The sequence below is a fragment of the Cryptomeria japonica genome, chromosome 6 (assembly GCF_030272615.1).
Source record: "Cryptomeria japonica chromosome 6, Sugi_1.0, whole genome shotgun sequence".
NCBI lineage: Eukaryota > Viridiplantae > Streptophyta > Pinopsida > Cupressales > Cupressaceae > Cryptomeria > Cryptomeria japonica.
Genome location: NC_081410.1, coordinates 134,683,205 through 134,827,383, shown reverse-complemented (window position 1 = coordinate 134,827,383; position 144,179 = coordinate 134,683,205). Strand labels below are relative to the sequence as shown.

The 144,179-nt window shown below is 37.0% G+C and overlaps 2 protein-coding genes across 2 annotated transcripts; both read left to right on the top strand.

The window, feature by feature from the left end:
* Positions 1–35,097: 35,097 nt before the first annotated feature.
* Positions 35,098–143,405, top strand: LOC131044232 (uncharacterized). Its single transcript, XM_057977514.2, has 12 exons — positions 35,098–35,412; positions 44,629–44,894; positions 59,295–59,368; positions 78,422–78,516; positions 99,210–99,307; positions 106,062–106,145; positions 119,785–119,865; positions 120,180–120,284; positions 120,380–120,475; positions 121,943–122,019; positions 142,624–142,712; positions 142,807–143,405. Exons 1-12 carry the CDS (start codon positions 35,280–35,282, stop codon positions 143,124–143,126), a joined length of 1,518 nt encoding a protein of 505 aa, XP_057833497.2. The 5' UTR covers positions 35,098–35,279; the 3' UTR covers positions 143,127–143,405.
* On the top strand, positions 132,653–135,014 carry LOC131044233 (uncharacterized). Its single transcript, XM_057977515.2, has 2 exons — positions 132,653–134,534; positions 134,618–135,014. The coding sequence occupies exons 1-2, from the start codon at positions 134,043–134,045 to the stop codon at positions 134,810–134,812; spliced, it is 687 nt and encodes a 228-aa protein (XP_057833498.2). The 5' UTR covers positions 132,653–134,042; the 3' UTR covers positions 134,813–135,014.
* Positions 143,406–144,179: the final 774 nt, after the last annotated feature.

Genomic DNA, 144,179 nt, shown 5'->3' with positions numbered 1-144,179 from the left:
CTGTCGATTCATGATTTTCTCTAGGATTACTTTGAAAATTTGAAACAATACATATTGCATTCATAATATCAGGTCTTGTTTGTGTCAAATACAGTAAACCTCCTATCATAGATTTGTACTTAGTCGGATTAATAGGTGTAGATTCATCCCTTAGTGATAATTTGTCATTTGTAGTCATATGTGTGCTTACCGGTTTAGAGTTTTCCATACCAAATTTCTTTAGTAACTCCTTCAAGTACTTTGATTGACTCAAGAATATACCTTTATCAGTTTGTGAAATATGTAATCCTAAAAAGAATTTTATCTCTCCAATCATAGACATTTCAAATTCTTGGTGCATTTTGATAGAAAAGTCTTTACATAATCCATCTTCTCCTCCAAAGATTATATCATCAACAAAAAATTCTATAACCAAGATGTCATCATTAGTCACTTTATATTATAAATTGTTGTCAGCATTACCTTTAGAAAAACCAATCTTCAAAAGATATTTATCCAATCTAGCATACCAAGCTCTTGGAGCTTGCTTCAACTCATACAAAACTTTCCTTAACCTACAAACCATATCTTTGTTATCTGTCAAAGAAAATCCATCAGGTTGTTCAATGTAAACTTATTCTTCAAGATCTCCATTCAGAAATGCACATTTAATATCCATTTGATATACTTTGTAGTTCTTGTGTGCTACAAAAGCCAAGAATAATATGACTGCCCCAATTCTAGCTACCGGTGCAAAGGTTTCATTATAATCAATTCCTTTTTTCCGTGAATACCCCTTACACACTAGTCTTGCTTTATTTATGATTATCTTACCATCTTCATTAAATTTGTTTCTAAATACCCATTTTGTTCCAATTACATTTTTGTCTTTAGGTTGGGGAACTAATGTCCATGTGTTATTTTTTTCAATTTTTTCTAATTCTTCTTCCATAGCTTTAATCTAGTGTTTACCTTCACATACCTCATTAATTGATGCTATTTCAATTTGAGAAATAAGACATACCTCTTCATTTTCCAGTCTTCCTCTTGTCATAACTCCTTGATATTTGTTCCCAATTATCTGATCTTCAGAGTGGTTCAATCTTACATACCGGGGTGTCTTTGTTTGCTGCAGTTCTTCAGTTACAGTGGAATTTTCAGATGATACCGGTGTGTTGTCCTCGATTTCAGTATGGCCAAAATCATGACGCAACCCTATGAAATTGGTCCATTTCATACCTTATGGTCTCCAGGAGAGCTTAATCGATTTGGTTGGTTAGTTCGTTTCGCTCTTTGTCTTTCATTTTTATTGTTTTCCTTGTTTTTCCAAGATTGCAGTTTATCCTGTAGTTCGGACTTTAAAGCCCGAACTGCATGGTTCTTTGTTAAAAGAACACTTCGAACTTTAAAGTCCAAAGTGTACTTGTGTTTTGTTGTTATATGCAGTTCAGACTTTAAAGTCCAAACTGCATGTGGTTTTTGACTGCAGTTCAGGTTCTAAAACCCGAACTGCGGTTTGTTTTAGACTGCAGATCGGGTTTTAAAACCCGAACTGCATGCTGCCTTTGTATGTAGTTCGGACTTTAAAGTCCAAACTACATGTAGTTCATTCTCAGTTGCATGTCAGACTTTAAAGTTCAACATGCAAGTGTCCCTGGCTTGCATGTCGGACTTTAAAGTCCGACATGCAACTATGGGTTGTAATTAATGGCGCATTAATTGTTTTTAGGCTTAAGTTAAATGCCTTTTAAGTTAATTTTTCATGCTTTATTTTTTATTGTGATTTGTTGTCTCCTTCGCGTGCCTCTCCATTTTCCTCCCTTGCAACTCAGATTTCTCTCCTTCGTGGCTTGATCGGATCACTCCAATTTCGGATTTTTCGAGCGTCATAACAAAAGAGGCAGGGTTTTGGTTTCGGGTTTTCATTGTTTATGTGTCTTCTCTTTCTTTTTCTTTTTTGTTCGATTTTATTGTTTATTTTTGGTTTTCCCCTTTGGAGGATGATCAGATTTTGAAGTCTGATTGCCTCCTTTGCTTTGGAGAACAATCGAACTTTAAAGTCTGATTGTCCTCCAAAGCCCCCTATCTTAAGCTACATATCGAAGTTTAAACTCCAGTGTGCAGCTGAAGATTTGTTTTCTTTGCATATCGGATTTTAAAGTCTGATATGCGACCTATTAACCTTTGCATATTGGACTTTAAAATCTAATATGCAGAGAGGTATAGGGTGGCATGTCGGGTTTTAAAACCCGACATGTCACCCAGTTGTCCTTCCCAGTTAAGAGCACATCGGACTTTAAACTCCGATGTGCCTTTGATTTTTTCTGAATTTTCACATCGGACTTTGTGCTATTCATTTTCCCTGGAATTGCACATCAAACTTTAAACCCCGATGTGCAATGTGTTTTTAGAAGGACTTTTTTCTCCGACCTGTTGTTTTAGCAGTTTTTACTCCTTGGCCTGTTTTGAGTCCCGTTTTTTGATCCGTTTGAGAAAAAAATGATTTTTGATAATGATGAATGGCTAATCATTAGTGTTGAATGCATTCATTGTGTACAAATGTCAAATCTCTCCCACAACAAGCCCGAGTCTTCCTCAGGACAACCTTCTTCGAGTAAGCCATCATCAAAAAAGATGAAATACAAGTACGATAGGTACTTGAATATGTACCCTGAAATTTTAGTGGATTCTAACATTAAGGAGATCAGGGACATTGAAATTTGACACGTTAACATGCAAGAGTTTCTTGACTGGGTTCAGAAGGCTCCTGCACACCTGACCAATTTAATCAAATCTGAGCTGCATAAGTATGCATCTTTCCCAGTTGCGGCTCATGATCCTGAATTTGTACTAGTTGTGGCTGATCACTTTGATCCAAGCACAAGACAAGCAAAAGATGATGATCAGAAGGTCATAATGACTCTAGAAAATGTATTCTTCAATAGTATTTTCAAAGGCTCATCAGCTGAAGAAGTGGCTGATATTTCTCAAGAAAGTGCTCAAGAGTACTACGAGAAACACGAGGATAAATGCAAAAAGGTGATCAATATTGTTTATCTCTCAACTGCTAGATCTTCCCTCACCTCCTAATGGCCTAAGTCTTTCCACAGGAGTGATTTTAATGAAGAATATAATGACATGGTCACCATGTTATCCAGAGTGAGAGGATTAAAAGACTCTCATTATTTCCAAAGCTGGATGATTTACTATATGCATATAATCAGAAGGGAGCTGCAAGAATTGATTGGGGAGAACAAATCAGTGATGCACTTTGTGCCCAACTGAAAGAGGTCAAGGTAACACTGAAGTTTTATATGACCTCATACCTGGTTTACGCAACTGCCTCTATTAGGCAATATCCAGGCTTGTCAACTAAGGGTGACAGAAGAATACTGCCCGTTTGGGAATACTATGATCAACTAACTATCAAAAATCAAGGTAATCATTATAGGAGGGTTAATGATGCTTTCTTTACTGTTTGGAAGTGCATTTTTGATAAAGGCCTATATAAGAGAAGAATATCAGAGGCCGCTTACAGCAGGGTGTCCCACTTTGGGTGTGTCTTCCTTCAATTCCCCACATTTACCTATATCTGGAATGGATGCTTCTCAAGTGAGCCCTTCATTCTTCCAAGGTTTCCTTTAGATAAAATTGTCCTCATGGAGTTGTGCAGACAACTAATTAGTGTGTATGAGAAACAATCACAAGCACACAAGATTGGGCTGAAATTCCCAGAGTCAATTGGTAGGTATTTTGTGCTAACTAATCCCAAATCCAAAAATATGGAGGAGGAGATGCAGTGGAATACCATGAGGAGATTCAAGGCCCAAACCAATTTTGATTTTTGGGGTATAAAGAGAAAACTAAAAAGGACATACACTCATGTCTATAGGTTTGAGGATGTTTGGGTGGACTATCAGAATGAGGAGGATATAAGAAGGATGGACTTCAGCCGCCTTACTCTAGAACAAATTGAAAACATGGATCTAGCTAAGATCCCAATGACTATGGAAGACATAGACGACATAGTGGATCCTGTTTACTATGAGAAGAAGATTGTTGATTCCCCGCTCCCACTTGTGCAATGGTCAAAGAAGGAAAGCAAGTCCATTACTCAAAGGATCTCTCCCATCATAGCAAACACCAATGCTTGGTTGCTAAAGAAGAATCTCAGGATGAAACAGTTTCCCACTAGTTCAGGAGATGATGACAACAGTGATGGTCCATTAGGCAAGACAGCGACACCTGAAACAAGAACCAAGAATAGGGCAGACTCACAAGCACTATCCTCAGCTCTTGTGGTACAATCAAAAGGTAAAGGGCTTAAAATCAAATTTACAGTTAAAGGGTCAAAGCAAGGCGAATCATCATCAGCATAACAGGAGGCAGTGGCAAAGGAGCCAGAACAACCACCTGTTAGTGAAGCTAGAAAGGGTAAGGAGGTCGAAGAAGGTGAAATTCCTCAACAAGAGGAAGTATAGGCAGAAGAAGTACCACATTCAGTTGAAGTAGATACGACAACCACTTCACAAGTAGTCATTCATTCTATTGATTCTAACTCTGATTTTGATCAAGAAGATGAAGATGTTCATGAAGATGGAGATCTGAGTATGGGCATGCCGCAATCAGAGACCGCTGGTCAATTTTTTACAATAACCAACTTCTCTACTTTAGATGATATCCCTTCATCTACTTTTGAGTCTACCATGATGGATTTTAATGAAACTTTGCAATATGCACTTGTAGAACAGGTTTCGTTAGATTTACCAACCATTACTACCACCGTCACAACAATCCCTTCATTGGTAAGCACTGAAGTTACACTGATGGTGCCCCTAACTCTTCCACCAATAATTGAAGAGGTGCCAGCAACAAATGTTCCATTAGATGCTTCAATATACGCACCATCAGTTACACTTGCAACTATTCCAAGTTCCAGTCAACATACTCCAGAATCTTCGACCCCAAGTTAGCAAGGAGCTACTACTCCATCATCCAATCCAAAACTACCCCCTTGGATGGAAGTAGTGGCCCCTAAGAGGAAGAAACATGTAATATCTCCTGATGAATTTGACTTTGAACTTTTGGTTCCTCCAAAGCCTAAGGGAACAAAGAAGCCAAAGACAGTATCGGGTAGTAGTAGACTCGGCTTCTAAAAGAAAATACACTGAAGTTATGGTGCCATCATTAGACAAGGACAAAGGTAGCATAAAATCATAAGATTATACCATGCAAGTTGTGGAGCTCAGAGTGGAGACACATGAAAGTGTGAAATTAGATTCTCAAACAGCTCTAAACTCTTTGTTAAGAAGATTGGATCAGGAGAGGGATGAGAAAAATATCCTAAAGAAGAAGTGTGAGCAGCTGACCAACGTCCTCTTAAAGGTAACACAATCTTCTCAAGAGGTTGAACCTATAGGATCATCAATAGATACTGAAGCTCTCAAGAGGATTGAGCAGGTAGGAGCTAAGGGCCAAGTAATGGACGAATGGATCTCGCAGCTAAGGTTGGAAGGCTCTCATCTTCTGAGTTCAATGGTGGAACTATTGTCTGATTATGAAGTGATCCAGAGTCGGATGCAAAGACTCAAAACCTCTTTATCCCAGGAAATTGAGGAAGTTGTGAAAAGCACTACCCTTTAGAGCAAAATGGAGGATTTCAGGATAGATGTCCTGGTTGAGAATAAAGTAATTCCCATAAGGGAGAAGTATATTCAGATCTTGTCATTGTTGTCCCATAAACAAGAGACAATGAAATTAATGATTGCAGAGTTGGATCACGAAAAGAAAGAAGGTGATGATGAGGTTGACCTTATTTTTGCTGAAGTAGGTGATCTCCCTTGCTATTTGTATGATGGTGATCAAAATCTCGTCACTATTGAGGTCATCACCCAAGAATTTCTTTCCTTGATGGACTAGTGCACTGGACAAGACTTCTCGCTTGATACATTTGATAAATTGTTAGAAATTCAAGTCAGCTTTGAAGTACTCACATCCATGCTAAAGGATGTTAAGAAGAAGCACGTGAAGATCCAAGATGTAATATCCCGTGTTCAAATCATCACAAGTTCTACCTTGATGCCAAACGAATGAGAGGTCAAAGCTATCCTCGCCAAGTTCGAAGGTTTTCAGAAATCCAACGAAGAAGAGAATCAAGAATGAAGTTCCCCCTTTTGGCACTCTTTCTTCATGCAGTTGCACCAATAGATGTTGTAAAATTTTATGCAGTTGCACGTTTTCTTTATGTAGTAGTTGTAGTAAAATGGGACTGTGCAGTTGAATAAGTCAACTGTGCCCACCTTTTTCTCAACTTCTTTTCCTATATAAGGAGGACCTTTTTGTAAATATTTTTATCTTTTTTCATGCTTAGCAAAACTCTGATGGATTTTTATCCCAATTTAGACTTTGAGCTTTTGTGATGAGAATTCAATCAAACAAATAAAGAAAACGGTTTTGTTGATTGCAAACTTTGTGTTGTATTAATAAATTTGTTTATATTATTTAATGTTCCTATGTCCATTGAATACATATTATCTTTATGTATTTGATCTTAAGATATTGCTACATGCTTAAAGAGCTCTCAAATCTTGCCAATAGACTTTGTGCTCTTAGCATGCTTGAGCAATCTGTTGATAAAGAAAGTAACTTGTAGTAAGCTTTGTATTGCTACAGTTATTAGTAGTTTAATTGATTAGAAATTTACACTTAAAGACTTTGAGCTTTAAGCTAAGTTTCTACTTGTTTAATTTGTAACGATCAGTGTGAATCAGTGTTATCATATAGGAGACTTTGTGCTACTTAAAAGTAACTCTTAGTGTAGTTTATTAGATTAATAGTTCTTTTCTTTGAATATCTGAAGAGGTAGAGAAACTATAACTAGGCGAAGGGAGAATACATAAACTCTGAAAAAAGAGAGTTATATGCCCAACGCCAACCCACCAATTTAATTTCTTGTTAATTAGAGGAGAAATTTCATAGGGAACCTCCCCTTGATGAGAGGAGAGATTAATTTCTTAGCATAGCGTTGTATGAATTTTATGTTTTGTCATTAGTACGTTGGTGACAAAATATTCACCCAACAGTTTTTTGGCGACTCTGCTGGGGAACGACGTGCAACCAGTTTGTGTCTTGGGTTGCAGTGCATTTTCATTGTAATTTCCACATTGTTGTTTTTCTTCAAATCATAATCTGGCTGATGGACATTACACTCGTGGGCAACGATTAGCAGGAATTGTTGATCCTACCTTTGAAGTGTTGTAGCAATTCAATTTTCCCTTTGTGACACCTCCACAGATGTTTTCTCCTTTGCAATGGACATGAAGTTTTCCTCCATCTGCACGGTGATCTCCTGTACCAAGTGAGGCATCAAGTTTCCAAGTTGCAGTTGTTCCATTAGAAAATCTTTTTGTAATACCACCTTATAATCCATTAAGGATGGCTACTGTTGGTCCCTAGGGTACTTCTTTTGGTCCTCTGAACTTGACCGCACCTTTGCATGAATTACCCAAAGGTACGCAAAAAAATCTACCCAAATTTTCTGGAGATGGTGCTCAACATCCAGACGAACACATTGCTACCTTCTACATTGCTTGTGGAGTTCTTGGTGTTGAACACGAAGATGTTTCAGTAAGATTGTTCATTGAAACTTTGCATGGAGCTGCTGCCGATTGGTTTTATCATCTACCCAATGCTTGTATCACTTCTTGGGCGTCTCTCAGAACGTTGTTTGAGGCAAGATTCAAGTCTGCTGAAGATGATCATGCTTTATTAGCATAATTAACTTAGTTGAAGAAAGAGCCTGAAGAACCCATGCGTGAGTTTGTAGCCAAATTCGACAAGTTACATAATCGTATTCCAGTTACTTCAAGACCTACTGCTAGAAACTTGAAATGTTTTTTCATCAACTCCCAATTGCCAGAGGTGAGTTTCCTTTTGTGAAGGAATAATCCTATAGATTTGGCTGCAGCTCAACAAATGGCCATATCGATTGAAGATGATCTTATCCTTGCTGGCAAGATAAGGAGAGATCCTAACAAGGTTAGGAGTAATCAAGTTGCAGATGCATCTCCTTCTTCAACTAGTTCTGCTAATCCTATGATACAGAAGCTAGCAAATGAGTTGTTGGTGCTTAAGAAGCAGATTTCCTCACAAGGAAATACTTCTTATCGAGATGTCCCAAGAAGGACTTACCCAAACAATGCTTCTAATTATGCTATGCGTAATCAGAATAAATTACCTCTGCTCCAGAGAGGCTTGCATTGGAAGCACCACCCCAAAGTTCAGCTACTGGATACTATGAAGCTGAACAAAATGATCTTCCTCCTTTTGGTGAAGAAGATACTAATTCACATCAAGAAGGTGATGCGGATTTAGCTGGCGACTCTAACATCAGGTTTTTGCAGTACCAAGAAGATGATGCGTCAAATGCACACGAAGGAGATGTCTTTGTAGTGTTCACGCGTTCACAAACACAAGCGGCTCCACCACCTGCCAATGTGAAAAATGATGATTTTGCTCAGCTCTAGGATTCTCAACGTTTGTCCGTTTCTATTGCTAAGCACGGGACTCCTATACCAAACCCCCCAAAGGACACTTCTATCTTGAAGGATGTCACGAAAGATAAAGGTGTAAGTACTCCTTCAATTGCTGTTAATTTTTCTGCACCTGTTATTTCTTCTGCACCTGCACCAAAGACTAGTGTTCCTCATGTTGTATGTTCTCAAAATGAGAATGCAAGTTTATCTTTAATGAATTCTTTTCAGTCATTTGATATTATAGATCATGCTAGAAAAACCAAGATACAAATGTCTGAGGTAGAATTTTTGAGATCTAACCCCGATCAATTTGACCGTTTGGTCAAATTTGTTAAATAAAAAGATATTACCCCTAGCAATCTTCCAAAATCAAACTTGCTTCAAAACAATCTAGTATCTTCCCCTTCTCCTGTCGAGAAGATAGAACCATTTTACATCTCTTTGTTAATAAATGGTTACAAGCTTAGCAACTGCGTAATTGATTCCGGGGCATCTGATAATGTTATGCCATCAAAAGTTTCCAATTCCCTTGGTTTAACTTTGACCAAAACATTTGGAAGGTGTTTCTCTATGGATAACAAGCAAGTTCCTTTGATTGGTCAAATCAAAGATGCACAGTTTACCTTTGCTTGATTCCCAGAAAAGAAAATCAAGATGACAGTACTGGTAGCTGACGTACCAGCTTCCTATGGGCTATTGTTGAGAAGGAATTTTTGTAGAGATGTTGGAGGTGAGTTAAACATGGATATGACTGAGGCTCGTATCCCAATTAAAGGAGTTGTCCAAAGGTTACTTCCAAAAAAAGAATCAAAATATACCGTTGTCAAATCTAATGATCAACGGGCCCAGATTCTTTTCGAATCATCAGGCATGGGTAATTATTTCATTCATGTTGATGATGGTCTAAAGATGACTCCTGAGAGTGAAGTTGATACTTCACTCAATTATTTCCCAGTTAATTGTGAAAGTAGCTGTGAAAGCAGTGTTATTGAATCAGAAGGAGCTTCAACTTCACAACAAGAAATTCTCGATTTTGATACTGTCAGCATTGGTAGTCTAGATGATGTTTGGAAGCTGGAGTTTGATGGCAGCTGTTCTTCCACCAGATCAGGAGCCGATATTGTTTTGATCTCTCCCAAGGGTAATCTTTTCCCTTTCTCCTTCAAATTGTAGTTCAATAACACAAACAACACCGCTGAGTATGAGTCTCTCCTTCTAGGAATTAACGTTGCTCAGTAGAAGGGAATCAAGAACTTGCATGCTCAAGGGGATGCTGAGTTAATAGTCAGTTAGATCAGAAACATATATCAAACAAGGAGTGAAAGGCTGCGACATTACCGTAATCTTGTCTGGGATCTAATAGAAACATTTGATGCTTTTGATATATTTGTGGTTTCTCGTGAATTCAATGATAGGGCTGACTCATTAGCAGTATCAACATCATCTTTGATTCCTCACAAAGATTTTTCAGGATCAACTTATGTTGTTCAATTAGTTTTCCGGCCAAGCGTTCCTGACAACTCTGATCATTGGCAGGTGTTCAATGATGATCATCATGTAATAAATTTATTACAAACTTCTGATAATTTTGATGATCTGTACTTTGAAGGTAGTCACTGCCCTTCAAAGGATGCAATTGAAAGTGTTGACGCAGAAACAGGAGAAAAATTTCTGCAATTAAAAGGAAACAAGATCCCCAAGGGTCTAGTTTCACTAGAAAAGCTTTTTGACAAGCATGATCGCTATGTTAAGAAGCAGCAAAGATCAACTACTAGGTCAATGGATAACTATCTTTTGATTCCATTTACTTAACATAATGAATTAAATTCCTTAGATGTAAATTCACCTCCTTGATTTGATCTCAGCCATTTGATTTTCTTACCGGTTTCATTCTCTACCATTGCCTTGAATAGTTTGAATTTCCCAGGTGCTTCTGATTTTTCTCTGAGAAAAGTAACCCAACACATTATAGAATAGTCATCAATGATTAGCATGAAATATCTATCACCTTGTAATCTTTTAGTTATAGTTGGACCACATAAAACAGTATGAATTAAGTCAAGAGCATTATTGGATTTTTCTGGAATACTTTTAAAAGATGCTCTAACTTGTTTTCCAAATTGTCATTCCTTACATACTGGATTGTGAGGTTTAACAATCTTAGGTAAATCTCTAACTACCTTAGTTGTACTGATTTTTACAGTGCAATCAAAATTTACATGAAAGAGTCTCTTATGCCACAACCAACTTTCATCAATATGTGCAATCAAGCACGTCTTTTCATTGTTGTTCAAATGAAAGATATTACCTCTAGTTTGATTACCGGTTGCAATTTCCAAACCAGTTCTGTTCATAATTTTGCATTTCCCATTCTTGAATTGTAACTGAAATCCTTTTTCAACTAATTGACCAACACTCAAAAGATTGTGCTTTAAACCTTCAACATAGTAAACATTGTCGGTATTATGCTTACCATCAAGAGATATAGTACCTTTTCCTTTGATCAAACAAGTTTTATCATCTCCAAATATTACTAGAGCTCAATTATATTCTTGAAAAGTCAAGAATTTACTTTTATCACCAGTCATATGGTGTGAACATCCTGAATCAATGATCCATTCATCCTTAACTTCAACTTTAGCTGCCAAGGCCTGCTCTACCAGTTGAACAGTAGGTGCTGGTTGATCTTCTGTTACCATCCATTGTCTATCAGATCCTCATTAGAATCATCAGTGACTCCTTCATCAACAAGATAACAAGACTTGTCTTTATTCTTCTTAAATCTGTATCTCTGATATTCAAGGTTAGGCTTGTATGTTCTTCTAGCTTCTTCTTTTAATCTTGCATGTCTATCAGGGCATCTTGAAGCCATATGACCAATCTTATTATGGTTAAAACATTTAAAGGGTGCTTTACCTTCATACTTACTTCCAATTGGACCTTTAGGCATTTTTCTTGCAAATAGTGCTTCAAGTTCTTCAAGTTCTTCATTTTCTCTCCTGCTTTCTTCAAGTCCTCTTGCATAAAAGACTTTCTAATCAGATTTGTCAAATGATGATGATGCAGATGATGTTGATGCCTTAAAAGCTAAATCTGTCTTTATTGTAGCAACAAGATCAAATTCCTCAATCTCAAAAGTTGAAAGTTTTCCAATCAATGTATCCCTAGTTACTGATGTATTAGGCATTGTTCTTAACTCATTTATAGCAGTAACTTTCATTTTTTATGTCGGTGGTAATCCTCTTAAAACTTTTGAAACAATTTCATCTTCACTTAAGGTTCCTCCACAACATTTAATACCCAAAACAATTTCATTTACTCTTTCCATAAAAGCATAAATCCTTTCATCTTCTTCCATTTTCAAATTTTCATACTTGACCCAGAAGCTTTCAAGTTTTGCAATTTTGACTGTGGAATCTCCTGCATTCAATGTTTCCAAATGGTTCCAAATAGCTTTAGCAATAGATCTATCTGATAATCCCATGATTTGTTGATCTGATAATGCGCTCAAAAGTGCTTCTCTTGCTTTGCAATCATTTTCCTCATCTTTAGCCAAGTTAGGTGGATTAGGTTGACCTTGAGTAGGAGCAGTATAGCCATTCTTTGTAACTTCCCATATGTCCTTTCCAATGCAATTCAGATGTGTCGCCATCCTGATCTTCCATATGCCATAGTTGGTTCCATCAAGTTTAGGATTGCCCTTCCTGAAATAGTTAGAAGACATTGGATCTCCTCAAGTTGTTAAACTTCTACAAAAAGAGCACTCAGCTCTGATACCAATTGTTAGGTCCCATAGACAACTGAGGGTGGGGGGGTGAATCAGTTGTCTAATAAATTCAAACCAAAAATAACTTAACCAAACTTAATGCTTAATACCGGTAAACCAGAGTTAATTCCGATAGATAGTTTATCAGTTAATTGCAATACCGGTAAAGATTAATGCATGAAACAAAAAGACAATAACATACACAACACATAACACCAATGTTTGTACGTGGAAACCCTGTAAGGGAAAAAAACACGGTGGGAAACCTTACCCACAACCAGATGGTACTACTGCAAATAGTATGTGATTACAATAGGGGGTCTGCACATGCAGAAAGGCCAAGCGCCTAGAGCTCACTGCTCAAACAAAAATAGGAGTCACACTGACTACAATTGGATGGTTAAATCCAATAATGATGTACTGCTCAAAATAGCATCTTCATATGCTGGATTCAGTATCGGTTTAGTTCTGATATGTCTTCACAAAACCTTCCTTCAACCTTCAAATGATGTCTGCGTGTATAGCTCTGCTGATATTCACATATACCAAATTACAATCCTTTTCACATTCGCACACTGATCTCACAACTAAGATCTTACATATATACTAAAGCCTAAGACCAATTGTGTAGGTCGGCTCTCAAAAAGATATTACAATAAAAGCAATTTACAATTAAAACAATAACCAATGCAATATCCAATTCAACATGTCGGCTTAATTCATTTACAACAATAATAAATCATCTCCATAGCATGTTGTGCTGATCTGGAATAGATAAGCATGTCGGTGCTTATCCTAGACCTATTTGCCGGTAACAACAAATATGCAATCATAAATATACCAATGAGTAAATATTCAAGACAAAGTGTCCAAACGATGTCTTCGACATAACCAAGTATTTTCCATGTCATTCCAAGTGTCGGTGAACAATATATCCTGTCGGTGTACTAGATATCAGTGACTGTGCATAAGTCACTTGCTTGCTGGTTGTAGCGTCGTAAATTGTACGCACTTGCTAGGGTGGTACAATTTCGCACCTAGTTTAGCACCCGCCTTGGCGCATTTTGCATCTTGCATTGCATTTCCCCTTTAGCACTTAATTAATCAAATTAATTAGGTCTAAGGTTCTATTTTATCATCTCCCATATCATAAAGTTGGGCCCTTTCATTAAAGTGTGCCCTTTTCATTTTATTCCTCCTATACATCATTTAATCAAAAACCCTAATTAGGCCCTATTTTGAGCTTGGGGGCTTGGTTTCGGGGGTCAAAACATCTCGAAATCACCTGTAACTTAGGGATTCTCTCTAAAATCATCATATCCGACGGCCCTGAAAATTTGGTGAAAAGTTGTCGGGACCGTGGCGCCCGGTGCACATGGTCCCGGACATTTTTCCCGAAATTTTGGGAGCACGATCCAATCATAAAATAAAGCTTAACCCCAAGAAATTGGCGGGATATTCAATCTCTAGGTCGGCCAAAAGGAGAATTTACGATCTAGGGTTTCCTACATAAGAGCTCTCTTTCTTCATTGGAAGGGATCCGATTTTTGTTTTCAAGGACCTCATATGCAGTGAAAGAGCAGATCTTTGAAGACTTCAACAACATTCAACATCCATCCATCAAGCATTCATCAATTTCATTCATTCATTTAGGGCTTGAAAGACATTGAAGAGCAATAGGAGATTACCGACTGAAGATTGGCTTGTACTCCTCCCTTGAGGGTTGGGTATGATTTCATGTTGTTTTCATGTCTTTGCATAAGCTTCAATATATCCTTTATTCATGTTTTAGATCACTTTGCATCTTGATTTAGAGCATTTACATTATCATTTACAAGCAATTAGGGTTTACTTTCTAGGTTGCTCTAGTTTGCTTTCTTGCATTTTAGGACCTTGCACACACACTAGGTCTGCACACACAATACATTTTACAATACAACTTGGCTATTCGTGGAGGTGGAAATCACCGAAGCGGGGGTTTGACTAAGGAAAAACCCTATATAGCTGCCCAAACACCTTTTCAGATATAAGTGCAGGTTTCGGGACTCGGACGACGCCGCAAGTTGCAGATCCGGGAGAAGCAGACAGAGACAGAATAACACACCAAATTCCAGCCCAAAAGACCAGGACAGGGGCGTGGAGCGCCCTGGTCCTGCTAGGACAGGGGCACTGGGTGCCCTGGTCCCTGGGACAGGGGCGCTGGGCGCCCTGGTCCTCCTGACAGATAGCATTTTCAGCATTTTGACAGCTTTTCCAGAGTGCAAAACAACAGTTTTCGGAGCAGTTTCAGGGGCAGAATCAGGACAGTGGCGCCCGCGCCCCCGTCTCGAACATTTTCACTCAGATTTTGACTCCGGGTACGCATTTACATTCTTTCCTTTTCCTTGTGTTCACAGCTTTCCATTGTTTAAGTTCAATTCTGCAATCTTGTTATTAGTTCATACTTGCACTTTGGGGTTAGAGATTGAACTTGCATCATTTCATCTTTCAATTACAACAAAGGAATAGAAATCCTAATAGGTAGCCCGTGGCTCTCTCTTCCACAAGAAGAAGTAGCCAATTGTGTGATACCTCTAGGCTCTTTCGTATTCCACAAATGTGTGATTGAAAGTGAGATTAGGGCATGCTTACTTAGTGTCACTTTTTCTCCCACACACTGGTGAACATTGCCAATTCTCCAAGTGCCAGAGTTGATAAGTGTTAATAGGTGTTGACATCAATGACAAAACCATATCAACATATCCAAAATACCAACAATGCCGGTTAGGGTTTTGACCTCTTTATTCTTTATTGACTTCTTAACCAAAACAACTCCATTATTGCACATACCCATAATAAACTATTACTACTTATCAAATTGCCATTAGTTTCATATCCAAAGTCATACTATATTCTAGTCGGTTAGTATCATGCAGTCGGTACACACAGAGAAGTCGGTATGAACAGTCTAGTCGGTTACTGAAGAAAGCAGTCACAGAACACAGTATTCATCGAGCTGTTTACCGAGTAAAGGTTCATGGCTACCGAGTGGTAAAGTTAACTCACCAAGTTGATATTCACCGAGTGAAACGTCTTACTAGATACATTGAACTTGGACATGCACATGAAAATGTGTTACAAGATCGAGGCTCATCTAACCATTTTTTGCATTGGAAATTGCACTAGGAGATTGTGCATGATTACAAGATCAATCTAACCTATGAGATATTTTGTTTAATCAAAGAATCTTTTTGTAAGATCGAAGCAATGAATCAGATCACCACTGTAAGAGATCTATATATACAGCATGATTCTAGGGTTAGAAAGAATATATGATGTGATGTGATAAGAGATGCAATGAGATAGCAATGTGTATACATGAAGGAAGACTGTTACAAAGACACAGAGAGGTCACCGAGAAGGTTATCAGTGAACAGTCGAAGAATAGAGTAAACAGAAGGGTTTACTGAGTTTAATTATGGGTTACCAAGGTATGCTACAAGCTAGGTAATCTTATTTAGAGCACATAGAATCTACTTTAACATTTCAGATGTAAAGTTGCAGATATTTGTAATGATTATATTGTAATATTTTGAAGTTGTAAGAGAAACCTTTAACAGGGTAAAAGACTCTAACCAAGTCTATAAATTGTAAATCCTTTAACCAGGTGCTACACTTATATAGTGTTGTAAAAATCCTTTAGTAAGGTAGATCTAACTGATCTTAATACTCCTAACAGGGTAAGCTATCAGAAATAGCTAAATGTAGCTCTAACAGAGCATTCTTTATTATTGCAGTAGTGAAGTTGTGGGTGCCATCCCCACCGTAGTTTTTCTCTATAACCAAGAGTTTCTGCCTGACCAAAATATATGTGTTATGGAGTGAATCCTGTATGACTGTTATCTATTGATTATAGTTTTATTTTATGTTACTGCACTATTTTGTTTATGCATAACAGTAAGGTTATTACAAAGGAAAAGTTTTGATGTATTGATTCACCCCTCCCCTCTCAGTACATTAGCTTTCTATATTGGGCCTATCCAAACCCAAACAACTCCATTATTGCACAAACCCATAATAAAAGAGATAATATACTTCATGATTGGATAGGGTTTATCCAACATGATATTGTCATTCTACACATGACTAAGAATCACTTTGATTACCTCCACACCATCAAATCAGGGAAATTCTATCCACAAATTCAATCCTTTATGCTCTAACTCCTTGATCCTCTGCAACTCTACATCACTCAGACTCTATTCCACCTTTTTTATTTTCGCAGGTTCAAATTCATCTAGAAATACCTCCTTCACAATATGAAAGTCTCCGCTACTCAATTCTCTGATGATCATATTGGCTTCCATGATAATTTTCTCTACTCTTTTGCTCTATCGTTCTTCAACTATTCACAACACTTTTAAGCACTAATAACTTGATAAAGAAAAATAACTTCAAACATCAATACTTATCTTTCCAAAAATCTCCTTTAGGGTTTTGCCACCAAAAAGTGTCTTATCAATGATGTCAACACAAAACCTCTAAATATTGGATAGCCTCTCTACCATAGTCATGTCAGATTGATGACATGATCCACTCAGAAGAGGATATAAAAAAAAAAATCTTCAAGAACTCCCCCTAAGCCGAAGTAATATGTTTAGTTTCCTGAGGAAGAGGTGCCTACACCGGATTCCAATATACCAAGATCACTTCCATTTTTCACTTTCTTCTTTCTCTAAACCAAAATTTCTTGTTTCTTTGATCCATTATCTTTGATTACATTCTTCTCAACAAATTTCTCCACATATCCATTTCTACACTGATTAGCATAATGTTTGGATTCCTTGCACTTGTAACAACTGATGTTCTTTTTCATTTAATTTACCAAAAGAGTTCTAGATCTGCACTAATTAGCTTTATGACGATAACCATTGCATGTATGACAATATCTATGAAAGTTATTATTCATCCTATTTGCTCCAAATGTATTAGAATTCTATTAGTAATGACCAAACCTCTTGCAATTGTAACACTGAATACTTCTACAATTTGTTGCCTTATGACTAAACTTATTGCATTGAAAACAACAACCATTAAATGATGGGTACCTTTGTGCATTAGGTTGATGAATTAGTAGTCTCCTTGCATTAGTATTATGATTATGAGTCTTGCTTGCATCTTCTGATTTCTTCTCAGCTTTTGCCTTAACCTCTTTGCTTTTGTCTTTGTCATTTTGATTTGAACATTCACCAGGCTGAAATCCAAGTCCAGTCTTATCCAAATGAGCTTTTTGCATATTTATTTATTCTTCCAAGAGCTTACTACTATCAAGAACCTTATTCTCTACCTTCAAATTCTTTACACCTTTCTCTAGCCTCTCACATTCTTTAGTCTTCAGCTTGATTGATTATTTCAGGGTTGCCTCTGCTTTGTTCTTCTCCTCAACTCTCTACATCAAATCTTTAATAGTCTTATTCGCCCGCTTCAACTAATTGTTAACTTCCTTATGCCTCAATTTGAATTTCTGAATTTTCTCTCTCAATTTTTGCAAATATTCATTCTCTACTTTCACATTCTCTTTTAATTCCTCATTCTCAGATTCAACATTTTCCAGATCTTCAAGGGTTGTCTGCAATTCTTTATCCAACTAAAATTCTCTAGTCATATACTCATCGATGCCATGATTCAACCAACAAGGATCTCCCTCAAACGGTTAAGCTTTCAAGAAAGGAACCAAAGCTCTGATACCAATTGTTGGATTGGTTGAATGAACCAAAATATTGAGGATGGGGGTGAATCAGTATTCCCATAGATTCTTAAAACTGTTCCAAACAATTTATAAACCCTTTATTGATGTTATATTTATCGATTAAGCACATCAACATGAAATAGTAAATACAAAATAAACCAGAAAACACAACCACAAATGGAACACCAAATTTTATATGTGGAAAACCTAAATGGGAAAAACCACAGAGAGCGTTAACTCTCAAGATAATATAACTAGTTATATGATGTTTACAAAATGGGTGGCTCACTACCGGATGACTCACTGCCAAAATACAAAAGTGGCTCGCTATTAGAATGTTGATCACTGCAATAAATATTAATAAATTGAGGAAAGTTGCATCTCCAAATGCATGAAATCAGTTCTAGGTTAAGCTCAAATCACAAATCACAAAAACTTACAACAGATTGAGTAAAATATCTCTGTACCACTATCCACAAACACCTGCAGTAGATTCAGTGAAGGATAACGACAACTCTGCTTTGCTGAACCAATCACTTGCAACAGATCCGATAAAGGATTACTACAATGTTGTCTACGCTCTGACTTTGCTCCAACTGCTTCACTGCCCATAACTACCACTACACATTGCACCTTTATCGACCAATTCTCAAACGTTCTTTTTCTATCTCCATATTTATGCTAAGAGAATACACACACAGATATATATATCAGAAATCTTACACACCGAGATAATATGTCGGCCAAGCATAAGAAATATGCTTGCTTGGAACAATACATTATCCAATAAAGCCTTAATAAAAAACATGATAACCAAGTCGGCCTCTGCAAGATCTCTACATACTTCCTTTACATAATTTATACTTCGATGCACATTCCTTAATTACCGAAATAGAACAAGGATCAATTGGACCCATAGATACGGACCTATAAGCACAAAACTCAAGCATAACAACTCCAAACTCCATAATATAGATAACACAAAATACACAGATACCGAACCACAAAACATGAAAGATACAACTAACATAACTAATTCCAGACAACTAATATTAGGACCATAATAAGCATAACTCAGAATTTTGGTGATTATGATCTTCTAGAAATTACTTTAGCAATACCAAAATTGTACGCATCATCTACACATACCATCCACGTATATCATCTAGACCAAACCAGATAATAGGTTTGACATCCATGACAACAATGACACTATTCACACAATTCTGACACGTAGACGATCTCATATGGTGTCTACATTCTATGGGCCTCATGGCTTGTAGCGATTAAATTATGGTGCAAATACTCCCTTTTCTCTTGCAAGATGTTCAACAAGCACAAGAATATTAGGAAAATGGTGTCCCAACCTTGCAATTACATAAGGTTAATATCTATAGTAAGTTTACATTTCAGCATATATTGATCCAAAATTTTCCCTAGAGCTATGGATTGCCTAAATAAGTATTCGAATAAAATTTTGTTGAAAGATCATGTCTAGATTCGAAGATATTAAAGTTTTGATTTTAAAAAAAAAAAGTCAAATTTAAAGGACTTAAGGAATATTTTGGGCCAAAAAAAGGTCGTACCTAGCAAATAAGGTTATATCTTGATAGAGCACTTCATAAGATTTTTGACGCTTCAAACAGATTATCAATTGGACTCCCTGAGCAAAATTTATGGCTTTAGAAGTTGGGTCTCCTAAAATAGGAAATATAAAAACATGTTGGACACATAAATGAGTTATAAAAATGGGTTACATGTGTTAGTGTATGTTTTCAGATATCATAGGTCATCTTGGGTTGAAGATAACCTGGGTTCGACTTTTAGGGTGGTTTTGGCTCATGGCATTGTAATATTATTTGACAATTTTATGTATTGTATCTCCTGTGTGTTAGGTGCATGAGATGGAGGATGCGTGTAAGAGTATTATAGCTATTGCAATACCTTTAGATCTTTGGTTGGTGATAATCCTATGAGGAGCCTACTTTGCAAGTATATTATGTTTTGTTATTGAAATTTGAATAATATTGGATGGATTTTAGAGTGTGGGGTTTTTCTCCCAAAAGGGTTTTCCCTACGTAAATCACTATGTTATGGTATGTGTTATGCCCTACATAATCGCCCCTACATTTTGATTGTCAAGACTCAGGTCCCCCCTTTCTTTGTTGTTTTTACTTTCGTCTTTTCTCTTTTGTTGTTGTTTTGTTTTTTTGTGTTTTCCTTGGTTTTCTTTTTCTTGGTGTATCTTGCAAGATCTTGGGTTTCAAAGGTTCCTTATTTTTTTTGTTGTTTTCTTTTGTTCTTTGTGGAATTCCACAGTTCTAGGGTTTTGGTATTTGAGAGGAGTGAAAACTCCTAAGGACCCTAAAATCCCAAAACCCTTAAATCTTGCGCCTTGTTGGTTTTCTTTTTGTTATTTGTAGAATTTTGGAGTTCCAAGGTTCAAGAGGAGTGAAATATCCTAAGAACCTAAAAACCCCATCTCGTGCTCTATTTTTCTTTGCCCTCGATGGGTTTGTGAAGTTGTAAAGTCCTAGGGAATAAGAGAACCTAGTGTTCTCTCATTCCCCAGAATCCCACATTCCCACAATCTCACATTCCTTATTTGTTGCTCCACAGAGGTCTTGGTTTCCCACAATAGTAGGGTTTTTCTCAGCTATAAATAGCCCTTTCGGGCTCATTTTTCTCATTCACTATTTGCATTTGTGGAGACCCTATCATCACCCTTGTGTTTTTTGTGCTTCTTTGCACTCTCGTGGGATTGTTTGGCTTTTCGAGGAGTTCTTGTTGGCATGTTGTGCATGTTGAGGTAGGGATTCTTGTTCCTTTTTTTCTTGTTGCTTGTTGGTTTTTTGTGTGTTCCTCATTGTTTATTTGTGTTGTTTCAGTTTTCCTGCTTTCTTAGGATAGAAATAAGTTGATCATCCTTATGAGGATCAACATTGGCCTCAAACTGTCCTTATTTAAATCCCAAGTCCTTGATGGTTAATCATTTTACCCCTTAGAAACCTTAAATAATGCCATTGGGTTGTGCCCTAGGTTGTATGATCATGTCCTGGTTCCACTTCTTGGGGTTCCTGAGATCCTACAGTGATCATCGTGCCTCAATTTTTCAAAATCTCTTATTGCGGAATCTTGGGGTTCTTGAGATCTCGCATTCAATTATTGCATTGGTCCCATTACCCTGGGTTCATGGGATAATCTTTTGTTTCTTCTTCGAGTGCGAAATATCAAGGTTCTTGGGACTTTCCAACCCATTGTCTTGATTGGCACCTCTACCTTTCGTAACCTTGGTTTCATGGTTTCTCCTATCTTTTGGCTCATTGTGGAACTATGGGGTTCCCAGGATCCCACACCTAGTTTTCTGACCAATGCCCATTCTCTGAAACTTGCAAGTTTGGAGTCTTTCAGGGGCTTTACCTTTGTATTTTCCTATATGCAATACTAGGGTCCAAGGGTATAGGCTATTGCTTAAACTTCAAGTCCCTGGAACCGAACCTTAGTTTTATGAATAGATTTTCATGGGGATTGTTATTAGTAAAAGATCAATGTTAGTATTGTCACTGATTCTATTTTGCAGGGATCCCATAATTTACATGGAAGTAGGAAAGGGAAGTAGAAGGAAGGCTAAGGCTAATATTAAAATTGAGAAAGAGTCTAACATGATGAAATATTAGTACCAGGGAAAAACTAGAGTCTATAAGTTTGAAAACAAAGTAAAATGGATTATCAACACAAAGATTGGACATATAGACTTGGAGGCCACTAAGAAGGATGTGTTAGAGCAACAAGATAAGGTGTGGATCAAAATTAGGAGATCGGGACTGGTTCAGGTAACAAATTTTCCTCAAGCAGTGCAATTCCCGAAGTTTGTGTTAACAAAAACCCAACATTATGATAAACAAATAAGAAAGTGCTTTGATGGGCAAGGAAATGCAATAATTGAACTTTTGCCAAAAATGGTGGTAGATATGTTTCAGATCATTCAATACGAGGAGGTACTCCAAACCTCAGAACAAGAAGCTTTGGAGGAATACAATAAACAAATTGATTTGAACAAAGAATATCTAAATCAAAAGTGGTTTATAGAAGTAAAGAAGTCTAGGCTAAAAGCCATATATAATGTTCAGAAGTGACTTCAAGCATGCAGTGAAAAACTTGATAATTATGTTAATTAGAAATTTTGGAAAGGAAGTATCTAGACATTACCACCCCTAGATGTTTTTTTACATCTACACCATTCTCAACAAGAAACAATACTTTGAATGGGCATAGTTAATTTCAGATTGCATTTATGAGCAAATGTACAAAGTGCTGGAAACAAAGAGATTCTTTATAACTTCATACATTGTGTGGATTGCAGCCAGAAGTGGAATCTTCCTTAGATTAAACATGCAAAGCAAATTAGGGGAGGAAGCATATTGTGTAAAGATTTGGGATCATTATATCGAGTTGAGCATGAAAGAGGTAGAAAATCATTATAAAAGTGTCAATGATGCCTTCCTTTATGTAGCGATCAACATGCTCTCTGGAGATGTAGGGTTTCATATGTCGAAGGATGCAAAACTAGTGGTGAGTAAATGGGGAACATGGTTTCTCCAAAGCCCACGCTCCACCTATATCATATTGGAAGGATTCATTAGAAAGACTTTTCTACTCCCTCGGTACCGTAATGATCAAGTCATTTTGTTAGAATTTTGCAGATAGATTGTAGAAGTTTAAGCCTTAATGACACAAAGACATAGGCTAGGAGTGAGTTTCCCCTTCATAATTAGGCATTATGAATGTCAAGACTTGGCTATAGATAAGATTGCAGTATATGAATTATAAGCTCTCAATTTTAAGGAATTTGATTATGTCTGGGCCCTCTATGATCCTTTTGAAAAGTTGAAGAAGATGATGGCTAATGCTTATATAGGACATGAGCATGTATTAGAGAATTTTTGGGAAGGATTGTAACAGTTTTGATGTGAGAAAAAAAGGCATTACTGTAGCTTGGTGACATTTCAAATGAGGAAATTTAGTGTAAAAGATGACATCCCTAAAGATATCTCAGATGATGGGGTGGTTTTATACCCAATTTACAATGAGAAAAAAGATAGACACTAAACTCCTTCTAGCCATCAAATGGACAGAACCAGAAGATATAGATATTGATACAATCACCTCAATCTTGAAGAAATGGAGTCAAAAATGGATTAATTTGAGATTTTAAGGAGTGCCTCCAAAGAGAAAAGGGAATGAGAAAATCTTTGGTAATTCTCAATCCCAGGGTACCAAAGAATACTAGAGAAAGGAGAAGGATGATGAGAAGAAAATAGTTACTCCACCAGCCCAAGATGTACCTTTATCTTCATCGAATAGGTTGGATTAAGAAGGAAGCTAGATGGTAAGATAAATGAATCCCAAATCCTAAAGAAGTGTGTAGAGCTGGGAATAACTATAGGACTTACAACCACTCCATAAGCATCGATTGCCCCCATGCAAATTGTGTGAGCTTGAATTTCATCCTTAGAATGTTACCTGTAATAAGTTACTTTCACAAAATACAAATGGAAATGCTACAGGAAATCCAAATTCAACCAATGAAACTACATGAAATACATATTAAAATAAAACATTATTTTACCTTCATGATTTATGTCTCATTGTGTCCTAACTCCACTGTTCCTGGTTGCAAATGGTGTGCTCTCAGACAATGCACTGTTGGCTTCCAAGATGACATATGAAGAATGGACTGATAACTTGTAGTTAATTGATACTATGATATGCAAATGCTACATGATTATGCTAAAATGCTATATGATATTGTTATTTGATAATTGCTAATTGCTTCAAAAACTCATGGATACATATGATTAGCTTGAAGACTTTTTTTCAAGACTAACTTGAAGGCTAACTCTCTCAACTGAAGCTCTTGATTTTATAGACCTTGAGAGGATTAGATGATGTGGCTCAGATCAACAGTCCTGATCAGATCTGTAGATTTGGATGGCTATGAGCAAAGGTGAAGGTTGAGAGAAAGGGGGAAGGAGAAGACAAGTGTCACTCATCACACCTTGACTGGGTTGCTATCTGAGACAATCTAGGGATGGTTGGAGAAAAATTAGGCATGAGAGGACAAGTGGACTCGAGTCCTTCCTAAGAAGTAGGGGATGTTGGAGAGAATATAGGAAATGGTTATGAAATATGTGTACGTACACAATTTCATTAATTTTGGAGGTTGGAGATAAATGATGAATTAATATTTAAGAAATATTACTTTCCTTAGCCATATGATGGATGAGTTGGCAAAGGGAAGATGAAGTGGAGATGGAGGGTGAGTTGGAAAATGGATTAAATAATTTAAGAATTATTTAATATTTTGAGACTATAGGATAGGAGAAAAACTATTAAATATTAGATATTTAATTGTTTGGAGGAGATAATTAAATATTAGATATTTAATTAACTTGGTTAGAGGAATAATTAAATATTAGATATTTAATTGCTTGGAGGAGATAATTAAATATTAGATATTTAATTAATTTGGTTAGAGGAATAATTAAATATTAGATATTTCATTAATTAGAAGAATAGGATAAATGAATTAAATAAATTAATGTTTTCAAATTAACTATTTAATAGAAGAATAAATATTAAATAAACATAAAATATTTATTTAATTGCGCATAGCCGATTTTTAGGTGTATACACAAACCATTGGAGAGCCAACTCCAAGAGAGGGTTCTTCAGGCGCTTGTGATGGAATAGATGATATTTTTACTAGGCCACCTCCTCCACCTACACAACCAACCCATGACTATGTGGAAGGACACAATATTGACTCAGATGAGGAAAAAAAAACAAATGTGGGAGACATTCTCTCTCGCACAAGTAGAAATAAGCCTCCATCCTAGACATAAAAAAAGCAAGGAACTAAGAGCCTTGGGATGGATGACCCTATGGTGATGCAAGTGCCATCCTCATAAGATGTGCTCTTGTCTATTCAACCTTCAAATACATCAGATTAGGTTCATGATGCTCCTCAACAATAAGAGCCAAAGCAAGGAGTAGAAATGGAAGTTAATGAGGAGAATAGTTGACTACTCCTCACCCCTCAGGATCAAGAAAAGTTGGTAAGTATGATAGAGGAGGATCAGGGTCAAAGTATGAAAATAAAGACACCTCAAAGGGAGAATATGATTGAAGCCACGAGGATGCAAGAACAAAAGGATGATAAAGAAGATGAATATAACTGTAGTGGGTGAAAAATTAGGGTTTCCATCACAAGATGGATGAAAATAACTAATTTTTGCTTAAGGACCTATTACATTTAAAAGAGGGTTGAATCCAATAGATAGTTACAATTCAGCAAAGATAAGGACTGAAAATACTAATTGAATTCAAGGTGTGAATTTGTTTCCCCTCTTTTGTAAGTTGAATTGTTGAAATTAGGGTAAAGTGTTGAAAATGAAGGTAAAAATATAGAAAAAACAAGCTACAGTCGTTGGATTGAGAAATGCACCTAGATCTAAGAAATGTAAATAGATTCAGATCTTATCCCTCAAGGAGCTCCTAAAATGTTGAGATAGTGGCGAAATTCACCCTGATCCTCCAAACTTTTCGCACACCAAAGGAGGATTGATTCACCTCTATTGTTGATTCTAAAGATCACAGCTTCGTACCTGTTTCTTCCACATAGAAAGAAAGAGAAATAGGTTGGGAATAGGGGCTTGCCTAAGTCAAACCCCAATTTTGGAATTAACCATAAAATAGAGATAAAAGATAATGGAATTGTTGTAATTGAAGATTCTCCTTTTGAGGGAGATACTGAATAATGACTGAAAACCAAAATGATATACCTCCTTGTGAAGTTTTGTTTGTCCCCACATGAGATTAGGGTTTTATGAAGTCTTTGACAAAATAGGATGTGAATGTACACTTCAATGCTTGAATCTTGACTTTGTTGTTTCTTCGAGGCTTGAAGGAAGACCGATTACTTGCTCAATTGCTTGAATGCTAGATTGCTTGATGTTGAATTGAATCTCATGTGTGTCTATTATTATGCCTATATAGCCAAATGAGAGGGGAAAGCCTCAATTTATAGTTGCTCACCAAAAAACATGTTAATTTTTTGACCTGGGTTGACACGGAGCTAGGTTTCCCACACATTTTTGAAATAGAAAAAAGGTTTTGAAGAGGGGCCCAAATAGGGAGGACCAAGGTGTGGCACCCTGGTCCTACCCCATTTTAGGGCTAGGACAAGGTGCCTAGTTGATGTGAATAGAAATAATAAAGTCATATTTGCATGGTGCAAGTAGAATCAAGTCCCAGTTAGGCTTAGGGGTGCAAACACTAAGGTAGGGATCCAAATGCAGTTAAAATTGTACAAGGGTGTAATTTTAGGATACCGCAGTAACATATCAAGGGTACCACAAGATGATGTCTTTATAGAGCAACGAGCACAAAAAGAGAAAGTACATGGCTTAATTCAAGTTGTGGTGACACAAGTTACTTCTTTTGATGTACAAGATGATCCTAATGTTCCTCGATGGTTGAAGTTCAACTTTTCGAGGAAAAAGAGAACTATCATCTCAAGAAATACGCTTTAGGAGCTAATGAAGGAAACCCCCAGGAAGACTAAGAAAGCTAGAACGTTGCACACAACTTCTAGGAATGAGTAAAAGGAAATCATAGCTAACATTGTAACTCTTACTCTCAATAAGGACATGGAAGGGATATGCCCTTTAGACTATCAGTTCACCTAAGTCAATTTGGGTAAGAAAACCAAATGGGGTGAGGTGACAACGTTAGATGTTGCTACAGCTACAATTAAGATAAGAATTGAAAAAGAATCCAAATACAAGTAGGATTTAAAGACTTAAATATTATAGTACAAGGAAGTCCTTAAAGACTTGGTTGAACTGCTGAATTCTCATCCTAGTGAGGTACTAACATTCCCTACCCTACCTCAGGAAGAGTGGAAATCTTTATATGCCATGAAAGAAAAGGCTGCAATGGTGGATTCATGGGCTTTAAAACAATTGGAAAATATTATAGCCTTCATTAGAGATGCAATGAATATATACAAAGAGGCACAAGTAGTGTAAACAAAGGCCCTTACGCTATCTAATCACTGGACAACGCAGTCTCAGGGGTATGCAAGGCAAATCACACTATTGAAGGAGATGAGGGACTTAGGAGAAGAGGTGATAAAGGGAGAAGACCTACTTGGAGAGGAAGAATTTGAAATAATTTAAGAGTGCCTTTACCAGCTAGAATTTAAAAGAGACATTAATAATCAATATAATGTGGAGGTATCAAAGAAAGAACCGACTTTGATCATGTCTGCCCAAGAATATGAGAAGTATATAGTATTGTTACTTAGGGATGGTGTGTACACTCACATGAGGGACAAGATAGTGATTAAGGACTCAATTTTGCAAGAGTGGGAAAAGTATGTGGCTAATAGGTTTGCACTTGAAGTAAAATTTGATTATCAATTAATGAGTCACTATTTGTATTTGATTTTGGAGACTGATTGAGCCACCTAAGTAGCAAATGAATTAGTAGAAAAGTTGAACGAGTTTAAAGAAACCCTCGAGGTATCTAAATTTAGGTTAGAATGGGTTCTTGGTCCTACTCAACCTGCTTTGGATTGCTTCTTGAGTAGCTTTGAAAATTACAAAAGTAAGAAGTAAACCTGAAGAGGTGGGGTAGGTCAGTTTCTGAGGAAGCTGTGTAGGAAATTTTTTGAGAATGTAGTGCAAGTCAGTTTCGAAAGGGGTGGAGTATCCCATTTTGAATATTTTTGGGAATTTACAACTATAATTCAAAGATAACATTTACTATATGTTGAGAAAGAAGAGTAAAAACAAAAAGTTGCTATTTTGAGTCTCTCAATTCACTGGGGTTCTCTTTCACATGCATGAGTTCAGAGCGACAACACTGCAAGTTGCCACGTATATAGAGTTCAACTGATAGTGCTAGTTAGCAAGGACCTTGTTTTTTGGAAAGTTGCTAAAAAAGGCCCAGTAACCTGCGTGTTAACTGGGAGTTTCTCTTGTGTGTGTGGGGAAACTTGTTTATCTTACTCCTAATTTCTAGGGAGATGATTGTATAAAATGTAAATTATTTTCAAGGTTTCGAAAATTGATGATTTGAGTTCCTAATGCTATAGAATTTTAGTTTCATAGTTTTGTTAAGTTTCAAAAAGATTTCATGATTTTGTTCTCTCTATTATACTAGTTATTGTTGGTGTTTTTCTAAAATATGCAAATTGGAGCTAGTGGATTACAATTTCTTGAGGTTTCTTTGCAAATAATTGGTACTTTCTTTATTATTTTGCTTGTTGTTCATGATTGAATTTAAAGAATTCCAAGCTTTATTATTTCATAAATCATATTGCGCATGTTAATGGTATACAAGGTTGGAATGAATATTGTGAAATCAAGTAAATAATTGTTGTCCTACCAAGAATTTTGCTTCATTTATAGGTTAAGTTGAATAACTTGATTTGTTGTGCCTAACTCATTCTTGAACATTATTGATGATATATTTCATTGATCATATTAATTATTATTTTCCCTTGTTACTTTGATATATCTTTTGACTTTTACTATAAGAAAATTAGGATTTTAGAAAAGTATTCGCTTTAGTTTGATACCAAGAAAGGCCCCTTCATTGAAACATGCACATGAACACTTAGCCATTCATGTATCATTGTGACCCAATATTAGAGACCTTGGGAGGTTAGGAATTCTTTATTCCTTGTCGTTTTCAGGAGAATATAAATGATACTTAGCTTGTGTTAGGTGTGTCAAAAGGCCCATCAATAGTATGAATTCTATTTATGTTATTTTTGTTTAATTTTACTAATTATTGTAAAGATCTTAATTTTTTTGCATAATTCTCATCTAGAGATTAGTGTAGGAAGTTGTTCCAGTACCTTAACTTTCTGTCCGTTTTTGCTACTATGATTGTTAAGAATTGAATTTAGTGAAAAGATTGTATTAACTAATTCACCCCCATCTCAATGTAATTGTGTGCTCTTCAATTGGTATCAGAATTGGTTTCTTTGTGTAGCCTAATAGTTGGAAGGTAGATATTGGAAACATACATGGTTGGTCAATAAAGGTTCTCCTCTAATTGATCTCCATTATTTGATGGATCTTATTATGCTTTCTAGAGTGTTAGTATGTATCTACCTATTTGATGACTCTAGGGTTTGATACTTGGAAATCAATAGTATATGGTTATCAAAATTCTCAAACCCCACCAAAAATATTCTTTTATCTTCCTTAGATCCCTTTCAAAATAAATCACTTCAAAATGCTTTCAAGGTTAGTTGAAGCCCTCCTAATGAGTTAAAGGCATGATATGATAAAAATAGGGATCGTCTCAAGGACAAACTTAATCATGGTAATGTGATTAACTAATTTTAACTATCAACTTTCCCAAGAAGTAGCCTTGGTTCTATAGTGGCAATTACCTCATCCAAATGACTTGTTTGATAGGCCCCAACAAACAACATGACCCCAAAATGTTTCAAAGGTAAGGTCATGATGGAGAAACCAAGGAGCTCAACAATTTTCCTGTGCTACAACTTCTTAGTGTTAAATAAAAATGTGGTTGATTTATCTATGTTATTAATTTGCCCCCCAAAAATAGTGTAAATGGAAAGATAACTCTTGATTATCTTCGACACTTCAAGATTTGCCTCCCCCAAACATAATTGTACCATCCATGAATTGACAAAAAATTATGGGCTCCACATTCTCTATGACCTAGATACCTCTCCATCTCCCCATTGTATGCAACTATTTATTGCATCTCCCTAATGTCTCAGCCATAGTGATGAATAGGAAAAGGGAGATATGATCCCCCTAGTGTAGGCTATTCAAAGAATTAAAAAACCCATACAATGAACCATTGACAATAATTGAGGATCTAACTATTAAAGCACATTATAACACCTAATCTAACCAAACTTGCTCATGATATTTCATAAGAACAACCAATTGAATTTGTCATGGGATTTACTAACATCTAATTTAATCCTGATGGCTTATTGTCTAGAGCTATTGATCAAATTCATTGCCTCATTTTCTATAATGATGCTATCTATAATATTTTATTGACTTGAATCTATTCTATTCTTTCAATATTATGGACTTTAGAGTATTTTTCATCTTGTTTGCAAGGGTCTTTGAAATAATCTTATAGACAGTGTTACAAAGCAATACCAACCTGAAGTTAGCAAAGGACACATACTTACCTTTTTTTACATGAGGCTAATGATAACATTGTTTATGATCATAGATCTCCTTTTGGATCTAAAGTCCTCCACCAATTCCCATACATCCTTCCCTAGGAAGTGCCAAAATTTATGATAAAAACTAGTAGGAAACCCATCAAAGCCTGGGACCTTATCAAGATGGAACTAGAAAGAAATTCTTAAATTATTTCTCTGAGAACATCACAATAATCATAGCATTATCAACATCTAACACTATCTCAGGGAGGAAATCTAGTGAAGGACCCTCAACTATCTAATATATTGCTCCCTCCAGGGCCAACAAAGCTTAGAAGAAAAGAAACATTTCTTGTTCAATTGCCTCAAACAAGTTGACCACCCAACCATTTAGACATTGATCTCATTGATTTTATTGAAGGCACACTTAAATTTTACTGAGCAATGAAAGACTTTCATATTGTGGTCTTTAACATTCAACCAAAGCTTTTGTGCCTTGAATTTATAGAATAGCTCCTCCCTTACTACGACTTCTGCATTCTCCCACTAAAGTTTCTTCCTCAAATTTCTCTTGAAATATACCATTTTGGATGAAAGGTTCATTTACGATAGACTTCTCAAATTCAATGCTCTCTTTTTGTTTGAATGTGTTAAATTCAAATAATGCTCATCATAGTCCTTGAGCTCGACCTTAATAAATTGAAGCTTTTTGTATAAGATAAAATTCTTTGTGCCTCTTACAACTATCAAATTGTTCAAACATCCCTCCAAGAGCCCCCACCAACTAGAGGAAATTGAAGATTCTTGTCGTGTGGGGGCTTCCTCCAAAGTGGTCATACTCGGAAAATGTGGTAGACTAGACAAACCAAGTCTCTCAAAGGTTGCAAGGAAGGCTTGTGGGGAGGTGAAGCCCTCACACATGGCTTGACCAATATCAAATCAACATGATGTCCTCTTCTCAAAATCTAGCTGCCAAATTGATATTTTGGAAAATGATTTGGAGGTGTTCTCCCCTTCCCAAATCTATAATAGATGATGAAATTTGCGTTCTTCCTCCATAGACCCAAAGTCATCAAATAGATGGAGAAAAAAATTGATGTTGGGGAACCTTCCCCTCTTAGTAAGGTGGAGGGAGGTGGGTCATATGAAGATGATGTAGACAAGAATAATTTAGATTCCAATGAGATTGAGATTGTGGACCATAGATGTATTATCCAATTATTGTCTAGGGATTTGGGAAATAAATTGAAAGTGAGCAATTACAATTTAAGGAAAGCCAACAAGAAGAAGAGCGGGGAAGCAATTGAGAAATAATTATAAACCGTCAAAAAGTATATGTTCATATCTAAGGGAGGAAACCCCTCTCTTGGAGGGAAATGAAGATAACCATGTTGAATGTCAGGGGCCTGAATGCCCCTGGCAAGCGATGAACAACCAAGAGTCATTTACAAAGTATGTTGGTCAAAATTGTGCTACTTTAGGGAACAAAATTTTTATAGGTGGAGGCTAGCCATTTCATCGACCATTGCAAGATTTGGAGTGGTATCCTCAAATATATTATTGGATCCACTAGAGGAGTGGGTTTTCTATGGAACCTTGATAAGGTTAGCATTAAGGAGATAGATGCAGGCCAAAATTGGTTGTTGTGTGAGGAAAGATTCTTCAACTAAGAGCTAATATTTTCATTATTTAACATTCATAATTTGATTAAAATATAAGAGAAAAGAGCTTTGTCGATGTTATATTTGTCCAAAATATCTTTAGCGAGAGCTAATGAAGTAAGGTACTGATAGGGGCTATTTCAATGTCCTCCTTAACCTTAGCAAGAAAAGTGATAGGTTGAAGACAAAGAGTCGAGAAATGTTGGATTTAAGATATTTTATGGATAGAGCTAAACTTTGGGACATTCCCCCTAAAAATAGTAGATTTACTTGGACAAATCATAGAGTAGGATTTACCAATATCTTTGAAAGGCTTGATCATTTTCTTCTTTTGCAAGACTTGTTGAATACAATCTATAATTTGGAGTTGAAGTTTCTTTTGATTGCAATTCCAGATTATTTTCTTGTGGCTCTAGACATTGACCTAGATTAAACTTAGCGGAGGATAAAGACAATCACTTTTTAGAAAATCGCAAGTGAGAGTGGCCTACATAATACCTGCAAGTGGCTACAAGGATCATTATTTTTTGAAAGGGTTGCATTTTTTGGTCAGATCATAATGTTCTTGACATCATGACATAGACAAACCCATATGCTATTCCAAATGAGGTCCTAGTGGTAATAATTTTCTTGGAAGAAATTTAGATAGTTTATCCCAATTAGAAGGATGATTATTGAATGCATGTATGATTCCCACTTGTTCATCACCTTGGACATAGTTGAACTCCATCCAAATTGCTAATCTAGGAGCAAATAAAGTAGGAGTAACATATTTTATTATTATTTCTGGGAACAATGGATATGTTTATGGAATAAATTTGACCCTTGGTAAATGGTATTCTCATGGTCCAACAAAATATTCACACATGATTTTAAAAATAGCATGCAATAAATTTCCTTTGATTAGATTGAAAAATTCCCTAATATCAAGAGGAAAGTTTGGAGTAAAGATATCTGCATAATCTTTAAAATCACTTTGAAAAACAAAATTATTATATTTATTATTAAAATTATAATTATGTAGATTAAATTATCATTATAATTATAATTTTTTTAAATTAGATTAAAATTATATTTAATTAGAATATGTTTAATTAAATTTAAGTAAGATTTATGTGAAGTGTGTCTATCATAATATGCTTGGCAGCCAATATCCTTTCTCTGCACTGTACGCATGTCCCACCAATATAATGTGATTTAAAATATATAATGTGACAATACATTTTTTCAATTTGTAATGCAAATTTTACTTATTATTTGTTTGTAATGGAAATTTTACTTATTATTTGTTTTCATAGAAGGGTTATACAAGTTAATTAATTAAATGCCATCAATAAATATGCAATTCAAGACAAGCCATGTAACAATTTACTTATTAGTTTATTCAATCATAAATATGGTAAATATTTAAATTTCACTATAATTAAATGTCATCAAAATAATTTTTATTTTTATTTTTATAGAAAAAGTGAAATTATTATTAATTATCTGTATGTCAAATCATTTAATATTTAAATAAAATATTTATAGTATTTTTAAATATATAAAAAAGGCACAGTCATGAATTCAACTTAAAATAAAATAGAAATACAATAATTTTAATCATTCAACCTAAAAATTTATTAATAATAATTTAAAAAAAAAAATTAACCAATATTTATTTTATAGAATTTGAAAACTACTTATTTTATAACTATTAAAAAAAAATAAAAAATATTTAACATATTTATGAATATTAGAGTTAATGGTGTAATCTTTTTATCCCTTCCTCTCTCTCTCTCTCTCTCTCTCTCTCACACACACACACACACACACACACACACCCTCCATCTCCATCTATCTCTATCTTCCTCTCTATCTCTTCCCCATCTCCATCTCCTTATCTCTCCATGCATTTCTCTCTTCCCCCTCTATCTTTTCCACTATCACTATCTCTCTATCTCTCCTCTCTATCACTCCCTCTTTTAATATCTCTCTACTTGCTTTCTATCCTCTCTCTCCCCATCTCTCTTCCTTTCTCTATCTCCATCTCTCTTCCTATCACTGTATCTCTTCCCCTGTTCCTTTCTATATCTTTATATTTTCCTATATCTACATCTCTCCCTCTCTTCCTCTCTCCTCTCTCCCTCTACCCCTCTATATATGGAGCTATATGTGTATGTGTGTGTGAAAATATATATATATATATATATATATATATATATATATATATATATATATACACTTATATGTATGTATAAATATATGTATATATGTATGTGCATATATATATATTTATGTATATGTATGCACACACATACAACACACTATATAAAGGGGGATATATATACACATATGTATACACACATATGTGTGTATATATATGTGTGTGTGTGTGTGTGTGTGTACATACACACATATATACATTTATTTATGTATACACACACACACACACATATATACATTAATGTATGTACATATACATATACATATGTCCTCACACATATTTTTTCCTTTCACTCCACTCTATATCTCTTTCCATCCATATCTTTCTCTACCTCTTTATCCCCGTTTCTCTATCTCTTTCCCTATCCCTTTTTATACATTTGTATTTCCATATATCTATATCTATATCCATATCTCTCCCTCTATCCCTCGTCGCCTCCCCTCTCCCCCTCTCTCTCTGTGCCCATTTCTCTAATCACCCCTCTATATATTTATCTCTACTTCTCTCTATTTGTCTATCTCTTTCACTCCCCCTCCCCTCTCTCTCGCCCTCTTTTTTCCTATATATTTCTCTATCTCCCTCGCTTCCCCCCTCTTCCGAGACCTCTCTCTATATTTTTTTATCTCTCCATATTTCTTCTTTCATCTCTTCCTATATGAGTATCCCCTTATCTCTCCATCTCTCTTTGACCTCATGTACAACACAAATGTATGCAAAAAATAATCCAAATTTTTTCCTATTCGACCTTTCACACATCTTTGGTATACACATGCATGTGCAATTGCTAATTATAACTTCAATAATAATTTTCTTTCATGATAAATACTTCCCCACAAAATAAGTAGAAACCTTTGTTCCTATTCCTTGAACCGTGAAATACAAAAATGAAAGATACAAAAATGAAAGACCTTAAACTTAAAAAAAGGGGAAAACTGGCTAGCAATTTCAACATATATTGTCTTATAGGTTCCACGGTCCACCCCATGATACATATCCCTCAAATATTCAACTTAAACCCCTATACGCCTTCAGGGGTTTATGTTTATGTTTCGGTATATTTTCTCTAGATCTTGTTCTGCCATGCTTTGAACCCTGTGATTGAGGGAGAATTGTCTTGCGGAGAAGCGCCTTATAATACTAGTTGACGGAGAGCGGAGGAGGAAGAAAAATATGGGTTCACTAATACCGGAAACTGCCCAGAAGCTATTCACCGCAGAAGGGCTTAAAGAAGCAGCTAAGCAATCTATGGGTATTCTTCCCATACCTCGTCGCCTCCAGAAAGCTATTGAGAATTTTCTTCAAGGTGAGCTGCCATTTTGAAGGTTGCTAATTTTGGTGGTAGATTAAAAGTGATGAAAACAATGGCATGGGAAGCGCTGGCCATGTATAATTGAATGCAGCCGCTTATTCTCATATTATATTTAATATATTGTATGTTATTTTCTATGGACCACTGAGTTCTCGGCCCATCTGTTGACAGGACTGTATATTGTTCTTCTTTTTTCTCCTCAAGCTGCATTTATAGGTTGATGTTGTTAGCATCATCTTTTCTCAGGGCTTGAATTTTGGTTTTAATTAAATGTTAATTTTTAATAAACCAGTCAGACTTCAAACTTAAAGCCTTCCGTTTTTTTCCTTGGAGTATTCTCCATAGAGGTATTCATGCCTTTATAATGTGGAATGTCAATTGTCTTATTTACCGTATATGTACCTCAAAATATGTTTATTGTGAAAGAAGGTTGTTTTCAGTTCACAATGAAGCCGAATGCCACTTCAACTCCCCATCTAGCAGTCCACAAGGTGAGTTCTTTGCTTTCAACTTATTTATTATTCAATATTTATTCACTTTCACTAGTGCAGAACGGTGCCTACTCCATTGGGCAACAGAGTCATCAACAACCAAAAGGAAGAAGATAAATCTTGCAAAGCATTAATAGATCCAGATTTACATTTAAATGGAAACCAAAGATTACATTTCTGCAATAGTCATACTTAATGATCCATAACTAGAATTAAAACGACCCATATGGGATAAATTAATGGCTATTATTATAAAGAATTTGTAATAAATTAGGTGCTGTCATGCACACACCAAATCTTCATTACATTCATGCCAACAAATGTGTTGATCTTTCACCAGTGTGGACTGGTGCCTACTCCATTGAGCAACAAAGTCATGAACAAAAAAAAGGGAGATAAATCTTGCAAAGTATTAATAGAACTAGATTTACACTTAAATGCAGTTCAAAGATTACATTTCTGCAATAGTCATACTTAATGATCCATAACTAGAATTACAAGGACCCATATGAAATAAAGGAATGGTTATTACAAAGAATTTGTAATTCATTAGGTGCTGTCATGCACACACCAAACCTTCGTTACATTCATCGCAACAAATGTGGCAAGTGGAAATGAATAATTGTTTACTCCCTTGAACCGCTACAAAAAGCCATGGAGACATACCATTATAAAATACATGCAATATAAAACCCTTCCTATGCTATTATAAAGCATATCCATTCATTTATAGTTTAGGCACTCAAAGTTTGATGCCCTAGAAACATTCAAGGCACTTGCAAACCAAAAATTGGCTTGGCAACCAATTGTTTCTATGAACAACAAACTGGTATATGTAGATTCTTCGTTTTGGTACCCAACTCACATAAGAGAGCCACATGATGATAAGATTGTGGCATTGTGAAGGAAACCCGTCATTCCTTGCTCATAGTCGTCCACACATTGCCATTCACATCTCAAATTGCATGAAGATCACTTGCAATAACTTTGAAATCTATGCAGGAGTCATGGAAGAATACCCTAAAGATTAACAAATCCAATTTTCATTTGATGTGCCTGGGATCTAATGTCTCAGGGCAGTGGTTGAGCCAAGAAATCTGCTCCAAATATGGTGCTAGGGGATGGCATGAACACCATTGGATCTGAAACCGTTGCTTTAAATGAAATAAATGTTTTCTTTATCTTTTATTTTCTTTGAATCTACACCTTTTAGAATGAAGAATGATTTCTTGGCATTATCCGATTTGATCTAGCAACTACAAAACTCCATTAGATCATTAATGGCATGTTGGGATGTTTTTGCCTTTATTGCTACAAGTTACATATAAATCTACACCCTTTTGATGAATAGTGGTTTTTATAGGGGAAAAACCCTTTTCTATTAGTTCCTACATTAAATTTGATCATAAAATAGCTTTTTGGACATGTAGGGATTAGGTGAGTTTGAATAGTAAAAAATGTAGGATTTTTGGACTTCGGAGGTCTTGGATACCTTATGATTCATACATAACTAAAGAGAAGGGTGAAATTTTGACTTCGAAGGAGTACTTAAAAAATGTTTTGGGAGCTGGAGGTTGGAGTCCAGGCATGACAAGAAGGAAAGTCCAAAAGTTCGACAAATAGACATAGAGAAATTTTGAAGGGCAGAGAATTGAGATGCTAGGGATGATATGGAAAGGGTAGTCAGGTAGAGGAAGCCCACAACTTCGATTCTGAAAAAATACTCGAGGAAAAATTGAGTTGGGAGTTGGAAATTAGTGGAGTTCCACATGAGGATCTTGGACAAGGGATGGTTCGAAACTCTGGTTTGAAAGACTTTAGACAAAGATTTAACTGTAAATGCTAGGAGGTTGTGGGTGGAAAAAAGGTATGTTGGGAAGGGGAAGTCTGATGAATTGATAAAAATAGAGGGAAAAGGTGGTGATGGGTGGAGTGGCATACTGGGATGGACAATTCTAAAAGTTTAAAAACTCAACAAAACATAGAATATGACCAAAGAATGCCCTAGACTTCAAATTTTTTGGATTTCTTGCAATTGTTAGCACACCGGGAATGACATAGCGAAACATGTAGGCTTTTTTGACTCATATGGGATTTGTTGATACTATTTCAGATCAGTTATAAATGGTGGGCTTAAAACGGTTAAAACACACAGAAGGGATGGGACTCAAGCAAATAATGACATTACATATTGGAGTCCCAATAGGCTTTGGATGTGGACATGTGTCCCTTACAGACACAACAAGAATCCAACTATCTCCATGTAGTAGACCAAAAATGGGGAGACCAAAAAGAGAGGAGACATAAACGCTTCATTATGACAAACAAAGGTCATGACTGCACAAGCACAACAATATATACAATACACAAACGAATTAGAAAAGGCATGATGACAACTTGCAGCAAATGACATGGAGGCACAAGGAACTGGAAGATATGGATACAAGTAAAACATACAAACACACTGTAGGTTATACCTCGCAAGAAAATCTATGGCACAAGGCCATGGATAAACTACTGCAACTATTAGCCTTTGTCAAAGACAAGCCCGGTGAAGGAGCTGATCTACCTCAAACCGCAGTTGTATCCACTACCCAAATGCAACAAATATTGTCTTTCATCTTCATGCATCAACTTACAAACATTGCCCAGGAAGTGAAGACCTCCTTCACCATTATCGATATTATAGCAGGGTAGCCACAAACAATAGGTGCGTGACCTATTCCATGATGCATCACTTGTGCATACAGCAGTAGTCGTAAAATTTGAAAACCTAGGTAAGCACCAAAAAGAATTATACTCATTGACCTCTTCAAATGAATCAAGGAAAAAGACAATGCCTACAACTCATATTGAAAAGAAAAACAGACCCAACGGCAACCTTGCCTAGCACATGGAAGCAAGTCAACTTGCATTCCAAATTGGGATCCCTCAAGCACAGGTACACTGTGAAGTTGTGCAATCGCACACTGATTTTCTTGCTTATTTATGTATTGTTGCTCAATATTATCATTACTTATATGTTGGGCCCAAACAAAAGATTCAAATTCAACCATACCATTATCTTCAACAGTAGAGGCTTGACCTTCAAAAAGGAAATCCTCATAATCAAAATCATCTTCATCAAGCTCTTGGATAACAAGTGGCCAACACACATCACTGTCATCCATGCTGATGCATTGCATGTTTGGATCACTCACTTGAACCATATCTTCACTATCATCATTAACATAAAAATCAGAACCACGAGACACCTCACATGAACAACCATGCTCTTCAAATTGTCTCTTCGTTTCAAACTCATCTTGACACTCAGCTGTGTTGTATGTGCTGCTGGAAACAGACTTATGACCCATTACTTTTTCTGCAATCACTGTATCAGCATTTTCTTGCGACCTAAATGAAGCACACTCTGCATGAGGAAGATTATAGGCCTTGCACAAAAGAAACATGCTTTCCTATTTGTCCACATGATCACCATCTTCATACTCATCAAGGACAAGGTCTACAATCTGAAAATGATTGGTTGCACTAATATATGTTTCAGCAATCTCATCATAAAGTACAACCATGCCCACACCATTCTCATGCACACAATCTTCCGTAGCTTCATTATCAAAATCAAGGACAAGAGAGGGCAATACATCAAACAAGAGACTAGCTTTTTGTTTACTCTTTACACCACATACATGTACACAATTGATATAATCATCTACAAGAGCTTTTCCTTTTGTTGACTTGTACATACCCCATGCTCACTATCTATATGGCTGTCACAACCAGCAGAGTCATTTACCTCACTGTTGGACTGAAAGTCATCATTCATCTCATCATTGTAATCATCCATAGATGACCTTTCCAGTTGAAGATAGGTGATTGTATTGCTGTTATCATCAGCATCACTTTTCTGTGGTGCACCAACAATATCTTCACCATCTGTATACACAGTCATGATCTGACATAGTGCTTACATTAGGTGCTGTATCCAACTTGTTGCCGTTCATTACCAGCAAGACTTCCATTCGAGAATATTAATTTGGCAATCTATTCATTGCTCACCTTTTCTGCAGAATCAAGGCATGTATAAGCCTAATGTAGACTTGTAATTTTAAATGTTCTTGCAGTGAACTCAGACCAGCTTCATAGGCTTCAAATAACATGCCAGTGCAAGAAATTGTGTTAGGTCTGAAATCATTTGAAATAAGTAAAGGGCAACAACAAATCTGTCGCTGTGGTCCATACTTGACTCTTTTTCTTGCCATTTAATATTTGCTAATTCTTGGACACGAACAATAGGGTCAACACCAAGCGCAAACTCATCTTCAAATACAGCCACAAAGTCATTCCAAGAAGCAAAGGTATGTTCTGGGAAACTTTGGTACCATTTCAACCTATGCTCCCCCAAGTTTTGGGGACGGGGACTGTAGGGGAAAGCGGGACATGTTTCCAGTATGGGGTACTTTTGGGCGATTTTTTAGGGGATGATGGGGGATGACTATTAAAAAATAGGAAAATCTTTAAAAATATAGATAAATTTCAAATATTCTTATCATAACATAGATAAAGCATTCATCCTTGAAGCTTAATACATAATATTTGACTTGAATTGAGATTTCACATGAGAATTGATAAACAAATTAACAAAATTCAAATGCTTTCATTGTCAATGTGCATACATGTTAGATAAGAATTATAAAAAAAAGCCCAAAGACTCAAGTTTGAACTATAAAATGAAAAAAACATAGAAAATATATGGCTGTCCTTAATCACCAGATGCAATTGGTAAGTATAAATCAAAATTGGAGCTCAAGTTTGAGTCATTGCCAATATAAGGGGCTGCTTTAGGCAATGTAACCTCAACCAATCCTTCACTTGTCTCCTCCTCATCTATCTATATAGCATTTTCGGGACTAGAGTTTGGCGATATTCAAGAGTTTGTCGATCTTGTAGCGGCAAAGTACTGTGTACAACCACCAACTTCTTTGATCATCTATAGGTAAGGTTGTTCCTCTTGATTGATTGGATGAAGCTATATGTGGACCAATTCCTCTTTGCAGCAGAGGAATTGGCACCCTGTGAAAGAAGATGAATGACAAGTAACCTCAACTCTAGTGCATCTTTCCCATGCCATGTCCACCATTCAATGCAAGCCACTGTGTGTGAAGTAAAGCAGATTCATCTTTAGTATACATTTTCCCAAGGGCCTTCATGAAACCTTTTTTCACCTCTTCATCATAAGATGAGGGCACTCTCCCAGGTTTTGCTGGACACCATTTGGGATTGAGAGCATAGGCTGCCATATGAAGTGGGGTGTTCATAATGTTCTATCACAATGCTCCTCATAAAATCCCAAAATAGGGTCCAAGCATGCTATCAAAGGTCTCATAAATCTCTCCAAGGCTAGGAGAGTTAGTATTTGGCTATCATCATATATAATCATTCACACAATAGGCTCAATGAAGGAGAAAACATATCTACAAGTGTAAACAAGTTACAAAAATTAAAATCTTCAAAAAGATTTGAAAATATATTACAAGTTAAAAACATTATTAAATTAATATTTTAGAAATTAAATAATAAATTCAGCAATTTTCTTACCTCATTCTGGACCACTAGTCATCATCAAGGATATTTTGTTTCACACTTCTTCCTTTCAGTGTGCTTGTCTCTTGCCATTTAACCCACTTTACATTGACCACCATTAATTGTAAAGCCTCTTGGACTTAAATCATCCTCTCTAACAAGTAGCTGGCAAATCTAGTGTCTATGGGCTTGAGGAATTCCTTCTTTTAAAATGTCTTGAACAAAGCAAGTGAAGTGTGATGGTTGCAAATGAACATCTGCACATCTCTAGCCTTTGACACCATTGCCTTCACCCAATCTATCTTCCCAATGTCTTTCAAGGTATTGTTCAATTCATGAACACAACATGGGGTCAAAAAAAATGTACTTATAAACACCCTCCACCATCAGGTCAACTAACTTACACACATAGGCTGAATCAATCACTACCTGTACAACATTAGAGGCTCCAACCTCTTTAATGGCATCTTTCAAAATTTGAAATTAAAGGTTTGCATCCTTTCTTTTCCTCGAACAATCAATAGCTCTAAGAAAATAAGAGTCGACTGAACTTGTGATAGTAATATTGAGGAGTGGTTGATGTTTGATATCAGTGATGCTGGAGCTTCCATCCCTTATCCAAGTTTGTCTCATATCTTCCATCAATGCATTCACTTTGAAATATTCTCTATCAAGGAGGGTGATGCGTAGCTTATGTTCTCTAGGTGGAACAAATGAAGGACTGACAACTATCACATAGTTGAACATTTGTTTAAAATATGGTGAATGTGCCACATGAAATGGTATGGCATTAGCATAAAAAATCTTAGCAATAGAGGAATCAACCACATCTCTTATTTTTAGTTGTGTGTCAAACATAGTTGCAACATTGGTAGTTTTTTTCTTTCCTCTAGTAGAAGTAGAAGTAGAACCCTCTCCCTCATGAAATCCAACATCCACGGATCTTGTAGGCAACGACACAATAGACTGTGAACTCTCCAATGGAATCCCTTGCTTTTTTGCCTCCCCCTCCATATGCAATCTAGTTGCCTCAATCTTTTCAGCTGGAGTTATAGCTTCCGTTCTCTACTCCCCCGCCCCCCCAATTTTTTTTAATCCTTATCAACTTGTGTTGTAAATTGTAATAGAGGTTTCTTGGGGTTAAATGGGCCTTTTGCATAGGTTTTAAGGATTTTGAAAGGACATTCAAATGGGTTTGAACTTGCTGGCCTTGGTACACTCCCACTCCCCGAGTAACCCTCAGTGGCTGCCATACTTCTACGACTTCTACTTCTTTCTTCTATTTGATTCTCAACCTCCTCACTATCACTACTCCCATCGCTACTCCCACTACTGCTCATGATTTTTGTTGGTTAAGAATTTCAAAGAAAGTTGGAAGTTGAAATAAAAGAAAAAATAAACTCACAATGCCCTTTCTATGAAATTTGAAAAAAACTTGAAATAATGCAAAACAAATTGAAAAAACAAAATTAAGATGAAGAACATACCTCAAATGTAGTGGATTTGGTGCCCTAATTTCCTCTTTCAACTGCTGTTCTCTCCTCTTTCAACTGCTGCTCTTTTCTTGCTACTCTTCAACACAAGTTTGCAAATGTCTAAATGAGAATGTTTTCTTCTTTTTGGTTTACTTTGATAAGTGAAATATGTTTTGTTTGAAAGGGTGAGGGGTCCTTGTGGGCCCACCCATCCCCCTTATTTTAAATTTAAAAATGTTTTTTTCTTTAAAAACCACCTTAAAAGTTAAAACATGGTTGAGCCATAGGGGACGGCTGGGTGGACTGAAAAAAACAGGGGATGCATCCCTGGGGAGCACTGATTTCAACACCTTTCCACATAATGACCTAACAAAAAAATTCTCATCCACATGTCCTCATCTTCATAATAAAACTTATCCATAAATTCTGAAAATGTAGCGACATGTGCATCTCTTTAATTGTTATGGCATGAATACATCTAGTTGTTCCTAATCTAGAAACCCTTCAACATTATCTTTTTGGATGGAGCATGGATTCGTTAGACATTCCAAGTGATGGTCTTTAGTTTTGTGTTTTTCCTCTTTTTGAGCACTTCCTCCAAACGAGGTTGGGATCCATTTTTCACTTCTTCCATGGTCGCCTTCTATAATTTGACCTTCACACTATCTCTTCTTCTTTTCCTTGATATTTATATTGTTTTTTCCAGCTTTCAGTACATTTTCTAGCTTTCTTCTAGATCATAACGTTGTTATGGGATGTTCTCCAATTGGTGGTCTTCCTGCTTACATGGGTTTTGATTCTCTTGCAGCCATTCTGGCTCCTACTCTTTTGAACTTATTTTTGATTGGCATTAGTAACTCCTTGAAGGTGTAGTAGTGAATTCTTTTAGCTTTGCCATTATGCTTTTTCATTTTTTCTCCGAATCTTCTCTTCTCCCTTATTTAGTGTTGGTGTACTATCCTTCAACTTCATTGGTTTTTAAAATCCATCCTTATCAACCTTATCTAGATTCTGTACTTTACCTTGGCTTTTTGCTTCATTACCATTGGGCATTCTCGTGCTTGATGACCATTTTCATAACACACTTTGCATTTAAAAGATAATGCTTTTAATCAACTGATTGGATCCAGCTAAGAGGTCAACGTTCAAGGTTATTGTTTGGAAGAATTTTAGGTAGCTCTTGCTCAACATATCCTTTCATAATTTGAAGCTTTTTCTAGAAGTTACATTTGAAGTGCTAATAGACTTTCCCATTGGAAAGACCATAGTTTAAAAAGTTAGACTTGACAAAAACGTGGCTGATCCAAAAATATTAAAAACTTGGCACCTAGCAAAAACTTGGCAATGATTCAGCAAATTTATTGAACATTTTAGCAATGTTTAAAAGTTTCCCTTATTGACACTATGAATATCTTCTTTAAATCTTCTAATCCATTATTGTTGAGATTGTGATAGTTGATTAAAGGCGTAGAGTTAGATTTGATAGTATAGGACTGTAGAAGTTTTGAATCTTTATGGATAATACATAAATCTTGATAAGTTTCTTTAATATGACAAGGAATCAGCCTTTAATTGATTAATTAATATCTGGCAAGTGACCGTTTAATATAGTGATATGTTAACTTCATGTAAAATTAATGCCTGAACTGTTGTTCTTTCAGAACAGGAAAAGCAAAATATGAAGAAAAAAGTAATGAAATTGTCTGAGACCATGAAGGAATTTCAGAATGTTAGCCGGCAACTGGAGTCTGGAGCTGGTCCTAAAGCTTTTCAAGACATTGTTGATACAAATAATCGTTCAAGACGATGGAAACTAAAGACTTTGCAAGAAGATATAGGCCTCAGGTACAAAGATGATGAGGCACTTGCCTATGTGGCAGCTCGAATGCCTGCTGTGTATTCTGCTGCACACCGAGTTCTGAGAGAGGTCTTTCATCTCTCTCTTACATTTTTTCATTTACTGAATCTATTCATTGGAAGCTGTAAATATTCTCATAGGGGAATAAATTGCTACTGATTATGGTCTTTTAAGTTAGTTGATAACTTATGTGAATGTTTGCAAAATATTACAAAAATGATGCCCCAAGCCTATTTTTTATAAATGATACTATATTTATGTAGCTTTACATATTTTGTAAGAGTCTCATAATCTAGGTTACCATTATGTAATTTGAATGAAGCATCTGAAAAACAAACAGAGTCAACCAAATTTACGATCTTATAGACAACTATTAAGGTGACACCTTTAACCATGTTAGAGTTTGGCATATTGTTATACAAAAGTAATTGATTTGCATTCAATATGGTCTCATAATTACCAATCTTGAAATGCTACTAAGCATTGAAGAGGAACCCTTTAGGTTTCATCAAACTTCATTAATGGTGATGGTGATGGTGATAGTTTTGATTTCCTCTCATACATTCATTATCCCCCCTTGGTGCTCATGAGATCTCCCATTTGTGCCTCAATGTCCAGCATGTCAATTGTTTGTTGCCCATTTGATTGATACTAGAATAATGATGTCATGTCCCCTCCTTGATCGTTATATATATCCTAAATGAAGTAATTATTATTATTAATTAATATAATAATAACAACGAACTTCTATTTGAAATTTATTTATTTATTAAATGTATTATATAATTAATATCTATTAATATTTATTACTAATAATATTCCTGAAATATTCAAATTAAAATAAATTAATATTAGCTCTTACTTGGCATCAAAATACAATTGGAGGTTCTAAATCAATTATCACAGGTATAAGGGATCAACAGCTCATCACAATCACCTTGAAATAATATTGCCAACGATGTATATATCTTCCGTTACACTGTAAAAAGTATATATGTCCCGACCATGAGTACTAAGCCAAAACAATGAACCAATGGGTAACATTGGACTGATTCAAATGAATATGAAATACATTTATATCAGGTAATCATCAGATTAAATTTTCTAAATAATGATAGAGATTGATTGGGTGGCAATAGTCGAGTTATTTGGTCGCTACATTCCCATAATATCAGCAAACAAAAATCGCGTTGAACAATCATTGGTTATGGAAAGACTTTGACCAAATACAATGATATTGTCGATAGCAATGATTCAGTCACATATATCCCAAAGTGATTAAGAGAGAAAGTAGTGCCCAGCAATCCATTAACAAATGACTTTAATAGAAGACAAAGAAAGCAAGATCCATAGATCAGTAGGAACATTCCCGTAATCCACCATCACAAATGGAATATCTAACGATAGCAATGATATCAAAGAAATATATAAGAGCAGCGGCAAGTCAAGGGGAGCTATGATAGAAGATTATTCTTGACAGCAACTGATCATCCAATGGCAATATGAAGAGCATCCTCTTATTGAAAGACAATAACTATCACTGTTATTCTATCTACAAGCAATAGCAATCGGTAATAATAATGGCATCAACTAATAATATCGATTACGATATCACCAGCATGTCAAATGATCGATTTACAAAAGGAAATGTGGGAACAGCGATAAAGGAGATGCCTATCAAAGCACCAATCTTTAATGACAAAGAACATTAGTATACAATGATAAATATGATAATTGTGGAATAAATTATTAATGACCAAGTGACAGTTCAACAATCACACAAAGTCAGTAAATGATAATAAACATGCGTCCGAGTTAACAATTATGTTTATTAATAAACAAAGATATATGACTCCTCAAATGAAGTGAGGCGACTCTTATGGAAATTAAAGATATAAAATAGAATGAGAGATAGGGGAAAAAAGGGTGAGGAGCGCGTGGTCTAAGGAAAGCAGCGAACAGCAAAAGGAACTGCAGAGTGGAAGCTGCTATGGTGGATGCAGATAGGTAAGGGATGTCACAAATGTAGATGTAAATGAATATGGTTAATAAATATTTTAATATATATATTAATGAATATTAATAATAAATATTTTAATATATATATTAATGAATATTAATAATAAATATTTTAATATATATATTAATGAATGTTAATAATGAATATTTTAATACATATGTTGATGAATATAAGTAATGAACATTTTATTACAAATGTTAATGAATGGTTCTTAGATGTTAATAAATACATCTCAATGAATAGTTAGGAATATACGTTAATAAATAAACATGAATTTTGGATAATGGATATTTTGCTGAATATATGTTAGGGAATACATGTTAAATTAGGAATATGTAAATGTGGATTATGGAATGGAAAATAGTAATAAATTGTAAAATGTAATATAAATGTGATTACATGATGGAGGCTATAGGGAGGAAACTCCCTTAGTCTAATGGAGGGATTATGATAATCCTTGGTAGGCGGTATATATACTGAATATCTATATGCATATATATGGCTTGGTTGACTAAGTTCATCCAAGAAGAGACGGATCTGGCCGGTCCCCTCTGATGGACTTGGATGATGAGATGCATCATCCAAGGCAAGGAATTGACATATGGTCTTCCTTGGATGGCTTGGGTGTAATAAATTACACTCAAGATAGGAATCGAATGAACCTCCGATCTCCTGGATGGCTTGGGTGTAAGTAGTTACATCCAAGACAGGAATCGAAGTAATCTTTGATTTCCTGGATGGCCTGGGTGTAAGAAATTACATCCAAGACAGGAATCGAATTCATCTTCGATTTCCTGGATGGCTTGGAACCAAGATGGGTTCCAAGAAGGGGAGCTTCATAGCTGCCTAAGGACATATCTCCGTATGGCATTCGTATCCTTTTTATTAGATAAGAATTGTGATTAGTGTTAATTAAGTATTTTAAAGTTAAATTGCAAGTTAGATTAGTTATATATATATACATTTGTTGTATTCTAACAATCTGTTTTATAGGAAAGTGATCTCTAACTAGTAGGGACATTACAAATGAACTGGTAGCCATGAGTCAAAAATGTTGATAAGTAGTTGTAATATAGCCCCTGATAAACACAACCATAGGCATTAACATAGATATGCATGAACCCTTAGTGGTTCTTTGTTGCTTCCATACGTTGCGCTGTAGCAGATCTGAAATGCAGCTGTAATGCTGCATATTATTGTGCTATAGGAGAGTGAAAAATGATGGTGTATTTTGGGAGTGATATTCTATTCCTTTTTGAACTTTTTGGTGACAATTTTATCCAACAAGTCCATGAAGGGGATTGACTCACCCTTCTATGGATTATATTCAATCAGCTTTCCTTTGCACCCTCCTCCTAGAAAAGGCATTTGATGCTCTTTTTTGTGGCTCATTCTATCTCCTCTGGGGTTTAGTCACCATAAAAAGGCTCTGTTTGGATCCAGTCATGATGTCTTCCATAAATTTGAATGCTAAAGTGGGCTATGAAGTGGCAAATTGATACATTCCTATTTTTTTTCAAACAATGCAACTGACATAATGTGACACAATAGAAATTCAACATTGAACTAAGCAGTGACAGTATATCAAAGCACAATTTGTCAAAGGTTCTTGGCGTTTGTCAGTAAGAAAAAAAGCAATTATATTAATGTCCACAGATGACCAAACGTAGGTCAATGGGACTAAAGGTTACTGCAGTTAATGATAGAAAATTCTAGGAAGAGAGAACTGTAGAATCAAAATAATAAAAGTACAAGACAAAATAAAGCACTGTGTGGCTAACAAATAGCAATAAATGGCGAATGAAAGCTCTGGAAGCATGTGCTAGTGAAGATTGGAAGGAAATTTAGTTGAATAAGCTCATAGTATGAATCTGCCCCTGTTGTTTGTGGGGCAGCCCTAAGTAGTATATCCATGTCACTAGAATGAGGCTGACTCATGCCAACAGGGATGAACAGAGCCACGATGCTGAGGGAGAGGAGGCTGGAGAATGTGAATAATGAGTATAATGGTGTCCTGAGAAAAGTGATCTTAACCGATCTATGAACTCTGATACGTGAAGTGCTGGTTTAGAGTGAAGTGATAAATTTAACTCCCAAATACGAGAAGTTAATCTAGAAACAAAAATGGAGGGTAAAGGTGATCTGAGTTTTCTATGATATAAAATAAGAATTGAAAACAGAAAATAAGATTGATACTATTTGTAAGAAGCCTCACACAGTAAAACCATTAAGTGTGCACATGTGAAAGCACAAAACTGTTAGATACACTTGGAACTGAGAATGCTTATCAACATTAAATAATAGTAAAAATAATATGTCAAAGATAAAGCCATAAAATCTATTTTCTACTATGAAGTGTTTTTTCAAATATCAATAAGATTAACTACTAGAAAAGACCAATCCAGGAGAATGCCTGGGCTCACTTTAATTTTCAACTCAACCGGAATATCTAATGAGCTTGTGTTGATAAGAATTATCTTATGTGCAAGGGAGATTGTAGTTGGTCGAGTGTGCCAAATTTGTTTATAAATAAGTATTAGTTAGCTGAAAGTATAAAGTGTGTAGAAGTTAGTCAGCTATTTGGTAAATAAAACTATGTTACGTAATTGTGTTTTTTGTTCCCAATGCATAGTTGTTACTTGATAGTTCCTGGCGGGTGGTAATCTTAACCAATTGCGGACTACTATTTATGTAGTCATTTTGTGTGTATCGGGGACTTGTTATTATTGTTATGTATACATTGCATAATGGAATAAATGCTCTATCTTTCAAAAGTTATATTGTACTTGGTATTTCTATCTTCTGAAAATCTATGTTTTGTAAGTTAATTTCATTTACTCTGTTTGTTAAGTAGCATAATCTTACTAGAGTAAACATTTGGTGTTGTTGCTAGTATGAATTTGGAAAATATAATTTAGCAGATAGGCAACATGGCTATAGGTAGTATGACGATGTAATGGGCTGACTGATAGAAGAACCCAAAGTAATTGAAACTAAAGAGGATGAGTAAACGACAAAAGAGTTGACGCGCAAGACTTGGTGTACTTCTGGGAAGTATCTGTCAACTTGTACATTTGAAGGGAGGCTCTCCAACGGGAGGTCCTTGAGAGTGCCATCCGAGATAACCTAATAGTGAACGACAAGGTTGACCATCTTCTTTGAAGAATATTGAGGTTGTTGGCATGTAACTTTATGTGAGAGCTCCTTGAGAGTGCCATTCGAGATAACCTAACAGTGAACGACGAGGTTGACCATCTTCTCTGAAGACTGTCGAGGTTGTTGACATGTAACTTTATTGCCCTTTGAGATCTTTGAGAAGAAAGGCACCGAGAGCGATGACAAAAACTACAATGGTATAAGGTAAGGAATCAGAGGAAGAAGAATGTGGTACAAGTAGATGTCGTACCTTTGACAATTAATGCCCCTGTGGTCAAACAAAGACGAACTCGTACCGCAATTGGTTGAGAAGAGGGAGAGGGATCAGTTAGAAGATCTCTTCGATTGAGATAGCAAAGTGAACGATGACAATGGTTGTGGAGAATTGTTGAGGAATTGGAAAGTCCATCAAGAAGTAAAAGTAGAAGTGTGAGGAGTCGTAGTTGGGAGAGACAAAAACCATCCAACGAGGAATGCACACATCATACAAGGAGTGAGTGGGAGTAGATTGCTAGACACCTACCACTCCTCGATGAAGCAAACAAAGACCTTGCCTACCAAACAAGCAACCTGTTTGTACAGTTGGTGCTTGACAAAGAAAACTTTGTGACCAAGTCCGTAGAGAGTAATCAATCTGTATAGCCTCTATAAGATGAAGAAGGAAACCTTGAGAATGAGGTTGCTGAGATACTTGAGAATAATCTGCACGACATTGAGAACCTATCCATATCAGATTAATCAAGAATAGGGGGAATTGAGCTGAAAACCTAGGTAGGAGAGAGTCCAGAAATGATAAGGAAGGTAACTAGGGTTCAAGGGACACTGAAGGTGGACGTGTAGAGGACTCGTACGTGGCCGTGAGTGCAAGTGAAGCACCAGAACATTGAGAGCAAAGCACTCCAATCAGGTCTTGGGCATAGGTTACATATTGACTAAGAAAGATGGTGACTCCCTTGGCAAGTCCAAATATTGACAGGAAGAAACTCCCTAAGTTCACGGGGAATGGATCAAAGTACCCTGTAAGGCATTGTAAGACATGTGAAACCATTTGGTTAGCAAGTGGTCAATTAGATAAAGATTATTAGATTAGAGCGTTGTTGTGATGTTTTCATACATCGCCCCATTACAAATGGGGACCCCCCACTTTTTTCGCTTTATGCTTAAGGTTTTAGTGTTGTTGTCTTGGCTTAGTGTTAGTCTCTTAGTCGTCAACCTTTGCTTGTGAGGAGGTTGGTTTTGTTAGATTGAGACTTGCATGATTAAGTTGTATGAGGTGATCAAGTCATCGGGGTCTCATTTGCAAACATAGATATGTCCTAGGGTTTTGGTATGGTGAAGGCTAGGTTTGAAGAATGGTTGTTATAATTGCTTTCAATGATGAAGAATATCCAAAAGACGAGATGTGAAGGCATTGGGCTTATGATTAAGTCATTCATTTATTTTTTGCTCAAGTTGTGGTCATGATATTAGCTTGCTAATGAAGAGGTATTTGTGCAAATGAACCCTTGAAGTGCACCTAGGCTAGAGATAGTCTGAGGGAAAGTAGCATCAAAATGATCATCTTAATGATCAATTTGTCAAAGGCAAAGGCCAAACACAAGTCTGATTTGTGCAAAGGAAGGACAAATTTCCGCCCTAACATGTGTTGGTGCAAATGAAGCATGAAAAACCGTGACACCAAACAAGCTGATCTTGTGCAATCAAACCCCAAATTGTCGCCTAACTTGTGCAAACAAACCTCAATAAAGCGCTCAAGCTTGTGCAAATGAAGGCATGAATGCCGACTTAGCAAGTTAAGTTGTGCAAACCAAGCACAAAATCCCGCCAACATTGTGCAAATGAAGGCCTAAAAGCCGACCGAGCACATTGACTTGTGCAGATGAGGGTTGAAATGCTGTCTGATCTAGTGCAAATGGAGCAAGAAAAGCCGCCCAAGTTGTGCAAATGAAGCATAGAAAGCCATCTAAGCAAGAATGATTTGTGCAAATAGAAGGGCAAAAGCTGCCAAGATTGTGCAATTGAGGGTGAAAATTTTGCCCAAGTTTGTGCAAACGAGGACTAAAATGCAACCAAAGAAAGAGATAAGGGGTGCATCCTTCTAGAAGAAATTTTGTTAAAGGATTAGTTGGCTTGGGATTTTGCCATTTGTCCTTGTTCCTCGCATTTTGTGCCAAGGAAGGTGTTCATTTTCTATTGGCTGTTCTTTAGTTGGTTGTAACTAACCCTAATTGGGGTTCAGTTGTTTTAGTCTTGGTCATTGATTCTAGATCAATTTGGGCCCTTCATTTGTAATAAGAGCTCTATATAAGCTAGCTCATTTCATTTTCTGTCTTAAGAGACTTATGTGAAACTGTTGCCAAAATATTGCCAAAGTTAATACAAACTTATTGAAGCTTGGTGAGCCTATGTGTGATTTTGGGATGTTAGCATGGTTTCAAATATCTCAAATTTAGACTAAAAGTTATTGTTGCATCAAGTTACTTAGTAGAATGGAAGGCATTTTTAGTGATTTATGGTGAAACCTATATGTTCATACCATTTGTAGCTTGTTGATTGAAGGTTGCAGTGCATGGTTAGACTGAACCATGCTTAAGTTCAATTGCTTTACTATCATTGCTTTGCATTTCCTTTGGTGTTAATGCGTGTAAGCAATTTGAAAATCTTTCATAACTCCATAGAAGATTGCATCAACTTTGTGTAGTTGTTCCTAATGGTGAAACAAAGTTTGATTGGGTTTCATCGAGTCATTGATAATTTCTTGCATTACTAAACCTTAACTTTTTTGCATTTTATTTCAAAAAGCATTCTTAGAAGTAGTTAAAAGAGTTGAATTGCAAGATCTTAAGTCATCTTGAGGAAGAGGATTGATTGATATCTTAGAACAATTACGTGAGTCCCTTTGAGTGAACTAGCATTCCCACATTTAAAAATTCAGTCTATCTAAGCAATCAAGTCGCTTAGTCCGCATTGTAAACCTTGGGGTTTTCTTGATTGTTCTTAACCCTTAGCATTCAAGATTTCCTTGTTCAAGAGAGGGTAGGATACTCCGTATTCTATTTTGTGTATGAGGTGCATAAAAACACATCAACAAAACTCATTCTAGAAAGTGATAGATATACAAAAAATGTATACAATTCACAGGAATAGAGACACAATATGTAAGAGGTTACTAGTGTCTCCAAATATTCAATACCTGAAAAATATCCTTAAGGTTTTGTTTTAACATGCAATATCATTGAGGAAGATCCCTATAAATTTACATCAGCAAGAAGGCATAAAACACATGACAATAACGTTTTAAGAGTTCTTTGCGCTGAGTATACATGGATTAACTAGGTCTGATTTGCTTTTGAGCCATGTCATGAGGTTGTATCTCAAATTGCAGAAAAGGAACAATATCATAGGTAAATGAAGTTCAAAATGTTCCCTTTTGAGATTGCAAAAGGGGATCTCATATGTCAAATTGGAATCTAGTTTGTTTGCAACCTAAACAAAGCTTTACTTTTACCTTTAAGCTTTTTGAACAAACAACAAAAGGCAAGGTAGACTTCTAACCACACATGTAGGCTAACTAAATAAGTTTTGTGATATCATACATTAGTTTCTCCATAGCCTTAACATACTTTAGGATGTCATGGTCATAGGCTCGTGACAACTAATTTTCTAGCCAAATGGTCCATAGCTGGGGTGTTTTTCTGCTAGATGAAAGGATTTCCAATCACTCTTCCAATATTTGATGTGTGGAAATAATTAACAATGTTCTCACTAGTTCATCTAGACTTAAATTGTGTTTGCCAATTTGAGAAACACAATTGTCAGAAAGCACATAAAGTGAGAATAAGAAGTAAATGTTGCCTAGACATTTCTTTGCATAAGTGATGTTCTCATTATAACTTAGATAGTAAGATTTACCAATTCAACATTTGCATGGATACACCTTACGTCTTTCCAATTTCTTTCTTCGAGATGATCCATGCTAATCATCATTATGTTGCGTTTTTGTGAACTTACAAATAATAAATCAAAATTTATTGATCTTGTTATTTATACTCTTCATACTTGGGTCCCATATGCTTGCAATGTTACCATTACAATCTCTTGTGTCTATACATATGTATGTATGTAGCCAAATTTAATTCCTATATTTTGATATCTATTCCATGCGCACTTTCGCCCATATTCACATCTCACTTTTGATGACATGGGTCCATGCTGTGTTTTCTAGGGTCTAGTTTGTTAAAGTTTTGGCTAGGGAGAACTTACGTGTTCATGAAATGCATTCTTGTGTGAATTTATACTAAGAATAGAGATGCTATATGTGGCCCTTTTTTGCTTTCCTTTATATGTATGTTCTTATTCTAACAACCTATTTTGGTTCCATCAATAGAAATCAAATAGATTTAGTCTAAGGATATGGATGCCTAATGTGGCTACTTAAAGCTTGGATTATAAATGCTTGTAACTGTTGACGTGTATTTTGTACACCATCATACACAGAATAAAATACCTAAGGGTATCTTATCCTCTCTTGAATAAAGTCGCTAACTGCTGAAGATTCGCATGAAGGATCAGTTAGGATGACTTCAAGGTTCCTTTTGGTAGGGTCTCTACATGTGGATAAGCTCGCCGTGGTATGATGTGATTTGCTGGAATCACAAGGGGACTTACATTGAATTTCCGATCTGCTTTGTTAGAACACAAGCTCTTACTAACTTAGATTAAAAAAAAGGAAAAAAGGATAAGGGCGAAAAGAGGATCTAATCCTAATACTAAGAATGTAGGAGCAATGATTTGATTTTTGATGAAACTCTAACTAGGTCTTGTTTTGACATCAATGGAACATCTACACAAGGCTAGTGCGATCTTCTAGGGAAGCTTTATGATGTTCAAATCATCACCGCAGGCATAGATACCATCCAAGTTGATGCATATCAATGAAGAGGCGACAAATTGAAATTGAGCTTAAGCTGAACGATTCCAGTCGACTACACAAGGCAAGTTTGCAATCAACAAACTGCTAGTAGTATGGATGTACGAATTCCACCATCAATCAATCACATTCCCTCCATTCATTTAATCATCTACCATCTAAGATTGAAGACTCAACAAGAAACCATGCAAATTGCAAGAAAACGACATATTTCACCATTACTTCAATGAAAATGGAGTTTGTTTACAATCAATGGCAACAATTTCTTGCCTTGTCCTCCTATTCTACTCTAATTGCTATTCTATCAACTATATTCTAACTACTCTCTATCTTCTAACTCTCTAGCTATTGCTCATTAGCCTTTACAAATGAAGTGCCTGGGCTTATATAGTGCCCACAATACAATTTGATGGCTTAGATCAATTCAAGATCAATGGCCAAGATTTTACAATGAAAAACCCTAATTAGGGTTTGTTACAACCATTACATAACATTTAATGTTTGACCAATGATAAAATTGTATTGCTTGGACACATGTCCCTTCTAGAAAAATCGACCAATGGATAGCCGAGGTAGGTACATCGGAGTTTGTGCCACCTTCCATGAGTTAAGTACATTGAATCTGGACATGCTGAGATGGACCTCACTGATTGGAGACGTGATGACTAGGATGCCACCTCATTTGACACTTGTAACTTGGTAGATATTCAACTTGATGTTGTTGAGAAACTTGCTTTAATTAATTCATCTGAAACTATTTTGTTTCTTCAACGAGCCCTTGTTCTAACTCCTTGTGTCCTTGATGTGCAGGAAGATGATGTACCTCGCCTTGGAACACTGGATTGAAAGAGGTCGCCCATGTCTTGGCTTGATCGTCCTGGCGAAGACCGTCCTTGATCCGGCTTGATTTTCCTTGATGAGATCTCCATTTGATGCCTACACAACATTTCAAAATTAGTAACATGATTTTGCAATACATAACATAAATTAGAGAGCAAAATTTAGGAAACCTAATGATAAGTCCTTTATTAATCATTTCCTAAAAAAGATTGAGCTAAGGGAAAACAAAATTTCAAAATCTAAGCTATGACGATCTACAATTAAAATCAAAGCAATAAAACCAATGTCGCCATACCTCAGCTAAGAGCTAACTCTAGAATGCAAAACGAATAAAATTGCCTAGGCAAAATTGACGTAAGATGGTCATCAACGTGATTCTTCTTCAAAATGACAACTTCGCCACCTTTGATATGTCCTTGGCAAGTTCGCTCAAGTGAGATTAAGTTCGCACCACCTTTGGATAGATGTTTCGCCTTGGATAAAACTAGTGCCTTCTTTTGTTTTGAAATGAAATTCGCTCCTTCAGACACACTCGCACTCCCTTGATGATGTTTGCGCCTTCCTTGACAAGACTCGCACCTTGAAGATAATTTCGCACTTCTCCCTCATCGCTCTGGTCCCTTGGAGAGGGACAGGAGCGATCCATGATTTTGTCTTGATTTTTGCATTTTTTTTTTACGTCCAACTCCTTCATCTCCACGTTCAACATTGATCATTTTGATGGTCCTTCGAATTTGATTGCCTTGTGTGCGTTCATGGGTCCCTTTTGGATGTTCATCGCCCTGGTCCTTGTCCAAAGGACAGGAGCGATCTTCATTTTTTCACGTTTAATTTGCATTTTTTGATCTTCGATCTTCATTGTGATGTCCTCCAAACGTCGTCCCTTGCCTCGCTTAACCTCGCCTTGTTTCGATTTTGGAGGAATATGAGCGCTTTTGATAGGATCGCCCTGGTCCTTGTCCAAAGGACAGGAGCGATATGAGCTTTTACCTTGATTAGCAATGTTTGGATGTTCAAAACTCTTGCATGTTATCTTCAAATGATGGCTTGAACCTTGTTTATCCTTATGGAGTCTTGACTTAGCACGTACTTGAAGCAAAACGAAGGATCCAAAGCAAATCGCCCTGGTCCCCTGGAGAGGGACAGGAGCGATATGGTCCCTAAGTCGATTTTGGCGATTATTTAACGTTTGAAATCTTCATGCATCACCTTTCTATCTTTCCGTGGACCCTCTAAGACCTTGCGAAATCTTGTCCTTACGTAAATCTTGCACACAATGACCAATATATCTAACATCGCCCTGCTCCCTTCCTGAGGGACAGGAGCGAACTAGGTCCTAGGGTGCAAATTTCTTCATTATAACGACCTTTGAGTGCTTGTGCATGATGAAGACGCCTTGAAGTGTCCCTCGCCACCTTGTCTTGACTTGTGTCGACCTTGACCTTTGGAGGAACGATCTTGAACTTGCGTAGGAAGTATCATCACCATTGTATCGCCCTGGTCCCTTGGAGAGGGACAGGAGCGATCCTTCCCTTGTGGCCACTATCTCACTTTGCCAGGTTCCAAATTTATATTCAACGGACTCGTCCCTCTTCACTCTATTCGTCCATGCCCTGACATTGTCTGCAACTTGGCCAAAAAATCAATTACAACAAAAATCGCTCTGGTCCCTTCCTGAGGGACAGGAGCGAACTGGGTCTTAGCACTCTTGTGGACGTCTAAAAAAATCTTCAATTTGTATTCAATGCGTTCATCTCATGTTTTCCTTTGCCTTTGTACGTAAACTTGCCTTGATTTTAGCTCGGATCTTGCCTAATGAAGGAAATCGCTCTGGTCCCTGGGAGAGGGACGAGAGCTACAAGGTACCTCGCCCTGGTCCCTTGGAGAGGGACAGGAGCGATTTAGGCATTCTAGGTCATTCTCCTTCATTTTTGCATCTCAAATTATATTCATTTGGCAAAGCATCTTCCTTTAGACCTCTTCAAATTATCACGTCATCAAAATCTTGCAAGGACAAGGCGAAATTTGATTTGTAGCTCCGGTCCTTCACTGAGGGACAGGAGCGATTTTCCTCCTGGAGGCATTTCTGTGCTCATGAAAATCTTCAATTTATATTCAATGGAAAGATATCGCCGTTCTCCATCACTTCCAACTCGAAATTTGTCTGGACTCTGCAGGGATATTTGAAAATGAGCTCCCGTCCTTCACTGAGGGACAGGAGCGATTTTGCTCCTACAGGCCAAAATAACATGATTTTTCACATTTTAACACTTCACGAGGCGAAAACAAATCAATTCCAATGCCCAGGATCAAAATCAAAAAAGGTCAAAATTTGGTCAAAATATTCAATCGGACAAAAATTCACATTTCACTTTCAATACTTAGACAAATTAAAGCTCTGCATCAACATTCCAATTGAAAATTAGACCATTTTGGCGAATTCATTGCATTCAAAATTTGCATCCTAGAAAGGAAGCTCAAAAACTCTCAAAACCAACTGGATTCTGGCCTGAAAAGACAAAAGTTAAAACCCTAGGGGTTGACCCTAAATCCAGACGACTGACTGACTAACAAAATCCTAAAACGAAGGCGAACAACGAGCGAAAAACAAACAAAAAGAGGGGGTCCCCATTTGCGATGGGGCGATGTGTGAAATGGTCACAACAGTAACCTTATCACTAAAATCTCTCTGTCTCTTTACAGATGTATGCATGGAGCCAAATTTTATTCCTGAATTTTGACATCGATCCCACACACACTTGCCTTCACATTTACATCTCACTTTTGATAACATGGGTCCCTGTTGGATTTTCGGCAGGGTCTAGTTTGTTACTACAGTTTTGGCGAGGAAATGAAGTGCATTTTTATATGAATTTAGACTAAGGATAGAGATGCCCTATGTGGTACTTCTTTGCTTTGCTCCACATATGTGTATGCCCTTATCCTATGATCTACCTTAATTTTATTAATGGAAATCAAACACATTTAGACTGAGGATGTATATGCCTAATGTAGTCTTTTTCTGTTTTCTTTTATATATGTTTTTCCAATTTTCGTGAGCTGGATGGAAATTGAATACATTTAGGCTCAAGATAGAGATGCTCAATTTAGCCCTCCACTAGTCTCACATACATAAGTCCGTCCTTATTCTATTTATCTATTTTAGTCACATGGATGGAAATCAAGTGCTTTTAGACTAAGGATAAAAGATGCTGATGTAGCTATTGTTTTCTCTTTGATATATGTATGACCTTATTTTACTCACCTATTTTGTCTACATTGATGGAAAATGAAATGCATTTTAAAATTTTTACTTTTTTGCTTCAATGATGTTGGATTATTTGAGAGTTTCAAAAATCATGTGGGTGGTAATGTTAAATACAATGTTTATGACTGCAAATAATTCAAGAGAAAAATTATAATGATAGTTTATAGTTTATTTTATTTATATATTAATGACATAATGTGTTGATTATGTGTTTATATTTTTGATACCCTTAAGTTTTGTAATAAATGTCTTTAGGTTGCTCGAAGACTACCAAACTTCTCTCCAACAAAAGTATTGGATTTCGGTTCTGGTCCTGGTTCAGTTTTGTGGTAAGAACTTGGAGCTTTTAGAACTGCATTTGTACATGTTAAAATATAATTGTTGGATGAATCTGACAATAGAAGAAGAATTGCACTGCGAATGCGTCTAGCTTTTTCATATGTTGAGGAGAAATCCAATTGTGACATCTTGACAGCAGACATTAAGTGTAGTGTGTTCTACAGTGTAGCTGGAAAATACAGTGAGCAATATAATAACAAGAAATCTTATGTGATGTGTAATTGTAACCATTGGGCACTCACTTTTATTTTATCTTGACTGTATCAAGTTTCCGTTTGCAGGATGATGAACACCTTGATTTGGTTCTCTCTTAAATCCATACTTTTTCCAATCGAGTTTCCTATGTTGCTAGAACAAGGTCCTCCCTCCTGTCCGTCCCCTCCAAAATAGGTTCTCTAGGTTAAGGTATGAGTTCCCAAGAAATACTGAAGAATCCGGAGTTGCTTTAATGAAAAAGATAATGGGAATTTATATATGATAAAACAAATTTAGTAGTGCACAATATATATGGAAGTCACTTGGAAATTTGGTTACAGCTGAACATTGCCATGCACTGATTGGACAATTCCACTTCCTTATTAATAGAAGAATCTAATTAAATTGCATCATATATGTCAAGGTTGTGTGTTACTTGAAAAATATATTTTAATGAGGGTTTTCAAAGAAATCCATGGACAAAAGTTTAGGTACATTGTAAGGATGACATGTATGTCAAAGGATTCTTTCAAGATCATATCAATCAAGAGTGGATTTATTTATTTTTGCTCGCTATCAAGAGTGGATTTATTAAAATGTTAAAGGTATCATATTTAAAAGGACGGTGTTTTCTGCTACATCTAATAATGCATACCAAACATGATAGTAAAATATATCTTTATTCACACATACAATTAATACAGAGAAGAAGACTAGAGATTGTTGGCCAAAGATTACAATTGACCCGACTATTCCATACTAATTTCCTTGGTGGTACACAACACATTTAAAGAACCCAATGGTTGCTGAGAGGAACAAAACCGTCAACCAACTGACACATTAACTACTCGAGAGTGACAACCCACTTAATACAAATATTTAATACATTGGCAGATAACAAATATTATCAAACATAACAATAGGCATTTTATGTTGACTACATCATCCCCCCCAAAAGAAAAAGTAGTCTTCCGGACGACAAGTAAACATCAAGTAATATTTGGGAAGATTAATGATAGACAATGACGTGGGTTGGGCAACCCCAACTTGTAGTGTACATGCCAAATCAAATGGGGGTTTGGGGCCAATGCCCCCAATGGGGTCTGTGGGTAGCGCCCCCAGCAGGATCAAGGAGCATTACCCTTCATGGGGTCCCGTGGCAGTGCCTGGACGCGTTCCTTGTCGCGATACAGGGCGGGGTCGAGGGGCAGCACCCCTGTTGCGATACAGGGCGGGGTCGAGGGGCAGCACCCCCGTTGCCAATGACAAAGTAAGACCTTCAAAACCACATGGAACTCCATGGTGCACATGATTTTTCGTGACTTTTTAAGATGCCAAATATTTTGTTGATAAAGCCAAAATACAACGATTTCATATCAAAATTATGTTCAAGTTGTACTATCCTTCAAAATTGATCTCCGTACTAGAAATTACTTTGTTTTTCTTGACTTCCCCTTGTCCGATGTAAGTCTTCCTTGGTCATACGACTTGCTGTCATGTGGCTTAAATCCTCCTTTCTCGTACGGCTTGCCAATTTGTTGTGTCTGAGATTGACCCCATCCTTTCTGTACGGATTTCTGCAAACTACCCCCATGTATGGTTTTTGCTTCTTGCCGTATAGACTTCTTCAATTGTCGTTCCTCATATGGATTTGCTTCCTTTTGAAACTGTATCTGCTTCTCCAATCACCATATGGACTCTTTGTATGGATTTGTTTCTTCCTACTACCGTACGAACTTCTTTAGATGCCATTAAAACTCCTTGTACGGTTCAGCCCGTATAAGTTGATGTGCCATACAGATGAAACAGTTGATGTGCCCATACATGTGTTTGTACAGTCGACGATGTATGCTATTGTTGTGCCTGTATGGTGAATGACATACGCTATTGTTGTGCCTGTACGGTGGATGATGTACGTTGCTGTTGTGCTCGTATGGTGAATGATGTACGCCATTGTTGTGCTTGGACGGTGAATGACCTGCTCCTTGCATGACCCATTCCTGCCATTCGCTGTTGTGCCGTACGGTGAATGATCCGCTCCTTGCATGACCCCTTCCTGCCTTCCATACTATGTACAAAAATAGCCTCGTGGCCAATCTTCATGCACTTTGTACGGTGGACGGACTTCCTGCGTATTGTTCGTCTTTGCCAGTACAGTTCCTTCTGTTTAATTTTTTCTTTCAATTCCATATTTTTTAACAATATACTTGCGTACGATTTGACTCTATACAAGTATGATTTCCTTTCATGCAAGCTCCCTTGTTTGTACTGCCTTTGTTCTTCCTTTGTGGGCTTTTCCCTTCCACTTTCCATCTTCGTACTACCAGATGTATCATCCATAACTTTACATGCTTCCATGGGTTGCTCTTTGTTGGCAAAAATACCTCATAGTCTTCCATTTGCCAGTGGAATTGTCCATTCAAGGAACTCATCTCATTTTTAGAGCAATCTTCTAGTTCGAGCACCCCTTCATCGTTAGGTTCCATTCCTTTCCTCCCTTCATCCATACCTAACTCTCCACCCTTGGACTCTGAGTCGGAGGATGCCATTTCTTTACTCACCGTTTGATTCCTCAGGTCGATGGTGTACTTCCTCGTGTCACTCTCGATCGAGAGTGTGTTCCCCTTCCAATTATGATTCGCCTTGGCCATAATCAACCATCCCCTCCCAAGGAGTGCATTGTACGCCTTCTTCTGCAATGAGATGACTACGAAGTCCAAGAAAAATTGTTGTGTCCGAATCATTACTTTTTGTGCCACTAATGTTCCCAACGGCTCGATGCCGTGTTGATCGGCACCTACCAAGTGGAAGGTCGACAACTAGAGTGTCGGCTTCCCCAAATTTCCAAATGTCCTTCGTGAGCACATTAACTCCGAAGTCCCCGTTGACGATGGTGTTGCCAACTTTTGGCCCATTATCTCCATCTTGACAACAACCGGCTTCCTCCCGATGCTCACTGTCAGCAACATTGAATCATTGGCCTCATTCCCTTCGGGTGGTGGTTTTCCCGTCAGTTCCTCCTTTTGTGGCTTACATTGTTTCCTGGATGACTGTGTCATCACTAACTGTGTTGGCAATTGCCATTTTCAGTTGTGGTACAGTTTGAAGGTCTCCCACCTTGATGGGTATGGTTGTTTGTATCATCTGCCGAACTATGTTCTTCTCTAACTCCCACAATGACGTACCTACAGTTCCATTGGAGGTTACTCGTTCCTTCACCAACACTTGTTCTACTTTGGCTCTGGCTTCTCGGAGTCGTTCCTTCATACAAGTGTTTGGGTACATCACCTTCTTCATTTGTGGTCTCTTTATTGTCAGAATTGCTTCGTCTTGTTCCTTTACATCCAGCATATTAATACCCTGTTGCTTTGGGTAGTCGGTGTCTTCATGATTCTCGGGTCCATACCATTTGCACAATAGTTGTATGTTGTCTTTCTTATTCTGGTCGTCTCTCGCAAAGTGTCCCCATTCACTACATTGTTGGCACTGTATGATAGGACGTCTTTTGGAGTCGTTGTAATGTCCCCATTTTTCCAGTGATCACTCAAGAATCCTAGATATGCTTGTTAGTCATCTCCGTAGACAAATGATGGGGTTAGGAGATGTTTGGCTCACCAGGAGGAGCTATACTTAGTCAATTTTGGAGCTTGGTGAAGACTTATTCAAATAAAGTTTATAATAAAAGCTTATAAAAGCTTATAAGAGGTTATAAGTTACTTTTAAGTTTTTCCTATTAATAGAAAATTTTAATAAAAGCAACTTCATGAAGTTATAACTTTATTTTACAAAAGTAACTTTATAAGTTACTTTATGATTGAATAAGTAACTTTATATTAAAAGTTACCTTGTACGCCCCCTAGGAGTATAAAACATTTTAAAAAGGTGGACAAATGTTAATGATGAAATAACCCTCAGGCTGGGCGTGGCTTTTGACAGAATGAGATTCCTTGGAATCTTAAAAATGATACCCTTGGAAGTTCGATGTAGGGTTTAGAGGCATAAAGGAAAGGAGGTGATTCATTTTGGGGGCATCTTGATTCATTATTTTGCTTCTAATTGATGATTTGAGGTCTGCAACAGCACATACTAGCTATGGCAGCCATGGGAGGATGAAATCCCTTCCAAATTTGACTGTGTGGACGAAATCCCACACTTCCAGCAACACCGCGACAACATTGTATGAACAGTATCTGATCATTAAGGGTCATAATCTGCAAAAATCCACCTTCTTTAGCTCTGGCCAGTCCGATCCAGCAATTCTGGGAAGTTTGTAAGCAGTTTGCAGCAGGTTTAGCAGTCTGATTTGCAAATCGTACCACACTAGGCAGGGCTGTACCATCATCTCTTGCCTGGGGACCATCAAAAATAAATGCAAGGGTTTAGGTTCAGTTTTATAGCTCAGAATTTATTGTCAGTAGTCAATAAGAAGAAGTCAAGGGTTTGTTTGGAGAAATTGCATCATACTGGAGCTACATCAGCGAATTAGTGGGGAAAATAGGGTCAATTTGGTGATCTCTCCTGGCAAGATTTCAGAATAAGCTTCAAAATTCCTAGCTATCCATTCAATTGTTTTGAAGAATAAAACCCTTTGGAGCTGTTGGAACACATTGGAAGCTCTTGTAGCAGCATTTCCTTTCAATAAAGTCAATAAAGAAGCCCTCCAGGCTAGGCGTTGGACCCTTGGTAGGCCAATTTGGCATGTTAGTGTTGAAATTCATTAATTCTTTGCATTTATTAGTTGCTGTTAATAAATCAGACATTCTGAAATTTAGTTTCAGTAGTTGTAATTTGTTCCTGTCTTGAATTCCAAATTGCATTATTCATTCTATCATCCAAAAACCCCAAAAACGCATTAAAACTCAAAACTTCCTCAAAAACTCCAGGCTACAATACGCTGGTCAAAGATTGATTTTAAAACGAAACAAATCAGAATTGAGCCATCTCTTAGTCGGGATCTTTCAGTGGTATCAGAACATCGAACCTGCCAACCAAAATCAATTCAGTTACAGGTCAGTACAATGGCTAGAATTAAGGATGGGAGATTAATACCTATTTTCCTTCCTGCCTCACCAAAGAAGGAAAAGAAACATTCTAGGAAGAATGGGCACTTTAAGACTTCATCTCCATCATCAAGTACAAGTAAGATGCCTCCTGCCAAGGCATTCAATGATGCAATTATGAGCAGCCACAATAATTATTGCACTCTTCCTAAGGAGATACACGACCACCTTTCCTTCACACAATTTATGGGTATACTAGGTGAAGATGATGATTTGGTACCTACAAGTTTCTATCAGTGACAAAGAAGGAAAGAAGAATCAAAGAATAGCACAGAAAGCCTTGGGAAAGGTGAAGAGTCTAACATGCAGGATCAAGAGGAAGAAGGGTCACTTGTGTGTATTTTGCAACCTACAGGTGGCCACATTGAATGCGAAAATCAGTTATCTTGTGAGAGTTCTAAAGAAGAAACAACATTGGGTCAAGTAGAGATTCATGGCACACCATTGAGACCTCATGCTGTTCACAAAGTGGAAGCGGGTACAACTATGAATCAGCCCATGGGAGATGTTGTAAACAAAATTCTAAGGTATGACAATAAGTCTGAAATTCATAGCAGCAATAACATAACTTCATCATCTCAAGTTATGGCAGCTTTTGGTCAAGAAGAGAACCATGAGTTACATCCTACATTTGAGTGTACTCATGATGCAAGCATGGACCATGAGCATAAGGAAGATACAATTCAACATAAATCTGATTTTGTATACTTTGGAGCAGCAGATGTTGAGCGTTGTCAAAAGCTGAATGAAAGCTGGTTGCATAGAGCTACCCAAGCAAAATTGCTCGCTGCCCAAGCAAGTCAATGCTTGCAAGAGGTCAAGGAACAATGCAGACAACTTGAAGACGCAAAGAAACAAAGTGAATCTCAGATTAGATCCTTATTTCTTCCAAGGGAAGAATGCATACAGGTTGAGCCAACAAGGGTTGAACTCATAAGTGATGAGACAAGGGCTGAAAAAAATCTTGATTTTCAGTTTGATGACAGCAGTGCTATACTCCACCTTTCTCACAACATTTCCACTATTAGTTATGGGGATGGTAATGGTCTCATATCCACTGTTGATGGATTACACGAGGCAAGTAAGGTTGACGATGTCTCTTTGTTTGGGGACTGCATTTATGCAACTTGATGCAACTGATGTTAAGGGCTATGAGTTGCCTGAACCAGAGTTTCCAGTTGAGGTAGTTGACCACTCTCATGAGAGTGATAGTGATTTGATTGATACCCCTCTTAGTGGGCCAGTCACTCTAGAGGCATCCTTGTTGAGCAGTGTTGGTGCATATACCTCATGTTTGAGTTTGTCACCTATTTCCGTTGATCTGGTAGCGATATCCTTATTGATCAGTGATTTCATATCACTAGATTTCTCAGTTTTTAGTGGCTGTCCAAGCTGGGATCATATGTGGTATTTGGACAATTTCGTCAGGATGGAACAGTTAGTTGCATGGATAGGGCCAGAGGTCAGGCTTAGGCCCGACAATATGATTTGATGATTTGAGGTCTGCAACAACACGTACTAGCTATGGCAGCCATGGGAGGACAAAATCCCTTCCAAATTTGACTGTGTGGACGAAATCCCACACTTCCAGTAACACCACGGCAGCACTGTATGAACAGTATCTGACCATTAAGGGTCATAATCTGCAAAAATCCAACTTCCTCAGCTTTGGCTAGTCCGATCCAGCAATTCTGGGCAGTTTGTAAGCAGTTTGCAGCAGGTTTAGCAGTCTGATTTGCAGATCGTACCGCTCCAGGGAGGGCCATACCATCATCTCTTGCCTTGGGACCATAAAAAATAAATGCAAGGGTTTAGGTTCAGTTTTATAGCTCAGAATTTATTGTCAGCAGTCAATAAGAAGAAGTCAAGGGTTTGTTTGGAGAAATTGCATGATACTGGAGATACATCAGTGAATTAGTGGGGAAAACAGGGTCAATTTGGTGATCTCTCTGGCAAGGTTTCAGAATAATCTTCAGAATTTCTAGCTATCCATTCAATTGTTTTTGATAATTATTGTTTTGAAGAATAAAACCCTTTGGATCTTTTGGAATACATTGGAAGCTCCTGTAGCAGCATTTCCATTCAATAAAGTCAATAAAGAAGTCCTCCAAGCTAGGCGTTGGACCCTTGGTAGGCCAATTTGGAATGTTAGTGTTGAAATTCATTAATTCTTTGCATTTATTAGTTGCTGTTAATAATTCAGACATTTTGAAATTTAGTTTCAATAGTTGTAATTTGTTCTTGTCTTGAATTCCAAATTGCATTATTCATTCTATCATCCAAAAACCCCCAAAATGCATTAAAACTGAAAACTTCATCAAAAACTCCGAGCTATGATACGCTAGTTAAAGATTGATTTTGTAACAAAACAAATCAAAATTGAGCAATCTCTTAGTCAGGATCTTTCAGTCGTACTGTATTTGGTTTCGTCCTCGTTGATTTCCATTGCCACCAAGCGATACATTTTGTGGTTTCGATGGGCTAGACTCTCCCTGTGTGAAGAGTACTTGCATACTTCTAGTCTTCAAATTATATGGACACTCCTTTATTGAATGACCCCATCACTTGGGAAATCTCACAAAACATCTTTTTAGGAAATTATCTTTTGTGTGCCCCTCAATTTTGCACTCAATACACCATAGTTCGTTACTTTTTTTATTGGTTCCTTTCTCGGCCTTCAATTCTTTCATCATTCTCAACATATCTCGTCGAAGGGCCTGTATGGTTTTGGATTCTTCATCACTGCTACCTTCGGTGCTCTTGTCATTCGTCTTCCTCTTCCCTCGGGAGTATGTTTTGTTTTCACTCTCGATGCCCATCGCCCGATTGTAGGCATTGGCGTACGAGGACAGAGGCACTACTTTCATCTTCTTGTGTAGCGAATGGATCAATCCCTCAATGAACCACCTCTTCTTCAACTTGTCGACTGGCTGGTGTTTCATCTTGTTTAACAACTCATTGAGCCTACGGTAGTAAGCACATACACCCTCATTTTTCCCTTGCTTGGTATTATAGATTTCAGCCACGATGTCGTTGTCATCCCTCAGGAGTTTGAACTCTTCGAATGCCTTCTTCAATTCTCCACTTGGCCTTCTCGTTCGTATCTAGGTCTGTGTACTAGTCAATAGCAATTCCTTGAAGGGTGGGGAGAAATGCCTTCAACCAGTAATCATGGTCATCTTGGCCATACGCCTCCCATATTGTTATACATGTCTTACAGTGCTGTACAGGGTCCTTTGGTCCATCTCTTGTGAACTTCGAGAGTGTTTGCCTCTCCTAGGTATTCTGGTTGTGCAACATTGCCCTTGCGTGGAAGGTACACGTGTGTTCGAACTTCGACCAGATTGGACTGTCTTGCTCCTTGCGTTCCTGTGCCTCTCTTGAACTCTTGGCCATGCGTGAGCTCTCTATGCGTCAACCTTTTGCATCTTCCGCACCTTGGTCACCTTAGTTTCTATGCTCTCTCCTCCTTGGAGTCTTTGGCTTAGGCCCCCCTATTCTCGGTTCCTCGACGAGGAGCAAGTTCGTGTGAATTGGTTTCTCGTCTGCTTGCTCCTTTGTGTGCCGGACTTGGGTGCACTGTTCCGATCGCTACATTCTAGTGCTTTCCCTACACTCTTGACCACACGCACGTCCTCTACATGTCTACCTCCTGCATCCCCAACACTCTGGGTACTTTTGGGTGTGCCAGACCTGGGTGGATTGTTCTGACCTCTGCGTTCTGATACTTTCCTTGCACTCTTGGCCATAGATGTGTCCTTTGAACATCCACCTCCAGCGTCCCAACACTCTGAGTACTTCCAGGCTCTAACTCGTCCCTGTGCTCCCTTAGGCCGAGGGTTGGCGGATCACCTAATCGCTTGGTCTTGACCACCTTGTGTCATCTTCTCACCTTTATTGGGGTATACGGGCATGAATCACTCAAGGCTGACCCGATTTCTTTTAAGGCAATGGCACCAAAATGTTTGCTGCTATATCTGATAAATTACGTATAGGAAATAATAATGCATACCAAATACAGCAATAAAATATATCTTTATTCACACATGCAATTATTACAGAGAAGAAGGCTAGAGATGGTTGACCAAGGATTACAATTGACCTGACTATTCCATACTACTTTCCTTTGCGGTACGCAACACATTTAAAGATCTCGACGGTTGCTGAGAGGAACACAACCGTCAACCAACTGACACATTAACTACCCAAGAGTGATAACCTACTTAATACATTGGTAGATAACAAATATTATCAAACGTAACAATAGGCATTTTTTGCTGACTACAAATGCTTAATGATCTATCTGCTGTGGCATTGCATAAATTTTTATGTTGCACCCTAATGCACCGCATGACTTGTGAGCAACCTGAAAAATTCCATTTGGAACTTGCCTCAAGGTTTCTCTGTAACAAATAACCTGTTAGATTGGAGATTTACTTTTTCTCTTGAGAAACTTGCAGAAAAAGTAAATTATTTGCAAATAGCACTCTAATCCCCTTGTCATTTTGAGTCATTTGAAATCTATGTAGTGTGATGTCGCCGTCCTCGACAATACACCACTAGTATCTCACACACCATCAATTTTGTGAAGTCTCTAAGAAGAGACAAAATTGCAGAAGAGATAAACGATGTACATTGATAGTGGCCAAGGTGAATGTGATATTACTTATTATATACATCTTACATAAGGGGTTTGAAGCACCGAATAAATAACAAGACAAAGCATAGTATCAAGGAGTATATTCGATTAAGCAAAACAAGAACATTATTGATCTGCCTTATCTAATTATATATATGACAAGATAAGGATTAAGAGATCAATGAAGAAATCTAAACTAGCATCGACTAATGTTAATAGGAAGACAACGAAGTTGAATAATCCTAAGCAACATCGATTTAAGAGAAAAGATGATGATTTGATCGATAAGGATCATTAAGACAAATGGCAGCAATTACGATATTAACTAATCATTGATTAATCAAGGAAGATTATCATAATCAATAAAGGTGACAGTACTTGACTAATTGATTAATCATAACAGATTGATAAACAAAGAATGGTTATACCAGCGATCAAATACTTGCATTAAGAAGACGATGATTTTGATAGGGAGTTGTTGAGGAGATCCAATTAAGATTGGTAATGACAGTGGTTAAGATAAGGAGAGCGATTGATATATGTTCAGACAGCGATTATGTGAACAATACCAATGGGATTATGTTATGAAGAGGCACAGATTAGAAGACTAATCAGTACAAACTGATTGTTATGAAGAGATAAGGACTTGTCCCTTGATGGCATCACATCGATATTCAAGGTATAAGAAGCGAATAGATCTCTCTCAATCAATCATTGTGGAGTTTATATCTTAATCTTATTTCTTATCCAGTTTGGATCGCTCTTATTGAGCAAATGCCGTAGGCACAATATCGGGTGCACAAGCCAAATTGATTCCAAATCAGTGACAGCCCCTTAAGTTGCAAACACATAAATACAAATCTGAAAGAGCAGCATATCGTTCATAAGCAATACACCATAATTTGCATGACTACATTGTCAAATCCGATATAGCAAATGTATTGCTGCTAGCAATATCTTCAGTCCTCTATATCTTATTGAGTATATCAGACATAGCAGGAACAACGGATTTCATTCCATAGTTCTATCATTATATTTGAGAGAGCAATTGGATCAAGTTGCAGATTGGAAGATTACAAACAGCATATACTTCAGAGGTTAGATCAGAGACAGCTTTCTATTTAATTGATATCCCTTATTAGCATTGGTGAAAGGGAAAGTGTAAAGACATATTATTCACTTGGCATTCTGTTGACGTGTATTTTGTACACAATCATACACAGAATAAAATACCCAAAGGCATCTTATCCTCTCTTGAATAAAGTCGCTAACTGCTGAAGATATCACAAGAAGGATCAGTTAGGATGACTCCAATGTTCTTTTAGTAGGGTCTCTACGTGTGGATAAGCACCAGTGGTCGTTGTGATTGCTGTGTCATCAAGGGGCCTTACGTTTCCGAAGAATTTTTTAAACTAAACAAGCTCTAAAAAAATATCAAAAGAGCAGGGTTTACAAGAGGTCTAATCTAGTCTAACCCTAAGAATGACTCAATGCGGACAAGACCTGGTGAGATTCTACCAACTTCAATATTGCCATAAATTAACAACTCAATTGAAATTGATGCGATCTTCTAAGGTAACAAATGATTTTTCAATACATCAAGGACCAAGGACACTACCACGAAGGTACATATCCAAGATACAACAACGATTGAAGGTTTAAGCGATTCAAATATCTCCAGTCGACCACGCAAGGCGTTCCTACAATCAGCAAGAAGCTAGTGGTTTGGAAAGCGAATCCTACCAAAGATCAAGTCCAACACTTTGTCCTTCAAATTAACACACTACTTTAATTGAGAATGATTCAAGAAAATGAACAACCATGAAGATAACCACGAGAATTGCAATAAAAGACCATAACTTCAATATTTTATTGATCTCAAAGCCATCATGTACAACAATTGTTTGAATTCCTTCCTCAAAGCTCAATCTTGCTACAAAAACAACTCGCTTCTAATCTTTCTAATTTCTCCTTAATCTCTAATTTTTCTAGTTCTCTCATTACAAAATGAAAAGAAATGAGGGTATAAATAGCATCCTCAATTACAATGAACGGTCCAGATTGAAAGAAGATCAATGGCCAAGATTATGACACCTAAACCCTAATTAGGGTTTATTACAAATAGCCCCCTTTTTACTGAACAATATTAAATGCATAGCCAAATATTAAATTTGGCACAAAAATCTAGGAGACATAGACCAATGACAATTAAGGTGCCATGTCATCTATAACAACCTCTCATCTAGAATCTTATTCCCTTTCCAATGCTCCTTTTTAGCATATGCAATGAATCTAGATACGATTCCTTCGATCTCAGCAATTGGAATCTCGGGAAGATTCCTCATTCTTTCTTCCAAGTGGATGACCTGATCAAATGCCTTGAGAAGAGCAGCATCCCATCCAGGTTCAAGTTCTTTAGTCTTCTCAATCAGGAGCATGGTAGCAAACATCTGGTCCCGTTGCTCATCTGTGATAACATTAGCATCTTTGCAAAAGATGACCTTGACTCTATCCTCCAATTCCTGCAAATCCACATCTGTCTCAACTTCAATCCTCCTGCCAAGAATGGTACGTAGTACCTCAAATACTCTGTCCTGGATCGGGTGGATAACCTCCTCAACATGATTACACCTAGTACTGATGTCCTCGAAGAGAACTTCCTTCATCTGGAGTAAGGTTGACCACTGAAGCAAACTATGAGGTCCTCCATCCATTATCTTTTCTTGTGCTAGGACCTTCCTTGATGTTTGTCTGATTACTTGCAAGACAGGAATGATAACATCTTTGGTATGAGCAAAAGCGGCTACCGTTATCATCAAGTTGTGGATGATCTCAAGAACCTGGATAGCCCTATGAATGGTCTGCATCATCCTTGTTGTAAATTCTATGGTAACTGTATGAGATTTGTCAATCCATGAGCTCATAAGCTGAACCAAACTCTTGACTCTTTCTGCCTCACCAATTGACTGAAGGGGAAGTGCCTGTATGGGTGATCTTGCTGGATCCTGACGTCCCAAAGGCTGATTGAGATGGCTGAAATATGTTCTCCATGCACCGACCTCTCTCTCAAGCTTTCTATTTTTCTCCATTTCTTCCCTAAGCTTGTCTTTCAATGCCTCAAATGAATTGGTGGCATCATCCATTGTCTGTTCGGCTGTGGATGGACCTAGCTCAAATGTCTCTACATCATATTCTTCTGCGAGGATCTCACCTTCATACTTGTCCACGGCTGGTGTAGCTATCTGCAACTTTCTGGATCCAGTCTCATCTCTAATCATCTTGGACATCTTAGTAGCCTTTCTCTTCTCTATCACTTCCTGAGAATGTCCAACAAGGCTCTCCAAATCAATCACATTGTCCTCGTCCTCGATCACAATTACCTTCGTTAATCTTTCCTTCAACCAATCTGGGATGGCAGATCTTGTTTCTTTAACCTGTATTTCCTTAAGCAATTCCTCTTCTCTGGGGGGAGATGTTACTTCATTATCCTCCCTATCTTCATGCAACTCATTATCCTGGAGAGATCCCCCTGGTGACCTTCGAGGTGCCTGTCCTTCTTTATCATTCTGTACCATTGATTCCATAGACTCCTCTATCTCAAATGTCCTCTTCTCTTGCCGAGAAGATGTACCGGATGAACGATCTCGGTTGGCCTCTTGCTTCCTTTTGGAAGATTCCCTTTTCTCAGGTCTCTCTTTCCTCTTCGAGCCTCTTGGATGGAGATTGCCTTCACTTGCGCTTCGAAGGTTGCCTTCGCTTGTATTTCTGGGATTAGGATTACCTTCACTTACACTTGCTCCACCTTCAGCTGGTCTCTCCTCCAAGGTGAAAGTCATAGCTATGCCCTGTTCTCTCAACTTCTGATGCTGCACATCAACCCATCTGCGAGTACAAGACAAAACTGGAGCCATCAAAGCATCTAGATCCACAACCTCGGGCTCATTCCAATCTAACCTCATTGTTTTGCTTTCTCGATCATAGGATGATTGGAGATGTCTGCCACTGTCCTGAGCTTGGTCGGCCACTCTGTAAATCTTGCATTTCCTGATGAAATCCAAAGGCAATCTAGAATGTATCTTTCTTTTCACTTCAAGATCATCTAAGAGATTCATCACAAAGTCTTCTATCTGAAATTCATACTTATATTTTCTACCGACTGTCTCCTCTATATATCCATGTGGATCAAAGCTCTCTCTCAAGGCAAAGAATGAAAAAGAATACAAAGCTAACTCCTTTTCTGCGTCATCCATGGCTAGAGCATTAGGACATACCTCAACTGAATTGCCTAATATGATAGGTACAAGAACTCCATTTCCATGTCTGTGTCTCAATGCCTTCGCATAAGCTGCCAACTGTCTTGTTACCTCAAGTAACACTATTCTGTCTGTCGGATATCTCGGCAACATGTATGGAGGTGAAGGACATCCATGAACTCTGATATAAGTAAATTTCGGAAATTGGATAAACCAAGCACCGTACCTCTTTACTAGCTCTTGTGCATCCTGAGATAGTCTATTGTGAATCCCACCTTGCAACGTCCTGGTGATGTTCATCGTGAAGGTATCATTGACTAACTTGTAGTTGCTTCCTGGTGGATGATGCAAGTGAACATAGGAATCACAAACAATAACTTCACCGGGTCCTCTTCCAATCACTCCTCTGTGAGGTAGTCCTGCGTACTCAAAGCTCCTGATCAAGGCATATATGACGTATGAACTCATGTGGAAGGATTTGGTAGCCTTCAGTCTCCTTAACTGTACATCCAAGCAATGGCTAATCATTCTAGCCCAATGAATTGTTCCTTTTCCCTGAACTATTACTTGGATGAAATAGAACATCCACTTCTCAAAGTAGAAGGCTTGAGGGGCTCCTGTGACTCGGTTGAGCATTGTTATCAAATCTCTGTACTCCTCCTGGAAATCGATCCTATGTGGTGTGTTCGGGATCTTGCTCAGGTGAGGACGACTCTTAAGTAGCCAATTCTTGTTGATGATGCTTAGGCAAGCATCTGGATCATCTTCGTACATGGACCTGGCTCCTTCTATGCTTTTGTAGACCATATCTCTGTGCTCTGGAAGATGGAAAGCCTCACTTATAGCTTCCTCTGAAAGATAAGCTAAAGTGTCTCCCTCACTGGACACGATCGTTCTGGACTGTGGATCATAATGACGAGCACACTCGATCATGAACTCATGGCACTGGATTGCTGGAGGGAAGCCGGCCGCCTTAATGATGCCACTTTCAATTATCCTCCTGGCGACAGGTGATGGCTTGCCAATGTAAGGGACCTCTCGAAACTTCTTCGTGCTGAAGTTGCCCAAGTTGGTATCTCCAATGTTGCTCCACTTAGACACGATCTTGGTCTCCAGTTCTTCGTTCTTTTGATCTTCCTTCATGAGAGTTGGACGACTGGTGGATGCTCCCGTCTTCGGGGTCGCCATTGTAACACCTACACAACATTTCATAATAAGCAATAGATTTTGCAAGGTATAACTATAAATTAGAGATTAAATTTAGGAAACTTCATGATAAGTCTTTGAGTTATCATTTCCTAAATACGATTGAGCTACTGAAATTCAAAATTTCAAAATTCAAAATTTAAGGCTATGACGATCAACATTCAAAATCAAAACAAAGGAAGACTTCGCCATACCTCCCTTGAGAGCTTAACTCTAAAATGCAAAATTAAGAAATTCGCCTAGGCAAAAATCGATGTTTGATGATTTTAACGTGATCCTCTTCAAGCGAACGTCTTCCTTAGCAACTTCGCCACCTTTGGGGGGTCTTCAACGTGATGATGGTAAGTTTGCTCAACTCCAACCCAAGTTCGCACTCCCTTTTATGATGTTTCGCACCACCTTGATGAAATTCGCACTTTGTAATTGTCTTCTCCAAATCGCATGCAAAGGATGATTGAATGATGTTTTAAAATGCAATAAACCACTCTTCCTTTATAGGCGCTCTCCTCTACAATTACCTCTAGGCCGACTTTGTAAAATAAGGCAATTAAAAACAAATTTTAAATAAAAATCAAGGGCCGACTTTGCAAAATATAGAAAATAAAACCCAAGCGCCCTAGTTTATTATTTAAATTAATAATTAATTAATTTAATGCCTTCATAATTAATTTTTCGATTTTCCAAAAGGCAAAATTAATTAATAAATGTTCATGCGCTATTTTTTAAATGCTAACTTTAATTGAATATTTTAAATTTCATCGATTTCAGCATATAATTCAAAAAATGTTATTAGCGCCAAAATTTGGGAGATGTAAAAATACAAACCATATCGCTCTGGTCCCTGGGAGAGGGACAAGAGCGAATTAGCATTTTAGCCTTGATTCTCTTGCCTTTTACGTTCAAAACCACCATCTCTACGTTGAAACTGGCATCGTTGTTATGAATCTCGAGCTTGATTGATTCAATTTTGTGGATGAATGCCTCTTAAGGTCAATATCGCCCTGGTCCCTTGATGAGGGACAGGAGCGAACTTTGTGTTCTCCTTGATCCTTGTTTCTTTGATCACCAATCTATATCACAAGGCAAATAACGATTTTATCCATTCATTCCCCGCATACTTTACTTGTCTTTTACAAGGCAAATTTGATGTTTGAGTGATTTTCGCCCTGGTCCCTTAGTGAGGGACAGGAGCGAACTTTGTGTTCTAGCCCAAATTTGTCATCCTTTAACCTTAACTTCTTGTTCATCACCCTTCAAATGACATTTTCAACCTTGTGTAACTTCGTTTTGAGGTGATCCTTGGAAGGAATGATTGAGTTTGTGAATATCGCCCTGGTCCTTGACTAAAGGACAGGAGCGATTTTGTCTCCTTGCTCAAGTTGATCACTTTTTGACGTTTAACTTCCTCGCATATCATCTTCTCAAGAACATCTTGACCTTGTGCAACCTTGTACGACCTTGGCTTGACGTGATTTTTTGAAAGAAATAACCAATGTAATGAATATCGCCCTGGTCCTTGCCTGAAGGACAGGAGCGATCCTTGGTGTCTTGGGCTCATCCTTGTTCCTATCAACTCTCAATTGCCTTCACAGTGTAAAACGATGTCCTTTGATCCTTCTTAAACATATGAAACGAGATTGACATTCAAAACTTAAGCACACCTAGAGATTTTGCTCTGGTCCCTGACTGAGGGACAGGAGCGAACTTGGGCATATAGTGCAAATCCTTCATCTTTGGCGGTCTTTGTAACTTCATTCTTTGTCGAGGCATTCCAAACATCATTGCTTCCTTGAACCCTGACTTGGAGTGACTTAAACTTGAAGGAAACATTATATATACTTGATTTCGCCCTGGTCCCTGGCTGAGGGACAGGAGCGAACTTGCATTTGTAAGCTCAATCACACTTTGCCAATGTTTAAAACTATCTTCAACGGACTCGTCATGCATCCTTTCATTCATCCTTGGCATGGAATTTGTTTCAACTTGGTGAGAAATTGGTCTAAGGAAGAAATCGCTCTGGTCCATGGTTGGGGGATAGGAGCGCCTAGGCAAATATGGGCCTCACTTCGGTGTCTTGCAATCTTCAATTTATCTTCAACGGGTTCGTTACACCTTCTTTGCTTGCTTCAAACTTAATACTCACTTGATCTTTGCCCAAAACTTGCTTTATAAGGAAATTCGCTCTGGTCCCTAGGAGAGCGATGGGAGCTACCATTAAAGTTCGCCCTGGTCCCTGGCTGAGGGACAGGAGCGATTTTGTATCTAGGTCTAATTTTCCTCATGATGACATTTCCAAGTTATATTCAACTGATAAGATGTACTTCCTTGGTTCTCCTCAAATCGTGAAATTGTTGAAATCTTGCAAGGACAAGGCAATGTTGGATTTTAAGCTCCGGTCCTTCAGTGAGGGACAGGAGCCATTTTTGCTCCTGGCATATTTCCATGTTTGCGAAATTCTTCAAATTATATTCAACGGAAAGGACATGCCTCCCTTTATCTCTTCCAATCCAAAGATCGTCTTGATCCTGCAAGGACAGTAAAATTTTGAGAAACAAGCTCCGGTCCTTCAGTGAGGGACAGGAGCGATTTGTCTTCAAACTCCAAAAAATTCGCCATTTCAAATCTCAAAATCTTCCAAATCTTTCAATTCGCGTTTAAACGCATCTCCTGGCGACCCTGCACAAGACAAATGAAACAAAATAACAATCAAAATGCATAAAACACCATCTTCGCCCTGGTCCCTTGATGAGGGACAGGAGCGAATTTGCTTCTCTAGGCCAAAATATCATGATTTTAGAGTTTTAACCACTTGACAAGGCAACAATAAGACTTTCCAATACTCGGGATCAATTATTAAAATTTTCAAAATTTGGTCAAAAATCACCCAAGCAAAGATTCATAATCCCATCATCAACACTAAGGCAAAATTTTGGACTTGCATTCAAAATTCCAACTGAACCTAGACCAACCTTCTAGACTCCTGATGAATTCACTTCATTTCAAAACTGCATCCTATGGGAGGAAGCTCAAAAGCTCTCAAGATGGACTGGACTCTGGTCGGAAAACATCAAAACGGAAACCCTAAGGCTTGACCCTAGTCCAGACGACTAACATACTAAACCAAAACCCTAAAAAAGCAGAGAGAAGGGCGAAAAAAACGAGCAAAAAGAGGGGGTCCCCATTTTAATGGGGCGATGTGTGAAATGGTCACAACACATTCATATATTGAATTGATTAGGTAGAGCAAGTGACATTTGAAAATATTAATATCTATATATATTTGTGTCCATACTATTGATTAAATAATTCATAATCTAAATTTGATATTATAATCTATAATAAGTTTAAAGATTTGAAATTGTCTCGTACTAGCTAATAATCCTAGAAGGGACATTACAAGTGGTATCAGCGTATTACTTTTTGTGGTTATATTGCATTGTTCCTAAAACGGGACATTACATGTAGTTACTCAATTAAGATGATAGGTCAACAGGTTTCTATAAATGTAATATTTGATATCAACCTCTAGGTTGCAATAAGGCATGTTGTTTTGGAATTGGTAAGCAAATTTTGTTTTCAAGGATGGTAAATACTGCCTCTTTTCTTGTCGGCTTACATGTGGCTTATTGTTAGACTAGTTTGGTTTGATGTCTGGCTTCGGAATCTGAATAATGCATTGATACATTGCAGGTCTTTACGATCTCTTTGGTCTCATTCAATTACAAATGTAAACCTGGTGGAACCATCCAAAGCAATGTCGTATGTCAACAGGAATCTGTTACGAGGTATCATTTGCTTATGTTTACTTTTTCTTATTCCATATCTGAAGACATAAGCTACCTTATCTTTTCTTTGTACCATTTTGAATAGCTTATATATATTCATTTTGAATAGCTCTATCATCATTAGTATTCTCTAGCAATTTGCTTTTGTTGATCTTTGTTATAAAACTAGTACGCGGTAATTACTGGGCACTTGATAATGTGGATTGTTTTGACATGATTTTATCATGGAACTGGGAACATTACTGGCCAGGAAACATTTTTGACAATGGCTAGATTTTTCTAAACACAGATGAAATACATCATATTGATATTTTGATGTGTTTTGGAAATACTTTGAGGCAGAAGAGGTAGTAAATCTCTGGTTAAGGGAACTTTAAGTGTATAGGAAAATACTAGTGTCCTTATGACTGTGACTGGGACTCTCCTTAGCATTGCTTTTTCTCAATTTGTTTCTCTTTCAGATTGTTTATTTTCACCCATATCTTCTTCTGAAACTTGGTTTAGTGTGCAGAATAGGTAGTGAAACTCGAGTAAAGGGGATGTGACTGGGTTGCTCCTTCGCATTGCTTGTTCTCCATTTGTTTCTCTTTCAGATTGGTTTTTTTCACCTGGGTCTTCTTCTGAAACTTGGTTTCTGTATAAATTTGTTAATTCCCATAGGGTCAATTTTTTTTTCAGTTAGATCATTCATTCCATCCTTATTGTTACTTTGGTATTAATCAAAATTGCTTATGTATATCTGTACCCATAATAAATCATTCAGGCATTTGTCTTTCCCAAATTGCTCTTTTTAAATGTCAATTCTATATGGTCTAGGTGTCGAATTTGTCATTGTCAAAATAAAATTGTGTAGGGGTCATGTTCCTTCAAATTTTTCTTTGTCGAATTTTTATGACCATGGGGGGCTCAGACCATTGGAATTTCTCGTTGTCAACTTCTGGTGGCTTTGGAAACTAAGGCCCAAGAAATTTGTCATTTCCAAATTTTAATGGCCTTGGAAGTTCAAGGCCTTAGGATATATATTGGAGGTAACATTTCTTTTACCACTAGAATATTGTCCTACCTTTTTATGTGTCATTATTATCTCCATAGCAGCAAAAATCTTTTGTGGAAGAATTTGGCAAACCAAAAGTATAAGATTTTATCAAAAGATCTGAAAAAATCAGGGAAAAAATTGGATTATCCATAAACATATAAAAAAAGAAAAAGAGTGCTATTTTCTAGTTAATAGGCATTTTAACAGCATAGAGATATAGAGAGAATTTGAAAATGAGAGTAGGGATATAGGGTAGCAGCACCTACCATGCTTGAGGGGCAATGCTCCTTATAAAATCTAGTGGGCAACACACCCAGCAGGGTTGGGGGTGTAAGGAAAGCAGAGTGCAGAATACGCTCTCCTATCGTCAATTTTAAGGGGATAATCAGGCAAGGGAGTATTTTAATTTCAGTTTGCAATACATTAAGATAAACACAGACAAAAGAACACCAGATATACGTGGGAAAACCCTTATTACACAAGTAATTGGTAAAAAATTGAATGTGTATTAACAATGAGCAAATGCTCAATAAATAGGATTACAAAGAATTACAAGAGGGCAAGTTTCTAAAAAGAAACTGCCAATAAGATCGAGCAAGATCTTATTAAGATATTTACACTAAGTTTACAATATTGAGCATTAATAATAAAATAATAAAGTATTATTCTAATACCCTCCCTTAATGCTCAATCTATCAACTACACCAATAGACCCCTTGAATTGTACAAACTTATCTGGATTGAGGGGTTTGGTGAAAATATTTGCTGACTGCTCTGAGGTAGGAACATACAACAACTAAATGGATCCATCTTCAACCAACTGCCGAATGTAGTGACAATGAAGTTCTATATGTTTGGTTCTCTCATGGAAGACTGGATTCTTGGCAAGTTTGAGAACTCCCCGATTGTTCGAAAACAAGGGAGTCGGACCTGCTTGAGATATTTGCATATCTCCAAGCATCTGGTGAAGCCAAACTGCTTCAGAAGCTGCCTTAACAACTCCTCTATACTTTGCTTCTGTCGAAGAGAGAGCCACTGCCTGTTGCTTCTTACTAGTCTAGGTGACTGCACCAGATCCCAAACTGAACACATATCCAGAGGTTGATTTCCTGTCATCAACTGAGCCTGCCCAATCTGAATCTGTGAACCCATTGAGTCTAGGATCATCACTCCTAGTGTAAAGAAGTCCATAATCCGAGGTGCCTTTCACATAGCGTAGGACACGCTTCGCTGCTACCCAATGATCATCCTTGGGGGCCGTCATGGCAAAACTGAGGTCAGGTCTAGTGGCAGTGAGATAGATGAGACTGCCCACTAGTTGGCTGAATTGTGTTTCATCTAGAAGAGGAGAATCAGACTTGGCTGACAATTTCAGACCAGTCTCCATAGGTGTGGAAGCAGGTTTGCAATCCGGCATTCGAAACTTGTCAAGCAAGCTTCTGGCATACTTAGACTGAGAAAGGAAGATGCTGCTATCAGTTTGCCAAACCTCAACACCCAAACAATAATGAAGTCCTAAATCTGTCATATCAAAAGTGCTGCACAAATCCTATTTGATTTCTGAAATCAAATGTGCTGAACTCCCAGTAATGATCAAGTCATCCACATAGACAACAAGAAAGAGAATATCATTACCAAAGTGTTTGATATACAGATTACTGTCTAAAGGACTATGCTGAAAGCCATGAGCAACCAAGTACTGATCAATTTTTATGTACCATGCTCGAGGAGCTTGTTTAAGTCCATAGAGTGTTTTCTGGAGTCTACACACTTGCGGTTCTGAAATGGCAACCTTGAAACCAAGAGGCTGCGTCATGTAGACTTCTTCCGGCAATTCACCATTGAGGAAGGCACTCTTCACGTCCATTTGATGGACTTTCCAACCATACTGAGCTGCAATGGCGAGAAGAAGACGAATAGTACTCATCTTGGTAGTAGGAGCAAAAGTCTCCTCATAGTCAATGCCTTCTCGCTGTGTGAATCCTCGAGCAACTAATTTGGCCTTATATTTATCTAAGGTACCATCTGCATGATACTTGACCTTATATACCCATTTACAACTAATGGGTTTCTTCCCTGGAGGAAGATCTGAAAGAACCTAGGTGTGATTCTTCTGAAGACTTTGGAACTCAGCATCCATTGCTTGTTCCCACTCTAGAATCCCTTTGGCCTTTGCATATGTTTGAGGATCATAGATACTGTGGATGTTAGCCATAAGAGCAAAATTAACTGTGTTTTGTTGTTTGCCCTTATTTTTGGAAGCTCTACCTTCAATGAGCTCATCAGGACGAAGAGCACTGATGGTCTTAGCCCACCATTTAGGCTGAAGAGTAGATGTGCCAACATCAGGAGTAGGAGGAATAATTGGAAGAGAAAGTGGATCAGGATCAGGAGTAGGAGGAAGATTAGCATCGCCCGGAGGAAACTCAGGTAGTGCATCATCAAATACAGAATCTGCATCACCCCTCCCATCAGGTGAACCGAATGGAAGACAGATACCTAAGTCAGACGCCTTCAAAGGCTGATCCTCAGAATGCTATTGAGACGAGGAAAGCTGAAATGGTCCTCGTTCTTCATCAAAGACAACATCACGACTAAAGATAAGACAATCAGAGTCTACATCAATCAGTCAGTAAGCCTTATGGTTGTCACTGTACCCTGTAAACATGAGCTTTTGACTCTTGGAATCCAACTTAGTGCGCTTGGCATCAGGAATCCTCACATAAGCTAAAGAGCCAAAAACTTTCAAATGGCTGATCCTAGGTCTGCGACTAGACCATGCTTCCTCAGGAGTCTTATTTTTAACAGCATGAGTGGGTGACCTATTAAGAAGATAGACTGCTATGAACACTGCTTCTGCCCAATATTTCTTAGGAACGTTTCTATGTTCCATCATAGACCTAGCCATTTCTGTAATGGTGCGGTTACGAGGTTCTACAATGACGTTTTGCTGAGGGGTGTATGGTGTGGTTAACTGACGTTTTATGCCATGTGTATCACAGAAAGTAGAAGAACAAAACTCCCCCCCATTATCAGACCTAAGAGTAATAATAGAAGAACTAGACTCTTTCTTTGAAGGTCTTAAATTTCTGAAATACAGTAAACACATTTGATTTGTGCTTAAGGAAATACACCCATATTTTACGACTGAAATCATCAACAAAAAGCAAGAAATACCTACACCCAGTAACAGAAGTAGTATTTATAGGACCACATACCTCCAACGTGGACCAGTTGCAGTACCTTAGAGGCTTGCCATGAGTCACCATCCTTGAACGGTGTCCAGTGCTGCTTCCCAGCTTGGCAGGCTTCACAAACGCGATGATTCTGAGTTTGAATATCAAGTAGACCATGTACTAAGTCTTCCCGAACAAGTTGTGCAAGATAATGAATGTTCAGGTGACCATATCGTTGATGCCAGAGACTGCTGATAGATGAAGATTTAGCTGCGAAGGCATGCTCAAGAGAATTGCATGTATCCACAAGTCTATATAGACCATGATCCTCAATGCCAACAACTACAGTAGTGCTAGAAGCATGATCAGCAATCGAGCACTTATGTGTACTGAAAACAACATCCAGCTGAGGAGAATGTTGCATAATCTGACTGACAGAAAGGAGGTTAAGTTCCATACCAGGAACATAGTACACATTGAGGAATATGAGATTCCTCCCTCCAGACTGTATCTAAACGTTGCCCTTGCCAACAACAGTGTACTCTTCACCACCTCCAAAAATAACTGAATCAGTGTAGGGAGAGAACTCAACAAACTAGTCACGCCTGTGAGTGAAATGATGAGAAGCACTAGAATCAATGTACTAGGCAGAAGACTTCACATGATCTGCAAGTCTTTTAGCCATGAAGGCATAAAAAGGCAAACTCTTTCTGCTTTGTGTGCTCAACAACATTGGCTTTAGATTGAGACCCTCCCTGCTTCTGCTGCTCGGAAGCCAATATGGTACGACAATCTTTGATCATATGACCAAATTTGTGACAGTAATTGCATTGCACCTTCTTTTTCTTGGAACCATCCTGAGACTGAGAAGAGCCCTTCTGCTGAAAGGACTGGGATGACTGGGATTTGCCTTTATCCTTGTAAAGGATTTGGCAGCAAAGGCATGTTCTGAGGAGGCTGAAGTAGCACTGCTACCAAACTGTTGTTTCCAACGATCCTGCTACAAAAGTTTGGTGCATAACTCTGGAAATTTCAGATCAACATTAGTAGAAGTAATGTTGAGAGTCTCTATAAAGTGCTCATACGGTTTTGGTAGCCTTTTCAGAGTAATGACTACCATATCCTCTTCCTCCATTTGCTGATCAATAGCTTCAAGCTGATCTCAAATGTCCTTAATCTTTGTAAGATGCTCCTGTAAGGACATGCATCCATCCATCATAATGGAGAACAAATGATTCTTCAGAAAAAAGGCTCAACTCTTGTCGGATGTCTCATGCAACTCCTTTAGATGCTTCCAGATTTCTGCAACTGACTTGCCGGAAGGAATCTGAGGTAGCTGGTCATCTGTAACAGAGAGCTTGAGAAGCATAACAACTTCTTGATTGCGGTCATCAAACTTGTCCTGGTCAGCTCCAGGTGTTTGAGGACGGGACTCCGTGCCCAAAACAAGATTATCTAGGCGACAATATTCAAAAATAGTCAACATGCGCTGCTTCTAGGTGTTATAATTTTTCCCATTAAATCGCTGACTGCCTTCCAACATCAAGTTGGTCAATGACGCCATCTTGCATGTTTCCCAATGCATGGAAAACGAAAAAATTGAGAAGAGGCGCTGGCACAAAATTCAAAAAATTCGAATCCCAATGCAGAAACAGAGGCAGACGCAGGTATAGACTTCAAGAAATGAAGTACGACGGGCACAAATTTCAAGAAAAAAAATTTTGGTTGACCCAAAAAAATCCGAAGACAACCTAGAAATCCTTGCAAAAAACCCCAAAAGAATATGTTGTCGGAATCTGGATCCGCTGGCTCGAAAATCGAGACACAAAAATCAAGGCACAAAAATGGAGGCACCCAAAAAATTCTGACGACGACCCAGTTGAGATCTCAAAAAAGCCACCAAGAATCTGCAATCAGAAAAAAATTCGACTTGATTTGGAGGGAAAAAACCCTAGTCGAAAATGCAGATTTCTGTCCAAAAAATGGCAGAAAAAAATTTGTAGGTGGAAAAAATCGTGTCGCGTGGTTGCGCAAAATGAGTAGAAAGAATGACGTGAAAAAATCCTCGACCAATCCACACAAACCGGTAGCAATTTCGAATAAACAAAGAAATTTTTCAAAAAAACTATTAAAAAATTCGTGATGAATTTTTAATGGAAAAATTATTTTGATAATAACCAAGGCTCTGATACCATATTACGCAAGTAATTGGTAAAAAATTGAATGTGTATTGGCAATGAGCAAACGCTCAATAAATAGGATTACAAAGAATTACAAGAGGGCAAGTTTCTAAAAAGAAACTGCCAATAAGATCGAGCAAGATCTTATTAAGATATTTACATTAAGTTTACAATATTGAGCATTAATAATAAAATAATAAAGTATTATTCTAATAATCCTTACGGGTAAAAAACCCACCACCAAGAAGAGTCCTTTATTTAGTAAACAATACAGTTACAATAAATTCTTAGATCTTCTTTTCAGACTCTGTTCTCACAAGTACAACATGCAAACACCTCTCCACTCGGCTTCTTCAACTTCCATTGTCTTCTCTTTGGCTACCACCACCGTATTTATGCACACCCATCTGCTCGTCGGTTACATCTCTGGCAACCGCCATCTGCCAAATCAATCGGCCTTGGAGCATAACCGTCCAGTAAGAGCCTGTTCATTCATGAATTCGTGCAAAACATATTATCCCACATTCATCCGGAAGACGAGTCGGTTCGTATTCAAATACACCAACATAAACATTCCAAGTGTCCGCCTACTAGTCTTCGGTCCAGGCGACACCAACCTGATCGCCGAAGGCGACCTCATCGGGTATCGGAAAGACAAACAATCAGCTATCCTGAACGTTCGATCTTTCTCTCTGCGCTCTGCCACGTGGCACCCCCTGATTGGTTCGGGTCCCTGCTTTGACATCTTAGCATGGCCTCACTATCCGCCCGAAATTCTTCTTTATCGTTGGGTCGCGATCGATATTCTAACGAGCAATTTCCCATTGCGACCTAGTGACCACCGTCGGATCTTCTGCGATCGCCATCCGATCATCTGCGATCTGCTCGGCCTTTAACTCGCCTGAGCTGTTCACCTGCCGGGTCCCACCACTTGGTCGCCATGTCACGAGGGATATTCCAACGAGCAGTTTCCCATCGCGACCTAGTGATCACCGTTGGATCAACCTTGATCACCGTCCGATCATCCTGGACTTGGTCACCAGTTAACTTCGCTTGAGTGCTCTCTTGCCCGGACCCATCACTTAGTTGCCATGTCGCGAGGGATATTCCAACGAGCAGTTTCCCATCGCGACCTAGCGATAGCCGTTGGATCTTTTCGCCCGACTGTCAGATCTACTCAACTTGCTCACCCGATAGCCGATCACAAGAAGAGGGTCCATCGGTCATCGACATGACTTACATCTTGTTCCTCCGATAGCCGATGACGACCCGATCGCCGAAGGCGACTTCATTGGGATATTGGTAGGACTTCAATATAGCTAACCTGATAGGTGATGTTAACTCGAACATTGGTCAGGAGATTCAAGGCATATTCCCAACAGAGGGGCAGTGCCCCTTGCAAGGTTGGGAGACAATGCCCCTGGCGTGCTAGCTGTTGTGATGCAGGGCAGGGTTCGGTGAAGCCTGTGCCACCAAGCTAATATTAAAGCTTTTGAAAGCACACAAACCTTCATGGGGCATGCCATTTTTCATAATTTGACCACTTTTAACCAAGCTCTAAGACTCCTCCAAACTTTTCAAAAAATGCTTTCAATTAGAATATTAGAAATATATAGGATCTAAAAACCTACCACTTAACCCACAAATAGAACATTTGGAATTGATGAAATCATGAATAAATTTAAATCCAGAATTAGAACTGTAAAATTCCAATATGCAAGCCACCAAAACTGCCAAAGCATCCTCCTAGAAAATAGGAAACCCTAATTTCTGCCTCTGATTGACCAATAGGTCTCGGAATTGGCCAACAGTTCCCCAAAACCAACTAGAGTAGAAAAGGGGACATTACACCTTCTAATTGCCATTGTATGTAATGTCCCCAAAATTAATTAATTAAATAAATATATTTTATTTATTTATTTATCCCAATTTCCACTATTAATGAAAGGGATAAATATTAAATAAAATTAAAGAATAAATATTAAATAAATTAATGAATAATTTGAATAAATTATTTATTATTTGTTAATATTTGGGAACCGTCTAATTCAAAATTTTCCATCCTTGGGGATTCCATAAATTAATAATTATTTTAATCTAAGAGAATTTGGTTATTTGGTGGGCCTGATTTTGGCTTGGTTGGTGACCTCACTTTATATTGTGCATTCAAATTTGATTATTTTTTTCCAGCACCATGATTGGTTGCCGAAACAAGGAAGTGCGGGCTCCATTTATCAATCGAACTTCACATTTCTGAGGGATTATTCATTGAGCCGAACGAATATTTTATTGGGCACAATAGCAAGGGAGGAAAATAAATTAAATTCGCCAATGAGAATTTGGCCTTGGATTTACGACAATAGAAATTTGAGCGCACCATAACTGGAGTCGACTGTGTTTAACGACAGTACCTGCAGGGATTTGGGCAATGATTTTTGGATCATGCCCAATTGGAGTGAGAAATCGTGGTGTTGACTAAGGATCTCAGGCAGTCTGGAAAATTGGGGAAGGAGAATTAAAAGAGATTAGCGGCAGTGACAAATTCATTCATTGTTTTATTATTTTCTGATTTTCCTCTGAGGATTTGAGAACATTGCACGGGTGATCACAGAGTTGGCAGCTATTTGGGAACGAAAATTTCCATTATAGCAAGATTGGACGCAACCCCAATCTGGTTACAGGTTTTCCAGCTCCTTCGCGCTGAATAGGAGGGCTATATCAGGCCATTGAAGGGCTAGTTCACTCTTATCAACAGAATTACAGCCATTACAGCTTCTACAGGGCATAAACTTCAAATCTGGGCAGTTTATTAATCTTCAACAGCAAATTGGATAGCCTTTCTTGCAGATCGTACCCTCCAGCAGTAAGCCGTACCTACCTTCCATGCCTTGGAAGTAGAAAAAATAAACACAAGCAATTTGGGTGTGGTGTACAGGTCTGAATTCATTGTCAGGCCTCTAGAACAGAAATTCAAAGTGTTTTATGGCAGAGCCAGCATGTGATTAATCAGCATCAGCATTTCATTGGGTCAATTCAAAGATTTTGGGTAGACTTGCCTGGCAACATTGTGGGTTTGGTACCAGAACAATTATTTCTTACATTCTTTGTGTTAGATAATTTCAGTTGAAGCTAATAAAGATTATTGGAGACATTGTCAACCTCTGGAAGCTCCTGTGAAGCTACATTCATTATTCAGGCTATTAAATTGAGCCCACCAGGCAAGCTTTGGATACCTGGTATGTGACTTGGGCTTGTATGAAATAAACTTTTCATTATTTGGTGTTATTAATAGCTGCAATGAAATAATCAGAACTCTGAATTCGAATCTCAGTTTGTTGCTCTTTGTTTTCTTACAATTGTATTACGATTTACATCATCCGTCATGCTTCCTAAACCCTAAAACGCATCAAAACTTCTAACTTCATCAAAACTCAAAATAATCACTCACTCGTCAAAGAATTCAATTGAATAAACCATCATCAAACCATCAGAACTGTGCCAAATTCCTAGTCGGCATCTTTCATTGTATGATGGCCATTTGTAGGACATGATGAGATCATTATCGAATAAGTTGGAATCTTGATTCAACCATGTGAATGAAGAAATGTTTGATCCCTAGTTTCCTAAAGTTAGGATAGAGAGTTTGCATCCGAGTAAATTTAAAAAAAACAAAAGCAAACTATTTTAGTAGTCTATTTTGCCCTTCAATACCATTTAAATAGTAAAAATCCCTTCCTTCTTCCAAGCTCAACCCTTTGGACATGCCATCTTGTTTGTCTATTCAAAGCTTTGACACAAATCAATATTGTTATCCTGACATAGAGGAATGTTGTTTTGCTTGGGGACTTCCCAACATTCTTAGGATGGTTGAGGGATGCCTAGGCATCCCTTAACATTCCTGAGGATGTTTGAAAGTCTTGGCAACACCCCTTCTGGAAGGGATTCCCCTAAGATACCCCAACTATGGCAAGGATGTCTTAGGGATGCTCCCATTGTAGAGGGAAATGGGGGTGGTGGCAACGGGACATTTCGTTCTTGTCCTTGAGTCCTTGGAATGGGAAACAACAAACCTTTTTTTTGGGTGGGGACACATACCCATAGAAAATTGACTATATCTAGGTTAGATTTTCATTTGAAATATTTTTTTAAATGTATTAAACTTCTAATATTTTAAATTTATTTAGCATCTAATATTTTTTACTTTATTTTATTTATTATATTCTTAAATTTTTTAAATTCTAATATATCTAAATAAAAATAAAGCTGTATATTTATTTTATTTTAATTTACTGACTTATTCTTTTCCCAACTTTCATTAGTCAATGAACTTGTTTCAATTTTTTTTGTTGTTGAACTTGAATAGGAACATAGACCTTGTGACATAGTTGACACTAGAGCCTCCTAGTTGGGCGTGTAGGTTTTCTACAAAAGGGCATTTGTTGTCTATAGAAAGAGATCCTTCTCTTTTATCTTTAAGGCTAAATTACAGAGGAGGGAGTCCACCATTGAAGAGTTTGTTCACTTCACTCTCCATCCTAAAGTTGATTTCTCTTGATGTAGAATATTATGAATCAACACCAAATCAGGTTTTTACTTAATTGCGAAAATCTTCCTAACTTGTCTCGTTGTGAATGACTTATTGAATGTCATTTCTTTGCAAGAAGCTTCACTTCTACCATGTTTTAACTATGGCATACTTTTGCAATAAAGAACTCTTCTCAGCTACAAGCAGACAAAGCACTTGTATTCTACTCTGGTTACCTTAGAAAATAGGATAGTGTTGATGGTGTTTTTATGCACTATGCAACACAGAATAAAATACTAAGTATTCTATCCTCTCTTGAATAAAGACTCCCCAAATGCTAAGCTGTGTGATCAAGTGGGATGATTCCAAGGTTCTCAAATGTTAGGTCTTGACATGCTCTTGTATAGACTCAATTGTATATGATGTGATATTGCTGGAATCACAAGGTGGACTTACATTGAATGCTTGGAATGCTTTGAATGTCGTTGGAATGTAGGGTTTCACTTGGTTTAAAAAAAAGGAAAAAGGATAGGGGTTGAGAGAGATCTAATCTAACTCCTAGGAATGTAGAGCAATGGACAATCTTTGATGAAATTCAACTAAGATTTGCGTTGACATGCAACGAACATCTCCACAAGCATAGACACCATCAAGTTGATGCCTATCAATGAAGGAGTGATAATTGAAGTTAAGCTGTGGCTAAGATGGATCTAGTTGACTATGCAAGGCACTTAACCATCGGCAAGGTGTTAGTAGTATGGATGTACGAATTTCACCATTGATCATATACAAAGTTCTTCCATTCATCTAAACAACATGAAATCAAATTGAGAAATAGAAACCATGCAAATTGTTGAATCAACATATAAAATCCACCATATCTTCAATGAAATTTATATGCTTCTTACAACAATGTCTTGGCAACAATCTTTGCCTTCTCTTCCTACTCTATCTATTTGCTTGCTATCTAACTATTTTCTACTACTATTAACTCTTAACCTTTTACAAATGAAGAAGTGGAGCCTTATATAGTGCTCTCATTACAATTGAGTGGCTCAAATTGATTCTCAATGGCCAAGATCAAAAGGTAGAAACCCTAGTTAGGGTTTGTTACACCCATTACAAAGCATTGAATGCTTGACCAATAACAAAATTACATTAGATGGGACATATGTCCTTCCTTGAAAATTCAACCAATAGATGGTGACACTAGGTGCCTCGGACTTTGTGCCACATGTGGTAGTTATCTTCTTGTTAGATGAGTTAGGTACATGGAATTTGGACGCCTTATCTTGAAATGATGTGATTGGATAAGTGATGACTAGGTGCCACCTCAGTTTGCTTGATCTTTGTAACTCATCACAAGTTGTAGATGAATGAGGCATATCTCTTGATACTCAACATTATCAAGCTCCTGATGTGATGATGACTTTGCTCATGTTGATCTTTTAACTTTGATTAACTCTTTTGAAACTATCTCTTGTCTTGATTGCTTCTGCCTTGGAGCTTTCATCTGCCTATACCGGCAATGATTCTTGGATTTCCAAAGGAAATTCAAGATTGCAAAAATTCCTCCTTGGGTACTTGATGAGGGTCAACCATGCTCCTGCCATGCTCTACCTGTGAGAGTTGTTTAAGTTAGTCCCATGATATGATGCAAATGTTTGTATGTAGAATCAATCACCTAGACTAAGAATTTATGCCTCAGAATGATAGTTCATCAAAGTCTTCCATTATCGTCTTAAATCCTAGGCACCTAGATCAAACCCCTAGTTCGTAAATCTGATTCTTTATTGAATATGATCATATAAGCTAGTAGTCTATGCCTTACAAATTCTCAAAGATGATCAAAATGTGTCAAATTAAAGCATTCCACATAAAGTCTCATTGAAGACAAGGAATTAAAAGCTCGATCAGCCATGTGATGTGGTCTGATTTTGTATAAAAATGATGAAATGCATCTTATTTCAGGCCCGCAAACACTTAAAAATGGACTGATTATATTAATTCGATTGCTCTTTTGGCCAAATTGTCTTCTCCTTGGATGAATATGTCCTTGATTGGTTACTGAGTTCTGTCAAACTTGCTGATGTGAATTTGTTTCCAGAATTCGAAAGGTTTGCTTAGTTGTAAATGATGATCAGCCTTGATACACTGAATGCCTCGCCTCAGTCTAGATAAGATTGCACTTAATCAAAGGATGAATGCGCTGTGAAATGTGATGTCAAAATATGACAATGTCTGATCAGAATTGAAATTCACGTGCCTGAAGACAAATTCGCTTTAGAAGATGGTCAGTTCATTGTGTAAAATCAATAACCTTGTCTCCTTTAAAAACCTCGTTCTTACTTTCAATCGAAATCACCTTCAATTTGGAATGAACAAGCCGTGAATGTGACAATAATAATCTCTGATCTTAGAGGCAAATTCGTTGTAACAACTGGTGAAATTCGATTCCTCAATGATATTGCTTCAATCTGGATCAAAGTCTTTCAAATGAACCTGTATGAAGTCGCTGTCTTGTAAGCATATCAGTATCGATTACATGTTTGATCAAATGAAATGATCAAACAATCTTTATAGCTGTTTGACAAGGTGTGATACCTCATCACAAGGCCAACTTGTGATCTTTAAATTAAATGCTTTGCAATCAAGGCAAAAGCTGACTTGGTCTCAAATTAAATGATTTAAAAGAGGCCGACTTGAATCAATTTCAAAATTAAATGAAAAACGTCTATCCTTATGTTTTGGTGGGGTCAAATTAAGGAGGCCTTTTGAAATGTATCTCTCCACCTATGCCAAACATGTTTACTAAATTAAATGTCATGGGCGCATCACTTTAAAGATGACCTCACATCTTAAATCACAACCTCACATCTTAAATCACACTTCATCAAAACGTGTGATAGGGGAGGGTTAATTTGAAACGTGTCTTGATGTTTGTTAAGGAGGTCCCAAATCACAAATCGCTCCTTGTTATTGCCCAAGGAGGTCATAAAACTCAATATCACACATATCCTTAGCTTAGGGATATAATATCCTTAGCTCAAGGATGCCTTGAACTTGCTATGCTTGGTCAAAGGATGTTTGATTTGCTTGATTTACCTATATCCTTAGTTTAAGGACGAAATGTCCTTAGCTCAAGGATGTAATATCCTTGGTTTAGGAAATCATGAAATGCATAGGGTGCCAACATCCTTAGCCTAAGGATGAAATGTCCTTGGCTCAAGGATGAAATATCCATGAAATTCCATGCCTTAGCCAAATTTTCTTGATTTCCAATATGAAATCAGAAAATGAATTGCCAACTCTCAACCATTGCAAGTATGAGCCTCATCTCCACCTGGTTTCTATGAAGTAAGGACAGGCTTGTATTGCTTTAAGTCGCTGTTTTAGCTTGCCCAACTGGAAATGCAAGGCTTAATTTTCTTTTTGAATATTCAAAGGAAAGGCTGGCCTCTACGATGTGGCATTGTAGATGCCTTAGAAACATTTTCGCCATCCATTCCAAAGGTTTTGGTGGGGCCCAAGCAATGACATGCTAGTGGAAGGAGAATTGAAGGTTATGAGGTGAAGGGGGTGTGCAGTATGAAGGGAATGGGTTTTGAGTGGATGTTGTGGCAAAAAAGAATGAGGGGATATGGTAAGGAAAAGCCATGGGGGTAGGAGGGAAGGGATATGGGGGTAGAATAAATGCTGCGGTGCGATGTGATAGGAAAGGGAAGTAAAGGGGGTAAGGGAGTAGTGAAGAAGGTGTCGGGTAATAGGGAGGTATAAGGATAGGCTAAGGTAGGGTTAGGGTAGTGTTGACGTGTTTTTTATGACAACGTCGAACACAGAATAAAGTTGCCTAACGGTCACTTCACTCTCTCTTGATCAAAGTACGATTGCATGCTAAGATTGCAAGAAGTTCAAACAATCGACTCCAAGGTTCCTTTGATGCGTGGACGTGACTCAGTTGGCTGATGTGATTGCTGGTAATCCAAGGGGCCTTACGTGTGCATCGTTCTTTCACTTCTTTGTTGTGGCTGGAACTCTATCATCGGATATGGCAATTCTGCGATGCTGCTGCTTCGAATGAACTGGAAGTAAAAGGGAAAGGGTTCAGAAGGATCTAAATCTATTCCTAAGGGCAGTGATAACAATGAATAGTGCTCTGGTGGACAAATTCTAAATAAACCAAGCTCTGCTTCGCCAAGATAAACTACAACTCCACAGGAACCGGTGCAATCTTCTGAGGATGTTGGAGGATTTTCATATCGAGAAAGTACATTTGAATACCCAACACGGCGCAATCCAAATGACTATCCACAATCGAACTTAGCACGAATTTAGGGGGCTCAGACTAACTTTACACTGCAACTTACAATCAGCAAGATGCAAAAAGTATGAACCATGGAAATTCATCAAACACCATTACATTCTCCATTGAAATCAAAGCACTTTACTATTTCTAATCTAAGCGAGGAAGGTGAAACCATGCAAGCTTTGAAAAAATAATTTAAGTGGACACCATCAGAGAACAATGTTTCACTATTATTTTCTCAAAAACTTATCGCAACAATTTCATACAAAGCTCCCTCCCTTTACAAATGAGGGGGTCACCCCTTTATATAGGCCTCGGGCCATGATTACATGCAAACCCTAATTAGGGTTTTCCCTAAAAGATTCTCCACACATGATGCAACAAGGTGGGAATCTCCAATTAATAACCCATCATGCCCATATACAATAAATTCAAAAGCACCCAAAATAGCATCCACTGCGCATTAAATGCACCACCTCCTTCAAATTCGCCCAACATGAGTTGAATATTCATCCATGCAAAAATCACCCCATTATGTCATAAATGCTCCATCACTTCCACATGCGGCGGCTGCATGCAAAAGGAATCTGCCATAAATTCAACATGCAATGACCAGGTTGCCATTTGGTCAAATATTCCGGCAATGAATGTGCCACCATACTGCCATGTGTTCAATAGATCCTTGTCATGCAAATGGACTCTGCCGTCGTATATCCGCTCCTGCACATCTGGAATTGTTGGAGGGAAAATTCGATTCAGGAAGAATTTTCTTGAAGTCTCCTCAACTTTCCTTGCTTGAAGAAGGTTTTTTTATCAATTCTGCACATTTCCTATTTTTTAGGAAAATTTCCAAATTGGGGTTCCACGGTCCAGGAGAGAGAAAATTCTCCTACGAATCCAAATCTGTAAAACTTTTGAAATTTGGATGTGATTTGATGCCCGAGAATGGATTTTTCAATTTTTTTCGTGCAGGGGAAATTTCTTGTTCAATTCATCCCTGATTCCTTCCTTTCCTTAGAAATTTTATGTTCAATTCATCCTTGGGTGTATTTCTTCCTTGCTTGGAACTCTGTCATGAAGGAAGGAATTTCCAATACTTAGCCAAATTTTCATCTTTCTTGGAATTCTGCCCTGAAGGAAGGAATTTCCAATACTTAGCCAAATTTTCACCTTTTTCAAGAACTCTGTCATGAAGGAAGGAATTTCCAACACTTAGTCAATTTTTTACCTTTCCTGGAATTATGTCTTGAAGGAAGGAATTTCCATCACTTAGCCAAATTTTCACATGTCTCCCTTTTCAACGTCCCTATTTTTGGGGATCCTCCTAAAATTTAGGAGCCAGGTTCATTGGATGAAGAATTTCACCCCGATTCTGAATCTATAAAAATTTCCATATTTGGCCGGGATTTGATGTCTAAAAATAGCATAACTGAAAATTCGCCCGAGGGGAATTCTTCTTTTATTCCTCCTTGACTCCTTGGATTCCGTGCCTTAGGCAGAATTTTGAATTCTTTGCTTGGACGAATTTTTTTTTTTTTTTACCACGCCAAGGATTCATGAATTTTCTCTCTGTGAATGACTTATTGGATTCAGCGCTCCAGCCCAGACCTGGGCGCATTTTGGAGATGTCCATGGAGAGGCGGAAAATTGCACTTGTGAATTACTTCTTGGTTTTAGCGCCCTAGCCCATACCTGGGCGCATTTTGGAGATGTCCATGGAGAGGCGAAAAATTGCACTTGTGAATTACTTCTTGGTTTTAGCGCCCCAGCCCATACCTGGGCGCATTTTGGAGATGTCCATGGAGAGGCGGAAAATTGCACTTGTGAATTACTTCTTGGTTTTAGCGCCCTAGCCCATACTTGGGCGCATTTTGGAGATGTCCATGGAGAGGTGGATTTTTCCACTATTTCGGGCTCTTCGTCAGGATATATATATGAAGTATAAGTGGCATCTTCAATATGTCTTTTTCCTTTCTTATACTTTAAGTTATATTTCATATATACTTTCAGGATGTTTGAGAGTGGTTTCAGGTCCATAGGAATTATAATGCAAATTCTGGATTTTGGAAGATCTTCCAAATTTCCAGACTTAGTCAAATTTCAGGCCATTTTCGGATCAGGATGACATTGGTGGATTGATGTGAATTTCTGGACTTGGATGATCATGCTTGCTTTCCTCTTCTGGAATAGGAGATCCAAACTTAGCCAAATTTTGACCACTGTCTGTGCTGAGATGCCACTTTGGGATTTTGAAGGTGGATTTTCCAGACTCAGAACAATTTTGTGCCTTCCACTTTAGGGATGATTCTCATACTTAGCCATTTAAGACCCCTGCCTGTCTGCTTTCAACTTTCCAGATTTAGAAGTGATTGTGCATGTTGATTCTTCGCTGTCTGCTAGCTTGATCCTGCCACAAATAGACTTTCCCGAAATAGAAACTTTCCAAAATGTCAGAGTTGGAACCTAAAACAGGACGCAGGAATGATTTACTATAAATAGAAACTTACTAAAAATAGAAATTACTAAAAATAGTAAGTTTGATTTTTGGCGAAATGGCGACATTCTGGGACTCGGAAAAATCCCTAAAAAATAGGGACTTTCTAAAAATAGAAAGTAACTCCGTTTGGGCTCAAATTTTGCTGGGAGGTCCCCTGAAGGGTCCTGGCTCCATTCGTATGTTCAGTTTTTTTAAAGACCCTAACAGGGACCCCTAAAATCTAGGACAGAAGGCAAAACCCTAGAAAAAGGACAAAACAGGCCCTAGACCTCACAGAATTTGCTGGACAAAGAAGCAGATTAACCCCAACTGACTCCCAAACACCTGCAACGCGGAGAGATTGAAGAGATTGCTGCGAAAAGACCACAAAAACGCAAGCCAAAAAAACCGGGAGGGCCTAAAAAGAAGGGGGTCCCCATTTGCAATGGGGCGATGTGTGAAAACGTCACAACAGGTAGGAGATGGGTGGAAAGGAAGGTGGGAGGATAGGATCAGGGTAGTGGAAGGGTAGGCTAGGATGGGATTGGGGTAAGTTAGGAGAAGCAAGGGGTAAAGGGTGTGAGATGTAGGTTAGAGAATGTAGGAAATGGAAGGTATGAGAGGTAGAAGAAAGGTAGAAAGTGGGGGTGATGGAAGGTAGAGTAGGTGCTAGGAAGTAAGGATGGAAAGAAAGAAGGTGAAGGAGAATGGGAGGAGGTGAGGGAAGTGGAAATGGAAGGAGTGAAATGAGGGGAAATGGAAGTAGGATGGAAAAAGGGAGGTGAGGGTGACTGAAAGGAGGGAGAAAGGAAAGATGGAAAGGAAAAGAAGATGAATGGCAAGGAGGATGGGAGAAGGTAAAGTGGAAGGTTAGGGAAAGGATGGAAGGACTGTGAAGTGAGATGGAAATGGGGTGATTGGGCTTGAGCAATCCACTAGCAGTGCTGGGAGAGACAGGTCGAGGGCTTAGGAGGGAAAAGGAAGTGCTGTACGTCACTTCATCCTAAAATGAGAGCCTTGTCTTGATTGCGTCTTAGCCACCTGAGATACTACACTTCTTCCAAATGAAAGGCTAATAGCAAAAAGACTACAACTATCCTAGAAAGTAGAAAAAAGTGGGGGTCCCCATTTGCAATGGGGTGATGTGTGAAATGGTCACAACAGATAGGTGTCCTATTATAAAGGTTGGGAACATGTGTTAGATGCATCTTGTATTTGTATGTGCTATTTGAAGGTTTGTCAACTCTTAACAACTGCACATGTTTAGGTGAGTTATTTTCCATAGAATTGGAAAGGGATGTACATTGTAAAATCTTCAATGTTAGTGCCAATGCTAGCTAAGCAAATCTGTTGGTCTATTGGCTTCAATGAAGTAGTGTTGGAAGCTAATGGTTTAAAATTTGTAAGAAAGTAGTCTTGCTTCCTAGTGGATGTGCTTTAGTTTCCAACTAGTATTCCCTTTAACCATGACACTTATAATTTGAGAGTCACCATCTAAAACAATCTTCGAGGCTTTAAGGATGAGGTTCACTTAAGGCCTTCAAACATGGCGTGGCTTCTCCCTTGTTCATTCCCTTAGGTGGATGTGTTGTTGAGCCCCAGTTTTACCATCTGAATCCTGGATGAGACAACCAGTCCTTGCATTCCTTGGGTTCCCTCTAGAGGTTTCCTTGAAAATGATATTATAAAATTTGGAGGGGGAATCCCTTTAATTTTTATCTTATCCTTGGGTGCTCTTTTCCCTTTAGTGGGTCTACATAGGAGATCCATTGGGATATGAAATTTGTGATATTGATTTTGGACTCAATTCAATACTAATTCTTTTTTTGTTGTTACCTTCCTCTAGTTATTTGATGTTGTGCAATCCTTTGTTTTTGTGATGCCTTGGGTTCACTATGCCAATATGTATGCTGGTTATTTTCTGGAAAAGCCTTGTAGATTTCAGAATTCATAATCTAGTCTGTAACCAAGGTACTTGATAGTTGATAATACATATTGATTGAATATAGTTAATTGCAATTAATTATTTATTATAGTGTAATATATTAATTAAATTTTGATATATAATTAGTATAATAACTAATTATATAATTATAATAAAATTTATATATTTTAATATTTTTAATACATTATGTCTGAACATAATTTTTTTTTTCTGAACCAGTGAACCCAAACCCATACCTGAATTGGCAACTTAGCTATATGTTTTGTTGAATATGGAAATCTAAACAGCCTTAGAAGTACAATAAAGAACCTTTGGGTCAATCAAAAGGCCTAAAGAATTTCAGCACATTGAGATTTATCGGGCACAACAAAACTTTTAGGGGATTAAACTATTCTATGAAATCAGCAGCATATGCCAGAGTTGCTTGATACTTTCCTCTCTTACCTAGATACATGTATTAGTGTATTTATATAGAACGCATCCATATTCAAGTCCATATTTGGTTGTATCTGATATGTCTGGATATGATACCACACTGATCAATGTCACCTGATTTAGTTTTGTAAAAGCACATTCAGAAATTGCAAAGAAAAAATTAAAATGTTATAAAGTAAACTGTTAACAAGCACACACATATTTAAATCATTGAAGACTCAAATATATTATGACAAAATAAATATTATAATTTAATAATGTGAAAATGAAAAGAATATATAAAGTTATAGACAAATAGTTTAAGTGTCATGTCATATGTCTTTATATGTATACATTTGATTATATGTGCATTTTTGTAATTGCATATCTAGCAATATCTGTCTTAGGGGGTTTTGAAAATTTACAGTATCCATTATGCTATATCCTTTTCTATGTAACTCTGCCATACAGCTTTTCAAGTGATAAATGCAGTGAAGGTGCTATTGCTGGTGGGATTTATTTTAGTTTTTGGCAGATCATTAATGAAACTGTTTTTGGTAGATTGACATGTGTTTATCTTTCTGTATTATATTGTAAGACACATTGAGTTTTTGATTCCTTGCTCTCTTGTTAAGATGTGAAGGGATTGCCTGTAATTAACAGCTACGAGAATATCCAAGCATTGTCTCAACACAGTAACAAAAGTGAGCGGGATCATGACCTTGTCATTGCTGTAAGTTCTTTATATCAGATAAAGTGTCAATGTAAGGAAAATCTCAATTGCCCTCTAGATTATCTTCTTTTATTGGTTTATTTTGTTTGACAATTTTGTTGCATTCTCAGAATTCTGTAAATTATGCTTTTCATAAATGTCCACAAAACATACGGTGATATTATTGTAGCTTCTTTTTCATGTATTAAAGTGTAGTGTTCAAATGAATTTGGGTAGTGTTGACGTGTTTTTTATGACTGCGTCTAACACAGAATAAAGTTGCCTAACGATCACTTCACTCTCTCTTGATCAAAGTGCGATTACATGCTAAGATTGCAAGAAGTTCAAACAATCGACTCCAAGGTTCCTTTATGCTACGGACGTGACTCAGTTGGCTGATGTGATTGTTGGTAATCCAAGGGGCCTTATGTTTGCATCGTTCTTTCACTTGTCTATTGTGGCTGGAAATCCATCATCGGATATGGCAATTCTGCGATGCTGCTACTTTGAACGGACTAAAATGAACTGAAAGTAAAAGGGAAAGGGTTTAGAAGGATCTAAATCTACTCCTAAGAGCAGTGATAACAATGAATAGTGCTCTGGTGGACAAATTTCAAATAAACCAAGCTCTGTTTCGTCAAGATCAACTACAACTCTGCAAGAACCGGTGCAATTTTCTGGGGATGCTAGAGGATTTTCAAATTGAGAAAGTATATTTGAATACCCAAAAACGGCGCAATCCAAACAACCATCTACAATCGAACTTAGCACAAATTTAGGGGGTTTAGGCTAACTTTACACTGCAACTTACAATCAACAAGATGCAAAAAGTATGAACCATGGAAACTCATCAAACACCATTACATTCTCCATTGAAATCAAAGCACTATACTACTTCTACTCTAAGTGAGGAAGGTGAAACCATCCAAGTTTTGAAAAAATAACTTAAGTGGACACCATCAGAGAACAATGTTTCACTATTATTTTCTCAAAAACTTATTGCAACAATTTCATGCAGAGCTCCCTCCCTGTACAAATGAGGGGGTCACCCTTTTATATAGGCCTCAAGCCATGATTACATGCAAACCCTAAATAGGGTTTTCCCTAAAAGATTCCCCACTCAAGATACAACAAGGTGGGAATCAACAATAAATGCCCATTATGCCCATATACAATTAATTCAACGTGCCCAAAATGGCATCCATTGTGCATTAAATGCATCATCTCTTTCAAATTTGCCCAACATGCGTTTAATATTCATCCATGCAAAAATCACCCCATTATGTCATAAATGATCCATCATTTCCACATATGGCGGTTGCATGCAAAAAGAATCTGCCATAAATTCAACATGCAATGACCGGATCGCCATTTGGTCAAATATTCTGGTAATGAATGTGCCACTCTGCCACTCTACTGCCACGTGTTCAATAGATCCTTGCCATGCAAGTGGACCCCGTCGTTGTATCTCTGCTCTTGCACATTTGGAATTGTTGGAGAGGGAAAATTCGATTCAGGAAGAATTTTCCTGAAGTCTCTTCAACTTTCCTTGCTCAAAGAAGGTTTTTCATCAATTTTGCACATTTCCTCTTTTTTAGGAAAATTTCCAAATTAGGGTTCCACGGTCCAGAATAGAGAAAATTTTCCTACGAATCCAAATCTGTAAAAAGTTTTGAAATTTGGATGTGATTTGATGCTTGAGAATGGATTTTTAAAAACTTTTCTCGGGGGAAATTTCTTGTTTAGTTCATCCCTGATTCCTTCCTTGCCTTGGAAATTTTATCTTCAATTCATCCTTGGATGTGATTTCTTGTTGTGGAGGAATTCTCCTTTGGAAAGAAATTTGTTCCTTACCCTGAGGAAGGAAATTCTTCACGCCTTAGCCAATTTTCATGATTTCCAAGAGCTATGTCCTGAAGGAAGAAATTTCAAACACTTAGTCAATTCTTCACCTTTCCTGGAATTCTGTCATGAAGGAAGGAATTTCCGACACTTAGCCAAATTTTCACCTTTCTTGGAATTTCTTCTTCTTGGGCGCAATTCTTCCCCGATGAAGGAATTCATCTCTTTGTGCACTGTTCATTCTAGCGCCCTCCACAAGGTTGGGGCGGAAATTCCTCCTGAGGAAGGAATTCATTGTTTTGTGAATTGTCCATGTCTTCTTTTCAACATCCCTATTTTTTAGGGATCCTCCTAAAATTTAGGAGCTAGGATCATTGGATGGAGAATTTTGCCACAATTCCGAATCTTTAACAATTTCATCATTTCGGCGAGATTCAGTGTCTAAAAATAGAATTTGCCCAAGGGGAATTTTATTTTCTATTCCTCCTTGACCCCTTGGATTCCATGCCTTTGGCAAAATTTCAACTTTTTAGCTTGGGCGTTGAATTTTCTCTATGTGGAGGATTCATGAAATTTATCCATCTGTCCTTGCCTGACTCATTTTGGCGCCCAACTGCATCCTTGGGCGGAATTTTCACTATGCCATGGATTCATGAAATTTTCCATCTATCCTTGCTTGACCCATTTTGGCGCCCAACTGCATCCTTGGGCGGAATTTTCACTCTGCCATGGATTCATGGAATTTTCCACTTTTTATCCTTGCCTCCTCCATTCTGGCGCCTGACTGCATAGTTGGGCGGAATTTTGCTAGTGTGAAGGATCCATGGATTTTATCCCAACTGCATGTCCTGGCGCAAATCACACTTGGCCAAGGAATTTCATTTTTTCTTTGTTATCCTTGGACATCCTGTTTTGGCGCCCTTCACCTTACTTGGTCGGAATTTTCACCAGGAGAAGGATTCATGGAATTCCTTGTGAATCCCTGGGATCTTCATTTTGGCGCCCAAGCTCATACCTAGGTGCCATTTTGACTAGGAGAAGGATTCATGGAATTTTCCTTCTCTCCTTGCTTCTCCCATTTTGGTGCCTGACTCCACATTTGGGTGGATTTTTGCTTATGCCATGGATTCATGGATTTTCCTTCTCTCCACGGGAATCCCATTTTGGCGCCTGACTCCACATTTGGGTGGATTTTTGCTAATGCCATGGATTCATGGATTTTCCTTCTGTCCTTGGCTTCTTCATTTTGGCGCCTGACTGCAGACTTGGGTGGATTTTCGCTAATGCCAGGGATTCATGGATTTTCCTTCTGTCCTTGGCTTCTCCATCATTTAATCTCCCAGACTTAGAATATTTTGACCTCCTGAGATTTTGAAGTGTTTTCCCGAGCTTTCCATTTTAGGAATGGATTTCCAGCACTTGACCCATTTCTGGCTCTCTTTGTCTACTGTCTGACTTTCGGGAATTAGAAATGTCTGCGAACGTCTGATCCTCGTCGCCTTGTTTGACTGACCCTGCCAGTAATGACTTTCCAAAAAAAGAAACTTTCAAGGTGTCAACGTTAGATCCTTAGACAGGGTGCAGGAATGACTTACTATAAATAGAAACTTACTAAAAATAGAAATTACTAAAAATAGTAAGTTTGATTTTTGGCAAAATGACGACATTCTGGGACTCGAAAAAATCCCTAAAAAATAGGGACTTTCTAAAAATAGAAAGTTGCTCCGTTTGGGCTCAAATTTTACTGGGAGGTCCCTTGAAGGGTCCTGATTGCAGTCATATGTTCAGTTTTCCCAAAACCCTAACAGGAACCCCTAAAATCTAGGACAAAAGGCAGAAACCCTAAAAAAGGACAAAATAGGCCCTAGACTTCACCAAACTCGCTCAAACGAAAAGCAAATTTGATCAATATGAACCCCAAACACTTGCAAAGCAGAGAAACTGACGAGACTGTTGGGAAAAGACCCCAAAAACTCAAGCCAAAAGACCGGAAGGGCCTAAAAAGAAGGGGGTCCCCATTTACAATGGGGCGATGTGTGAAAACGTCACAACAGGTAGCTGCAATTAATCAACTACAGGTGCTAACATTTGTCTAGACAATTATTAGAAAACCATTGCCAATGTGAGCTAATTGCACTTGATACGATTCTTGTGCAAATCCTTTCTTGTAATTGCCATTAATCAGGCTTAGAGGAAAATTTGAACCTTCTTTGTTTGTTTTGTGTCTTGCCTATATTCATGTCTTTCTTAATCATTAGTGGCTATTATGTTTATAATTATTAACATCTAATGTAATGTCCCCATTCGGGACCTAAAGACAACTAGTCAAAGGGATACGCTTTGGTCAGCATCGCTTTCATTAAGGAATGAGGAATAGCAAATAGGGGCAATAGATTTACAAAGTGTGACTACCAACCACTCTGTTGTCACAAGATGAAAATGGTGATTAGAAGGGAGCTATCATGGCTGACTCCATAAGGGTGACTCAAAGACAAATATGCAGCCACATTAACATGATGACCGACCACATTGGTTAGAGGTTATTCATCACAAGGAGATGTGATATAAAGACAAGGTCTATAAAGGAGATGCGATCTCATTATATGATTCTTAATAAGCAGTGTGCAATGAATAAAACAGCGAGAGAATCACTTTTATCACTATCCCAGAATCTCTTAAACAATCACCGACAAAGGAGTAACCATGATTTGAGTTAGCTTAACTAACTAATTAATTAGATGTAAAGGCATCTAACTAAAACAGCGAGAGAATCACTTTTATCTTCTCCACTTTTGTTGCCAAGAAGGAAGCATGATTTGAGTTAGCTTAACTAACTAATTAATTAGATGTAAAGGCATGATGTCAAGCAATGGGTGCAAGAGTTATGAGGAGATACGACTCTCCTCTTAAACATTTGCAGGATATTTAAGGGGAAAAAAAGAATACAAAAGCATTTTAGGGAGGAGGAGCTGGAAAGCTATGCTCACTACAATCCTGAAGTAAAAGGGAATCTATCATTATTAAGGGCAACAATCTATTATAAGAAGAATAATATATACTTGAAGAAACATCAGTAAACAAAGCATGAAACCAACACTGCTGCAGGAGTCTTAGCAACATTGATCAGATGATTTTGAGCAAGCCGACTTACATAGTCATATGATAGCTGACTACCAACAAAAGCAATATAAGTAAAATATGAATTGCAATGTATGCTGGCTAACAACAAACATCAAAGTAACTCTGAGACAAAGATTAGCCGACTCCTTTAGAGGACAAAAAGATTATCACGGTTAGAAATAGTGATATATGGATTGATGGTAACGTTTTGATTGATGAAGGAAGCAACGATTATGAAGAATGATAAGTAATTAAGAACACATAGCATCGATTCAATGGAAGGATGAACAGCAATAATGAAGAAGAGACAATATCTATGGAATGAAGTAATAAAGAGAATTGAAGGGTATCAGCGATGACATCAATAAAGCAATCTGAGACATTGATCAATATATAACTAAAGGCAGCAATATAAAAGGTTTGATTATATCAAATGCAGCAATCAGAAAAAGAAGAATACTTTGGTTAAGCATCGGCTAGGAAAAGGATGCAAGATACAAGTAATCCAATCTGAAAGGAAGCAACCCCGTTAAAGAAACAAATTTCATGTGATGTAAGAAAATAAGATGATCAAACTAAGCATATATAATAAGCAGCGAATTCTGTTTGACAAGACAGCGATCCATTACAAAATAAATCAGCAAGTCTGGTGCGATTTGAGTTAATAAACCAATTTGGTGTGAAGAGACATGTCTTTTAACATCCAAAAGATGTTACCACTCAGCTTTGAAAGATATATAATGAGAATCAACTTCACCCCATCAAGGGGGGATTGGGAACCTTCTATCTCTTTATTCCATATTTGGGTCTACTCCTCGTGCATCTACCTTACTGGCTTTTATTGGTTTTATATTGGGAACCTATATTGGATCTTTCTTCAAGAGCCATTGCCAAAGGCACATTATCGGTTGCAGAAACAGCAACTAGGAAGCCAGTGACTAGCCATTGGGGATGACAGTGTTAAGGATCAAATATGACCGTAAGGTGCCAATGACAAACAGCTTTAGCATAAAGGGGCAAACATTAGCGATAACAAATCAATAAGGGAAGAAAAAGATTATAGCATTGTAAATCAGAGAAAGCTATTAAGGACTAAATTAAGGTAATCCCAAAGGGGGACTATACATCTAAATATTATATTGTTGATAGATAATATTCAAGAGTAAGGATAATATATTGTATCCATATGTTTTTTGTGTCTAATTTCTAGTATACAGTTTTAACACTTAGATATTATATGTTTGTAGGATTTTTCACTATGTAGAGTATTTTAATGCATGATATATCACCCCAATGACTATTTTCCAGAAGTAGTCATTACTTCTATGACCTTTCACTCACACACATTGATGATAATCAAAAGGCAAGGGGACCCACAAGGCACAAATGCACCTCTAAGAGATGGTAGTCCCAGAAAGAAATAAAATTATTAGCGTCCAGGAATGAGCAAGAACAGGTCAGTGAGACTGGAATGTACAACTGTTCCAATAGTGAAGTGCTAGGGATTAAAGGGCCCTAGACTAGAAGCAAACAAATAAAGCAAAGAAAAGCAAGAAAAACAGGAAATAGACAAGGAGCAGTAAATCTAATGTGCTGACCCAGAGTGAAGGCAGATGTTAACCCATCAAGCTGGGGGCTTGCACCTCTATGTTATGTTTTAACACCACCATTTTTGTGTTTTTCCATGTTTCAGACTATTCATTACAATCAAATTACTTCTCAATGGGATATGCCTTTTATTGTGTAGCATCAAAGTTCTTGTGTCTATTATTTACCTTTGCAAACAATTGATGCCTTTTCCTTATATTTTCAGTCATATGTACTTGGAGAGATACCATCATTGAGGGAACGCATCACAGTTGCTCGACAACTTTGGAGCCTCACTCATGATATTCTGGTGAGAGGACAATTTTAGATGCTTGATATAGATAGTTTATTTATACTATGGCATGTTTGACTCTTGCAATAATCCAATTTATGTAATTGAAATCACCAATCTGTTTTGCTTTTTTTCCTTTGAAGTTAGCTAGCGTTGTTGTTTACTTGAATGTGTAATGGTATTACTGCATTGTTTTCACATTTCCCTTGCATATTGAAAATAACTCATAGGTTAAGCAATAGATCTATTTATCAATTAGTTTTTAAGTTGTCCTCTCTGCAAACTGCAAACAAGTGGGTGCCCTTGTGGAGCGATTGTTTTTGATTAAGCAAGCAAGGAAGGTCCCTGATCCCATTAAGTTAACAAAACAGCATAACCAACAAAAGGCAGCCACTTGAACAGAACAGCTAGGAGCAGCAAGCAGCAACACAGCACATCAACCTTACATAATCAAAAACAGATAAACATAATGTCCATCATAGAGCCACTGCTACTATAACTAAGACTACCAGTATAAATCGACCAACTACCCATAATACTTAACTGGCACGCAGGCCTTAATAGAGTATCAAAAAACAAAGTTTTACGTAATAAACAAAATAACATATAGTCTTTAGCCATCCCCGACCAGACATAGAAGCAAAAAAACCTAACCAAGAGACTAATTGCCATGGTCTTTAATAAGACCCCAGTTCTTCTCCAGAATCTGCAGGTTCTTTTTCCAGTCATCATGATCCAAATTGTAGTCATTTAAATCTTCCTGATTCTTCCCACTCGAATGAGCAATTATTATAATAGATTTAATCTTTGAGTTTTTGAGTTTATGAATCTGGGCAATTAGTTTGAAATTTTGGAAAGCCTTATATCCCAAACGTGGAGAATTTAAAAGGTTATGCTGGGTGCAAGGCTAAAAGTAATGGGACAGGATTATTATATTTTTGATATTGGGATATTTTAGCCGCTAAAGTTTGAAGAGATTTTCCTGTGTGTGGCTTTCTCTTGGATTGCATGAGACATCTGAAATCGTGGCTTCTTTCTAAGCGTATAATATTTCTTGGAGATGCAAGGGAAGGTATTGCTGGGTTGGCTGCTAATATTCCTGTTGTATCGTGGAAGTCCTTGTTGGAGTCGTGAGTGGTGATATATATTTTTAGAGATTACAGAATTGTATAAGACTTGTTGTGGGATGCCAAAGGTGATATTCAACTTGTGCACATTTCTGATGCCAGGAATAAGGTATTCTCATTTGACCATTTGATTTACTTGGACATTGAGGTTAGATGTTTACTCTGGAAGAATGGCTTGACTTCTACAAGTACGGACATGGGGATCCCTACTCTCCTTGTGTGAATTTAATTCTCATCAAATCACATTACCATCTCTTCCTGGTGTGAGGATTCTCCTGTGGTGAGCATTTGGCTTGGTATAAACAGGAGTTCGGGTTGTAATGGCTGATCAAGGCATGGTCTTATCTGGGTATTATGCACATGGATAACTTGTTGCTGAGGAGACGATTAGGAAGAGAGACCTTCAACTTAGCCTCTATCTCCGTTCATCCCCTGCGTAGCATCCTTGGCTGCAAAATCTTACCAAGGTGCGTTGGATTGCTGGAGGACGTGGGTCTACCTATCACCTGGTCATTGCAATATGAAGTTTACATGCATGCTGAAATTATTTGTTTCTGTTTATCATTACTGGTTGTGGCTCTTGCTGGAAGGAGATTACTTTCAGACTTTCGTGGGATTCCTAGCTTTATCATTGCTGCTGCTCGAGAAATGTATGCCTGAACATTGTATGCTCCAGAATAGTGGGAGTATTACTAATGTATTCTCAGCTTGCAGAAGCAGTATCAAGATCAGAAAAGAAAAAAAACATTACTCAATGTAATACTCATTTTAATAGTTTACAAGCAAGATTATTTCCTATCGTGTTTATTATGTGCAATATTTCTGTTCTTATCTGTTGATCATTGGCATATGAAATATTTATGATAAACACATCAACAGCAAATTATGTAACTCTGCAAGTCTGAAACTGAAAACATTACGTTAGACCTACAAGCAAACTGTTTGACCAAATATCTTGGAGTTAAAAGGTGAAAAATTTGTGTAAAATCCATTGGGAATTCTACATAGGATTCAAAGTAGAGCCTAGTTCCTCTTTGACAAGACATTCTATCTTAGACAGGGAGAACCATTCAAATGAGAACACATTTAAACCTACACTTAATCTTGTGCCAAGGAATATGTTAGAACTTGGTCATGTCTCATTCACAAAGGTTCAAATCAAACAAGAAAGTTCTATTGGTTTTTTTGCCATTGATGTCATTTGGTCTTTGCCAGCTGTTTTGTTGAAAAAGTTTGAGTTCGTACACTCTCCAGATCACTCTTCTCAGTTTGATCATGGTCAGAAGATGTCTTTCTGCATTCTGTGTCATTTCAGTGTGTAATATACCACCCCCAGTTGGCTGATGCAATTTTTTTTTAATTTTCCTTTTTGAAGGTTGTGATTTTCTGAGTTTTTTGTGATTTTTTGATTTTTGGATTGTTTGCAAATTAGAAACGAATGCAATAAAGAGATATGACTGCTGGAAATGAAAGGAACAAATGCAATTGCAAGCAATAACAATTTTTTTGATATTTATTTGATAAGAGGGCTGGCTACATACCCCTAACAGCAAATATAGGTCCGATGCAAAATCTGGATCAGCAAATAAGTCACCAATGGCTTGTGGAAACACCACAGATCACCTCCATTAAGTCTGATCCAGCTTACAGTATGATTCCCTGGACTGGTCCTCCACAAAGAGGCCTGAAAGCCCTAGTTTCCAGCTAGGGTTTGGCTGTAAATGATCATTAGATGGTACAGCCAGCTGGGGAAATTAAAGTAATGCCGATATGTGCTGAAAGGAGACCCAGATCTGCAATAATACCTTCAAGTCTGCAACACCATCTCAAATAGAAACTCTGTGATGCCTGCAAATGCCCTCCAAATGCTGATAACCTGCAGGAAAATGGATATTTATGACCCTTGGAGTGTCTTTCACCTCTGTAGGCCATTGAATTGTGAAGGGATTTCGTCCTCCGCAACAGATCTGAGAAGAAACTTCTCCAAGCTGCTGCTGCTCTCCAAAACCAGACTTCAAGAATGATTGAAATGAACCCTCAAAAGTTACTTTTATTCTCCCTCCAAAGACACTTTATTTTTCCTGCCAAATCTCACTTTATTTTCCCTCCTTGCTGATCGAACTTTCTCAAAGTCTCCTTTATTTTTATTAAGTTGTTTTTAAAACAACTTATTTGAGCCTCCCTAGGCATCATGACCCATGGTGCCCCCCTTATTAGGTACTTTATTAAAATAATATAAAGTAACTTTATTAAAATCAATACTTTTTATGATTATTTAAACATTCAGATTTATTCCCTGAAATCACACCCTATCACCCCCAAACTGAAACCTGATGGTGCCACTGGTACATGATGACTGGGCGTAATGCTCCAACTGCCAGTCTCTCCTAAAAATTAGGGATCCTCCTCAAATACTAAGGAACTGCCCCTAATCACTGAAATTCACTCCACTGGATCCTTGGCAATTCTCCTCACATCCTGGTGGGTCCACTGGTGACCACCAATCTGCTCCTAAAATTTAGGAACCCTTCTAAAAAATAGGAGACAATCCTTGAACAACTGAAAATGCTCATATGGTCTCTTGCTGTGCTTTACAGGCTCCGGGTGATCTCCGGGTGAACTGTCAGTCCCTCCCCAAACAATAGGGATCTCCCTAAAATCTAGGAAACTGTCTCCAAACGTCCAGAACGGTTCACATAGCCCTTTACCAGTATCCTCCACAAAATTAGGCCCCTTCCTAAAAAATAGGTGTCACTCCTAAAATTTAGGAGACTGTCTCTAACTCCTGGAAACATTAGATAAACTCCTGAAATGTAGTCAGAAGATGTCCTGTGTGAATTTGCAACTCCTGGATGGGTTCCCTATCCATCTCATTGGCCTACAGGACCTTGCTGATAGGCCAATCCCTAGAAAATAGCTGATGTTCAGGAAGGGTCGAAAATGGGGACATTACACAGTGGCAGCTGTCTTGAGTTTACTTTCTGTTTGGTAAGATTGGTTTTGTCAGGACGTTTCATTCTAGTCTGTGCGTTGGTGGTTGTTTTTGCCAAATGCTTTCTTCTTGTGTGTAACTGTCAAAGCCATGCAACTTCTTTTGGATCTCACATTGCTGATGTTTTGTTACTTTTGGCATCGATTTGGGTAAAGAAACGTTTTTTTTTCCTCTGAGATGAACTGACAACTATGATTCTTTTGTAACTGTTAGGACTTTGTTTGTTTGTAGTTCTGCATGTTTTTGGCAGGTGTGCAAATGCATTCTGGGAGTGAGACTGCTTTGACAGCAAGTGATTTGGCGTTTTTATCATTATCGTATTTGCAAGTGATTTCGGAAATTTTTGAGTGATAGTTTTGTTTTTGCTTTTCGTTGGAAATATGTTGTGTGCTATGATATAGCACGATGTAGGTAAAAAAAAGCAGTTTCTCTTGGACTGACCTTTTATAGTAGGAGCAGTCGATTCGTTTTCTAGAATGGATATTGGTTTTTGGTGTATCGCTTTGATAGCTGGAAAATTCGGGCTACAGAAAGAGACTTTCTTTTTGGTGATTGTTTTTCTTCTAGGTTACCGGGTTCGCCTCTGGGCCCCCCTGGTACGGGTCCTGGTTCGACTGGGTTCGTGGTACAGAGCCGGTTCGAATTGGGTTCAACCAGGGTCCGAAAAACCCAAAGGTGGTTCGACCCTGGTCGAACCCAGTTGAACCCGGGCGGACCTAGTCGAACCTGGGCGGCTGGGCGGCCCGTAGAGTCCAAAAATAATGCAAATTTAATTTTTTTTCAATTCCGCCTTGTAAAAAGTGAAAGTTATAACCTAAAAGTGACTTCTAAAACATTTTATTCACTCATTTCACCTCATTTGTGTTGCAAGCAAAAGTTTTATGAGAGCAGTTTGAAGAAAGGGTGAACAAAATTTGGCTTCCAAGATCAATGAGGAGTTGAAGACTGATTTTTGAAGCTTCAACAAGTGTTGCAGCATCATTTCCATACATTTTCAAGCTTCCATTGGCTGCAAGAGGTAGGTTTTTAAACATTTTTTTCCAACTATTTTTGTTTCACAAATTGTCAAACATGAAACTTGAATTTTTTTTCATTATTTAGTTTTTGTTTTTGAATATGTTTATATTATTTCTTGCCATAGGAACTAGAATGGCATCTACATCTTCCTCCATTGGCAATGAACAAATAATTGCAAAACAAAGAAATGATCCAAATTCTCCTTTATGGAAATATGTGGACATTATAAAACAACTTCCGGGAGGTGGGGGATTCCGTTGGAAATGCCATGGATGTGATATTGAACGTAATAGTTCATATTATCGGGTGGTAGGCCATTTGTGTGGAATAAAAGGAAGAGGCATCAAAAAATGCCTTGGAAAAAATGGTAAACCTATACCAGATGAGACAATGATGAAATATATTAGGGAGCATGAGGCGGCAGAAGAGAGGGAAGCACGTAGATTGAACCAAACCGCATCAAAGAAAACAAAGGGAATGCAAGGCCCTTCTAATCCTAGTATTGTAGTAGAAGACCACCCCTTTTTTGCCACAAATGAACCTCAAAGTGAACCACCCTTGACATGTAAAAGAACAAAGGGGCCTTTAGAAACCGCATTCCAAAATGAGAGTAGAGACAATGCTGACGAAGATATAGTAAGGTGCATTTATGCAAATGGGTTGTCATTCAATGTTGTTCGCTCCCCATATTGGAAGCAAATGATAAAAAGTGTTAATGAGGCTCCAAGAGGGTATAAGGGCCTCGTTATGAGAAGGTACGTGGAACATTATTGGAGAAAGAGGTGAAGAGGGTTGAAGATGCATTGAAACCCATAAGGGATTCATGGGTTGAGACAGGTGTAACAATTGTTTTAGATGGGTGGAAAGATGCTAAAAACTGTCCCTTGATCAATGTCATAGTGGTGTCCTCTAAAGGGGCAATGTTTTTGAGAGCTGTGGATTGTGAGGGCCAAATAAAAGATGGCCAATTTATAGCAGAAATTCTCATCTCTGCCATTGAGTCTGTGGGACCCCGCAATTTTGTCCAATTCATAACGGACAATGCAAAAAATTGTAGAGCTGCTGGTTTGTTGGTTGAGCAACGCTATGATCACATCTTTTGGACACCTTGTGTGGTACATTCACTCAATCTTATGCTACAAAGGATTGGGCAAAAAATAAAATGTATCAGAGATGTGTATGCAGAGGTTGAGGACATCCAGATGTTCATCACAAACCACCACATGTCTCAAGGGAATTTTAGAATCTATTCGAATTTGGAGCTATTGAAGGTAAGTGAAATAGTAATTTAATTTTACATTTTCTGATTTTTTTTAATTTTCAATGTTCATAATATCATTGTGTAAGCTATATTGTGTATTCTTCTTTAAAGTTTGGCTTTATTTTTTAATCATTTGGCATTAATTTGTGTTATAGGTTGCTGAGACCCGTTTTGCATCAAACACAATCGTCTTAAGACGACTTGTGAAAGTTAGAGTGGCACTATGCAATATGGTGATCAACACCAATTGGACTGTATGGAAGCAGAGTAGCACTGAGAGGGCAGAAAAAATTAGGGATAGAATATTGAATGAGAAATGGTGGGATCTTGTTACATATCTCCTAAGTATCATTGAGCCCATCATGAGCATGATTCGCTATACAAACATGGATAGGCCTTGCATAGGTGAGATTTATGATGGCATTGACTCAATGCTTGAAAAAATAAAGGTCACTATAAATGAAAAAGAGAATGATCCCCAGGAGAAATTCTTCAAAGAGCTGGAAGTAATTATTGTAGAAAGGTGGAATAAGATGACCACTCCTTTGCACCTTCTTGCCTATGCCTTGACACCTAAGTACTATAGCAATCAGTTTCTTGATAAACCAGGAAGGATTCCACCATGGAGAGATCTAGAAGTATTTGATGGGTACAAGGCAGCATTTCTTAGACTATATCCCGATGATGATTTGCGAGATGTTGTTACAAATGAGTTCATAGAATTCGCAAATGGGAATGGTCTAAGTGTTGATGCACTTCGTCATAGATCCAAGAAGGATGCTCATAGCTGGTGGTACTTCCATGGCACATGCTTCCAACACCTACAACCCCTTGCTATAAAAGTTTTATCACAAGTAAGTTTAATTAATTAAAATTTTAAATTTTTAGTTTATTTATAGTTTACTCTGTCTTCATAGGTTGCTAGTAATTTTATTTTTATTAATGTATAACTTTAATTGTTTACTTTGTCTTCATAGGTTGCTAGTTCATCTGCTTCAGAAAGAAATTGGAGCACATACTCTTTCATCCACTCAGTAAAGCGCAATAGGCTGCTATCAAAAAGAGCGGAGAATTTAGTATATTTGCATTCCAACTTACGTCTTCTTTCACACAAACAACGTGACTACACACAAGGGGAAACGAAGATGTGGAATATAGAGCCAGAGCATACTGATTTGGATGCTCATGCTTCTCAGCTTCTTGCATTGACACTTGATGACTCGGAAATTGAGCCAACTTATAGTGCAAGTGCAAGTGGCATTGGCTCATCTAATGTCAATGTCAATGAGGAGGAGGAGGAGGAGGATGAATTAGATGATCCATTTGATGATTAAACTTTAAGTTTATTTTGTTGAAAGTTGAAACAATGATACTTGAATATTTTGTCATTTTGATATTAAACTTGATGTATATGATGCTATTATGGTATGATCATGATGCTATGATTACAAGTTTATGTTTGTTTTGTTGTTTATATGATGCTATGTGACATGCAAATTTTAATTCATGCTTATAGGCTTCACAAATATCAATATCAATATATATATATATATAATTTACATGTTTTTGTACTAACAAACCCAAACGAACACAAACCCCTTTTCAAAATTTTGCCGTACCGGCGTACCAGGCTCTTCGAACCTGAATCGGTGCCTGAACCCGAACTGGCAACCTAATTTTTCTTTTTGAGAATGAAAATGAGTTGGTAGTTGTGTTTGAAACTTTGATGTATAATACAGAAAGGGATGCATTACTTCTTAAACTTGGAGGCAACAATATAAAGCAAATAAATGGAGTATGTTTTTATGCTAGTGGTCGTTTTTAAAAAAAAATGTATGTACAGATTTGAGGCGGCAGAAAAGCATTTTTTTGGGATGTTTATGAGCATGGCAGCGTTTTTATGGGTCGGTTCTGCATATTATAGAAAATACGTTACATTTTAGGTGAAATGACACAAATTTTGGTGTATGTTTGGTTGAGTTCATGTTTTTGGCAAAATTGCCGAAAAGAATGTTTTTGTTTTGTGTGTGAAGTTTATCATTTTTCTGGATAATGCAGTGGTTGGGAGACGTAGCAACTGAGAGTAGTGTATCGAGTTGTTCTTTTTATGAGCTAAATGTGTATATGGTTTTAAATTTTTATACAGGGCCATGGTTGTTTTGCCTAATATGGGATGATATTTGGGTGTATGCAGCCTGTATTGTTATTGACAGTATGAATGAAGATTGAGTATTAGATCCTTTAGTGTGCTGCATTCAGGTTGTGAAAAATGTTTGTAAGGTCAGATAATACCAAGATTTTATGCTGTAAAGTCATATAACAAGTGCCAAGGTGTAAAAAGTTTATCTTGATCTTTAAAATTAGAGAGGTTGGTGCCTCAAGGTTTCTATTTGAGTTGGTGCCCATAACTTGAGTTGTAGCTCACTTTTGTAAAGGGTTGGTGCCCAGTTTCATCTATGATAGCTTTGTTGTGCCGTGGTTTTTTTACCCAAATGGGTTTTCCACGAGATAAACATTGTGTCATCTTTGTGATTTGTGTTCAGCTTTCTCATTTGGTAAAATTTGATCAAAGTTCTTAAGATATTGATTGACACCCCCCTTCTCAGTATCTTTAGTTTTGTTTTCAAGTTCATCTTAACAAGGACATTCCCTTCAATAAAGTAGTCCATACAGGATAAGGAATACATACCTAAACTTGGTAGTAATATAAGTCTCCTGTCATCATCAAAGGAATATTCAATAATCAATTGGCCACAACCAAAACGTTGTTAGACAGTTTGTCATTGATGTGAAGTGGTTTTTGTCAAGCCTATGTCGTCAAGCTAGAGGTTTGCTCAGAGTATTATTGGACTGAGCTTGAAGTGCTTTTCGAGCTACTGTTTATTCACTAGATTTTCTCAATTTTTCTTGAGGTGAGCTGCTTGAGGTGCTTGAGGTGTGTGTGCCTGCTTGAGCTGCCTGGGTGTCTGCATCAGCTGGCTGTATGCTTACTTGTCTATTGTCAGCAACTTCAGTTAGCTTTATGCTACTTCAACCTATTATGCCATATCATTTTGGTGGGACCAGACTTTTCCTTACATTGATTTCTTTTTGGGTGAATATTTTCAAAGAATGGCTGGACGTTAAAATTTTATTTCTGCTGAATTCTTTCTTGTGCCACATCATTTTCTTTTGTGACACATCATCAACTTGTGTCAATTATTTGAATATCTTTTGATTGTTTTTGGCATACATGGTTGAGAGTTAATACTTTTTGAATAAGGTGTGTTGACGGCTTGGTTAAATAAATGGTCCTCAATGATGCATAATGTATATTAAAAAATCGTGAGGAGCTCAACATCTATAGTATTCATTTCTTTATGAAGTTTGTGGGCAGTTACTTCTACAGGGGTCGTTTGTGGCAGTTATATGTAAATATCGTGGAATTTAATTCATGGCGGTAGCTGTAAAAAAATATACTTTTTTGGAAGATTGCGGTAGTAGTGCTAACTGCTAGGACATATCGTCTATTTTTCTCACATCAATTGGTTATTTTCTATGGAGAATTGAAGCCATTAATTTTGTTAGAAACCGTTAATGAGACTGGAATGTGTAATGGAAGAAGTTTATATCTATTTCGTATTTCCTTATCGCTGGAAGTATTGGTTTTAGGTTTGAATGTTTGAAATGCATCAATCTTGAGCCGTTTTTTTGTGTGAGCGGATTTTCTTAAAAAATTGACTTTGAATCGATGGTTTTTATCGGGAGATATATTATTGGTTGGGCAATATATATGCTTATACATTTTACGGGGAGAGTGAAATTTTTTGTTTTGGCAACAACTGAGAATAGAGTGGTGGGCTATGATTATTTTAAAGACCAATCAATTTTTTTTAGCAGGTCGTCGATTCTTCCTTTCTACCTTGGCATTGTAGTTAGGAAATGTGGAGTGTCAATATCAAAATTTATTATCGAGAATCATTGCATCCGTTTTTGGTAGAATTGTGGTATGATTAGATGGCGGCAGTACATAAGTAATTCGATTACTATTCATGAGATGTGTGTTGAAGTTTTTCTTCTTGTTGGGAGTCATTTTTGGAATGTGCGTTAAAAATTTCATGATGCTTTGGCAGAGATTTTCATAAGTGCGATTCTTTTTGTGAGAGACTGGGACTTTATGGCACACAGAGATCATAATAAAAAATTTGTTTGGTGTTATTGTTGATGGAGTGCATTTAAGATTCCATATTTACAACAATTTCTTATGCTGCCTTGGCATTAAAAATATATATCGAGCATCAATTTTTTTTTTTAAAAAAGGGGATGGAAGTTAAAAGATTGTTATTTGATAGGAGGTGAAATTGTGGGCTGCAAAAATGATGTGCTGGTAAATAGGATGGAGTGGAGTGATTGATGGAAGTTAAAAGATTGTTATTTGATAGGAGGTGAAATTGTGGGCTGCAAAAATGATGTGCTGGTAAATAGGATGGAGTGGAGTGATTTAGTATGATATGTCTTCAGTATATCAAAAAGAGGTAAAAAAATTATAGGTTGAATTGAACAGGTACAATGTGGTAGTCGTTTGAAGTGAACTGGTTTAAAGAACTTTAAGAGGTGGTGTTACTGAAGAGCTGGATGTTACAGAATATACTTCTGAGGTTGTTATTGTATTTTGCTTTAGAGTTTTGTTGATTAAAGGTGGTGATTCTTTTGCTGTGAGGTTGGTGCCTCCGTTGTAATCTCAGTTGGTGCTGATTGGGGAGTTGGTGCTCTCCTTTAAGTTTTTGCATTGTAATATGGGTTGGTGCCCATTTGGAGTTTACAAAAGATTTTTGGTGCCGTGCTTTTTTACCTGAAAGGGTTTTCCACAAGAAATTCTTTGTTTTTATTTCATGTTATGCTTACATCTCTATGTCTAAGTCTTAAATGATTTCTTGAGGTTGCAGCGGTTTTAAAAAATTTGAAACACTGATTCAGCTCTCCCCCCCCGTCCCTCTCAGTGTTTCCTATGCGCTTCTCAAACATGTCAAAAAATGGGTCTCTTGATGCTTGTGGTTACAATACATCATTGACTTTCATCTTCCTTATAGAGTACAAGACAAATGTAAATACCTAAGTGAATTCATTTGATTATTCAAATTTGATTCAATGTAGATCTTAGCCCCTTTTTGACAAGGAATTCTTTCTTAGACAGGGATGATCATTCAGATGACTACAAGTGCATATCCAAACCTACACCTCATCTTGGGCCAAGGAATATATTAGAACTGAGCCATGTCTCATGCCCTAAGGTTCATGTCGAACAAGGAAGTTCATCTCAAATAAGGACATTCTCTTCAATAAAATAGTTAATATGGGATAACGAATCCATAACTAAACTTGGTGGTAGCATAAGTGTTATTTTATTATCAAAGTTACATTCCTTGAGTATATTTTTCATAATCATTATTAACTTAATATAATATGTTTAGCAGCATTATCTACTTAGTTTATTTGCTGCTCAACTATATGTTATATATTTTTTCTTCATCAGCAATGTAACTGAGAAATTAAATCCTCTCCACACCAAAAGCACAAATTTCCAAGTGAGTGTAGAGCTTATTGGTGGTAACTCTATGAAACTATGCTTGTAGTCAAGTTTGTGGTCAGTAACAATCTTACTCATGTCATATCAATGTCAACTCAGTTATCCCACTTTCAATTTGTAAAGTCATTAGGTGATGATCTAATTTTTCAAACTAGCAATGCTTGCAGATTGTGCAAGAATGAAATATGCTGAAAGGAGGTGAAGAAGTTCTTCCACAGATGACAGCTTCAACATCGAAAGAAGATGCAATGATGAATAATTGGATTGTAATGGTGAAAAAGAGCTCCTTCAAACAATTGTATTATGAATATCTGCCAAAGGCCTTGATAAATGTGAAATGTGCTCACATACAAGGAGCAACTCAAGAATGAAATAAATGTTTTTTAATATGGCTTTGCCTTCCCAAATCTTTGTCACATGACAGCCAAACAAGAGGTCAGAGTTGCTAGCATAGTAGTGAATTCTGCCAGTGACAAATGTCACACTTCTTAAGGGTTCTACCTTTAGAAATGAGCACTCAGCACTCTGAAACAGTGGCAGAGACAATATTAAATTGTGCCTAATAATTAATGGAGTTATGTATATAAATATGACGAAATCATATCTATATCTTGAGTTGAAGCCATGGAAGGATGGTGCTAAAGCCCTTTTAAATCTCCACAAAGGAATAGTAAATGTCATGGATTCAGTGTGTATCCTTTCCATTGTCCAAAAATATGTTTCAGAGTGAGCATATCGCATATTGTTTTTTATCTTAGTAAAATTTAACTTTGGCATTCCTGACTTTGACAAAAGTATATGTAAGAAGTGCAACATAAAGTTTGACATTCTTTATGCATAATAGATAAATATTGTCTTATTTTTCTTGTTCAACTTTCATGCCACTTTTTTAGGATCTTTTAAAGGGATTCCTGCAAAGTACCTTGATGTGTCACTAAAAGGATGTGTTTTCTTGCATTAATATAGAAATTCTGTTATTTTTATGGAACATAAAACAAAAAAATGATTAAACTTAGTGGTTTAATTCTAGGTCGTGTGACAAGAGGTGCCTTTTACAGCAGCCGACACAACTGTTTTTCTGATGACGTTTCCCTTTATGTATTTCCTAGAAGATCCCATGGCTTCTGTAAAATGGACATAAACATAAGCAAATTTCAGAACAGTTTGAAAGCTTATTTCTGATTGCCAAATCATACCTTTTCATGACAAGTATTTCAATAGGGAGAAGGGAACTGGAACTAAATCGTGGGAGCAAATGTGACCTCTCCTAAAGTGAGCTAGCATGGGAAAAGAATTTGTATCTGTACTTTGCAGCTTGCCCTGTTAACTGTAGTCCAGGATCATTGGTGGAAAACTGCAAGTCTAAATCCTAATGCGGTAGTTATGCAATAAATTTTCATGTTACTTTTGAAGCTTAGGAAAAAGAGCTTAGCACTGTAGAGATGTAGCTGTATGCTGTGTACAATGTTTAGCACTACTACAATTAACACTATTTCTCTCGCCTTGGAAACAATAATCATATGGAAAATCAAAATATAGAAATATAGTTATTATATCAATAATGTTTGCATTGATTTACAGGGTTAATAATGTGAAGTGGTGAAATAAGATTTGACGTTTACATCTTTGGACCTATGATTGGGAATTACATGTCAAAGTTTGTACTATTTATATGCTAATAGAGTATGTGTCAGGTACTGATTGAACCTGGGACTCCAGAAGGGTCAAGCACCATCCGTCAAATTAGATCTCACATTCTATGGATGGAGAAAAAGGTAACTGGGGTGTCATTGATTTGATTATAATTTTCCAATTTCCCACTTTTGGAAGAAATGGTAGGGATATCATTCACATGGCAGGAAAAATAGGGTACCAATAATTAGAAACCACGTGGTTCTTTCAATAATTTCATGCTACTTTATTTCAGATTTAACATGGACTAGCCACACATGCATCCCTCCTTTTGTTTTTATCTCTATGTTCTATATTCAGTTGCTTTGGTATTTCAAGTGCATTTAATATCAGTGATTGATATTATTCTCATGTTCTCAACCTTTTTATTCCATTTATTGGTTAGCTATTTTTTTAGAAATGCAGAAAGGGGGCAATTGCTTCCACAGAAGCTTCAAAAGATCAAGAAAGCACAAAAGATAGCTCAGTGTCCTCACAAACTGGTGCATTTGTAGTTGCTCCTGTGAGTTGCTAGACAGAGAACTTAATCTATCAAAAGATTAATAAATTACTTTTTTCTCATTAGCATGATTGACGTTGTGCTGCCATTTGCTGTAGTGTGGACATGATGGAGTATGTCCAATGGATAAAACGGGGACATATTGCCACTTTGTTCAACGCTTGGAAAGAACCCACTCACAACGCACATACAAGGTAATGCTGTTCCAGTCCTGGTGAATGGTAGCTGCAGGGTGAAAGTATGATATCTGAATCACATAATTTTAGTATTAACTCAGTTATGTAGTATAGAAATTGAAGTTTTAAGTAAGCACAAGATAATTCATCATTAGGTAGTTATTTTCACATAATACATCAGATGTTTGCAGCTGAAATTTGTCTTCAATATTTGGTGTTAGAAAGGCACTGCTTCAGTCCCACAAGAGGAAGAAGGGAAACAATACACACTTTGTACAGGACTATTGCACGAATTTTGCTAATGTCTTTCAGACATAAGGATATCCCTTGAGAGTCTTAGGGATGTCATGACGTCCTCAATGGTTATCACTAGTAGCTTTGTTGTTTAAGTAAATATGGCTTGAATTTCAAATAAAACTAATCCTAAAGGTGAACCCATTCACGAGTCCTTCTGATGATTACTGTGTTTGTTGAGTGTGTCAGTGTAGCTAAATACATTTATCTTGAATATTTTAATTTTCATTATTTCAATGTTCAGCTTGTAACTTCACACTTTTAGTTGATGATATTGGATGGATCATTGGATTGTTATTGTAACTTAAGCTCTTTGTGGTCAATGTTGACTATTTTACATCAATAATTAATGTGCCAATATCATTCATTAATAATTAACGTGCCAATATCATTCATTATTGGATTGTGGATCATGCAATTTAATTAAGACGAAGTAAAATTCAGCTTCTTTTAGTTTGTTTGAATGTTTTTTCTCAAAATTCTGTAATTTATATTTTTGATAATTTTTAAAATATATTTTTAGTAGCCATCCACTAACTCTAGGATTTTTTCTTTTGTCCCTCGAATTGTTCCTCCCATCCCCACGGTACTCAAACCTAGTGTTGCCCTATTTCAAAATCTCAGAGAAACACTGAAAATTTGCATCTTTTTGGTAGGAATTTTGAAAGGGCTTTCAAGGCATGATTTTGCATTCTTACGCTTTATCTTGGCAGAGTGGTATATCAAGTAGTTGATTCCCCACAAAGTTCTATTTTGACTTTCTGCTGTTGAGTCTCATCAAGCTCGCAGAGTCCTAAAAATGTATGACAAGTCTATTTATGACAAGTCTAGCTCCTTATGCCATAAGTCTTGGGTATTCCATGGGCTTGGGTAGACTTACAAGTCTATGAATGTTTGAGCTGAATCCTACTGCATTGTTTAGAACTAAATAACTAGGCTTTTGCATGGTCTTATTTCAATTCTTAGCAAAATTTAGGTGGTCTTAGGATAACAATTTGAACAAATTGTTGCTCATTTGTTGTATCCGAAATCTAAATATTTTTTTCCTTTTGCTTGAAAAAAATCAGAAATTTGCTGATAAGTATTTAGGATATGAGATGACTTATATTTTTGATTTGACTTTTACTTTAAATAATTGCTTTCCATTTTCCATAGCACAATCAATCTATTAATTTTATTGTGTCTTTGCAGAGGTCAAAAGGTAAGTTGCGTGGTTATGAGGATGAAAAATTCTCCTTCGTTGTTCTAAGACGTGGGCAACGACCAAAGTAAGTTTCAACTTTTTAGTTTTTAATAAGGTTATTCTAATGTTAGGACATTATAATCTTTCATAGTTTTAAGTCTGCCTACTTAAAGGAACAAGTTGCACTGTAAAAGCACAAAAGTGTTTTCCATTTGCGGAAATTAAACAGGTCACCAAGCCTAAAGTTTTTGATGATGTTTTGGTGGTTAGAAGACATTAGTTGCTCCAAGATTCATATATATATTAAACAATTTAAAAAGCTACTGTTATTGCAGCAGTCTTTATATTTTGAGAGGCTAAAATGAAGATCATTGTAAGGTAAAGCATCAGATCTTAGCAATTTAGGAACCCTAGATTCTCATCCTCCTAGGTTCGTTGTTGATTCCATTTCTTTAATTGGTAATTCATAAAAGTGACAGCTATGCCACACATTGATCATCACCAATGGATACGATAACACAAACCTTGCAAGAATCCTCAATATATGGTTTCTCCACTGTAAGTGAATACTATAACAGCGTAAACATGTTTATTGCAGCTAAATACATGAAAGCAGAGTATAAGAAGCACACTAATACAACTGAAGCACAATATACACGTAGAGAAACCCTCAAAAAGGAAGAAACATCTGGAAGAGTGAGCATAAGCCCCTCATGTGACTAATTCTATTTCAACTCTAATGATTACAATAGCCATTAGGGCAAATATGAGCTCCACCAATGCTACAACAATCTCCAAATGACCTGCAATATGCCTCCTACAACAAAACATGTGCTTCAATGCTTAAAACAATAAAAAATGGATGAGAGACCAACTCTCTTAACAACCTTCGACAACCTCTATAGGATGCATATGCCTTTCCTATGACCCAATGCAAAAATTGGAGGATCTAATGCTGGAAAAGCAAGTTGAAACTCCAAAAATACGTTATATTCCAAATTCATCTGAAATTTGGTAAAACTGCTTCTTATTGTAGAGAGGCAGTTTTAGAATCACCATGGCAGTTACATTTTTATCCTGGTTTCAATACAAATGGAAAACCACTAATTTTAAGTATGTATGCTTGTGTTACAACTACAATTCATGCATGCAATGCTTTTTTGATCATCACAAACATGAATGTGACCAAAATACAAATTTCTTGTTGTCAAAATCCTTGAACTCAAGTTTCAATGGCTTCTAGGCATCTTTTTGACTGAAAGTAACATCATGACCCAAATGGTGTGTAATGTACCAAATTTGAGAATATTGAATTGTGAACTTTTAGCCAGTTTTCGAGCTGTTCCAAAAGCTTCTTGGTGTGTTGGGAAGAAATCCAAACTTTTATGAGTGCATGGGTTCAATGTTGTAGGTTTTTTATTCTTGACAATGAGCTCAATTGATAGGATGGACCGCAAATACACTTTCGGAAGTGGTTTAAGAGTTAAGACTCCTGAGGTGTTCTCCAAACTTCTTGGAGAGCACGTCTATTTTTAGAAGCTACCAACTTGGCTCCATTCACCATCCCACCACTTCTATTTCATCATGTTGTGGTCAGAATTGGATTTCGATATCCTTGTAATGCTTTCTGCAACTCTGGTGAAATATTTTAATTATTCACTTAATTTTCTAATATTTTATTTTTAATTTGACAACTTAATTGAAATATCTTTTCAAAAAGATGTTAATGTTCCTCATGTTGGATGCGTAGGAGAAATAAGGGGATCTTTACACATGAAAAAGTTTATTAATCTTTTAAAAGGTCATTTGGCTGAGAAAGTGAATTATTTTATAATTTCAAATGGGGTATTTTCCCTCCAAAAGATATCAAAGGAGGTTGATAGGGCTCATTTGCTCATATGTCGATGAATGTTATTGTTATGCTTCTGGAATGAACTTGGGTTCTTCCACAATCTTTCGAGGATTACAACCCTCTCAAGATTCCTAGTTCTAGGATTCAAAGAGAATCCCTAGCAATTTGGTGTGGTTCCATTGAGGAATCACCATTGCTACAAGTCGGAGCTTCAGTTTCTTGGTTGCAAACACAGAAATCTTTGATGTGTTTTAAGTTGCAGATTTTTGGAGTGATTGCTTTAAGCTTGAAAAGAGTTTTTGGATGAGTGTTTGAGGCGATTAGGAAAGGGCTAAGTTATTGAATCGGGTATGGGTATGGGTATTTTAATATGATACATTGGCACAACATATTTTTGGAGGGGAGCTGGTACGTTTTGGGTATGTTTGTACTATATATATAATAGCCATAGCCTAAAAACATAATTAAATTGAATGCCTTATATTATGCATATGTTAAACAAAACCATAAATATAATAATTATTAATTAAAAATTTATGTAAAAATTGAAGTATTGTACATTATTTATTCAATAGAATATCAACATATTTAATATTATTATATATAGGTTTTGTGTCATATCATGGTTGGGCATAAATAGTTTGGGGTGGTTTGCGATTGTGTTGCAGAGGATTTGGATGAGCAACTTTGTAGGCTTTTTCTGATTGAGAAATATTATCTTCTTCCTGCCATCAAGAATGTCATTGGTCAGGACTCGTCTGCAAGGAATCGTAGACATGATGGGGAGCTCCTAGAGGCATTTTTCTCTAATGTTCTGTAGGCTATGATGCTGGATTACCTGGCAGTAAGGATGGCAAACAAGTTGATTAAAGCAGATATCGAGAATTCTATCGTAATGACAATAACCAAGATCAAGGCCACTTCCAAAAAAGGCTTCATTGCAAGTGTGTTTGATGTCGAAGTGGTAGATAAGAAGATGAAGTTGCACAAGGCTTTGTGATTGTATACGGAAGGTCTTGCAAATTTCAATATGACTCCCTTTGCCAACTATGTTGGGATTTATGGGGATCTTTTCTTTGCCTCTCAATTGGAGAGGTTAAATGTAATGGCTGAAGGGATTATCACCCTGGCCCACTGGATGTATTAACTATTTTTTGTTGAATAATTTTATTTAGAATGCCTTATATTATGCATATGTTAAACAAAACATATATTATAATAATTAATTTTAAAATAGAAGTATCTTACATTATTTATTCAATAGAATATCAACATTTAATATTATTATATCAGTTTTAAATATTATATATTGATTATAAAAAAATATTTAATAATATTAATATAATATATTCTATTTATTTTTGCTATTTTAATTTAGTCATATAAATAGAGTATTAAAATACATTTTAAGTTATGATATTAAAATATACTATTTAATAAATTATAATTTTTTTTGTATTTTAGAAAATTATATATATTTTTATATATCATTATATTTTAATTTAATAATATCATAGTTATAGGAGACCCGCCTCCTACCCCTAGAGACGCGTCTCAGAGACGGAGACAGAGACATGTCTCCGGTACCAAAGACGTCTCCAAAAACTTCTTGATGCAAAGGGTGCTTTTGGTTGCTGTCTCTGGAGTCTTTTGTCCAGAAATTGACATCTCTTGCCAAAAAATTTAGGGCAACGCATAGTTAAAGGCAAAAAAAGGAAGGTAAATAAATAAAATTAGCTTGCAGCAAAGCAAAGTCATTAGGAAATAACTAATAAGGAAACTATGTTGCCAGAAGACAAAAATCCACGCAAAGTTATAGTGATCAAATCTACTGACAGTGTAGACTTTTTGAGAGGGACATAAACAGTTGTATGACTGATTTCTTGTCATTGTAATAGTCTAAAGAGAAATTGCCTTTACCATTTAGCCGACAATATTGAGTGTGCTCAACACTTATATTCTTTTACTTTCACTAAATCATTTAGACTGGCTATGGTATCAGCAGTATAAGCAATTTTAATTTCAATTTTTGTTCAATTTTGAAGTTAAACTTTACCATTGTTCTTGTTTTCAAAGTTCTCTGTCATGATATTTTCTGAAAATTACTACATTATATTAAAAATAAATTGTTGTCACCAAGTACCCCCGTCTCCTATATTTGAAAATTAGTCGTACCAATACCGGTACTAGTCTCCAGAGTCTCCGAGTACCCCCGTATCTTGGTAACCTTGAATAATATATATTCAGATATGACATCTTGATCATTTCTATCAATTCCAAGCCATTCTATGATGGACAAAAGAGATAATGTGGATTTGTGAGCATTTTGCTATTGCTAGCCTATTCAATTAGTAACTACTATCTTTGTTGACAGACTTGTAACTTGATCATTTACTTCGCAACAGCTAGTTATCCAGCTTTGACAGAGTTTGATGTGTTTGGGTGAGCCTTGGGCTGTTACAAAGTGAAGTTTAAAGTTGGAGTTACAGCTTATGCTGTCATAAGTGAGCTCAGCTGCAACATTGTTCATTTTTAGACCTGTACAAGTCTGATAGCTGTTATCAGTCTGATGTTTCTACTTTCAACTTTTTAATGTGAAGTTTGGTGTGCCCAGAGGTCTATATTCATCTCACAAGCGTCGTGTGGTGTTTGAGTAGAGAATTGGTAAGGATTTTGGATGCTTGTCATGTTGCCCAAACCTGTTTGCAGTGAGTTATTTTTCAAGTTGGGTGGATTATCTTGAATATTTGGCATACTTTTGGGGGTGTGTTCAGCAGTTGTTTTGTATCAGCACTTATTACAACAAAAATTCAGTGATTAAGATGCTTATGGACTGATATTGTAACCCTTTGGAAGGTTATACCGCCAAAGATTTATCTTTCTAAGCATTTACATTGTAACAATGGATGATAATATTGCTTGTGAGTTGATTTTGATTATTGCTGGTACTTACCCCTCTGAACAAGTGGTTTCTTGTAATCACCCACCACTGGACAAGTGGAAGGTGTTGGTGTTGGAAATAAGCCACACTCGGACCGACGATGGACTAGTCCAAGAGAGGCCAGTAGCTCAGTGGTAGAGCACTCCAGTAGCATATGGAAGGTCCTAGGTTCGAGTCCTAGCTGGTCCATGTCTCAACATGGTATCAGAGCCACAGTGAAAGAAGATCGTGATCAGATTCTATACAACTTCTAAGTATTCTCTCCTCTCTCTCTCTCTCCATCGAGCAGTATCTCTAAGTCTCGAAAATGGTAAACGGTCTTAAAGTCGAAGATAGGCTTGAAGGCACATTTAACTTCACCTCATGGAAGTTTAGAGTGCTCATTGCACTTGAAGAAAATGATCTTCAATTCATAGAGGAAAAAGATTTATCCGAACCTGAAGATCATGAGGAGAAACTTCAATTCAGGAAAAATGCCATCAAAGCAAAGAAGATATTAATTGACTTTGTGAGGGATCACTTGGTGCCACTCATCTCCAAGATGAAAACTGCAAGAGATATGTTCAAAACCTTGGAAGATTTATATGAGATTAACAACGTAAGTAGGGCTCTTGCCTTGAGGCAGCAACTCCACCAAGTGAAGATGGCAAAAGGAGATTCAATCATCACCTACTTCATGAAAATTTCAGAATTGAGAGATCAACTAAGCGCAATTGGGGATCATGTGATTGATAAAGATCTTGTCATGCTAGCCTTGAATGGTCTACAGAGATCAACTAAGCGCAATTGGGGATCATGTGATTGATAAAGACCTTGTCATGCTAGCCTTGAATGGTCTGCCTCATTCATGGGAGCCATTTATCCAAAGCATAAATGGAAGATCCAAATTACCTAAGTTTGATCGACTACGTGCAGATTGTATTCAAGAAGAATCAAGATTGACCGCTAGAGGAATTATCAAGAGTTCTCAAAATGAAGATACTCATGTTCTTGCCACTCAATCTACCAAGAAACGTAAGTATTGGAAGAAGGGCAACTTCAAAAAGAATAGAGATTTCAAATCAGATTTTGCACCTGATTCTAGGAAGAGGAAGAAAGATCTCTCTCGCATCCAGTGTTTTAGGTGTGACAAGTTTGGTCACTTTGCAAAGGATTGTTTGACAAGACCTAATCATCAAGGAGCAAACATAAAGGAAGTCTCATCTCAGAAAGAGGTTGAAGATAACTCCAATGGTTTTCTTTTCATATCTACATTATCAAGCAATGTTCCTACGGACAGTGAAACATAGTATCAACGCTAGGTCCAGGCTAGGAGCCCCAAGCACACGAGAGGTGTTTCTTAAGGGGGGGTGTTGGTGTTGGAAATAAGCCACACCCGGACCGACAATGGACTGGTCCAAGAGGGGCCAGTAGCTCAGTGGTAGAGCACTCCAGCATCGTATGGAAGGTCCTAGGTTTGAGTCCTAGCTTGTTATTTACTTTCAGTTGTTTAAGCTTTCCCACTGTAAATTGGATGTGTCCCTAAGCTTTCCCATAGAAATGGAAGTGCCATTGTAATTCCCTCTGAATAAACGAATGTCTGCCTTTCTGTATTGTAATGCATTCCAGTGCATAAGTGGTCTTGACCAGCTTGCTGTTTGATGCTTTCTTTTTGTAGTTTGCTTTCAGTTATTTTTGATCTTGAATAACATATGCTCTCACCTTGACCTTTCCATGTTTTGGGTTATCAAAAAGTGGAAAGGAAGTTGTTATGCATTTATTGTTGAAGCTAACATATTTTCAAAATCAATATTTTAGGGTGGTCATTACATGGTGTGGCATCTTGACCTTGAAATTACAGATCATTACTCTCGAAGAGGAAGGATTTTGGTCCCTAAAAGCTCAAGGATTCAATCAGTGAATGAGGAAGGCCATACAACATATCTGTGTGATAGGCATGGGAATTTTAGAGCGAGGCACTTGTGTTGGAGTGACCAAAAGTATCCATTTAGGGTCGCCTAATCATTGTGAATAACCTTTTAGAGTTTTCAAAGTGAACAAACTACTTTTTGGAGAGTTTTGAAGATACCTGTTGTACAAACATTTCAAGTGACTTGTTTGTTTCGACTGATTTTTGATGATTAGTTGATTATGACATCATTTGCTGATATTTTGGAATGTATTTTCCGTACTTACTGGGCAACCCGTCTCCTACTCGCTGAGATGTGTCTCGGAGATGGAGATGCATCTTCGGTACTAGACACGTCTCTATGCACAAGGTTCTTTGAGCTACCATCTCCTGCCATCTCCGAAGTCTCCTGACCAGAAATTGGCATTTCCCACGAGAAAACTTAGGGCATGAGGTGTTATAAAAAACTTCGATTCTTATCCTCTATCATCACCCTTGCAAAATGATTATTTATCTGTTAGTAATGATAATGATAGCCACTATAGTCTTCTATTCAATCTGCTCAATTGCCTCTCTTGAAAGACTCATCAATGATGTACAGTTATTCACTTTTCTTGTAGTGTCATGATTTACTAACCACTGTTCTTTTAAAGAGATCATCAGAATGGTAATATGAGATCTTTGCATAAAATCAATTCAACTATTGGAAATAATTGAAGCCACTGAGTATCTCCAACCTTCTCAAATATCTTATAGGGACACATACATGCAAACCTTCTCCATTCTCAGAAGAACTTTACAAAACTTCTCATAACTAGGCATTTCATATCCTTTGGCATTTGTATCAAAATCAAACTATCAAAATTTTTGAGTTTTCATATGAAATGATAATCTAATATGAATTATGTAGTGTGAGTTTTGAACTCTGACTCTTTGACAGAATGACATTTGTGTATTTAAAGTCTAAACTTTAAAGTTAATGTTAAACTTTACCACTGTTCTTGTATTCAAAGTTCTATGTCCATGTTTTTTTCTAGAAATTATTAAAATATATTAAAAAAATTAGTGTCTCCAAGTACCCCCATCCCCTGGTAACCTTGGTATTTTCTGAATTTGGAATTGATATTCAAAGCCTATGCTCATGTTGGGTGTTTTGGATGAGGGTTGGTGAGTTTCTTGAGGTGGTTTAATTGTTGTTTAGAGTCTTTAGACCTTTAGCAGTATGTTTCTAGTGCATTTCAGACCTGTACCAGCAATAACACTCCTCATCATTAAGGTATCTTGCTATTTCAAAGCTGGGTGGGTTTGTTCATGTTATTTGGCACATAGTGCAGTATTTTAGTAGTTTGTTTACATCAGCAGTTATTCAGTGTTTATAATGTATATGGAGTAATCTTGTAATCTTTGAGATGGTTATACCACCAAAGATTTACTTTCTTATGCATTCTATATATTAATACTGGATGGAACTACCACTAGTGAGTTGCTCTTGTTATTTGCAGATGTACTTACTCCATTGAAAAGTGGCTAATTTGTATTAAGCTTTCTGACTAAAAAAGTGAGTGTGCCCCTTTCGCGCACCATTGGATAAGTGGAAGAAGCTTATTTTCATTTCAATACTGTATGAGCTTTCCCATTGAATAAGTGGACATACCCCTTTCGCTCACCACTGGATAAATTGAAGAAAGCTTGTTTTAATTTTTAGTATTGTATAAGCTTTCCCATTGAATATGTGGAAGTGCCCTTGCAATTCCCACTGAATAAGTTATTGAATTAAATTGTCACTGATGTTATATATATAAGTTATCAGTTCGGGTTCGAGGACACGAACCTGGTTTGTGGGTTTAGGCAAAATTGTTTTTGCCTTTTGGGTTCGTGGGTTGGGTTCGTCCATATATATATATATATATATATATATATATATATATATATAATTTGTTGAAGTGCCCTTGCAATTCCCACTGAATAAGTTGTTAGATTAAATTGTCACTGATGTTATATATATAAGTTACTGGTTTGGGTTCGAGGACACGAACCCGGTTTGTGGGTTTAGGCTTTTTTTTTTTTTGCCTTTTGGGTTCGTGGGTTGGGTTCGTCCGTATATATATATATATATATATATATAAGTTACCGGTTCGGGTTCGAGGACATGAACCCAGTTTGTGGGTTTAGGCAATTTATTTTTTGCCTTTTGGGTTCATGGGTTGGGTTCGTATATATATATATATATATATATATATATATATATATATATATATATATATATATATATATAAGTTACTGGTTCGGGTTCGAGGACACGAACCTGGTTTGTGGGTTTAGGCAAATTTTTTTTGCCTTTTGGGTTCATGGGTTGGGTTCATATATATATATATATATATATATATCCCCCTCATATTTGGCCGACCCTCCTTGGGTGGTGCACCCAGCTTTGGGCAGGATAATAAATAAATAAAATAAGTTTTATTGTGCTTGGCTGACCTACTCCAGCTTTGAGAAATGAGTTTTATTTTAATTAAAATAAAGAGTTGCTGGCCGACCTAATCCAAGGGTCATAACTGTTGGGGTGAAAAGACACTTTGAAGGTGTATAAATAAGAATTGTTTGGAGGTCATTTTGTAACTATTCATTGAATATCTCTCCTATTAAGAGGAAAAAATAAGAGCAGAAAATCAGTTATTTTTGAGAGCAGAAGTAAGAGATATTATTGCAGATTTGTGAGAGCAGAAATAAGAGCAAAAATCAGATTTGTGAGCTTATATTGGAGATCATATTTCAGATCTGAGTGGAGTTTTAAGAGGATCAGTTCAAGGCAAATTGAGGGCAGAATTTTGTTGAAGACACCTTGAAGGGAACTAGGGTAGATCCTACAATATCCCAATCACTTTACTTTGGGAAGGTTGGAGCCTCTTATTCAAAGAGATCAGACTCTCTTGCTAAGTTGGTACTCAGTAGAGGGGATTGGTGTCTCTTGTGGGTTGGTGCCTACGAAGTTCTCTATAAAAAGCAATATATTGCTGTGGTTTTCTCCCGCAAGGGTTTCCACATAAAATCTTGTGTGCATCTTGTGTTCTAATTTGCTAAACCTTAATCATGTGGATGCTTTGATTAATGTTTTATGATTGCTAAATTATAATTTGAGTTGGTCTTATACTGATTCATCCCTCTCTCAGTAAGTGTGTGTGTTTTCTTCATAAGTGGATGCTTATTTCTTTCATACTGCATATGCACTTCATGGAATAAGTGGTATTGGCTGGCTTGCCGCCAAGTGCTTTCCTTTCAGTTGCTACATTTTAGATAATTGTAATCATAAACACATATGTTCTCACCTTGCCAACTTCAAGATCTGGGTAATCAGAAAGTGGAAGGGAAGTTGCTTTGTGTCTCATTTCCAGTTGCTTGTCGACGGGAAGCAGCAGGCCACGACGGCAGCTAAGAGACGGCAACTGCACAGTTATGTGGATTTTTATTTACTTTTAGATTTATTTTTTTCAGTTTGTTTAATGAAACATAAAGCTTTCAATTAATGATTTATATTTAAATTTATTTAAATAATAAATGTTAGATATTTAAATTTAATTTAATGTGAAATGAAAATTATTCACAATCTTTGATTTAAAATATATATGATAATGATATTTATATTTTTACAAATTTTCAAATTACAAAAGACAAATAGTTCAAATATTTATAATTTAAAATAATAATTATACAAATTAAAATTAAATATCAATATGATATTTAATTTTAATTTGTATTATTATTATTTTAAATATGAATATTTTAATTATTGTGTATTTTAGAAGTCTGTAAATATATTAATACGGTTTTAGGTTACTTTAAAAAATTATTAGCGATTTCACTTTTATAGTTTACTTTAAATTAGATTTTAATATTTAACATTTATTATTTATATAAAATTAAATTTATTGTTAAATATTTAAATTTTAATAAATATTTTTAACTTGTTGTAGATAGCATAATGGCAATGACTGCTAGCTTTGTTCCTCAACGGACTTTCAAAACTGACCCAAATTCACCTTTATGGAAATATGTCAAAATAATAGACCAAGTAAAAGGTGGTGGAACATTTAATTGGATTGTAGTGTGAAAAAAACTAGCTCCTACAGCCGTGTCAAAGCCCATTTTTGTGCCATTCCCCAACAAGGAATCAAAACATGTCCAAGAAAGGATGGAAATGGGTTGCCACCTCAACAAATAGCAGGATATATTAGAGAGCAAGAGGAAGCAGATGCAAGAGTTGGTAATGCCTCAAACCATCCTTTGTTGAAAGGAAGAGGAAGTGGATCAAAGAGGCCCCCTACTTCTCCATCTCACAGTAATTTTCCTGATATCGTGGTACAGAGCCACCCATTCTTGGGCATAATTGATGAAGAACCTGTTATTGTGAAGAGAAGTAGGGGACCATTAGAAAGAGCATTTAAAAATGATGATAGAAAGATTACAGATCAATCCGTTGGAAGATGTCTATATGCAAACGGTTTCTCATTTAAAGTGGTACGATCACCATATTGGCAGGATATGTTGAGAAAGGTAAATGAGGCTCCGCAAGGGTACACAAGGCCAGGTTATGAGAAGGTGCGTAGCACCTTACTAGCAAAGGAGGTAAAAAGCTTAGAAAATGCATTGGCTCCCATTAGAAATTCATGGAAACAAACAGGGGTGTCCATCATTTCTGATGGATGGAAGGATACCAAAAATTGACCACTAATTAATGTAATTGTAGTGTGCCTTAAAGCGGCAATGTTTCCGAAAGCTGTGGATTGTGAGGGACAGGTGAAGGATGCACAATTTATTGCTAACATCCTTATACAATGCATTCAAGATGTGGGATTTCAAAATGTTGTCCAAGTAATAACGGACAATGCATAGAATTGTAAAGCTGCAGGTATGTTGATTGAGACACGGTTTGAACACATATATTGGACACCTTGTGCTGTCCACTCTCTCAACCTCATGCTACAAAAGATGGGCAGGAAAATACATTGGATCAAACAAATTTATGCTGAGGCTGAAGAGATCCAAATGTTCATCAGAAACCACAGCATGTCACAGGCCATTTTCAGATCATTTTCACAGTTGGAGTTGCTAAAGGTAATTGAAACACTTCAATTTCTAAAATCTACATTCACTTAATTTATTTTTTAAATTTGATCATGTCTTCTTGTATTCTAATTTTTATTTTTATTTTTTGAATAGGTTGCTGAGACTAGATTTGCATCCAACACAATCGTCTTGAGGCGACTTGTGAAGGTGCGGGAGCCACTTGCTAGCATGATAATTAGTCAAAGTTGGTCCCTATGGAGGCAATCCAATACTGAAAGGGCAACAAATGTAAAACACATGATCCTAGATGACACTTGGTGGGATTGAGTGGAATATCTTTTGAGTTTCACTGAGCCCATCATGAGTATGATTTGTTATACTGACACGGATAACCCATGTTTGGAAGAGGTATATGATGGCATTGACTTGATGATTGAGGAAATGAAAGTCATCATCAATGCAAAAGAACAAGATCCTGAAGAAACTTTCTTGAAAGAGGTTCAATCTATTTGTGTTGAGCAGTGCAACAAAATGACCACCTCACTACATCTACTTGCATTTGCATTGACTCCCGAATTTTATAGTGATGAAGTACTTGCTAAGCCATCAAGGGTACCACCATATAGAGATTCAGAAGTTAGTGAAGGGTGTAGGACAACACTTACTAAACTCTTCCCTGATTTTGAAATGGAGGATTTAATGTCAATTGAGTTTCTTAATTTTGTAGCTTCCAATGGTCAAAGTGTTTCCGCTCTCCGTGACAAGTATAAGAAGGATGCTCATTCTTGGTGGTACCTTAATGGCCATACATCACCAAACCTTCAAACTCTTGCAATCAAACTTTTATCGCAAGTGAGTTTCTTGATTTTTATTGTTCTCTAAATTTATATTTTTTACTATTGTCACCCTCTAACTTTGTGTCAATTATTCAATAGGTTGCTAGTTCCTCTTCATCTGAGCGAAATTGGAGCACATACTCCTTTATCCATTTAGTGAAACGCAACCAATTGGCAGCAAGTAAGGCGGAAGAGCTAGTTTATGTGCATTTAAACTTGCGCCTTCTTACTCAAACAAAAAGAGTACAAGGATGGGAGCACAAAGTTTTGGGATGTAGATCCAGAGCGAACTGATTTGGATTTTTCAGCTGCCACACAATCTTTACTTTCTGGGGAGTCCAATAGCCAATTTGCTGCTAGTGCAAGTGGCAGTGAGGCTGCATGTGGTTCCACTACTCTAGCTACATCATCTAATGTCAATGATGATGTTGATCTTGATCTTCCTAGTGACCCATATGATGCTGATTATTAATTGTGTTATTTTATTGTTGAACCAATGAACAATGAACTCGATATATCTATCATGATTCATAACTGATTCAAATTTTGACAAGTGGAAATTAGATTAGAATTACATTAAATTTGTTATATTTATATCATATATGATAGTTCCAAGTTTTGTTTAGCATATGGATGATATTTGCAATTCTAAATTTAATTTTTGTTTCTACTTTTTGGGCTGCATATATGTATATATTTATGATTTTTACATTTTTTTGTATGGACATACCCAAACCCCCCCCCCCCAAAAAAATTACCATACTGGCGTATCGTACCTATGTACCTGTACCCGTACCGGCAACTTAGATAAATGTTGATGATAGGATATGAGCATTGAAGTGACAAACAAAGAAGGTAACGGAAAGTCAGGTTTGAAGAGAAATGCAAGAATTCAAAGAAGAGAAGAAAACAAATGAAGTTCATAGTTCAAGACTAATTGCTCCAGGAACTTAGCATGAAGAGAATGTCAGTCTAAAGAAGATATTGAAGAAAAGATCATTTTCCTGATACAGAAAAATAGAGCAGGTGAAATCTCTTAGTAAAGCATATTACCAAAATCTGTAGGAAGAAAATGTAAACTAGTTTGTATATATCGGATTTTCTATATTGCTTTGTTCATGAGAAAGACTAGCATAGGGAGAATTTAATTTCCTGGAGCATTTTGTTGACTGTAAGAAGCTATAGAAAAATTTAATATAAACTATTGTCATTCAACTTTTGCGTCCAAATTTTATTGAGCATGTTGATTTGTATTTATGGTGGCTACATTGAGTAGTTTGTAATCAAGCCCCTAATCTAGGTGTGCATCATTGAGCTAGCAAGTTCAGCTGTAGTTTTATTTGTGATCTTGTCATTTCTACTCTTTTAATTTTAAAAGATCAATTACTCTCCCAACAAATGAGATATCCTTTGTACTCACTTTGTCACGTCTTCCTTTTATGTGCTCATCAAAAGATCTATGTAATTTCAACTTGCTTGTTTTTGAGCATCTACCTTTTCCAATCAATGTTATCTTGTGGCTGTACTTCTACATCAATTGACTCATCTTGCCTAAGAAAAGAATAAAACTAGACATATCAAATATTAGGGGGATATCCAATCCTTCTGGTAACTCAATTTCATATGTATCAGAGCATGATCCTGCCAGCCTGCAGGGAAAAGCTAAACACAATGAAATGTATTCTATTCAAAAGCAATTTGAAGGTCTAAGAAAGGGATCTATAAACTTAGTCCAAAAATAAAATCAAGTTGACCAACATTGCATTTCTATATATGTATGCCTTTAACTACTTCATGACTAATGATTGTTGAGCATGCTTACTCAATGTATATTTAATGTGTGCTTTTCTCATGAATGCCTTGTGTTTGTTTCATGACTGATATGTTTTCAGCATGTATGCCTTGTGTCTTATGTGCATTTACGTGTTGCTTCATGACTGATGTATATCCACTCCATGAGTGCCTTTCTCATATATGCTTTGTACCTTACGTGTATTTATGCGTATTACTTCATGTCTTACATGCTAGGTTACTAGTACGGCTAGGTTTTCCCTGAAATCCGGGTACGATTCACCTCGGATTCGGATTCAGACTGGAATCCCTGTGGAATTGAACAGGGTTCCTCCATTTCATGGCTGAAACGTATCCACTTTTTGACCCTCGGATCTAGACGTATTTAATGTTGACATGGCATATTTTGGGCGTTTTTCCGACGAATCACGTCACACACGGTTTTCAAAAGGTTTTTTTTGTTGACTTATGTGGTTTTCGAAAGGCTTAAACCCTAAAACAAAAAGCTAGAGAAAACGTATTTTCTCAGTTCGTTTGTCTTCCATGCGACGCGACGCAAGAAGAAAAACCGCTCAGGAAGAAAAACCCTCGATTGACCCAGTAGTAGGCGATGACACAGCAGGTGACGACGACCTAGCAGTAGGCGATGACGGGTAGCGAAGCAGCAGGCCACAACTAGTGCTAAGAGACGACAACTGCACACGTATGTGGATTTTTATTTTTTTTCAAATTTTTCTATGGTTTTACTTTTACTTTTAGATTTATTTTTTTCAGTTTGTTTAATGAAACATAAAGCTTTTAATTAATGATTTATATTTAAATTTATTTAAATAATAAATGTTAGATATTTAAATTTAATTTAATGTGAAATGAAAATTATTCACAATCTTTGATTTAAAATATATATGATAATGATATTTATATTTTTACAAATCTTCAAATTACAAAATACTAAAATAGTTAAAATATTTATAATTTAAAATAATAATTATACAAATTAAAATTAAATATCAATATGATATTTAATTTTAATTTGTATAATTATTATTTTAAATATGAATATTTTAATTATTGTGTATTTTAGAAGTTTGTAAATATATTAATACGGTTTTAGGTTACTTTAAAAAATTATTAGCAATTTCACTTTTACAGTTTACTTTAAATTATATTTTAATATTTAACATTTATTATTTATATAAAATTAAATTTATTGTTAAATATTTAAATTTTAATAAATGCTTTTAATTTGTTGTAGATAGCATAATGGCAATGACTGCTAGCTTTGTTCCTCAACAGACTTTCAAAACTTACCCAAATTCACCTTTATGGAAATATGTCAAAATAATAGACCAAGTAAAAGGTGGTTGAACATGTAATTGGATATGCAACTTTTGTAGTGTGAAAAAAACTAGCTCCTACAGCCATGTCAAAGACCATTTTTGTGCCATTCCCCAACAAGGAATCAAACCATGTCCAAGAAAGGATGGAAATGGGTTGCCACCTCAACAAATAGCAAGATATATTAGATAGCAAGAGGAAGCAAATGCAAGAGTTGGCAATGCCTCAAACCATCCTTTGTTGAAAGGAAGAGGAAGTGGATCAAAGAGGCCCCCTACTTCTCCATCTCATAGTAATTTTCCTGATATCGTGGTACAGAGCCACCCATTCTTGGGCATAATTGATGAAGAACAACCTGTTATTGTGAAGAGAAGCAGGGGACCATTAGAGAGAGCATTTAAAAATAATGTTAGAGAGATTGCAGATCAATCCGTTGGAAGATGTCTATATGCAAACGATTTGTCATTTAATGTGGTACGATCACCATATTGGTAGGATATGTTGAGAAAGGTAAATGAGGCTCCACAAGGGTACAGAGGGCCAGGTTATGAGAAGGTGCGTAGCACCTTACTAGCAAAGGAGGTAAAAAGCTTAGAAAATGCATTGGCTCCCATTAGAAATTCATGGAAACAAACAGGGGTGTCCATCATTTTTGATGGATGGAAGGATACCAAAAATCGACCACTAATTAATGTAATTGTAGTGTGCCCTAAAGGGGCAATGTTTCTGAAAGTTGTGGATTGTGAGGGATAGGTGAAGGATGCACAATTTATTGCTAACATCCTTATACAATGCATTCAAGATGTGGGACTTCAAAATGTTGTCCAAGTAATAACGGACAATGCAAAGAATTGTAGAGCTACAGGTATGTTGATTGAGACACGGTTTGAACACATATATTGGACACCTTGTGCTATCCACTCTCTCAACCTCATGCTACAAAAGATGGGCAGGAAAATACATTGGATTAAAACAAATTTATGCCGAGGTTGAAGAGATCCAAATGTTCATCAGAAACCACAGCATGTCACATGCCATTTTCAGATCATTTTCACAGTTGGAGTTGCTTAATCTAATTGAAACACTTCAATTTCTAAAATCTACATTTCACTTAATTTATTTTTTAAATCTGATCATGTCTTCTTTGTATTCTAATTTTTATTTTTAATTTTTGAATAGGTTGTTGAGACTCGATTTGCATCCAACACAATCGTCTTGAGGCAACTTGTGAATGTGTGGGAGCCACTTGCTAGAATGGTAATTAGTCAAAGTTGGTCCCTATGGAGGTAATCCAATACTGAAAGGGCAACAAATGTAAAACACATAATCCTAGATGACACTTGGTGGGATCGAGTGGAATATCTTTTGAATTTCATTGAGCCCATCATGAGTATGATCTGTTATACTGACACGGATAACCCATGTTTGGGAGAGGTATATGATGGCATTGACTCAACAATTTAGGAAATGAAAGTCATCATCAATGTAAAAGAGCAAGATCCCGAAGAAACTTTCTTCAAAGAGGTTCAATCTATTTGTGTTGAGTGGTGGAACAAAATGACCACCCCACTATATCCTCTTGCATTTGGATTGACTTGTGAATTTTATAGTGATGAAATGCTTGCTAAGCCATCAAGCGTACCACCATATAGAGATTCAGAAGTTATTGAAGGGTGTAGGACAGCACTTACTAAACTCTTCCCCAATTTTGAAATGGAGGGTTTAATGTCAAGTGAGTTTGCTGATTTTGTAGCCTCCAATGGTCAAAGTGTTTCCACTCTTCGTGACATGTATAAGAAGGATGCTCATGCTTGGTGGTACCTTAATGGCCATACATCACCAAACTTTCAAACTCAATCAAACTTTTATTGCAAGTGAGTTTCTTAATTTTTATTGCTCTCTAAATTTATATTTTTTACTGTTGTCACCCTCTAACTTTGTGTCAATTATTCAATAGGTTGCTAGTTCCTCTTCATTTGAGCAAAATTGGAGCACATACTCCTTTATCCACTCAGTGAAATGCAACCGATTGACAGCAAGTAAGGCGGAAGAGCTAGTTTATGTGCTTTCAAACTTGGGCCTTCTTACTCATAAACAAAACGAGTACAAGGATGGGAGCACAAAGTTTTGGGATGTAGATCCAGAGCGAACTGATTTGGATGTTTCAGCTGCCACACAATCTTTACTTTATGGGGAGTCCAATAGCCAATTTGCTGCTAGTGCAAGTGGCAGTGAGGCTGCATGTGGTTCCACTACTCTAGCTACATCATCTAATGTCAATGATGATGTTGATCTTGATCTTCCTAGTGACCCATATGATGCTGATTATTAATTGTGTTATTTTATTGTTGAACCAATGAACAATGAATTCGATATATCTATCATGATTCATAACTGATTCAAATTTTGACAAATGGAAATTAGATTAGACTTACAGTAAATTTGTTATATTTATATCATATATGATAGTTCCAGGTTTTGTTTAGCATATGATGATATTTGGGATTCTAAATTTAATTTTTGTTTCTACTTTTTAGGCTGCATATATGTATACATTTATGATTTTTACATTTTATTGTACGGACGTACCCAAACCCCCCTCCAAAAAAAAAATTGCCGTACTGGCATATCGTACCCATACCCGTACCAGCAACTTAGGAAAATACATCATAGAAAAACTCATAATCCAGCTGATTGAAATAATTAGCTTTACTTTCTAGTTTTAATGACGAATAAAGTGTTTTGAGACATGTTTCCACTACATGAAGAATACTGGGTGAATAGACTGTAGAAGTAACCCAGAGGCAAAAGATAAGTGCAGGAGGTGTTTGAGGATGTCTTGGACATGTTGCTGCCCATATAACTTGTGAAAATAGTTGTAGTGGACAAGTTTGGCTACGATTGTTCCTGTATGACAGCTTCCTGTACAATTAAACTTAACTCGTATAAGCCAAAATTTTTAGACTTATGCATCCATTTAAAGGTAGGGCATTTCTTAGTGTCTGGAACATTTTAAATCTACCAAACAATTGAGTTGCTCGTTTGCAAGTACAAATATACTCCTGTAGTTATTTTGGCATTCAAAGTGGATTTTAGTTCGGTATGGAGTTCTGGGATGCTTCTGTGCTAAGTGCATAATGAAGCATGCAGATTAAGGTAGTTTTCCACTGCAAGACAGGCTTCTAAAGCACTGTGGAAGTACTATTGAAGGCCCAAAGTGTTCTTGATGGATCAGATTGGGTAGTTGGCTTTTAAACATTGCATGATGATAGTGGAGATGAGGATGCACAATTTTGTTTTTGTGGATTTTTCCTTAATTCAGTTTCTCCACTGTAAATTCTTGTTTTAGTATGTACTTTTCATTTTGGTTTCAGTCTTTTCATTTCTTAATTCATTCTATTCAAACACTACACAAATTCAAGCTCTGAAGCAAGCATGGAAAATGCATGTTCATTTTATTGCAAACATAGTTCTTGTTTGGAACAGCAAGAAGAAATAAATTTCAGTCATAAGTTAAAGAATCGGCATATTTCTTTGCTGTAGCATATTTTACTTGGAATTGGAAGTCAAATGTTGAAACTAGCATGAAAAGGGTGTGAAATCTGATTTTTAGTTTTGTAGGCAAGTATTTGAGCTTGTACTTGAAGCAAATTGGATAAAAGATATGGATGACAGCCTATAGCTGAAGCAAACATCAACTAACTGACGTATGTATGTGGTTTAAGAGCATTAAGTCAACACATCAATAAATTTATATCATTGTTGGTGAACCGTGTATTGGTACATCCAGTCAATTATGGATCAAAGTTTCAAACACTCTTGTTTTATCACATACAATGACCAGCCTTTTTCCCTTAAAAGTTTACATGTCATGTGACACTTCTGTGCACCAGTATCTTTGATTCTTAAACTACTGGTGAAAAGCAGAACGAAAACACAAGTTAACCTCAATTATTTTCCCTTTGAAATGAAAAAATATTTTAAAATCCAGGAGCATACTGGGATTGTAATGGGAGATTGTAGCGGAAGCATGTTTGGACTTCCATTCAGATAGATCCAGCCAATATTTCTATACAAATTTTTTTTCTTTCTATGGCCTCTGTTAAGATAAATATGAGCAGAATGCTCTCTTATAAATGAATCTTGTCGTGATATTGCAGTATCCCTGGATCACCATAATGATGTTTTAGAATAGAAACCTTATGTTTGACTTCACAAGTCATTCCGGATGGAACATATTTCATCTTGTTAGATTGTTTTACACAGCTGGGTTGAGTATCTTAGTTATGTTATATTATGTTTTCTGAAGCTGAAGGATATTAGCTTATACAGTTATACTGGAAATGGAGCATTTTCAAAAACATCTCACAAAAAGTCATTAGTCACGGTAATACCAAAGTGTTTTGTTTTCTATTGAATATAGTTGGAAAAATGAATTTGAGGTTTGTTATGCAAGTGTAAGTCCATTCCTCTTGTGATACAGAGATTTACGATTCAACATGCTTGCACTAATTCTTGTCTATTCATATCTCATTGTGCATAGCATGTTGTAATCTTATTTAGATTACTATTGTACTTCTATGATTCTGTCTATTTGAAATTGAGGCTCTGAAAAATCTCAGCAGCTTGAAATTTTGGCTTTGATTTGGGACTTGGCAAATGAAATTTATTAAATAATTTTAAATAACATGCAAAATAATTTTAAAAATACAAAGCATAAAATTAATTTAGAATATGAAATTGTTTAATACATAGCAATGAAAGAAAATTTAAAAAAAAAATCTGTTTAATGGCAACTATTCACCAACTATGTTTCTGGCACTTAACTCACGGAGCATGGTTAGCTCACAAGTTAGACAAGTACTTACTATTTTTAAGACTAAGCTTCTAACTATTAGTGCGTGGACAATTCTGAGCTAGTGTTGAATTAGAAGAGGTGTACTATCTGATTGCATTTTTTGTAATTTCCTAAACAGGTCAGCGTGGCCCCTTGATGGAATGAAATTTGACACTTTGAAGGAGCAACATGCAAAGCGCAATCCAGAAGATTTGGTCATTGATTATGGTCAGTATCAAAAAAATTCCTTCATTTCATCCTTTTACTGCTTGCTTTTGATTATTTCACTTAAAAGTTGACATCCTGAATTTGGTTGCAACAGAGGACCAGTTTGAGTCTGAACCAGAGTATGTAACATCTGATGATGATACAGATGTCAGTCATGCTTCTGATACCACTGAAGCAGAAGATTTCTACGAGGGAGAAAAGGACAGACCTGTTGCTGATCTTGGGAGTGGATGGGGTAGGATCATATTTTCTCCTGTGAGAAGGGGCAAACATATCACTATGGATATCTGCCATGCCACAAAAAGAGATGGATCAGAAGGCTCTCTCGACCGTGTAGTTATTTCTAAAAGCAAAAACCCAACTCTTCACCATCAAGCTCACAGATCTTTTTGGGGTGATTTGTGGCCATTCTAAAGGAGGTTCAATCAGATATGTGCACAGGACAATCTCTTATTTTAAAGGACAGCCTGCGGTTATTTTCTCCTCTTGCTCTTGTTACAGATAGGAAAGTCCCTGAATCCATGATCTTAAACAAAAATGGCTTTACATCTTTGACCCACATGTCACAAATTTGTTTGAGTTAATAATCATCCAATTGGTTTTTACAGCTCATGTATTCTAGCTTACTTTTGTGTATAACATTCTTCACTGAATCTGTGAAACATCAGATTATTATATATGATTTGCCAACTACCCTGGGTCAGATATGCCATGGGATGTGTAACATATTATAGGCAATTGGGACATAATGTCATCTTTGTACAAGGATACATTAATTTATGTAAGAACATCACCTAATTTAAAAAAAAAATATTTACCAATGAAACCCAACAAGAATCAAAGCACATAAACATGCAAAATAGAGATTTCTGCTAACACAAAATTCTGATATATTTGACAATATGTCATCTCTGCTGTTACAAGGGCTGCTCCGATGTTTTGCATTTGATTTACACCTGTTATTCAAGTTTTGATGCAAATATAAATACAACAAAAGTACCATATAACACTCTAACTGAACATTAACTTGCAAATATATTCAAATACCTTGAAGACAGAAAACAATAGTCGATTTGCAGGTCTGAAAAAGCGTTTTGCAGGTTATAGCAAAGAATACTACCTTTGATACCACTTTTCCAACACACCAGAGTGATGAGCACACAATGAGCAGGGAGAGTAGAGGGGTGTGGGGTGGATCAATATAACAACAAACTTTTACTTTTTTCAACTTAATATCATAAGCATATCCATTACACATTATCATTCACATAAGAACTAACTATCATGTAATACAAATAGAACACAAGATATACGGGGAAACCCTTGTGGAAGAAAACCGTGGTAAATACTTGCTTATATAATAATCTCACAAATTTTGTAGGTTCAACCTACTAGAAGTACCAACCCCTCATTCACTTAGAGGCACCAACCCCTCATTCAAAATTGTCTTCACGAGAACTATATAAC

Bases quoted from the DNA above. Each gene is read 5' to 3' on its own strand.
- LOC131044232 (XM_057977514.2), top strand. From the start codon at position 35,280: ATGGGTTCACTAATACCGGAAACTGCCCAGAAGCTATTCACCGCAGAA. The intron at 44,895-59,294 runs GTCTTTCATCTC...AAATGTCTTTAG, and splicing joins CACACCGAGTTCTGAGAGAG to GTTGCTCGAAGACTACCAAA. The intron at 142,713-142,806 runs GTCAGTATCAAA...TGGTTGCAACAG, and splicing joins AGATTTGGTCATTGATTATG to AGGACCAGTTTGAGTCTGAA.
- LOC131044233 (XM_057977515.2), top strand. From the start codon at position 134,043: ATGAGTATGATTTGTTATACTGACACGGATAACCCATGTTTGGAAGAG. The intron at 134,535-134,617 runs GTGAGTTTCTTG...ATTATTCAATAG, and splicing joins CAATCAAACTTTTATCGCAA to GTTGCTAGTTCCTCTTCATC.